The following is a 111,315-nucleotide window of genomic DNA, read 5'->3' on the forward strand; positions in this document are numbered from 1 at the left end:
TATAATATTTACTATTCAGCTATTGAAAGAATACAAAGTAAATTCTTACATTTTTTTAAATTTTAAAATGGGAATTTGTGCAATTTTAACACTATTTTAAATTAAATGAATATGTGTAAATTGTCAGATAGAAGGATTTACACTGAATTATGCATTGGATAGTCCAGAATTTCTTTGATAAGCTTTCGGATTCCACTAAATACTAGAAGTCAGAAATTCTGGGACTAACTACCATTTATATTCCTCACTGCCCAGAATATTTATGGAGGGAAATCACTTAACAAATACAAAAGATATTTGTTACTGAGGCAGTTTAGTTAAGTATAATTTTTACTATTCATGCATAAAAGTCCCTAAAATGGATGTTATAAATAAATCTAAAGCACTCTGTTCCACTGTGCCAAATTAGCCATAATTTTTCCATGTGATTATTTTCCAAAAAAGTATCTGTATAGATAATATCAGTACGAATAATATTACATTTACAAATAATAATAAATATTGTATAAATAAAAATGTATACATGCTGAATAATTTATTATTTAAAATTAATTTTACATTTTATGTTTCTTTATTATGTTTTCTTCTACGAATAATTGATAGAAGTACCTTTCTGCTGAATAAAATATTTAATAAATTCTGTGTTATTGTTTATCAATGAGTTTCCCACCATCAAATGACACTACACCCTTCGATATAAATGCTCTCCACCATTCAACCAATAGAACCAAGCGGATTCCACATCGCTTACTGACAAATGTCGCCTGGGAACATCAATTATCTAAACGCGCAGAGCATGTATGTTGACTATTGTATTGAAAATTCTCCGAAACATGAGTGGCGCTCGTCAATGCCTCATATTATTTGTCACGCCGAGATGGCACCACTCTAGTTCACAGTTCTCACAGAATAATTCCAGCAGGTCAGTATAAGCTTCAAAATTGTTAGTATTCTTTACCTGGCGTGGGATAGACTGACAATATTTTTAGCGCACCCATGGATATCCAAATTAACACATTTCTCGTGGGTATTTTTTGTGCTGGCGCTACGCTTGCTCCGGGCTAAAATAAAGGTCTTGCACACAGACATATGAATATTAATAGACGAGAAGATAATGGCGAGGGGTAAAATCAACTGTTGAAGAACGAAGGGGGTAAAGCTGACTGTGATTCATCAATAAATCAATCTGACAGTAAATAGGCATCTCGCATTATGATATCACCATTTAGTTCTTAAAAGTAAAATCTGCTTTTGAATGAATAGACATTTTTACATGGGAGCGCAAATTACTCGCCACGTTATGAACAAATTTGCTAAGTCCAAATTCGGCAAAAAAAAATTCTTCTATTTTCAGAGTCGAATATTTTGTTTCCTTATTGACTCAAGACACTTTTACGAATGTTCATAATTTACTTACCCGAGTAAACAGCACATCCCTGATTCTTGTGCACGCGGCTTTGTGTGTCGCGTCCATCGCGTGATAGTATATGTTTCTAAAACTGATCAATATTATACGATGTGAATCAGCTTACAACAAATTAAAATAATGCTTACCTATGGAATGTAATACGACAATTGGGTTTATTCTCTTTTTCACTTCTATTTTTACCAGTTTTCATAGCGCTAGCCATCATTTTGAGGTGTTATTTCGTAAAATGAACCGATGATGCCTCGACCATAGTTCGCACAAGAATGATGACGTCACGTTTTCTAAATTCATGGGAGGCCATACGCGAGCCCAGCCGGCTCCAATGGAACCGGTATAGGGAGTGGGGAATAATACGCTTTTAATCACTTAGGGCAGGTCTACTAATATTCATATGTCTATGGTCTTGCACGAATTTCTTTAAATTGTTTTAAATCGCTTTATCTTTGAAAATAATTAAAATATTTTAATAAAAATTTCTACATGGTAACTCAGCATACCCAAGTTATAAAAGTACTAAACGAAAATCGAATATTATTTGAAATGCAACACAATTAATCTTGTAATATGTTTATTTCGGTCCGCCCATCGGTATTTGCCCATATCTGCTTTCTTAGGCTAGCATTACACTTGTAAGTTTTTTCGTAAATTTACGACTTCTAGCCAATGGGCATCTTGCATTTTGAAAATCCAATGCGCCCATTGGCTAGAAGTCGTAAATTTACGAAAAAACTTACAAGTGTAATGCTAGCCTTACAATACGCCCGACATCTCTCGCTTGCTTGCACATAGGAGTTGAGTGGAGCGGAACAGAGATAAATTTGAATCGGGTTTCACTGTCATAAAAACCCTCATTCCAGGAATTGAATTATTACAATAACAAATAATATACTATCCTTTTGTTGAAATACCGATGTAAACGAAAGGCACGAAGATAAATGTAAAAATAAGACTTGCATTACGATTCCATAATTATGTCCATATAGTTGTGACCTTTACAAAGAGATTGGTATATAATATTCATATAAAAAACATTGAATAATTCCTACTTTTCTGCCATTGAAGTGAGGCTGTCGCAAAAGGTAGAACTACCCTTACCGGCATTAAGCATCAATCGACCGAACAGGTAGAACTACCTTTCCCGGCCGAAGTGTGTTAATAGACTTGCCCTAACATGAAATCTGGGTATCATTTCGTCGAGCTGGAGGCAAACCGCAAAACCATAGGATTTATTCATTTTCATACATCTAAATAAAGATTCAAACATAAAACAATTCAAATAAAAATTATATGAAAGCTTACTCAAATGACAAATAATACAAAAAAGTAAGAGACACAAATAGAGACGCAAGTAATACACAAGCAACATAATATTTTTTATCAATAGCAGAACATTTTTTTCTGAATCTGTATAAATCAGAGGTTCCCAAAGTGGTCAATATGGACCCCCAGGGGTCGACATCGGCATGCTGGGGGTCTATGTCAGCGAGAAAAAAATTTGGGGGTACATACGAGCGGACCCCCATTTAGGAGTTCCGTAAATGACACAATAGACCTAACACAAATATAATAGACTGAGAAATTACTTAATTTATATTTTTATGTTTCGTAAAGTTGTTAATTGAGGTATATAAATAGTCTACGTTTCTTTTCACGTCAGAATTAATATATTCAAGAAAAACATTGCACATTGGAAGCCGCGAATTTTCCTAGTTCCCCAACTTGTTTTTTGAAAAACGTTCAACATTTAAATGCACTTCACACAGACTTCAAAACTAAGCTTGAGGACATTTTGACTATGGAAATGCAACGTTGAAGAATTGGATATTTTGTGACAAGAAGAACTGACAGGAATAAGCACTGACAAAGAACTTAAGGGGCAGTTCTGTAGGGCTAGCTACAGAAAGAAATTCCCGTTGCTTATACTGCTTCATTTTCATTTGGTGTAATACCTCACAAGGGTGCCCCTGTCTGCACAATGTAAAGACAGAGCAACTATACCGCCACGCGGTTGTTGGACAGGCAAGGGAAGATAATATTTTTACTAAAAAAATAATGATTATCACATGGGACGTTAATAGTTTTAGGAAAATTCAATATTCGGCAGGCAGGGGTCTACGGAAAAAAAAAATTTGGCAAGTGGTCCACAGGGAAAAAAAGTTTGGGAACCTCTAGTATAAATTATCGACTACAATGTTTACTTTAGCACACTTACAAGTAGTAATGCAAAGAATGTAGCTCAAATGCCAATTTGATAATTTTAATAAACACTGAAATATCCACCCTCTCATTAGTTCCTCATATTATGCACGGTGTCCGGAAAATCGTAATACAAGTGGGAAAACCTGGTGAGTTGATTTTTTTGTAGAATATTATTTTACGTGATGTAAGTTCACCAGTTTCCCGCTTTACTACGAGATTCTGGACACCGTGTTTATTATACATACACGTAACCTGCGCCGAAAACGCGCGAATCTCAAATAGCAACTAATAAATTTCGCAAGATATCACATCCCAGCATTTGATTGCATGCCGCATTTTTCTTATTTGCATGGATTTTATGGGCATGCCCATTAGCGTATTTTTTATCTATCAAAAAATAGTTTGCCTAATGTGCGGCTTTACGACGAAAGATTGCGATGGCCATGATAAAAGTATGTTGACTCGTGTATACAAAAGTGTAGTACCTATTATGTTTGTGTATAAACTGTGACCAGTCGCGCGGTACGTTCATTAGCATGCTTGTTTCTTTATCACGATGTGTTGCCTAAAAACGCCAGAAAATGGACAGAATTCTGAGAGGAATCATAAGATATCGCTATCTGGACAGGGACGTGATGGTCAAACAGTTTCAGAAAGTTAAGGACAACCCGCAGGTGAGTTCAATCCGTAACATTTCCATTTGACATTTCGCTCAATGACGTTTATTTTTTCGAAATGCACGCGGCAATTGATGGATGCTAAAATTTATATACTATATAAAAAAATCTATTCATTTGTAAGACTAACTTCAGATTTGGTAAAATTTCTTCATACAAATGGTCGGTTTCTTTTTCTAAAGTGTTTTAAAATTATTTTTATGATGTAAACATTTGTACGGTTTCCTCAGGGTCGTTTTGTAATGAATATTTTCGTGTTTTTCTGACACGATGGATGAAATTAATTTAGGAATCGTTTTCTAATCGATATATTTAATTTGTTTTCCAGCCCAAAGCAGTATTCTTCACATGTATGGACAGTCGAATGATTCCGACTCGTTTTACGGAAACTTGTGTCGGAGACATGTTTGTGGGTGAGTACTTTTGATAACTTTTTAAATCTGAGCCCGCTTTTGTTTTCAAATAAAAGTTTTGCATAACCGTTACGATGACTAATTAAAATGCAATCGGCATAATATATTAATTATAACAAACTCTGATTTTACAACGAACATCGGTAGTTCGGCCGCCGGTCATTGTTTTTTTGACCTCAGCGCTCAGCGCTTGACTTTGATATTGTGATAAAACAAACAGTTTCAGGTCAAACTGACCTTTCTCTCTTTAATACGATGAGACACGATTTAGATAGCGACTTGGATAGAGCTTTATTTTTATGCATTATTACCTATTTTATTCAGTACCTAATTGATTATTTTGAATAAAGCCATTATTCCTGCATGTATCTAAATGTAAAAAAAGTAATAGCCTAGGGTCCTAATACAACAAATCCTACGTCATCGGGTAAACAGATAAAACTACTTTGTAGTGAGAATAGACATTTAGTAAGCCTTAAAAAAGTTGGTCTGCCGCGGCCGGTGCCTCTTGAAGAGTTTTTATAAAGAATAGTGCCAATTTGATTTTTATACAAACAACCTATAAAGTTTTTTCCGGGTTTGATGAAATTTTCACACTTGACCTTCAAAACAAGGGTAAGGTCACTGACTACGTATGATTTTGATAAACTCATTGTAAAGCCCGGGTAACACCGGGTCCTTCAGCTAGCAGAAGAATATTTATTGTAATTTACTTGACTTCGAACTGAAGGATAGTACCTACATCCTCATGGGGGTGGCAGGGGGTGGCAGGGGAGGCAGGGAGGAAGCTGCCCCTTAGACAAATTGAAGATGGTCTCGGTCATGGACGGACTAGGGTGAACCCGGCCAGGGTCCGATTTTTACTTTATTTTAACATTAACACACAGGAGGCCTCCATAAGAATAGACCACAAAATAACACTAACAGACCAGTTAGACAAGCGTACACAGAAAACATTAAAACTCCGACAGTAAATTCAAGCTTTGGACAAAGACACTACCAATACCATGCTATAAAAGCATTCAACAGTGTAAAACTTGAAATTAAAATTGAGGAAAATAAATATAAATTCACACACAAAATTACAAAATAGATTAAAGAACAAAAAAGACAATATTACCAAAATTTCATAGCATAAAATAAAAATAAAACCTACACGTAACACACAAAACCAATATAAACACACATCACTCACAAACACACAAGATTATATTTTAAATGTATTATTGTAGATTATGTGTATTATATGTATTATGTAGATTATATTTTGATATTATAAAATGAAGGCCTCAGCACGGGCAAGCCACCCAGTGAGGCCAACATTACTGGAAAACTTTGAAATATAAAAACTATTGTACCAAATAAAAAAATAAATAAAAAAAGTTCTTAGGTAAAATTCATTTATGGCGATGAAAATGGTTCACATTGAGAACATAGGACTTGGAAAAATAAAAATGCCAACATTATAATATTATTTTTGAAATGGGACATAGAAAATAAAATTAATTCAATCAGAACCATTTACAAGAAGGATTTATGATTAGTATTAGTATTTCCTGAGTGGAAGATTCTCTCAGTATCACCCTGCTGTAAGACCACCAGTCAGAATTGAAACGTTTGGCCGTGTTTGGTGACCATATCAACAACAACAGCTAGGTACTTCCCCATCTCCCCACTGCCTTTAGCCTCACAACATAACCTCAGTTAGGGATGCCATAGTCTCACTGGCTCCAGACGGTTGGGAGCAGTTGGTGCTCTTGTGTGGTTTCACAAAATAAAAAGCATAAAAAGAGTGGAGACATGAAAATGAAACTCCAATTGTCATATATCTCAATGTTATTTCTAATTTGGTTTTTTTAATAAAGTTTTTGTAAAGTTTTTGTATGTGGGTAAAGTAATCGAAATCCGCTACACGCCCAATATGCAAAATTAAAAAAAAACTATTTATTTCGGGGGAGATGGTAAAGATTAATTAAAGTTCCATTTTTTCTCAATCGCGTTCAGAGTTAATTCTTTAAATAACTCAAATAAATTAACTAATAACCTATTCTTTGCATTGTATTTCCATCTCCCGCTAATTAAATTGTTGTTTCCAGTAGTAATTAAGTTGAAATCAAATCATGTTCGAAATTTGAATTCGACAACTTTAACGAATTGTTTATCCGAATTTCGTAAATGATTTCGCTTCCCTTCACTATATTCTAATATTACAATATCTCTCTCAAAATAGTATTAGATGCGCCTCATTCGATTCTTCTTAGAATCCATTTTCTAACCAAAATATGACGTTTTTATGCTTTTGCAATGACATGTTCTCAAGTTCGTTCCGCAAAATGTAAGAAATTATAGAGACGCACGCACGAATAATTTCAGTTCGACGCCATCTTGATTATCAATATTGATCAATAATATTGATTCAATATCGGTTCTTGTACTGACATGTCTGAACGAAATCTTGTTCAATAAAAGTCGTTCTATAAAAGTCGTTCAACTAAAATCGCACCATCCGATTGCGGCATATGCTCAGTTCAGACAGCGATTTTAATTGAACGACAAAAATTGAACAAGATTTAGTTCAGACGTTTCAGTTTAACTCGAACCGATATTGTTAATCATTATTGTTAAGTATTGATGGCGTCAAGTGAACTTATCGCTGCGTGCGTCCCTATAATTTCGGACCTTTTACGGATCGAACATGAGAATATGAAAAAGCGCAAAAAACGTCGTATGTGGGTAAGAAAATGGATTATAAGGAGAAACGAATTGACCGAATTATAGAATAATAATAGGACTGAACGCAGTTGGAGGTAACAAAACTTGTTCAAAGAAGTGAAGCTAGCTGTCTACAATGAATGCAGGTCTACCTGATGTATTACACTATTACAGTGAGACATGGAACCGGCAGAATGAGGAAAAGTAGACTGAATGCCGTACAAATAAAATCCTTGAGGCGTATGTGTGCTAAAACCACGTATGATGTGTGAGAAATGTGTACATTCGCAAAGAATGCACGGCTGATGTAAGCGTAATGAGTACAATTTTAAGAAGGGGACGCTTAGATGGCATGTAGAGTGAATGAACGAAGACAGTAGCGCAAGAATAAAATATAATCCGAAAGTGAATTGCATAAGTCGGGGACGCTCAAGGAAGACATGGCATGACCAAGTGAACCAGATACTTTAGTATGGCCATTGCAACAGTCAGAATAACAGAACATTTTTTATGAGACAATGTATGAATGTGAATGAGACAAGGAGTGTGGTCCAATACCGAGTCGTTTGGCCGTTATCTTCTATGTCTAGTCCTGCGGAGAAACGGCATGATGGTTAATTAGTTATTTGATGGATAATAATGCAGTAGTAGTTACCAAATTGGATGTGCTATTCCACTCAAACGATACCGTTTGTAGGAATGTGTCGGCCCTTCTACACCACAAAAGCCTGGGTTTATAAATGTCAACACTTCCGGCTCCACTCTTTTTTTTATTTCATTACTAACCCTAATTCCTTCTTCTACATTGTTATAATACTTTTTTATTTTATTTTTGTTGTCTGTCGGAGTCAATTCCACAATACCCATTTTAAAATAATATTATTAATTACAGTGTCACGGCCATTACTACGTTTGTAAACTTCTTGCTTCTGATCCTAAAGACAGGTATGGCTTTGTTTTAGATCCATAAATCTAAACATCATATCATCCGACCACTTAATACATTTTTTCATTGAAGTAGATTTATTTATTTATTTATTTTTTAAGACATACACAGTACAATAAGATACAGTTAGATAAATTTAGTTATTACATAGTTGTAGTACCTATTACGTATGTCCATAAAATATCATTACGTAATTTCGCCTGAGATTGTTATAAAAGGAAGGAAGTGTGTGGATAATAATAAAAATGATAAATAATAATAGTAATAAATGAATTGAAAACAAGAATTATAATAAGCTCACGAATTGTAATTGACTGTTAATATGTACATAGGAGTTTTGAAAAATGATGTGAAAATATTTTTGAAATATGTCATGCCAAGAAATTTAATAATTATAATAAGCTCACGAATTGTAATTGACTGTTAATATGTACATAGGAGTTTTGAAAAATGATGTGAAAATATTTTTGAAATATGTCATGCTAAGAAATTTAATAAGTTAGTTTTGTATGTTAGAAAGGAATCATGAAAGATGTCTAAATGTAGTAATTTTTCGTAATGGGTGTATGTTGTGATTGCGCGAGTAATTACTGAGTTGTTTGCTGCATTGGTATTGTTGGCTTCAATATGAAAAAGTGTAGTGTGCCTGGTACGCCTTGTTGGAACATTTAAACCAATGACGGATAGCAATTCGGGACTATCTATTTTATTATTTAGCAGATTATGTAGAAACAACAGGTCTGACAATGTGCGTCTTTTTTGTAAAGTTAACATATTATTTGTAGTTTTGTTGTATTTCTTGAGCAAATGTTTCGAAAATTTATTCTGTATACTTTCTACTAAATCTATGTATACCTTATATTGAGGATTCCATATTGTGGAAGCATACTCCAGTGGACTTCTGACCAATGAACAAAACAAAATTTTCAGAGTCTTAGCACTTTTGAAAACTTTGCATATTCGTAATAAGAAACCTAGCATTCTGTAGGATTTTGAAATAATGTGTTCAATGTGCTTGTCAAAAATTAATTTGCTATCTAAGTAAACACCTAGATCTTTACACGTAGACATAGGTTGTAAAGGTTTGTTATTCAAGTTGTATGGATATATGATTTTGTTTTTATTTCTAGTAAATGTAATCGAGTGACACTTAGATATGTTTAAGGACAATAAATTTGATTCACAATATACGCACAAATTATCAAGATCGCTTTGCAATTCCATACAATCGGGTAAACTCTGTATAGCTTTATAAATTTTCATGTCATCCGCGTATAAAACAAAGTAACTATTTTTAAAGCATACGTAAATGTCATTTATATAAATATTAAATAAGAGTGGTCCAAGATGCGATCCCTGGGGCACACCTGAGACGATTTCCGTTAAGCAAGATGCAAAACCATTGACAACCGTGATTTGATGCCGATTATTGACGTATGATGCGATCCATCTATAGAGGTCACCGTGAATTCCTAGACCTAATAACTTTTGTAAAAGAATATAATGATTAACGCGGTCAAATGCTTTAGAATAATCCGTATAAATGGCATCTACCTGGCATCGCATATCCATTTGAGCATGAAGAAAATTTGTAAAAAATGCAAGATTTGAAGTTGTGGAGCGATTTTTCATAAAGCCGTGTTGATTATTTAAGAGTGAGGGTGAGATAGTAGAATATAATTGATCGTAAACAATTTTTTCCAATACTTTACTTAGTATCGGTAATTTGGATATAGGTCGATAGTTCGAGACATCATTTTTACTGCCATTTTTATATATTGGGGTAATCAAGGCTGTTTTCCACTTGTCGGGAAATGTTCCTTCAGATAGCGATAGTTTGAAAATAACAGAAATGGGGGGTGTCAATTGTTTACTACAATAATTTATGAAGATCCCTGGAAGTTGATCATCCCCTGGCCCCTTTTTGATATCAATGGACTTAAGGTATTTGAATGTGATGTCTTCATTGATCTCGATTGAGTTGATTATGCTATTTGAATTAGAGCAAAGGCTGGCATTGCTTGTATGTGCAGGTTGAGCATTCGAAAATACAGATCCAAAATACTCAGAAAATAAGTTGGCTACTCCTCTACTGTCATTAGCAGTTTTTTCACCGTAAATCATATGATCAGGGATGGCAGGAGATTTTCTTTGAGAATTGACGTAGGACCATATTTTTTTAACATTATGCTGTATACCGGATTCTATTGTAGAAATGTAGGTTTTGTAAGCTGCTGAAGCGACTGTTTTTTGCCTTTTGCGAAGCAATGAAAATGAGAGATAATCAAGGGGGTTCCGATAACGCTTCCATTTTCTAAAGAATTTTAATTTTTCGTTTGTTATTTTTATTAAGGCTGCCGTGTACCATAGTGGGTATTTTCCAGATTTCACAACTTTCTTAGGAATAAACGCTTCGATAATCTGTTCAATTATAACATAAAACGAATTTAACGCTGTATTTACATCCGGTGCATTTATAACGGTTGACCAGTCGGTTTCTTTCAGTCTCTCATTGATCTCTGCATAATCTGCTTTATGGAATAATTTTATTGTTCGAGGAATTGAGAGGGTTGCAATAGTGGATGGAAATTCTAGTTCTACAATCAATGATTTATGATGAGCATCTTCTTTAACTAATGGGTGGTCGGCAAGCGACACATTAACTGAAGTGTTACAAAAGACGAGGTCCAAAATTCGACCGTATTTGTTAGGTAAATGGTTAAATTGGGTTAAATTTGCAAAAGATAAGCAGTTAAGTAACGCGAGTGCGCATTGATCTCTATTACTTGGCATTTGTTGATTATTCCATTCGATATTGGGCATGTTATAGTCGCCAATGATTAAAAACTTGTCATTGGGAAAACGGATTGTTAAGTCAGAAATAGTATTGGTATGACTGGTAAATAATGCTAATCTTTCTGATGATGTTAATTTTGGACCGACGCTAGGTAAATACACGCAGCACATATGAATATTATAACAATGACGATTCGATTTTGATGTATTGACAGTTATCCAGATATCCTCAGCGTCTGATTTCCAAGAGCGAGGGGTAACAAAAAATTCTTTTTTAATTCCTATGAGTACGCCTCCGCCAGTTGATTTACTAGTTCGGTGTATATCCCTATCATTTCTGTAAACAGAATAGCGATTATCAAATAATTCCTCATCTCGGATACTATCAATTAACCAACTTTCGGTAATGAAGATCAAATCATAATTATTGAGCAGTATATTTTGATGAAATTCCTGTGTTTTCGAGCGCAAACCTCTTGAATTTTGATAAAAAATTATTAATGAATCATACATTGAGAATTTTCGGTAATTACATTATTATGTTCGGTTTCTGTAGAATATATTTGAAGAATATTATATTCTAGAGTTATGTTATTAGTCATGAGTCCACTGGGCTTAGCAAAGCACAACATACTATTAATATCAATTAAAGTGAGTGAGTATATTATAGAATGTAGTAGTGAGCAGTTAGTGTAATTATTAGCATGTGGGGTTAATGTAAAAAGGGTGAAATTGAAAAAATTATGAAAAAAAATACGAAAATAATAGTAGTTACGAGAGGATGGGTGGTTTAACATTGCAGTGGTAGTTAGGTAAGGTTTTTTAGCTGTAATTCGCATGAGACGTGTATGGGTGGTGATGTTTCGTTTTTCCGTAGGTAGATTTTTGCACTTCTTATCCATAAAAACTGATAGTTGTTTTCGTTTTTGAAGGCTTTAGCGCACCTCAATATTGATTTATTCTTCCGCGTGAGATGGTCGTTGACGAAGATCCTCTGGTCAGCTCCAACCATCCCGATGGCCTTGGTAGTGATTCCTTTTCTTTTTTTGATGGCTGCGACAAATTCGTCCTTCTTCTTGCGGGAGGTGAATTTGGCGATTATGTTACCCGGACGTCCATCTGTCGTGGCTTGTGTACGATGGCGCTTACTGATTCTGCTAACGTATTCAATGTCACTTTGATGGAGAGGGCATCCAATAACTGTTGCGATATTCGACATCATGGTAGGTAGATTCTCGTTGGTGGTCTCAGGCATTCCATGTATTTCTATATTGTTGGATAGTAGTTCCTGGTCCCTTTCGTTGTTTCCCCTCTCTAACATGTAAACTGTTTGTTTTAATTCTGAGACCTCCATTTCTAGCTTATCAACTTTAGCTAATTTTTCGTTTATTGATTTCATATTACTTGAAAAATCTTCCATGACATTATTATTATAAATGATGACTTTTTCGAATTCCGCCATTTTACTGCTCATTTTTTCTATTTGTAGCGCCATTTTTCTAATCTCAACAGTTAGGAGTACGTTGCTTTGATCTGAGGAGCAGGATTGTGTATCTAAATTGTCCAGGGTTTGGATACAATTATTGCACTCCCACGCATCCTTTTTACCTTGCGACATACGTTTAAAAACACTTGCCGGAATATCAGCGCATTCGAAATGGATGGTGCATTTGCAAGTTGAACACTTTATACACTCAGCCACTTTCAGCTGCTTAACGCAATATTTGCAGGTTGTATCCATCTTATGTTTGGCTTGTGGCTGCAATATGTTACAATACTGTGGGTAGCTTGAAGATTTTTGAAGAATAACTAAAACTCTAGATTTAGCACTTTTTACACTCCAGACAAGCACTCACTTTCGTATTTTAATGCACTTCTACGAATATTATCAGCTGGTATAAAAATTGTAGGATAAGGGTCGATGTTTTTAGAAGAAAATATAAGATTATTAGGGAGCGAAATGACAAACGTCAGACTTGTGATAATTGTTGTTGTTGATGCCATGATGGTAAGTTTATGCGTGATCTAATGCATAAATAAACCACTAACGTCTACTTTCGACCGCAGGGAACTAAAAATCGCAAGCGACTTGAAACAAATGTTCACACGTTTCGATTCGGCGGGAAAATCGAAGATGACTCATACTTGAACACCAAAGTAGACTGGCTTTCAACATTTATGCTTTCAACTTTTCGTCGCTCAACTAGAAACTCCTGTTGAAAGGGTGTTCAAACTTGTGAATTAGCTTTCAAGTGTCATTCAACACAGAGTTGATTAACTAAAATCGCCCTGTATGAACTGAGTAATTTGGATTTATTTTTATTGTATATCTGTCGACATATCGCGATATCTATGGGCACAGTTTTTTTGAAGTGAAACTTCTTTAGGCGCGTAATGAATTTTCTGGGACGGAGTAAAACCGAGTCAGGATCGACACGAAAATGCGGGTACCCCCACCACCGCTCACCGTTCACTGTCCCTCTCTCACCATATGCGCTTGTTGAGGTGGGGGAGCCGCTCACGAACGTTCTCTCCCGACACGGGACAACAATCGATGCAGTTTTTGCACGATTCATTAAGGATTTAAGTGCTCATGTATATATCTCGCACTTTAGTTACCATAACCCAATTATCACGACATTAGGAAATGATATTCATGAAATTGACAATGAAAATGGCACATGATTGGTAAATTGTCATTGTAATTTCTTTGTAATTTTTAATTGTAATATTGTTATTTATGTAATATTGTATACTTGTGAATAAATTGAAAATTTTTGGAACTATACATTAATCGAACGTCATTCATCTATAAGAAAATATTAGAAAAAGCAAATCCATGCTTCGTCGTTGAATTATTTAACCTCTAATTTTCAAACTAACCTAAGAGAGAAAATAGAGATGATGAAATGAAAATAGAGAGAGAGGAATACTAGAAGTTTCACTTCTGTCTTGCGTAGGCTTGACACACCCACTTTTTTTTTTTTTGATTTACATTTTTACTATTTATGATTTTTACATTTTTACCGCCATTTCGGTAGTCGCAAAGCAAACAAGGTGAAAGTGTTATTCAATCCAACCTATTAGATAGTTGATTTATGATTCAATCCAGTAATATTATTCAAAACAGTGCTGTTAGAAATAAGGAAATTTGCAGATGGGAGTGAGACTTATAGTCCCACTGTTCGGAAAGAAACCTTGCAGAAAGAATTAGTATATGATCCAGTATCTTCACTGCTCGCCTTAACAAGACACGAGAAATGTCACCGCCAAATCTTAGCGCGCTTCACGCCTCAAGCTCATCAGAGTCATCGCAGTCTTCTCGGCCCGCCGTCGAGCTCACGGCAGACCTACCCCATGTGCCTACCCCAGCCGGCCCAGTTCCGGGCCCATCTGGTGACCCGCCCCGAGCTGCCTGCCCCCCGGCCTGGAAACCGTCCACTATCGGAAGACGGTCCAAGTCTACTGCAGATACCATCAAATTACTGCGACGGGAAATGCGTGTTCAACAGAAGCTGCACGCCAAGCAGATCGCGAATTTGCTTGACTTCTTGACGAAGACGTTGCCTACTTCAAAAGCAGCGTGCGCACGACCTACTGTCGAGGATGAGATCCTCCCCGAGATGCAGCTAGTTAAAGCTCCTGGAAAACCAGCAGCGGTCCCGGTCTCTCAGCAGCAGTCCTCGTCCAGCCAGGAGTTCTCACCCGTTTTACCGCCATCGCCTAATTCCGATAAAACCGCCTCACACGCAAGAGAGCAAGTAGTGGTGCAGATAGCTTCTAATATTGTGGAGGTTTTACGCACCATACGCACCCAGGACTGCCCTCAACCGTCAGTCGAGGACAAGAATAAGAAAAACGCGCAGGCGGCCATCTGCGCCAGGAAATACAACATAAAGTTTTTTTTTCAGAATCTCTTTTCGTTAGGCGCACTCGAGAACCCTGCTTGGATGGCCCAGTATACCCAATCGACACCCGCCTGCACACAGAGCCCGGAGATCCTCACCGCCCTCGGCGCCGAAATGATAGTCGCCATAATGCTGGAGAAGGTGAATAACCTGCCGAATGTGAAGACTGATGCTTCCTTAAATGAGTTGTCCAACTTCGCTAGGGTCGTGAACAATTTTGTAGGCTCGCTCCGCTTTCTGAATCATGAGGCTGACGTTTTTCTCACTAACCGAGCCCTGCTGTCTGACCTGACAGGCAAGTTGCCGAGCCCGCTGCGGCTTGCTTGGTTGATGGAGGTGCGCGGACAATCGACGCCAGCCACCATGACGGAGTTTGCAGATTTCTTAAAAGGCGTTGTGCGCGCGATTCCTTTGTGCGGTATGGCAGATTCCGTGGTACAAGTGAAATAAACACAAAACATTCCCACTCCTACAGAAGCACTCCGGTACTCACACTCTTACGGTTATTGAATAAGAGTGAATTTTTGGTTTATTTAAAATAATGATTTATTCTCTTGCTGTTAACTACTGTTGATATCGGTTGTGGTTAAAAATATTGATTTTATAATTTATATTATTCTTCATTTTTACGCATTATATATTTTTTATTTGACCTTTGTTTTACTCTTTTTTATGAATATGTATGTTTAACCCTATAAGCCGAATCTATTTTATAGGTACATAAAACCTTAACATACGTCTCATAGGCATACTCATGTAAAAGACAGCCAGTAGGCCAAAATATACCTACTTGTGCCCTATTTTTCGATGAAAAGTTAAGGTTGGTATATAAACTAATAATAAAACACAGTTTTATCAATGAAAACTACAATCACAGGTATTTATTACAACAAAACAAAACACTATGCTTATATTCAAACAAAAAAAAACCAACTTAAACATATGTTTTTTTTTAAATAATCTAATATTAATTACTTATTCTTAGGGCAAACGTTAAAAGTAATCATGTTTTTGAGTAGCTATAATTTTAGAGCAATCTACACAGACATCAACTTTGTGCTCAGAACAAACTGACTTACAGCACACTAATCTTTTTTTTAGCAGCAAAAAGCGCAGAATTTACATTTTTTGGGCTCTGGTTCTCCTGCCTGAAGTTTATTACCTGAATCAGTAAGTTTTGCGAGAATTTGGCTTATATTTTTAAGTCGGAGCTTCAAGTCTCATCTCCATCCAAGGCTTGACCAAATCTGTGCAGAATTGCTTAGTGAATTCTCTTTTGTTTGCGGGTTTATTTGATCATGTTGTGGCCATAAATTACAACAAAATTGACAATAGCCATGTTCGAGATGCCATAGAATACAGCCATTGACCATCTATTAGTTTTGCGGCTGCACCACATCGAGGAGCACATTTGATCAAATGAATCTACTCCTCCTTCGATTTTTGTTCGGGTTAAATCTTCCCCATAGGAAAAACTAAACCCTTCCACACACTTTTCCACAAATGATCATCTAGTCAATCAACATTATGCAAGTGCATTATATAACCAAAATAAATACAAAACAATACAAGAACAACACGTCAACTAACCAGAGATCAAATGGGAAAATAATTCACCGACTCCAGATATTTTCATATCAGAGGGTTCGGCTCGGTAGAACTTCTAACAGGGCCTATAAATCCTACTGATCCCTCAACATAAATATTTAAAAAATCTTTCGTTATCCTACATGTATTCAAAATGACCGACTTTTGCATCTTTATATATAAATTTTTTGATAGATCTAATACGCCTAAATTTTGAATGATAGAGCTAGGTATAATGCCAGTAGCCGAAATAACGAATGGTAATATTTTTACAGTCTGAGAATGCCAAATTCTTTTTATTTCATTTCCTAAATCTGTGTATTTTCTTATTTTTTCACTAACAGATTTTTGAATATTACAGGAATTTGGAATAGCGACATCAATGATATAAGTTATTTTTTTAAATTTTGTCATGTAAAACTATATCGGGTCTATTATGACTAATCGTTCGGTCTGTTAGTATAGTTTTATCATAATATATTTTATAAAATTCGTTTTCTAAAAATGAAGTTGGTTCGTATTCATAATATGGTATTATATTACGGCAGTCAATCAAGTTATGCTTACTTACCAAATTTTGGTGAATTATTTTTAAAACTTGATTGTGCCTAAATGTATACTCGGACGGTGCTAATATAGAACATCCCGATATAATATGTTCTATAGTTTCCGGAAAAGCCAAACATTTTCTACATAAATCATCAATTTGATTTGTATCTTTGATTATATTGTTTGGTTGTTATTTGTTGTTGTTATAATTATTAATTATTGCATTTTCATCACAAGAAGATAAAAGGTAAACCATCTTTGCAGGTTTTGCCTTGTACGATAGAAGTATCAGAGGGCCGTCAAAACAAAACGTAGAACTGCCAACATGTCGAGATCTCGAGTTCTTCAATTATTCGTGAATTTCCCGCTTATTTGATCGAGTAGTGCCCACTAGATTTAATTTGTAATATGAGCTGGTCCTCGAGAGTTGCGGACTATATTCGTAGCTGAAGTTCTGTAAGATGATTGACCCTTATTAGTTGACCAAACATCCCGCGTTCATTCTTACCGCGAAGAGTATTTCCAGGAACACAATGAATTTGCCCTGAGTTGGCAGATTGCGAAACATGAGCGGAATCAGATGCTAGGACAGCTTTTGCAATTTTGAGTCGGCTTCATCAGTGGGAGCAGATTCTTATAAAGGGAAAGCCTCTGCAGTTACATAGTTATTCCCATCTTCGCTTTGAATGTCGTCCACAAACTGGCTGTCCTCGTCTTCAAAAGCTGATTCTCCCAGATAAAGACTATTTTCTTGGTCTACGATTTTCAAAATATCGTCACTGTTTAATATATTAGACCACGACGCATTGGTATCTGAAATAATGCCAAAATAAACATAAAATGTATGAAAAATTAACGAAAGTAAAAACACATACTCTTAGTTAAAAGTTACACGAAGCCTAAACACACGTCTCGCAGGCGCCTTAAAAACTCATAAATGGCTGGACTTACCTTAGTGATAAGATACCATCGGCAAGCTCCCGTCTAGCTGAATTCCTCAGCATCGCCGAAATCAGACACCCACACCGGAACACTCTTCTTAACTAAATAACCATCTCCCCGTTTTCCTGCAGGGGTGGGCAGAGAGGACGGTCTGCCAAACAACCCGGTCTCGCCAGACACGCCTTGCTTCATTCACATTCATGCATACTCTTGTATTATTCTGACTCTTGACATGGCCCGACTTATGTATCTGATTCACTTGGTCGTGCCATGTCTTCCTCGGGTGTCCCGACTTCTACCATTCACATTTGCGTTATATATTCTCCTTACACACCTTTCTTCTAAGCATCCCTTTATTTATTTATTAATTAATTAATGGACTTACGTCCAATATATTACAAAGAGACACGAGATTTGGGACAGTGTACAATGCAAGAGTAAAGGATGGTATATAAAAGCAGAGACAAACAAGGAAAACATAAGAAAATAGAAGTGTCAAGTCAAGACCTTGCTAAAACTAAAGTGATACAAAATATCCTCAATTGCATAGTGAGCGACAAAAAACATTCTGACTTATACCAAAAAATCAAGGTCTAGAGGTGAGTTGACCACTCTACATATTCAGGACAATGGACAATAAGCATAATTAGTCGAGTGTTAATTGAGGAAGAGCAGTTCTTTACTTCTGAGTCTACGAGAATGTGTATTGAATGAGATGAGTTCTAGTAATGTAGGTGAGTCAATAAAATTGTTGATAATTTTAAAGAAACAAATGAGATCAGATTTTTTCCGACGGTCTTCTAAAGGAGAAAGGTTTAGAATTTGTTCAATTTCATAATACGAGTAATTGCCTCTTTCTAATCCTAGCCTCCTAGCAATCCCTTTTAGGAACCGATGTTGAACGGACTCAATATGACGAATATGGATAGCATAAAAAGGAGACCATATAACACAAGCATATTCAAGATGGGGGCGAACCAAGGAGCAGTAAAGAGTTCTAAGGGTTTTTATATTTATGAAGTGATTCTAGTGATGAAGCCACGTATCATCCCTTTCTTAATCTTAATCTAATACTCACTACGTTTACATTCTTTTCGGATCTCCACATTTCTCACACGATCATGCATGGTTTTACCACACATATGCCTCAGTGATCTCTTCTCTTTATTCTCTATATTATAATAGCTGAATTCCCCGGCATTGCCTGAGCTTTAAGCAGTAATTTTCCTCATTTTGAAAGTCAAGTGTACAAAATTTCATCACAAAATATCAAAATTCTGCTTTAATGGAAAATGAGATGGGGTTTTTTTTCGATATCTCATGTAGACAGTGACCAGGTATGCTGAATTCCCGATGACGGGAAGGTTGATTGGTTTGATAAAAAAATTATAAATTCATTCCATGAATATGTTTCCTACCTACTTCAAACGAAAGTGAAATCTGGTTTCCGGTTGTATATGACCTGGTGTAAGAGCAGGTTTTTGCGACCCGCTCACGATTCAAGTGGGTTGTGAGTTGTGAGCGACCCGGCTCGTGTAAAACGATCGATTGACCCAGCTCTAATAAACACACTTTTTTTTTGTTAAATATCAATAACTTTAATCAAAATGTAACTTATTTGTATACTTTTTATTTTATTTAATTAACACCTCCCTAATTGAGAATAACTCGTGCTTAGGGAGGGAGTGTCGTTTTAAGTTTTAACATTAATTCATTGTTGGAATACTACCATACATATAAACTTTGAAATTATCATAGACATATGAATATTAGTAGACCTGCCCTAAGTGATTAAAAGCGTATTATCCCCACTCCCCATACCGGTTCCATTGGAGCCGGCTGGGCTCGCGTATGGCCTCAAGTGAAATTTGAAAACGTGACGTCATCATTCTTGTGCGAACTATGGTCGAGGCATCATCGGTTCATTTTACGAAATAACACGGCAAAATGTTGACTTGTGATATGAAAACTTGTAAAAATAGATGTGAAAAAGAGAATAAACCCAATTGTCGTATTACATTCCATAAGTAAGCATTATTTTACTTTATTTTAAGCTTATTCACACCGTATTATATGGATCAGTTTTAGAAACATATACTATCACATCACAATGTAGCGATTCTCAAGTGTGCTCATCGTTGTTTACTGGGGTAAGTAAATTATGAAACATTTGTAAAAGTGTCTTAACTAAATACTCTGAAACTAACTACAACTCTGCAAACAGAAGAAATTTACTTTGCCGAATTTGGACTTCGCAAATTAGTTCATAACGTGGCGAGTAATTTGCGCTCCCATGTAAAAATGTCTATTCATTCAAAAGCAGATTTTACTTTTAAGAACTAAATGGTGATATTATAATGCGAGATGCCTATTTACTGTCAGATTGATTTATTGACGAATCACAGTCAGCTTAACCCCCTTCGTTCTTCAACAGTTGATTTTACCCCTCGCCATTATCTTCTCGTCTATTAATTCCTATGTCTGTGGAAATTATGAACACATGTGTAGATAATAACAGGTATTGCAAAAATAAATAAAATATTTTACAGTTTTTTTTTTTAAATTCCCGTCTTCATGCATACAAATATTTTTAACACTGATTTTTTTTTCAATAATAAACCAAACAACCAAATAAGTCTGAGGTAAAGTGTATTTTAAGTTTATTCTTAAAATTTTCATAATTTTTTTCTACTTCTATTTCTTTAGGAAGTTTGTTGTTTGGCCAAAAAAAAAATTTTTTTAACATAAATTCTATTGACAAAAAGGTCACTGCTCAGCTATGCATTCCGGATCTCTCAACAAATAAAAACAACTGTCAATTAAGTCTGAACTGGGAAATGGTCTATTATAGAAGAGACACCGCTACATGCAGGGGGGTATAACTCCGATTGAAAATTGGAACTGAAATATTGTGACGTCATAATAAACTTTCAGAGTTTTTCATTGGTGTATTACATAATAAGTAGGCTCCGAATGAGAATTTTTCTGTCTATATATTGGCATATCTGTGGTTTTTTAGAACCAATTTGTTTCATATAATAAACCCGAAGTTATCGATCTAGTGAGTGGTTTATTTATGGCTACATGGCACTACAACTTTAAAAGGTTCAACAATAAAAGATTGTTATTTCACTCTCTACTGCTAAAGAGGTGACTTTCTAACCTCACTTTTTTTTTTTAACCTTTATATTTTACTGTTATTCTTTTGTTGCAGTCCGTAATGCTGGGAATCTGATACCCCATTCCCAGCACTTTGCTGACGAGCACACGAGCTGCGAACCCGCAGCCCTCGAGCTGGGCTGCATCATTAATGATATCCGCCATGTCATCGTCTGCGGCCACACCGACTGCAAGGCCATGAACTTATTATACACGCTTAGGGATAAGAATGAATCCTCTCAGGTAATTCAGATAATTAAATGTGCATTCTAATGTACCTACTAACAGATTTATTCACTTATCAATGCAAATGGCCAAAAGAGATTGAAAATAATTAATTTACAGTTTTTTTGCATTTCTAGCTTCAATATTACCAAAATAGCCCAGTCAATGAAGGTTTTGTGTCGGAACTAATTCCCCGGAAGCTGAATTTTTCACAGATGTTAGAAGACCTTTAGACATGTATTTTTACAAAAGTCCACGACTTTCCCCCTTGTGCTTCCTTCCCCACCCCCCCTTGAATATATTTTTCAAAGCCTTTCAAAATACGCTAATATCTCCTTAATGGTTTTATAAAATCAGATTATTTTTTTTTTTTTTAGTTTCTTATTAGTTACTCTAAAAAATTGTATTCTTTCATTTTTGCAAAAAAAGCTATACAATCTCTACAATTTATTAGTAAAGGAAAAATATCAGTTTTTAAAATAGTATTTCAGAATATATTTGCACATAACTTTTTTCTGAGCCTGTTAACGAGAAAAAATAAATCAACAAAACTTGTAGACAATATTTCTAGCTATAAAATAATGTATATAATGATGGGTTTTAATTTATAATAAGGCACGTAGGCTGTTAATAAGGAGCACGGCGCGCGGCGGCTCGAACGCGCAGCGGTTCGCGGCGCAGAGAGAAATTACAAAAACCTTAGGAAAGTAATGATTAATTCATGTGTTTGCTTTTTTTATAAAAAAATCATCTAACGTTGAAGAGTTTTATTGTTATTTACCAGTTTTAGTTCGGAGGGGAGGGGGGGAATATAAATATTTTCCCCTGCCCAATGAAGCGCTTTCATTATCAGCCAACCGCCGTGCCCCGGTCTGGCTAAACATATTATGTTGTATGATTGTTTGTAACTTATTATTTAAATAAGCCAAAAATACCTACAACAGCGTAGGACTACCCTTTCACAACATTAAAATATTGCAGACCTTATGTTATGGCGAAGTTCTGAAAAATCTTCTGTGGAGATTCTCACTTGTTTTATTATGTGCACCTATCAACAATAAAATACCGAAACAACAAATCACTTAAAATAGTGCATAGATCTAAAATGGTTTACTTTCAAACAAGCTTCTTAAAATATACCTCAAAAAATATTATAATGAAAAAACGGCTTGTAAATTATATTATATACTTATCAATATTATCTATGACAAAATTAGGCAAATATTTTAATAATTTTCTAGTCAAGAGAGTCTTCCATTTATTCGTCATACTGGGGTGTGTTCAGACATGATAATCCGTTACGGTTGTAGCACGTGGCAGAGCAGGTAAATCCAGATTTTCTGCAGCCACAGTAATTTCCACATCCAGACTTGCAGGAACAGTACACCATAGAAAGAAGGTCATCAGGAGAAAATTATTTCAAAAATTTCTTCTTTTCACCATTTTCATTTACATTTTCATACCTCCATCCCCAGTTTATAGGGTTTAGTTTGTTTCCTAACCAAAACTGTACTTGCAAATAAACTCTCAACAAATGTTGATGACACGATTCTGAAGTCGGTGGTAGTTTTGCCAAGTCAAATTTAGATTTAAAAGCTGATTTTGTCGTTAGTCTGGTACACTTATAGTATCGAGCTTCGTTTCAATTAGAGTAGCTACCAAGACCATACATGGCAAGAGCGAATTTTTCTCCATTTTGCAACAAGTTCTCTTCAGTTGCATCTTTTTCCAGAAATGCCTCAGCTGCGTGTTTTGCTTCGGGATTGTTTTTCATCATGTCAACAACTTTTATCTTTCCTAACCCATATAAAGATAGGGTCGTATCACAGCCCGTAATGGCATGGGTAAATAGCATGTGTTTTCGAATATCTTTATGTCATATTATAGGTTTCTCTATGATGTAGAAAGTTCTTGAAGGGGGCTTTCCACCAACATCTTTACAAAAAAAAAAAGATTTTCCTTCAGGAGCAAGACTTACAAGTAATACCAAAAGATCACTATCCGTGCCAACAACAATCACTTTTGAAAAGATGTTGAGTTGTTCGATGCCGGTTAGTACAATGTCAATATCGGCATCACCTGCCGCCGTGACTGTTTACAAACCAGATTCACTAAATTCATGACACAGTGCTTCAATCATTATTTTTGTTGTTTTTCTTATTAGGTAAGAAAGCTTCCTTCTTGGTCAAACAACGTGTAGTGCAGTTTAATTCAATATCGCACGATGAGTTGCTAGCTGACCTTCGTCTTTGCTCTTCATATTTTACAGTTGGTTCTTCAGGGTATCCATCGAAAACGACAATAGAATGTTTGCCAAATTTAGTATGGACGAAACGTGAGTATGATTTAATGATGTCTCCGTAAGTAGTTTAAGTTTGCCAAACAACAGAGTGTAGGAGGTATCCCCCATCGATGACTATTGCAGCATTTTCCAAATCAACTTCGTCATGAATACTTTCGATAAATACTTTCGCCATACATGATTTTGTTCCTTTACGAAGGGAGACTTCATCAAAAATAGAAGGGGTCTTGAAGCCAATTCATATCCTTAGTAGGTCTAAAGCTTGCTAGGACTATCACTAATGCACAGTATTCTGTTAAATAGCTGCTGGGGGTTTACTGCAACTTGTCTCGTCCTAACAGTTGCGGATTTGAATCTTGCTGGGTAGTCACCATGTCTTTCCTTTTCAGTCGTATATCTCCAAAATTACATCCTTTCATTTTTTGCATAGCTGCCAGGCCCACCTCATAAGCGTTATCACAATTGACACTATTATCCGAAATAAACCCTGAAGATAAAGACACCAGCTCCCCCAAGAGCTTGGTGAACGGTCTGTGCTGTCTTAGCCATAATATATATTTTCCTATATCTAGCTAATCCCTTTTCTTCCGCGATTCGCGCAGCTCAACATGCTGTTCAGTAAAATGAAATTCTATACCGATGAATTCTTCAATGCTCTGTTGCACTTTCACGCAGTAAGTGGTTCCAAGTTTCCACTTTGACAAAGCGCTGTCAGTGATTCCGCGCCCAAGTGTCAAACCTCCTACTGACTTCATTGGTCGCATGAGACACTGCTAGATGATCATGTCCGTCCACGTACTGGACCAATATCTGTCGCTTCTTCTTAATGTAAAGTACCCATTTTCAGTGAATAGTTTATATTCTTCTTTAGTTATTCTTGATTCGAGTTGCAACATACTTTGAACGTACATATGTGCTGATTTGCGTATGGTAAATGTCCTGCCGGGTGGAAAAATGGAAGCATATCAACAATAGTATTTAGGTGCATTTTCCGATTCTCGGACTTCTCTGCAAATATAAATCTAAGCATGAGGTCGATACAATGTAGAAGGTAAAGCCACAACTTGGCAGTCCTACTCCATGATTCCTTTATCCTGTCTTCACTTGCTTCAGTATATGAAATCTTCTCTTTTAGATTGTCATCATTATGAACCTCCTCAATATCTTTTTTCCACGTAACACGTAAAATCTTGATACATATTTTCTATTTGTCTTAATTTCCCATCAATATCTCGGTATTCTTCTCTGATTACGTGGAAAAGAGACGCTGCTGTTAAAGTGTAGGCTCTGTTTGCCCGAAAATATTCATGTCCCTGGAGCATCTGGGTTACTGTTGAGGACGCGTAAACTGATTCCCATAATTTCCCACATACCGTTATTTAAATAATAAGTTACAAACAATCATACAACATAATATGACTGTTTAACCAGACCGGGGCACGGCGGTTGGTGGATAATGAAAGCGCTTCATTGGGTAGGGGAAAATATTTATATTCCCCCCCTCCCCTCCGAACTAAAACTGGTAAATAACAATAAAACTCTTCAACGTTAGATGAATTTGTTATAAAAAAAGCAAACACATGAATTAATCATTACTTTCCTAAGGTTTTTGTAATTTCTCGCTGCGCCGCGAACCGCTGCGCTTTCGAGCCGCCGCGCGCCGTGCTCGTTATTAACAGCCTACGTGCCTTATTATAAATTAAAACCCATCATTATAATATAATGATGGGTTTTAATATTATACATTATTTAATATTGTATATTATACATTATTTTATAGCTAGAAATATTGTCTACAAGTTTTGTTGATTTATTTTTTCTCGTTAACAGGCTCAGAAAAAAGTTATGTGCAAATATATTCTGAAATACTATTTTAAAAACTGATATTTTTCCTTTACTAATAAATTGTAGAGATTGTGTAGCTTTTCTTGCAAAAATGAAAGAATACAATTTTTTAGAGTAACTAATAAGAAACTAAACAAAAAATAAATAATCTGATTTTATAAAACCATTAAGGAGATATTCGCGTATTCCGAAAGGCTTTGAAAAATATATTCAAGGGGGGGTGGGGAAGGAAGCACAAGGGGGAAAGTCGGGGACTTTTGTAAAAATACATGTCTAAAAGTCTTCTAACATCTGTGAAAAATTCAGCTTCCGGGGAATTAGTTCCGACATTGGCTCTTTTTTTCCCTTCATTGACTAGGCTAAAAGCAAAGCCCACTATTAGTGGCCAAAAGAGGAACTGACAAGTGAAAAAATCTTTTAGTTTGCGCAGTCAGCGCTGATATCACACTCCTGACTGCGCAAATAAATTTATGAATCTGCACATCTGTTTAGTGGTAACCGGACAGCTCAACACGATGACAATTCAACACACCTTTAAAAAGTGATGAACAAAACTAGGTTAAATAAGTTAGTTTTTCAATCACTTTAAAGGTGTTTTAAGTTATCATGGAATCGTGTTTAGTTCGTTAATTACAACTTTTACCCCGTATACATTTGTAAATTAATTACAAAACTATCTCGTTAACCATCACGCCGTTTCCAAACAATTATCATTTGGTTCACATTCATTCATTCACATCCATATTGTCTCATACACATATGTTACTTACGTAATATATTGAAGTGAATAACATATAGATTTGTGTAGGTATTCGGGAACAGATTCATATCTCTATATAACATCTGCAAGACTTCTCTCTCGATTGCACTTATTCTGACTCTTGAAATGGCCCGACTCATGTATTTAGTTCAGTCGATTGTTCCATGTAAAGCGATTCAAAATCAGGTAGGTGGATAACAGTTTCAAACCCAAAGTGGTAAGATTGAAAAATACAAGAGAGTAAACTTTACAATTGAATCACCGATACTATATTCTATTTGTACGCCTTTCTAGAAATAATTAAGTTTTTATGCAGACAAAACTATTTTTTCATATTCATATTGCGTATGTACGGGGGCAAACAAATAATTTGTCTTAATACTTTAAAGCATAACTTGCAAAAAGTTTATTTTCATAAAATAATTGAATTAACGCCATCTACAAATGCGTAGATTATAACGTATATTACGTTTACCCTTAGTGATGTTGTTGTAGCTGAATATAATTTCGATTTTGAAGGTGCACTTCCGCAAACTAAAAAAATCCTAAAAATGTTCATAGGAAAAAATATATATATTTCATCTACAACAACATCATTAATTGTGTATTTAATTATTAATATATTTTTCAATCTTACCACTTAACTCCTTTCGACATAAAATAACCCATATATTAAACCTTGAAATACTTTTCTTCTGCAGGTATGATTAAATAAAATTATGTCCGATTTTTTAAATATTTTTTTGTGTTTATAGGAAAACAGAAGGCTCTCTCCTTTGAAATCATGGCTGTGTACCCACGCGCACTCCAGTCTGGATAAGTTTATTGCGATGAAGGGAGATTTCAAACAGCCAATGGTGTTCACGGCGGAAACAGAACTGATGAAGTTTGTTGCGTATATCGATCCGGAAGATAAATTCGCCATTGAAGATAAACTTTCACAGGTTAGTTATGAACCATATTATATTTTGCCCACATACATTAAAATAATATTAGAACAATACTAAAAACCAATGAGTTTGACAATTAAGGGGGTATTTCACTATCTCTGATTATGTTCTGACTAAGCACTAATCCGCGGATTAGTCATTTTTTCGTTTTCACTATATCTGAATAACGCTAACGCTCGGGTTAAAGTTCGATTTGACTAATCAGTGCTCGAACCTCACGTTAGGCGCTATTCCTCGAATCAAAGATGGCGTCAAAACATTCCGAGTTTGACAGCGGAGAAGTGAGACGAATTTTGTTGCGAATTATTATGGATACCGAGGTTTTTGATTTACAGCAGCAGGTGAAAGGGCGGCGATGCGAAGGCCGCGAGTTTTAAGAGCTCGAATGAATTTGAATGCTTGTATGATCCATCCTGAATTATTTGATTGTGTTCAAAATAAGAAACAATTTTTTTTTTTTTTTTTTTTACTTTATGTATTTTCATTTCTTTACACATATTATACATATTAATAGATAGTATAAAATAACATAATATATAATACCAAATAGTTTACAAAAGAAATGAAAACCCACTAAGGCACTGACTGCCTGAGTGTGGGTAATATAAAACGATTACTATATTTCAAGTACTTAAAGTATAATATACATTAGTAGAAAAAGTTTTTTTTTTGTTTATAGTTATTAAAAAAAGTAAAGAGAAAACATTATGTACAATAGTTTATAAAGTTTTAGCAAGTGAGTTGTAGAAAGGATAAATAAATTTATAGTAAAAGCGTTTCAATATCTGCGTCAATCAGCCATAGTTTTACCTCTTTAATATATTCTATCTTTTTATTTATCATTTGAGTTTGTAGTGGTAGAAGGTTAAATGTACGAGGACCAATGAAACTGCTATGCGTCTGCATTAATTTAGTATTGGTTTGGGGGGTGTAAAATATATTATTTGTTCTTTTGCTCATTCTGTTTTCATTTATTTTGAAATTGTTTTTGTTTTTAAATAGATATTTCATAGTTTGTAATATAAATAATTTACGAATGTTAAATAATTTAGATTCCTTGTATAATAGGTCGTCGAAAATGTTTTATTTTTGTTATATATGACTTTAATTATGTGCTTTTGAATTATTTGTAGAGGCTTAATAAATGTATCAGGTGCACCACCCCATCCTATTATGCCATAAGTGATTGCAGATTGCACCAGGGAGAAGTAGATCATTTTCAATTTTTCAGCGTTTAAAATTTCCTTGAGTCTATAAAATATGTAGGTTAGATATCTTAGTTTAGAAGTGGTTTGATTAATATGAGATTTCCAATTAAGATTAATATGCTTGTATGATCCATCCTGAATTATTTGATTGTGTTCAAAATAAGAAACAATGTATTAATTCGACACGAATCTATCTAAAATGACCTGATAATCAACATAACATAACCAAAAATATGCACACTTTGCGGTGTGGCGGGAAACTTGTCAATTGGCGTTGACGTTAGCATTCCATAGACATTGCGGCAAAACATGACAGCCGTTGTAGTAGATTGGGTAACTGCAAACATTTTGCAATGTTGCCAGACTATTTCGAGTGTTATCTATCCGGAAGCTCGGCAACAATGGTGAAACGGTCGCCGTTGAATAACGAAGTTATTCTGATCTTTAAAGCCAGCCAACGGCTAGCTAGTCAGATATTTAGCCCGACATAGTGAAATACCCCCTAAGTCAATTTTTTGTATGAAAGTATTTTTTTTATCTTTAAACTTTTAATTTTTAACATTTCAAAGTTTGTTCTTATTAGTGCCAGGAGTGTTTAGAGAGTGGTTGTAATGGTAGAAGTAGTCGGGGACACCTGAGGAACACTTAAAGCAATATCTCTCCACCGGAATATGATAAGGAGTTGAATTAATGTTGATGTAACATAGTTTTATTTATTTATTTATTACACGCCCTAGTGGGCTTTTCTTTTAAAAAAATACAAGCATTTTGTATCAGAGTAAACACTTAAAAATTAATACAACAAAGAAGAATGTAAACATAATGGCAAAAATGAATCCTCACGCATATAATTGAATTTAAAAGATTCAACAAAACAAAATAGTAGAAGCGGAGAAGTAATATGGGTACATAGGTCTATTTGTATCTAGAAGAAGAAAAGTGATAGAATATACAACATTTATACTGATTAGTTTTCAAATGAAATATATCACCCAGATCAGAATATTTGTTTCCGAGATTGTGAAGTCTCGGTAAGAAATGTAACATTGTGATATACAGTAGTGAATGGTGAAAGAAGTCGGAGACACCCGAGCTAGAACAAAATAAGGTACTAAGTCAGCGGTCACAGTGGGTTTATTTCAAAACAACATGAAACGCGCTTCTAGATTATATTCTGTATTCAGTGGGTCGCTGGTTCAAAACCCGATATAACCCACAAATAAATTTCATTTTATTTTTATGTGTTATTTCAGATATACATAATTAATATAAAATAATACATGTATCAATTCTAGGGTGGTTGATACTCTCATTATCACCCTATTGAAAGACCAATTCAAAATCAAAACGTTGCTTAAATTGGCTTTATTGGTTTAAGATGCCTTAGACATATTACACTATATTATGCGCTCATAAATTGGACGTGTCATGTACGTATTATATGTTGGGCTGACACACTACACTATAATCTTCCTCAGGAGAGGGGGTCAGATCAGTTGGGGGACTGCTGCGGAATATCATTTCTATGTATGGGATCTGTCACTTTGACAGATGACAGCCGCGTAATTACGGCGATCCGTAAATTGTTCTGACCCCTTCTCCTGTAGGTAGGAGAGGGGGTTCCATAATTTTCATATATAGCCTGACCAGCAAATCACAGCGAATATCGTCACCACACTCACACTTATAACACATCATCTTTTAAGGCGTGACAGGTCTGCATGGGATTGTATGGCGAGCAATATGGAGTTATATAAAACACTTTGAGTTTGTAGCGTAATCTGTCACCCCCTTAATCGTGTTTTGTGACCAGACTCAATGGCCAGGTGTTCCTCTGCTCTCCCATTTTCGATTGCCTCACAACATAAAGCTATTGGGGTTGGCCATAGTCCTAATTGTTCTGAGCAAATCACAAGCATCATGTCTATAATATTGACTGTTCAATACACACACACTTATACACTTCACTCGGTAATTACTCAATATACATAACACGTAAATAAGACATTACAAGGAAACATATCATAGGTACCCACTCTGATATAAAACATTACAAGGAAACATATCATAGGTACCCACTATGAAATAAGACATTATAAGGAAACATATCATAGGTACCCACTATGAAATAAGACATTATAAGGAAACATATCATAGGTACCCACTATGAAATAAGACATTAGAAGGAAACATACCATAGGTACCCACAATGAAATATTAAATATCTGTCAATTATTTCATCACTGTAACCAATATACATACTGTTTTTTTCTATGATATAAAACAAACAGAATATAATAAAATCACGGAAAATAAAATAATTGTTAGTCCTATTTGGGTGGGGGAGCAATCGCCTCGAGGTGGTATCTCCATACGCCCCTGTCCAGCTAGCGCTTAGCGACCTCTGTCCATTGCAAACCCAGCATCTGGATTCGCTTCTCCCTAATCTACTTCTTAATTCTTCCAGGTGAACACACTGCAGCAACTCTCAAACATTGCATCCTATGGATTCCTAAAGAAAAAGTTACAATCACACAAGCTGCACATCCACGCCCTGTGGTTTGATATCTACACGGGGGACATCTACTACTTCAGCAGAAGAGCTAAGAAATTCGTCATCATCGATGAGAACACGTTCGATATCCTTCTAGCAGAAATCAGGAGATATTATTCTTAACTGTTTGGCAAATGAGCAACTTTTTACCTAAAATTCTTTCCGGCGAGGTTTTGTTTTGTCAGTCGTAAGATTGTCATGTATTGCCTATTCTTGTCAACGTATTGCCCTCTCTTGCCGATGAGTTCACTCAACTACCAATATTACCGGAACAAATCTATTTCCTTATCCGCTCTGTTACATATGTCTCTGTCCGCCACTTACCCGCTACCAAAACTGCCATAATATCTAATGCGATGAATATTAATTGTGTTGTTAATTTGTCTTATATATTACGGCAATCTTGATGGTACGTGACAATATTGATAGCGAACTCCTTACCTTGCAAGATTATTGATGGGAAAATGAACTCATATTTCACCTGTTATTTAGAGTTCACAGTACAGAAAGGAGACCTCTTAACTACATTGACATACAGGGTTTTCCAATAAGAGGTGTTATTTTGATATTCAATCGTAATAGATCAATAGTGTCGTTGCTTGTGTGGCACGTAGCGCCGTCTTTTTTTAAAGTAAACGTTGTCCAGATCAATACCATCCAATTCCGGCCATAAAAAATCATTAATCATCTCTCGATAGCGCAATCCATTCACCGTAACTGTTGCTCCAGCCTCATTTTCGAAAAAGTAAGGTCCAATGACTCCGCCGGACCATAAACCGCACCAAACAGTCACACGTTGAGGATAAAGAGGCTTTTCAACAATAACTCTTGGGTTTTCCGAGCCCAGATGCAAAAATTTTGCTTGTTGACAAAGCCACCGAGGTGGAAATGGGCCTCATCACTCAAGATGATTTGCATTTGATTCACTCAAGTGAATTTTAATAATTTCAATGCATTGTTGAAGCGTGTATCGTTCCATTTTTATTAATGGCGTAGTTTCTACTTGTCAAATGTCAAAAAATGACAGCTTCAAAAGTAACATTTACCGAAATAGCGGGCTATTCAAAATAACAACTCTTATTGGAAAACCCTGTATAAAAAAATGAATTAGCGACATTCAAATCTAGTTATGATAATTACTATGACCACATTGAATATTGCATCAGCGTACAAACACAATATGTCGTGTATTCATCAATAGAATCTAATTTGAAATGCTCACTAAAGTGGACCCCGGCAGAGAGCTGTCGTGAGTCATCGATAAAGAATGTTTATCTCGCTGAATTCTTACATAATTATCCTCCATTTCATACGTCTTGCATGAAAACGAAAGAAACAGAAAATATCAGAATGTCGAATTTTTCCAACCCAATAAATAAAAACCATAGAAATTGAAGAATTATACTTTAGAAAGAAGACTTTATTGTGATAGATAACAATGAGCCCCGATGGCTTCTTTAGCAGGCGGTACGAACTATTCTGGGCCTCCATATTGTTTGTTATGGACTTTAACACCCCAATGGTAAATGTAATTTAAGTTAATGTCCATTTTTCAACAATTTCTTTAAGAAATTGTTCACAAATTTGACACTGATTTCAGCTTGACTATTACTATTTGGTTTTTTGACTGCACAAGTCAATTTTTTTATTTCATATTCCGAACCAAAGTTTCCAAATGACCTCAATCTGGAAGTGGGTCAATTTTCTGAAACCAGAACCTCACCTTATCTGAAATGTGGAAATTTTTTTTTTTGATTCACATAGACAGGTTGTTTCATTGAATTTGAACAATTCATCAAACTTTAAAGTTAATATTCAAGTCCCGTGAAACTCCTATTCAAATTCTGTAACCATACAAGTACTATGAAACAAATAATTACCGAACTTGAATAGAACTTTCACAGTACTTGAATTTTAACTTTGAAATTTGATGAATCGTTCAAATTCTGTAAACAACCTGTCCTAATAGTTTGTTTTTAATCCTGGGTGTTGCTGCATTATGCATATATAAATAGGGACATTTTATGTTTTTTCGAGACAGAGGGCTCGTCCCTGTATATCGGGATGGATGGCAACCCTAATTATGAGGAAAGTGTGTTTGCCCGCAGTAAATTAATTTTATCTTACTTTGGGTGAAAATATTGACTATTATCTGGGTTGTTTAATGTGAAAGCTGAAATCAAATTATACATCAGTATAATTATCACTGGTTGTTACTTATACTGTGCAAAACACACAAAATGTATTGTTGCATTGGTCAGTTAATGTTTATGTTTTGTAATGTGATATTTTTATAATGAAAATATACAATCTCTGCCTTGCAATCTTGCCTTTATGGAATGCGTTATGGAATTTTATTTCTCTAGTACGCATATCAGAATTTTTCTTAGTGAAAAAGATAAGTCAAATTAGTGCTCAAAACTTTATATTTTTGTATTTAGTGAATCATAATATTATTATGTATTAGATGTAAGAAGAATTATTGTTTATTTATGTATTGTTGTGATTTATGTACTTTTTAAAATCTTTATTTAGTTTTATATGGATAATTCCCTACTCAGAATCATCATTTTCATATAAGTTTTTAGATTCTCACGGCCAAAAGCATTTTTGTTGTTTTTTTTTGGGGTGTTATGCCGTGTTGCTGATGATGGACACTGCAACGCTGTCCGAAACGTCGGCTAAAGAAGGAGTTAGCGCAACACGGCATAACACCCCAAAAACAAACAACAAAAATCATTTTCATATCTTTACATTGTCCTGTCCCCTAGCACATGTTAAAAAGTTTTATCGATAATACCAGTAAATTGTCATTGTTTCTGAGCACGACTGCAGATCAACTACATATGTTTAATTTGACCTGCATCATGGTCACCCCAAGTGGTTATTTACATTTGGTGACTAAGCAAGGATGCCCGGTTTTAAGAGGTGAGGATTGTCCAGGTCTTGCCGGTGGATGTATCTGCCAACCATATTCATACGTTTGTCACTCCTGGCAAAACTGACCCCCAGAATCCTACACACATCAACTTTTCCTTCCACAATGTCCTCTCCTTCCTTTCATTAAAAATACCCTCCACACAACGTCCTCAAAGATGACATTGGTGGACCTAACTAACTAACTAACCATCACGCCGTTTTTTCCGCAGGGGTAGGCAGAGAGAACGGACCGCCAAACAACTCGGTCTTGGCACACACTCCTTGCCTCATTCACATTCATACATCGTCTCATACATACTCTTCTATTGTTCTGACTCTTGACATGGCCCGACTCAAGTATCTGATTCACTTGATCGTGCCATGTCTTCCTCGGGCGTCCCCGACTTCTGCTACCATTCGCATTTGCATCATATATCCTCCTTACACTTCTATCTTCGCTCATTCGCTCTACATGACCAAATCATCTAAGCGTCCCTTTCTTAATCTTACTCATTACACTTACATCAGCCTTGCACTCTTTGCGGATCTCCATATTCCTCACACTATCTCATTTTAACAGCATTTAATCTACTTTCATCCTTTCTTTGCCAGTTCCATGCCTCGCTGCCATACATCAAGGTAGGTACCAGCACTCCATTGTGGACTGCTAACTTCGCTTCTTTGGACAATTTTTTGTTAGCGCCAACTGTGTTCAGTCCTCCATTAACGGAGTTGCATTTACCCTTCTTTCAATACCTGTGTGAATATAATGTTAAAAATAACACAAACAAACAACCAAACAGCTTACATCAACTATAATGCATGGTGTATTATTATGTAATAGATTATATTCCATTTTAGAAGACATTAAAACAGATTTTTTTCAAAAATTTCAACTTCAGACTCGATTTACTCGAAAACAAAAATTCAAATCAAAAAAATTTTTACCACAAATCAACTCCATTTCTGATATAGATTCTCCAGTTCCCCGCTTGAACTACAAGTTTCCGGACACTGTGTATATTATGATTAATTTAGTCAAGGTTTACTATTCTATGTTGGCAATCTGCAGTCGTACTCGGGAATGATGACAAGTTACCGACATTATTGATAAAACCTTTATTGATGTGCTTGTGCTGTGTGCTAACTTGTTTTTCATGTGCCGTGAGTCATCTATTGTATTTACCTGCTGCTCTCTATCATGTTACAACTTATGTCTTTAGTAAACAACTGAGGGCGTGCTGTCGAAACCATCTTTCAAATTAATACTACATAAACGGCGGTAATCAGACTATTAACGAGACATCTATTAACTGAAATTGCACGGTAACGATTCTCAGCATATTTATCTGTTACATTGGACGTGCGAGTGGTCATTCTGTTTGTATTTAAATAATATTATTATAAAAGATTTAGACCAAGAATGATAGTGAATAGTTCTGTATAGAAAAATAAGTATACATATGTATTAATATTCCCTACCTTTTAACCTGAAAACTACCCACATTCCTATTCGCTTTAAATTTGTCCAAATTATGCCAACATTAAATTTTTAAAAAAAGAGGGAAATTAAAATAATTCAATTTTGGAACATCGTGAAATATTTATAATACAATAGCTGAAGTTGCGGCGTTGTCTGAACTTTATGCAGAGTTTTTAGAAATTATATATAGACAGTAATTTTCCTCTTTTTTTGAATGTCAAATGTGCAAAATTTAATCAAAAAGTATCAAATTTTCTTTACATATTGATAGATTTATGTAATTCAAAATTATGGTACATATTTCAATGTAATCATTCCATTGTATAAATTTAATAATTTATGGCCATTTTACTTTACTCCAAAGCTTACATATTCATTTCCTAAGGTGTATGCACCTACTTTTAAAAAAAAAATTTTTTTGTTCATATACCACCCTTGTACTTATATAAATAATGGATATTAATATACCCTTTGTAATATATCTTGACAACTCCGGACAGTGACAAATGAACACACTTTTGAAAAGTGATATAAAGTCAACCTTTGAAATGCCGAGCTCTCGCTACCTGTCCAAATCTCACATACAGAAAGTATTGATTCAGAATACCAATTGGATACACCGGTCCCTCAATCGATGCAAATTGAAGATAAAAGTGATGAAAATAACTGAGCCTAATACTACCTTGTAAACCTAACCTAATAAACTTTTCAAAAGTGAGTGTGTTGATTTGTCACTGTCCCAAGTTGTCCGATTACCTTTTGTAACATAATATTATTATGTATTAAATTACTATAGATCACATTTTAAATGTATGTATTTCGCTTTTCTGTTATACTGTTGTTATTTCTAAATTAAAACTATTTAATATATATCTATATACATAAAAGGTTTTTTGATTCTTACCCATCCCATCCAAGGGGGAACAATTTATCTCTCCTGGTGCGAATACAAATTCAAACATTCATTTGTGTGCACCATTATTATAAGATATAATATTACCTAACTGATAATCTCGGAGAGATATCGAGCTGTCTGAAAAATTAACCTATTTTATTTTAATATACTAGCTGAAGTCCCCGGCGTTGCTCGAGCTTTATACAAAGTTTTTCAATGCACTAGCTGAAGTCCCCGGCGCTACTCGAGCTTTACGCAGAGTTTATCAATAAACTACCTGAAGTCCCCGGCGTTACTCGAGCTTTACGCAGAGTTTTTCAATACACTAGATGAAGTCCCCGGCGCTACTCGAGCTTTATGCAGAGTTTATCAATAAACTACCTGAAGTCCCCGGCGTTGCTCGAGCTTTACGCAGAGTTTTTCAATACACTAGATGAAGTCCCCGGCGCTACTCGAGCTTTATGCAGAGTTTATCAATAAACTACCTGAAGTCCCCGGCGTTGCTCGAGCTTTACGCAGAGTTTTTCAATACACTAGATGAAGTCCCCGGCGCTACTCGAGCTTTATGCAGAGTTTATCAATAAACTACCTGAAGTCCCCGGCGTTGCTCGAGCTTTACGCAGAGTTTTTCAATACACTAGATGAAGTCCCCGGCGCTACTCGAGCTTTATGCAGAGTTTATCAATAAACTACCTGAAGTCCCCGGCGTTGCTCGAGCTTTACGCAGAGTTTTTCAATACACTAGATGAAGTCCCCGGCGCTACTCGAGCTTTATGCAGAGTTTATCAATAAACTACCTGAAGTCCCCGGCGTTGCTCGAGCTTTACGCAGAGTTTTTCAATAAACTAGCTGAAGTCCCCGGCGTTGCTCGAGCTTTATTATATCTATTTTTTCTAGAATTTTTCGGAATCAGATATAGACAGTAATTTTCCTCTTATTTTGACCATCAAATGTAAAATTTCATTAAAAAATATCAAAATATCTGCTTTAAGGATTGGATGGTTTTATGAAAGCTTAAATTATATGGACAGTAACCGTACTTTTGTTTTAAAGGTCAAGTGTAAAAAATGTTATCAATCTCGGAATAAAACTGTAGACTTGTCTCCCGCCTTCCCGTCACAAATACTCTTATTTATGTAAATTGATGAAGATGAAGAAGATGTATAAATTAATTCCACACAGGAGGCCCTGGGTGATGGGGGAAATCACTTCCCTTCGGAACCATGTTATCTTTGGGGAAACTGTTGAGAGGTTTTTTGAGCAAATAAATATAATTCAGTGAATCTGAAAACCAAAGAGTTATTGTTGAAAAGCCTCTCTATCCTCAAAGTGTGACTGTTTGGTGCGGTTTATGGTCCGGCGGAGTCATTGGACCTTACTTTTTCGAAAATGAGGCTGGAGCAACAGTTACGGTGAATGGATTGCACTATCGAGAGATGATTAATGATTTTTTATGGCCGGAATTGGATGGTATTGATCTGGACAACGTTTACTTTCAACAAGACGGCGCTACGTGCCACACAAGCAACGAAACCATTGATTTTTTACGATTGAATATCAAAATAACACCTCTTATTGGAAAACCTGTACTATTTAGGTACCTACTTGGAAAAAAACCTGGTTGGTTGGATAATTATGGTTAACCCATCACTAAAAAAAAATTGAAACCCTTGGTAATGCCATGCGAAATGTGTAAGTTTTCCTCAATGAATTTTCCTCTTTGTAAATTTTCCTCATAGGGAGAAATTTTATTTTTTGGTAAATATTTATTCAGCCATGGCAGCCCATGCAACGTTTTTCTCTATGGTGCTCTTGTAATGTCAAATTTAACGTCAAACTTGCTGGACGGAAATTTACAAGTCGTTCAAAACGTGGAGAATAGTGAAAATTGACTGAATTAATTCTTACGAACGAGTACGTGATCAATTTGGGAAACGAAATATACATTACTGGTGAGATTGGTTTCATTTTGCTATTGCATCACATTCCTGTTTATGTCATCCTCTTCCCCCTGGTTTTTTCCAAGAATTTGAATTACGTGCAGATTTGAATATTTTTTGACATGGCATTGAAGTTATTTCCATTCAACTTTATTTGATGCCTCACTTAGTGATCGAAAGTGTAAATATTGGTTTACGATTCACCACTAATCACCTTTTAACGACTTGATATCGTTTAAATGCAAAAGTACAGCTTTATTTTCACCATTACCTTTCGAAAACTTCTAACGTTCGGTGAGAATAAAACTATTCAATTTCTTTATATTATTGCAAAGCAATTAATTTAACAGTTCTTATACATACAGACATTTAGTTAATCTCTACTAAACTCTAATTATATCTTACCTTCGGTCCTCATTTGGTTGTAAGAAAGTTTCGTCATATTTTTCAACTAAAATTTAATTTTTTTAAATTATAATTTCAATAGAATACACAATATATCTTAATTTTATAAAAAGTATTAAACTTTTTACATGTTTTTAAATGTATTTAATTATTTTAAAGCATTTTTAACTTCAAGGTCAGACACTTATGTAACTTAAAAGATTGAAAAAATATTTGTAAGATATTTTAAACAATATCTCTTATCTTGATTTTGTGAATTTTTATAATGATAATTTAAATACGATTTAAAAGTTAATAATTATTTGATTTTTAAAATGATTTACTCTTGGTTGGTATTTCAGCGAGATGTATTTTTTAGTAACTTCATGAATATCATTGTACTCCTAGCAATTATGTTAAATTTAGGATATGGCTTATCACTGCATTTTTAATAGGCACAGAATATGGAAATTACCATTCATTTTAACTTATTTACTACAAGAAATAACTATTTACTATGCATTATTATTCAATGTTAAAAATTTACCTTGGTAAATATTTTGGATCGCTGGCCACGCTCAATAAAATTATTGTAAATGGTCGTCATCCCATAAAACGAAAGCAAATTTTCATTTTACGTAATTGCAAATTAGAATGTTAAAATTAAAATTTCCCTAATGCATGTAGTTGCCTTTTATAGTAATGAAGGTGAATCAAGTTTTTATTTATTAAAAAATCTTATCAAGCCTGGCCAGCGATCCCGAATAATTACCATTATCTTATGAAACAATCCCTTTGCTGCCATTTTAACTTTTTTTTTGTATGGAGTGACACTTTGAAATGTTTCGTTTCAATCTAAATAGACATAAACTACCTAATTAACTCAAACTGAGAACCTAATAACCTATTTTGTGCATATAAATAATAGTTTCTTGTAGTAATTGCTGAAACAAAGTGTAATTTCCATAATCTGTGCTTCGGTTAGGGAAATAATTATAGTTTTTATTTGTGACTTAATAAATACAATGTTCACTGTTTTATTTATTGTCAGTGCAGCTGTAGGTGAGTACCTCGTTGTACATTTATTTAACTTCAGTGCAGCTGTAGGTGAGTACCTCGTGGTACATTTATTTAACTTCAGTGCAGCTGTAGGTGAGTACCTCGTGGTACATTTATTTAACTTAGGCAAAGTTGATGGCTAAACTAATAAAAACACCTTGAGTTCTGTATTATTCTGTATACATATTATGAAGAAATCAGTTTTGATTTAGATTCCTAAATGTTGTAAACAATTGGCTCTAGAGCATTCTGAAGAATATTGTTTATCTAGTCTGTAAATATTTAGACAGCATTTAAATGTTTAAAGATATTTCTCAACAGCAATTGGGATATTGTAAATTTTGATTAATATGTATCAAAAGCGATTTATAAATTGTAGATAGATTAAGTCCTAAACTGCCATATTAAGATAATTGAGGTTACAGTTGGAATGATCATGAAATAACTTACATTTACAAACTTTTGGATTCAGTCAGGGGTGTCCCAACCCATGTTGTGATGCTGAAGGTAGTACGGAGGGGAAGGAGATGGGGAAGAGTAAGGTGGGGGAGTACCGGGCTATTCAGATCTGGTCACCAAACATGGCTAAAGCCATTTCAAGCAACGTTTCAATTCTGAATAGTGGTCTTATTACACCAGGGCGATACTGAGAATATCTTTCACTCGGAACATGCCGCAACTATACTATGTATTATTTTCAATGAATAAATAGTAAATAACACAATTCAATCAAATAACATTTACTTGCGCGCGATTTGAATGCGAGACCTTCGTTAGTCGATAGCCTCACCCCTCGACCATGGAGGCCGACAAATATTGTGGTTATCTGAGAAAATAAGTACTAATCAATTAAACCCATTAATTTTTAGTCCACGATATCTACAGTAGTGACGCCCCCAACTTTAGTTAGTATAGTGCTGTTTCACTCTTTCCAACTTATATCTTTTTTCAAAATTATGTTTTTGCAAGATTTTCAAAGTCATTATAAAGAGCACACATTTGAATGTATTCTTGCACTAATTTGGAAGACCTACCCCCAGCCCCCTCTTACCCCGCAGCAGTCCTATGGTACAGAACACCACTACACAATCAAGAATCTTTTACCATATAAGGATGGCCTAGTGTGAGTGATGTGAATTATACCATGTGTAATTGTTACTCACACTATGCAATTGGCTTCATCCCTAATCCCTGCCTGTTACCTGCAAACACTTCTATCATTCGATTATAGGAGACCCACTGAGCCACAGAATGAATGCACTAAATTCATTTTTATTAATTTCTGTTTTAGTTAAATAATGGACGGAGAACCAATTTTCAAGTACGATGGAGAGACCAAGGCTGAGAAGCTGGCCAGGAAGACAAAGGACGCACCTTTCATGGTCATTGGTGAGTTTTTGATTTATTTTGTTTAACGGTACACACTCTTAGTATCGCCATCAAGTTTAAAGATCTTGAACAAACGCTGACAGGCTAAAAATCGACTGTTAACGGGGACTATTATTTGAAGTGATAAAAATTAAAAAAAAACTAAATGGCCGATTTCATGACAGTAATTTTGAATGTGACTATGATTTTAGCAACTGTGTTTAATATAATTATTTTATGGCAGTTATTGTTAGCAATAAGGACTCTATAATGATAATATGAATGGCTCTTCACTTGGAAATGTACTCAGGATATGTACTTCATCCATAAGCAAGCACTCCTTTTAATAATGATGATAAGTGCCTGATAACAATATGATCAAACACTATTAAATTTCAATTCCCCTTTCATTACACATTATTGTGAAAATTGATATGAGGATCTTTAAAAATTAATTCCATTCATATAACTTACAGTAAAACGCTCTTATAAAATTTTCAATATGGGGGAAAATAAATTCTTTAGTGAGAAAACCTTTTATTTGTGTTTCATAGTAAATATTCAACTATTTGCTTTTTGTTTTGTTTTCTATAGTTTATATGCTTTTAACCTTTTAGTATAGACGGTACAAAATATAATAATTCGGTAGAGTATTTAGTTTAAACTTTTGGTAATTTGTTTCATAATTTAATTTCAACATTAATGTAGTTAACGTCAAAATTATATTTGGGATTCATCACAATGGAAATGAGCTGAAATTTTTGATTTTATTATCTATCTATTCTTTAATCTGTAGTTAGGTGGAGCTGAAATTTTTGATTTTATTATCTATCTATTCTTTAATCTGTAGTTAGGTGGAGGAGTTTTTTTTATTTATCAGAAAAGCCACTCGATGACTTGAACAAACTGAAATTGCAATTTAACTTGCACTCTCTATACTTGTTTTATGAACCATTATTTTTATCTGTCAGAGAAAGCTTTTATCTTTATTGATATTTCCGATAATAAGAGCAGTTATTAGAATTCGGGAATGTCTCTGTCAATGTTTGAGTGCTTTCATAACATTCAGTGAGGTAGGCAAAGGATACAAAATGTATTGGATTACTTTTATGCAAATACAATGTTTAATTAAAGTCTATGAAATAAATAGTAATAAAAGTGGTATTATTTTTAATGTTTATCGCTTTAGATAAGTTAACAGTCAATGTAAAAGAATAACTTAGTTACTTGCACAAAAGGAATTAAATACTTTCATTTCGCCCTTGAGGTGATTGAATCACTTCTTCTTCTTCTTTCGTATGGTGGGGGGGTCAGAGGGGGACATCTAGGTCTGCGAGCCAGTCTAGGGCCTCAGGCGTCGCCATGTGGACCTCATCAATCCCACCGGGGAATGAATGTAGCGGGCATTCGTTGACCACATGTTCGGTGGTCTGCACCGCACCACATTCACACATCGCTGACTCTTTAAGGCCCCATCTGTCCATCATGTGGGCGCAGCGGCTATGGGAGCACCTTAACCTATTGATGGCAGTCCAGGTTTTGCGAGGCAACGAGACCCAGGCTGTCTCTCGGTGGGTTCCTGTATGAGATGGGCATTTCCCATGTTGGCCGTTTGCCACTCAGTTTCCACCTATCTTCTGGGGTGAAAGGTAATCGGGGGAGCCTCTCTCCTTGCGCCCAGAAGGGCTATTATAAAGTTGACCATTTATATTTAAAGTATGTAGTAGTCCAAGAAGTGTGATGGGATAGGTTGCTTTACCAAAAGACTGATGCCTTTATCGTGATTGAATTTTGGGGTGTTACACCGTGTTGCACTCCTCCTATATTTTGGACAGCCGTATAGAGACTCACGCCTTGTTGTGTGTTGTAGGTATCCTTGGCTGCTTGGGTGCCGTGGGCATCGGGGCCTACAAGTTCAAGACCAAAGGCAAGATGAGCACCTCCATCTACCTGATGCAGCTCCGAGTCATCGCACAGGGCACCGTGGTCAGCTCTCTCATGGTGGGCATTGCCTATCAGATGTACAAGGACTACTACTTGAAGCCCAAATCCGACTTGACCTCAGACACCAAATAAATTCACACAATGCGTAGGGAACTGGTCATAATCATAACTGGCTTACCCATTATTTATAACACGTACTTAGACAAATTGTCACTTCACCTTACTTAATTGACCCCCAGACTGCAATCAATCTACTTGGTATGGGTTGTAAAATCTGTCTTCGACACTATTTTATTTTGCAGGAGAGCCAAAACGGTTTTGCAACTGATTTTGTGACTATATTTTTTATGTACGCACTTTAATCTGCCGCTTTTACTAATTGGACACTTCCGCAATTTTTAGGGAGACTGGCAGATCGTGAGAGAGTAATATAGAAGTAATGTTGTAGACAGTCAACCCATATTATAGTGGTGGTAATATTCTTCCTGCAAAACACCAATATAATATTGTTAGTCATTGTACATTTTAAATTTGTTATTTTAACCATTTTCTACCGGTTTAATAATTATTGTTGTTGACATGCAGTCTAACTTTCAATCTTCCCTACAAAAGCATTGCGCCCGGGGCTAGGGTTCGATAAGGATTGTTGATTATTGGAGATTCAGTATCATACATTGAATGTATTAATTTTTGAATTAACATATTTTTCATATATTCTACATTTGGTGCATCTGATTGTATATGTTTAAGTACAAATAATTGAGTAAGTCTGCATTATTTCCAATTTCAAATACTAGATGAAAATTTTTAGATTTATAAAAAATTGGATATTAATTTATGTAATAATAATATTTATGTGTAGTATGTAGCGATAGCGATATTTAGTACATAATTTATTTGTTAGCTGTCCATGTGATACCAATCACTTCTAAAACAAATTAATGTTAAGTTTGTTTAATATATTTTTGTATGATTTACATAGAGAAGACACGAAAGAGTAAAATAAGTCAGAAATTATATTGGTATTATACTCTTTCATTCTTGACGAAATTTATTATTAATTTAACTTCTTTCAAAATATGTTCCTTTCTGCTTGAAGAGTCTTGAAATATAACAATGTTTTCTTTTACAATTGTGTCAATTTCAATTAACCTAAACTAATTGTTACACATAATGCAAATAGTTGTATATTTTTTTATATAATTTATGCATATTTATTACTTCCAATTATTTATATCTATGGCAATTTGGCGGGATATAAATAATTATAATTTTTATCTGTCTCGTTAAGAAGGTATTACTAATTACTTTGTTTCGCGCCGGTCGTGATCATATTAACGTGTCAACCACAATAATATTGTATAATTAATGTCTGACTCTTTTATGTTAAAATTATTTTTTTATAAATTCCATGAAATATGTCAAATACGACATTATTTTTCAAAAAAAAAATATTGGTGAATAAATGGATAACCAAATGTATTTTTAATGTTGTTTTTCTTTTATATATATCTTCTACGTTTACATACGCGAGCCTAACTGCTGAACTGAACCTCAACTTATGGAAAAGGAATGAAGCAACCGCAAATGGTGCGAAACGCTGTTTGCAATTGCCTCGTTCTTTTCCTGTAATTCGTGGCTTGGTTTGCAAATGTATTACATACCATAATATGTTAACACAATACACACTCCTACAAAACAATAATAATTTCAAAGCACCTATTATTAAGTAAAATTGCTCCAAAAGAACTACAAGATACAATCATCATTTGATTAACCTGTAGAAACATTATTTATTTATTTCAGTTTGTGCATAAGTATTATATAGCCAAAATAAAACCAATTATGGATTTCCTCCTTGTGACTTTACCTCTACTGAGACAGCATAATAAGGAATAAGTAAATTAAATTTGTAAGGAAGGAATATGAATTCAAAAAAATTATACAAAACAAAAGATTATATAAAATGAAAAATTACAAAACAATACATTTATAGCCATGGAGAGAGGTTGTAGATATAAATCAAATCATAATATAAACAATACAAACATTATATATTAACTGAACATATATCTATACAAACCAAACTAAAGCCACCGCGTCAAAAGAATCGGTCATCCTACTGTCTTTTCAAGTCAAGCTGATTTCTTAAAAACTACTGGATAAACCAGTCGTCTGCAGATAAATTGCAATAACTAATTCATCAATCAACATAAATTAATAAATGTCATGTAGTTGATTCATAATTAGTGAATTGCAAGCAACATGACACATTGCTATCTTACTTAATATACAAATTTATAATCTATATACTAACAATCTAGCAGATCATTTTAAATAAGATATTGATCATTTTAATTATCATATTGAGATAAATAAATACTGTCAATAGAAGAAGATAATGTCTTTAATAAGATTACGATCAATTGCATAATATAATAAGATTGTAATACAGCCTGTAATAATGTCTTCTTGTGTCAAGAATTGACTCATACATGCATTAAGCTTTATGTTCACAAGTTCAATTCTTGTTACAGCCCAAGAGAATATTTTAATGTAATTTATGCCAGTCTAGTTGTTATGTTGTATTATCGAACGAAAATAGTTTCATAGTTGTAGCAAAGAAAGTTGATATACACCCTAAAACTCTCTTATCTTTCATGTAATGTGAAAAAATCTTATTATTTTGCTGTATTCTAAATTATTGCTAAATATTTTTTATGAACTAGAATTTCGCCAAGATGGAGGTGTTAATTGCATGACACGCATTGACCTATGAATTGTTAGTACATTTGAAGATTGTATACAGTAGCAACTGATGCAATGATGCATTGCAACATGTTGGCAATTGATTTCAAGTATTTGCAAGGACGGGTAACCTTGTCCTTGCAATATATATTCTTGCATTTAGAATGCGTCCCACTCATGTTCGAAATAGATTAGAAAGAAAGATTCACACAGGGTTACACAGATTCACAAGTGGGCGTGCAACAGACTTCTCAAGCCACCCCCCACCCAGGATGTGAAAATATTCTGGGGAATCTTTCACGCGGGCGTTCAGGTGGCTAGCTGCGGGCCTAACACAGCGCCCTTGAAGTTTTTACCAGCGCCAGGCGCCGTTTGGCTCAGGATTGGCCAGCCCTGTAATTACCTAATATTTACAAAGAAACAGCACAAAATGCCGCTTGCAGTTGCTTCGTTCCATTTCCATAGTTCGGGGATCGGCTCGCGCTTTGGTTCGTAGTATACGCAACATCCTTTGCTAAAATAATAAATTAAACATGCAATACACAAAACAAAGCAAAAATCCCTTTGTGATTGAAAAAATTACTGTAATTAAATTTTTTGTGTGAATTTCAGAGATGTGCAAAATGGGTACCCAAACCATTTGAAATGCAAAATGGAAATGGATCAAAACTTTTCCATTTGAAAATGCAAAATGCAAAATGGTTTTTAGAAAAGCATTTCAAATGCAAAATGCAAAATACCTATTTTCAAAATGCATTGAAAATGCAAAATGGTTTCTCAGGTCAAACAATTAAAATAATTATAGAATTTTTAAACAATTTTGTCATTTAATAATGGACATCAATGTAAAACAAACATATTACATGATGGTAAATCCAAAAACACCACGACTACAGATTATGAAACAACAAAAAATTTGCGCGGGACTAATGTTGCCAACGTAAAAACATAGAAACTGCTATCTAACATTTAATATTACAGCGTCATGGCCCCATGTTCAGTATTTGAATCAGTATTTTTTGTAATGTTATCACTCAATTGCCAGGGCTCCTACCAGGGAGCAACTTGACAAATGTAAATTATCTCTTATAGCGAGGTTGAGGAACGACTGATATTTGGGGCTTATGAAAAAAAGATGAGTGGAGATAGTAGGAAGAATGTTGCAAAAAAGCATTTAAAATGGAAAATGCATTGAGAAAAGCATTTAAAATGCAAAATGCAAAATGGTTTTTAGAAAAGCATTTAAAATGCAAAATGGAAAATACCCATTTTGCATTTCCATTTGAAATGGATTTATTTGAAATAAAGCACATCTCTGGTGAATTTACATGACTAATATTTTTTGGGGCGAGCTTTGCATTTTCTTTTCTCAATTCTTTTTCAGCTTCGCCACTACTGTTCAGAGTATTGGAGGGGACCCACCCTTTCCCGACGGCTGTGTGAGGAAACTGATTGTTTAACTTCCTTAGCCGCACACGTCAGGACTCTAATTTTTTTGTAAAAAGAAGCTAAATTTATTTTAAAACGATTCTAGACCCTCCAATGTCCCTGCATGCATGATTGTTAGTACGAAATAATGTATGCATACTTACGTTAATAGTAACACAAAATAAAAACACATCTGAAATGTGTTCGCCTGGTGGTTTGTATCTAAAATTAAATAATAAATAAGGAGCACAATATTTATAAGTGGAAGTATGATTGAAGCATAAAAATATACAAGCCGCGTGTCGAGGGCAGTTTACCCCACTATCACGGGGCAGTCCCGGCAAGAATGAGCGTGGCAAGCGGCCTGGCCACAACGATCCCAAGCACCCGCGTCCCTTAGCCAGTTTTCCGAGAGTACCCTCGAAGAAATGTAAATGGGGGGAAGGGGGGGAGATACTCCCAAAGACCCTAGGGAATGAAGTGAGCCTCAGGTCACCGGAGGCAGGACGGAAGGGGACCGGGCTCGCGCAAACATTCCCCAGGCCCGTTCATGATGCCGGGGGAAGCACCCGTGGTTCGTGGGACAGCCGCACCGGATTAATGTCACCTTACTGGATGCAGGAACAGGGTCTATCCGCCCCCATGGTGGGGAAATGAACAACACAGTACGATAGAGTTCAGTTCGACAACCTATTCATAAACCAATTTGTTAGTAACAAATAAAAAGGCAAATAACAAACGTAGAAAATAAGTTGTGATTTGAATTCAAAAGTAAAAGGAAGAATGTGCATAAAAAAAACAGTGTAAAGAACTGGCAAAAACGGTGTAAAAAGCCAATATACACAATAAATGAATAAAAAATAATTAAACAAACAAATAAAATAATAAATGCATTGCGATCATGCCATAAGACAAAGAAAGTAAAACCCATGAGTATACAAAAATAAAGATAAAACACAAAGCAATCGCGCATAAACAATATTAAAGTTGTTATAGAGGAGTAACCGTGGAGTGACAGGAACAATACGCTTGGCACCTGAAACAAAGATGATTTTAATCTAAATCAGCAACTCTAAGCACAGGCCATCTCTCTACCCAGGACTTTACAAACTTTTTGAAGCATTCAAAATTCTCTCTGTTCAACACGAGATCGGCATTCCATGCCGGTCTTGTAATCCCTCTCAAGCCATCCAACATTTCCTCTCGGGCATCCTTCATCAACTCGCAGTGCCACAGAATGTGCTCGGCTGTCTGGTTAGTGTCACCACATGAACAGTTCGGATGAGGAGACAAGGCGAGACTATGTAGCCGCCCCCTGAGCTCCCCATGACCGGACACCAATTGCGTCATATAGTGATCCAGTTTTATGTGCGCCCCTTCCATTCTGCTTTTAACTGAAGGGAAGAAAGAGAAAGTCAATCTACCCTTCGTCGACCTATCCCATCGCTCTTGCCATACACTCAGCGTTCTATCTCGCATGGCTTTCAATAAGCCAGGAAGGGACACCGCTCCACCGGGTGTTAGTTCGACTCCCAGGTGGACAGCGGCCTTACCTCTAATCAATGCCTTTTTTGTCAAAACTTCCCTAATTTCCAAGTCAATCGGCAGTGTACCAGCCAGAACCGGTAATGCATCATTAGCCACAGTCCTATATGCGCAAACACCCCTATATAGGAGCCTTCTCAATTTCAAGAATAGGGCCTGGGCCCTTTCTGCTGTCCCCTGAGACCAAAAGAAACTTATCATCTGCGTAGTCGACCGATATGCATCCTTCCTACTGTTCAGAGTAGTACACTACTGTATTATCTTCTAAAATAACATTTTTTACGTATCAACAAAGCGTGCAGGAGTTTTGAACAAATTCAGAATACCGAGCCTTGGGCCTCGCTCAAAGTAACTTACCGGTGTGTTCTGTTATTACAGAAAGGCCAAATTGTGTATTTTGATAATCCCTTACCTCCCCCACTCACTTCAACCTCGCCACATACCCCAATTGGGGATGCCATAGTCCCACTGCCTCTGAACATCTGGGACTTTTGGAAGTTATTCACATTTAAAAAAAAATAATGCTAATGTTTCTCGAGGCATTTTTCTGCTTGTGCATTTCTCCTTTCGGAGGTTGATGTCATCGGGGTAACCTCGCACCGGAAAACGTATAATAATAATACTTGCATGACTTGTATAGCGCCGTTTTTGTGCAAAAACACCTCAAGGGCGCTGTATTTCATTGTCATTAAGCAAGTTAAGGCGATGCAATACGTAGCAATGCAAAATCATGTGTTTTTGGTTTGAAAATTTGGTCATCTAGAAATGTTTCAGATGCTTTAAATAAATACCGCGAGTATAATACATCTTGGCCTTTGAAATAATCGAGTATTTTTTATAAGCCCAGAAAAAAAAAATTCATAAGGCCTATGAAACTGCTTTAAAGTTCAAAATTTCCTACTTACGAACCCATTTTCGGTTATGGTTTTATTGTATAATGTGGCAAATTAAGTTATTTATAAAATGATATGGCATAAACATTTATGCCTGAACATCCACAAAATAAAATAAAAGGCACTTTTTGGCCATGTTTTTTTCTCGCCTAAATCAAAACAGCTGGATGGTGTTAAGCGGGAATTTAAGCCTTATCGCCATCTACGTAAGCAGTGTTATTGATGGCGGCTCGATTCAAAATATTACACGACGTAGTGCATCGCCTTAAGTGTGTAATAAAAATTCACAGTTATTCAAAAGTTTTTTATTAATAAAATTCATAAGTGGAAACATAATAATCATATCTTACATTTAATTAAGTACACAAGTCGAAATAATGCGGGAATGTCATAAATACACATTATTAAAGCTATAAAAATTGGTCATCCTATTTACACACATTGGATGTAAAAATATAATCAAACCATATACATATTACATAAAAACAAGGGAACTATTTTAATAAATAATAACCAGCCTCGCCCCATAATTTACATAGCGCATAATAATAATAATAACATAAATTAAATTGAATTAGTCTTTCATTGTTTTAATGTGGTATATTTTACCTCTCTGTAAACTGTTATTTGATAGAAATCAAGTCGAAGAATGCATCTACATAATATGTATTCTATTGTAACACCTTGTTTTAAATAGCATTACTCACTAAGGTTACGCACGCGTCAATCGAATTACCATGCATTAACGAAATTAATAACGTCTTGAAAGTGAGGTTAAGTAACATGATGTATAACAATACAGCTTGACATAGGTAAGTTTTTTTTTTTTTTTTTGATGATGGACACTGCAACGCTGTCCGAAACGTCGGCTAAAGAAGGAGTTAGCGCAACACGGCATAACACCCCAAAAACAAACAACAAAAAAACAGCTTGACATACTTCATTTTGCAGATGGCCAGCCAGCGGAGGATTGAATGAACAATTCTTTGCATTCACAAAATCTATGCTAGCGACGGCACCAACTGCTAAATTAACCATGTCACTCTTTACGTTTATATAAACTCTATCAAAAGTCAATATTTTGAGGGTATTATAGGATTTTGAGAAATAATTACTAACTTTTTTCCTTGGATTGAAGTTTTACAATATGACCGTGGAATACGATCTGCCCTGATGATGGACACTGTAACGCTGACGGAAACGCAACACGGCACAATAACCCGAAAATTTATCACAATATTTCTACTTGTGAAAATTTCAAATATTATCTGTGGAAAACGGCAAACAGAAGAAGGCAAATAATTTTGTTCCAGACTTAAAAATAGTTAAAAGCTCGAGGTAGAAATCGTGAATGAGCCGAGACGTAACCGAATACGAACACTGGACGGATAAATAATAATAATACTATTCAGAGTCACTCAGATCAGGTTTATTCAATCCATCTCTATTTATACTCGCAAACATCACTTTTAATTGTAGAGTCAAACAGTTTCCCAAATTTGAGGCTCATGTTGGGAATGCACAGGGTGTCCCTGTCAGCGGCAGAAACATCCACATTAGACATGTTCTTCACAGACGAAAGATCGCTCTCCATGCCAAACAGGCCATTGGATGCTCGGAGCGAACTGCTGGCGGTGCTGGAACTGTGCGACAAAGACTTTACTTGGACGGGAGTAGAAGTGCGATGGTGCGTTTTATCCCTGCTGCCTTGCAAACCACTGAGATTTGCCTCCTCGGAGAATAGATTTACTTTAAAACTTGGGTTACCACCCTTGAGCGACCGCCTACTGCTGTTTTGTTCTAAATCATTTTTTAATTTTCTTCCACTTTGATCAAACTCTCCACTATCCTTCGGCAGTTGAACTGTCTTTTTCTCGCTCGATTTAGCGGTTTTTTGTTTCGGTCTAATCGCAGATCTTACGGCTTCTATTCTGTGGAGGAGAACCTCCAATTCTTTGTTCAGCGATATCCTCGATGCGTTGGCGGAAGAATTTACCTTGTACCCGAAATCGTCGGTAATGTTTAGTTCTTCTAATAAGGTACTCAACCCAACACTTGTCCCGGACATATTGGCTAGTTCCGCTAGCATGTCTTTGCTTTTTTGCAAGCTTTCGCTAGGGGATTTATGGGCTTGTCGTTTTTCTTTAGGCATTGAAGACGAACTCGATGAGAGAGCGTTGGTTTCTTTAGTTTTCTTCAGTGTTGATACTCCCCAACCGATGCCCATACTTCTCAAAGCTTTTTCTAATTCGGATGTTGATCTTTCCGAGATTGAACTGTTAGATGTGTCTGCAAAAGCTTGTATGCCAGAAATGGACTGAAGATTTTTGTTAATTGCCGTTTCAAGCTCTGTTCTGCGCCTTCTCGATTTAGTTGGTGAGATTTTCAAAGGGATGGCAACAGGAGGCGATGAGTTCACAGGTGAACTGCTGGTAGAATTCTCCACACTGCAATTACTAGAACTATTGTCTGGTTTCCGTATTAGATTTCTTTTGATCATCTCTGGGATGATATCGGGCAACGTGTCGTCTGAAGACAGAGAACAGATTTCCACGTTTTCATTTACTTTGAGAGTTGAATCACACAAATTGTCCCCCGCTTCCAAATCAATGACGTCTTCGCTGCTGCGCTTGACGTAATCTTGGAAAGAAAGAAATGGTTTTAATATAACTTCCATTTCCACGCTCGGATTTGTAATTCCGTTTGTAATATTTATTTGCGCATCGCCAGCTTCGTAATTCACTTTAGGGAGAATTTTTAAGTCCTTTCTGATTTTAGAATTCTTAGGTGTTCCTGTGTAATCATAATAAACGCAAGGCAGCTGATTTTTATTTGATTTGACTGAAGTTGGAGACAGTTCAACAAGGCGGGACAGAACGCTGTTATTACGATTGGTGATGGGAGTGTCCACTTCTGCTATAGTAGAGAGTTCGTGCGGGGAGCAAGGGTTGGCATCAATATTACGCATCATTGGGTGTCTCCTGAGGGCGGCGGGAGGCTTGGGTCGCTTCTCCGGCGATTCGCAAGAGTTATCAAAACTCTCCAAGCACAAACAATCGTCAGAGTCGACATTTGTCACCTCTTTGATTCCCAGCGGAGGAACGTTGTATTCCCAAGCGCCAGAAGTTATGATTACACTGTTGATGTCATTGTTTGGTGGCCTTGGAATGCCAGCGAGCAGAGGCACATAACCTATATCATTATTATCACTCAATGTCTCTAAAGGTTGCTTTTTAGACAGATTCAGTTGACCATCATCACTAAATGGACTGCTACTAGAAGATAGTGTAGCTTGTTTATCCTTCCTGATCTGTTCCAGCATCTGAGATAAGTTACTGATTCTCTCCGAGCACTCGGCGCTGAGCTGAATATACTTTTCGTGCTTCTTGTCAATGGAGGGTGGTGATGAAGGTTCACTAACCATTTGCGCAGAACTTTCTGTGGGAGATGTTTTACTTTGCGATCCAGATCTTGGACTGTTTTCATTGACAATATCGACATTGGATTCTGATCCTTTCTCAATTATGTTTCTATCAACGTCTTCTCGATCGCTAGTTTTCAACTTCTTAGACGGCGACATTGGCTTGGGAGACACTTTCATGGACCCGGCATTTTCCTCCCTATTCCTCGGCTCATCACAGAAGCGTTCGTCATCCAAATTTATCTCTAATCTTGGCGAGACTTTTGTGGGAATTTCTTTAAACTTCGGGTCTTCAACTGGTGGAGATTTGGAATGATCTTTCGACTTTCGATTCTTTTCTTGATTTTTTGACAATTGTTTAGGTGGGGCTACATTTTTCTTTGTCTTTTTAGGTGATTTGGCAGCTGTCTCCACTTGTTCACAATACCGTGCAGATTTCTTGTCAAGAGTAGAAGTGATTTTAGCTTTTTTAGGTTTATCGGGGGAGTTATTTACGGCGACGTGTTTGTACCTGTAATTCCGATCGAAATTATTCTCCTTTCCAAACTCCTCGAGCAAGGTGTAATTTTCATCGATAAAAGTTTTTAGCTTTTCTACTTTATCGCAAAGCTTGGGATTAAGTTGTGGTGGAAGATTTGAGCTGACATTGATGACAGAAGTGCTGGGAGTAGAAACATCGCTGACATCCACATTAAGTTTACCAACACCCGCTTTTGACATCTCCAACAACTGTCTGACGTACATCTTGAGTTTAGGGTCGAGTTCTGGGGCTATTTTTCTGTTTGGCTCTTTGAGAATGTGTTGTGACAGAGATTGTGAAGACATCCGAAGGGACGAACTGACTTGGATGCCCTTCTCGGCGGAGCTTTTCCGTGATGCATCATTTTGCGAGAAAGAAGAAACTCTGTTGACGCTGATGGTGCTCTCGGTTTCGTAGAATCTTTCAGATTTCGATGATTCAGAAACGTCTCTTCTTCTTGCTTCAGCGTGCTGTTTGTTGGCATCAGGGTGTACAGCCTCCCAAACATAATCGTCTCTTCCGCCGTTAGACTTTGAAGACTTTTTGCTCTTGGCGTTGTTATTAGTTTGGGTTTCAGAATTTTTACATATAACTGCCGGCCCGAATAATGTTTTTATCGCCTTCGATGTAAGCTTCTCAGGAGGGCTCATGTACGCAGTAGATTCCGACGAGTCGAACCTCAAGACAGAGTTGTTGTTTCCGATGAACGTGGTTTTCTTGGAAACAAATTGCGAAGCTGTTATGGACATTTCCGTTGAAGAGTCTTTGTGTTCTTCCTGGACTTTAACCGATTTGGATTTGCCAGCGTTACTGATCACAGTTTCTTGCTGGGAACCTGTCCTTTTAACCTCAATAAGTATTTGAAGTCCCTGGAAAGAGATGGTGCTGGCCGCACTGGCCATCTGAACCTTCTGCTGAGAATCTGCTGTACATATCTTATCATTATTAGCACCTGCACTCCCCGGGTCTTGAACCTTTTTAGGAGATACACTTTTAACTTTCTTCTTGAGTCTTTTACTTGTAGGCTTCTTGAACTCTTCTGTAGAGCATGAATCATCATCGCTTTCAGATTGTTCCTGGACTTTTCTTTCAACCTTTTTCGGGCTTTGACACCTCTCTGAAACCTTTTTTGGACTTTTCAATCTCTCTGAAATCTTTTTTGGACTTTTCGATCTCTCTGAAACCTTTTTGGGACTTTTCAATCTCTCTGGTATTACAGGACTCTTAGATCTTTCTACAAACTTCTTAGGACTATTGGATCTCGCCGACTTTTCATTCTGGGCTGTCTTCATCCGAACAACTTCTCTGATCAGCTGTTCCTTCTGTTTCTCTACCAGATGGAGGACTCTGTCTATGCTCATGGGTTTGGTGGACCTTTCCTTTTTAGCGCAAGCAATGGACTTGAGTGTCCCGTCACTGTCTCTGGTTGGTATCTCGTCAAGATCGTCAGTCAGTGAACGAACGGAGCCCACGTCCCAGGAGCCAACGTTAACACTGGATATTTTTCTTTCAGGCTCTCTGAAAAAGATAAAAAAGGGGAGAATGAAGAAAATGAGAAATATACAACTTTTATTTAGGAAAGGATTTAAATTTTTATAATGGGACAACATATTGTGAGGCTGAAGGTAGTGAGGAGAGGAAGGAGATGGGGAAGAGGAAGGTGGGGAATACATAGAAACAGACTATTCAGATCTGGTCACCAAAAACGGCTAAAGCCATTTCAAGTAGGTGTTTCAATCCTGAATGGTGGCCATACACCAGGGCGATACTGAGTGTATCTTCCACTCCAATACCTCCAACTAACACTCCAGTAACTTCCTAGCCTCCTAGCGGCCAGCAAGTAAATGATACTGCGGTGTTTTATCAAGGGTATTACACATATTCAAATAACCTCAGCCATGCAAAGTCGTGGCAAGGCCGAGTTTCTTGGTTCAATTCCTAGATGCGACTGAATCTTTTTCTGATTTTTCCGTTTCACATTTTTTGAGTCGTTAATATTGTTTTCAATGATTTTTTTTTGATGACCAATAATCAATAATTTTAGTTCAGTGTTTAGATGAGAAAAAACGTAAAGTGAGCCATCTTTAAAAGTTTTTAATGTTTTCATTAAAAATAAAATTATTTAAAAATTTACATGTTTATTTCTAATAATAAAATTTGAAAGAGTATTTTATCATCTTTCAAAAATAGTTTTTAGTTTTCAGACATATTTAGAAAAATTCCATTTATTTGGATTTAACTGTTGAGTGAAAATACACACAAATTCTGACAGAATATGCTAGAGGCTTGAGGGGTTAAATGTTAATAAAAACATCTTTTTACCTTCCGCCGTGACTTGTTTGCTGCCGAGCATCCGAGGAGCTGACTTCAGACTCACTTCTCTGCCGCTGTGGAGGAAGGCTCCGTCTCTTGCTGGGAGACCTCTCAGGGTGGACTTGGGGGGCTTCCACTGGGTCAGGGTGGCGCAGCACCCTGGTGGGCCGCATGGCCTCCTCGTAGGCCTGCTCCATCCGCTTCTGCCGGAGCCGCTCCTTCTCTTTCAGGCGTTCTTCAAACATGTAGGCCGTTTGCTGGAAGGCATTTAGCCATGAATAGAGTTTAGGATCAAAACCAAAGCAAGATCATTACGATAATAACATCGATGACGAATGATAGAACTCTTGACAGATTGTATGTGGCAGTTTGTTCTTCGTTAGTTCAACAGTAAAGTAATGGTTAACATTGACCAAGTATTCTATTCCTATCTCGAGTTGGCTAATATTTGTTCTCAAAATGGGTTTCTCGGGAAAAGGGAGAGCTGAATTATTATCAAGTCAAAAGTCCCAAACGTACAGAATATACGTATCAGAAAGAAGGTGAGAACAAATACATGTAAAGTGAATTGAATAAAATACAAAGTATCATTAAAGAAGAAGATAATACTGATAAATCTAAACCAAACATGAAATAGAACAAGACACAGAAAAATAAGAGATAACGGTCACAAGTAGGAATCGAACCCAGGATCTCTCGTCTTACCGAGACAGGCGTCTTAAACCACTCGACCATTGGAACCTATTTATTAAACTTCATGTGTTCTTATATTTCAAATTCAGAATTAACAATATCATCTTACAACTAATTCAGAATTAACAATATCATCCTGCAACTAATTCAGAATTAACAATATCATCTTGCAACTAATTCAGAATTAACAATATCATCCTGCAACTAATTCAGAATTAACAATATCATCTTGCAACTAATTCAGAATTAACAATATCATCTTGCAACCAATTCAGAATTAACAATATCATCTTGCAACTAATTATTAAACGTCATGTGTTTTCATTTTTCAAATTCAGAATTAACAATATCATCTTGCAACTAATTTTTCCATATTTTTGGCACCTTTTTTAAATAATTACAAAGTTTCTAATAAAATTGGTTTGTAATAGACTTACAGGCAACTTCCTTCCGTAAAGCCGTTGATCTCTGGTGAGAGCGTCCAACTCCTTTTTCATGTTGATACAGTCCTTGTCCACTAAAACCTTCTCCATAGCTCTCTCCCCGCGAATTCTTCTGGCTTCATCCATAAAATAATCATTCAGCCCCGACGTGGCTCTGTCCGTCTCCAAAATCTCTTCCTTGGCCAACTCAAATGCATCTTTCTTCTCTCTAGGGTGCCTCTCCACAAACTTCTGACTGTCCACCACAAAGTCTTTGGCAAACTTATGATTCTGGTCGTAGCTTTTAACAACATTGGCACGACACTTAGAATCGCCGCAATTCTTTCTGATTGGACTTGTTCTAGATTTTTTAGAAACGCCGCCGGATAACAATGGCTTTCCTTTAGAATTACAACACTTTGAACCGGGGATAAACGGTTTACTCCTGACAGAAGGTTTCCCGGTGACGTATTTAATGTTCCTATTAGTAGAAGAGCATGATTGTTTGCATGCCGATTGTGATAGGATGCCTTTTAAAGGTTTTGATCCTCCAATATGTTTTGTGACTTCTAAGTCACGATCTTTGCGGCAATGCGACGGACATCTGCAACTTATTTGATTATCTGAACACCTGGCAGAATTTGGTATCCAATCGGCAGAAGCAGCCATGAGATCGGAATGGTGTTTTTTTCTGGCGTTATATTCCTTCTCAGAATTGCGTTCATTGAGCCTTCTGTAATTTTCAGGTAGTGTGGGTATTAACGGCTTGCCCGTGGAGAGATGAGCGTGCCTCGCGTACTGTATCAAATCTTTAGCATCCGCAATGTTTAATTCTTTGTGAGAATGGGTAGATGGTCCACGGTTTACGTTGATTTGCCTGTGTTTGATGTGATCAGAAATAGCGTTAAATGGGTTATCGCTGGACATGGCTTGAAGACTTTTAGAGGTTGTCTGTCTGGAAGCTGTTTGCAAGAATGGTTCTTCTGGAATGGCGGAGAGATATGTGTTTTGTGGTCTCTGGAATGGGTCATCTGATGATTTACTCGTCGATTCGGCGGAATGCTTTTCTGTTATTTTCAACTGTCTCAACGTTTCCGCCGGTGTTATTCTCGGAGGAACAATGTTTACATTATTAGATTCAATGTTATCTTCGTAATGATGCGGAATATCATCACTGTCGTTGTCTGGTGATTCCTCAATGTCTTCTTGGGAGATAATTTGTGGTTCGGCGTTAATTTGCAATCTGACTTTATTTGGAGAGCGGGTAGCAGCAGTACTTTTGTTAGTTTCGGTCTCTTCGTAAATAATGTCGAGTTCTCCGTTTTTTTTCTCCTGACTCGTTGGGGAGGATTGAGTCTCGGTATTGATTTCAAAGCGGGTACTTAGGTTGGCGCATTGGTCGTCGGGGTCATCAGTCTCCAAATAGAAATCTTGTAACCCGTCGGAAGTAGCGGTCGGTGATTTCTTTTTTAGATTTGATGGCAGTTTCTGGGTGACATATCTGAAAAGATGAAGATTACAAGTTTGGATTCTGAATGGTAATATCTCACCAGAGCGCTACTGAGAGTATGGACAGGGACATGGTCATTAATAATAATAATAATAATTGGATAATTTCTAGAGCGCCGTTTTTGTGAAAAATCACCTCAAGGGCGCTGTACAGTTTATTTCCTAGGATCTACATTTGTTATTTAGACCAACTGTGCCAGCACGAGGTTCGTCATCCGTTCAGGTATGTGTCTGCCGCCAATATAGCGCTGACATGTGTCTGCTGCCAATAAAGAGCGCCGACACAACATCCTCACATAGACAACAAACCTTGGCAGCACCGCTGTGACGCTCGACAAAGACAGAAGATGGAGACTCTGCTGCAAGAGTCCTAGGTAGCGAAGGAACTGTACCAGCTGCTGCAGGGAGAGAGACTACCCCGTCCACCAACTGTGCCAGCACGAGGCTCGTCATCCGCTCAGGCATGTGTCCGCCGCTAATATAGCGCTGACATGTGTCTGCTGCCAATAAAGAGCGCCGACACAACATCCTCACATAGATAAAAGACCTTGGCAGCACCGCTGTGCAAAATCACCTCATCCTAGTCTACCCTAGTCTCTCCAGTCACCTCCCAGCCTTTCATGCCACCTAGTGCATCCTCTCGACCCTTTCAGACTCCTTCCTGGCTCCAATACCTAAATAAAATCCAGCAAAAAAAATAAAAAAAATAAAATTCTTTCTATTGTCGTGATCCGACGATTTCACACCTCTGTCTCAGACCCTTAGGGCTCGCTTATCGCAGGCTATCATAAACAAAATCTTGAACCAAAGTCAAAGTGAAGTTTATGTGTGTCATCTGTAACAAAATACATAAACAAAAACAGAAAATAAAAACAAAAACTTTAAACAAAATATGGCTTATCTGTCCTCCAAGCAGACATCCTCGGTTGAAAAGGTCCCGTAAATCCCGACACCACTTGACACTTGAGTCAGGTATAAAATCTTCGACTGCACTGAGAATCTTTGTTCTAGGTTCACTTTCAAAATTTAATCGGTTTAAAATGCTATAATAATTGCAAATTCCGGCTAAACGGTAGAAATTACGCGCATTTCGTGAAATAAGAAGGTAAGCACTATATAAAACACGGATGCTGAACATTTTTCAGCGATCTCTTAACAAGGGAAACCTTCTGAAAGGATTAAACAAACTGGAGCGGTTAAAACACGTCCGCTCTAACACAATATTTTGTCACGTATTATTATTACCTGGCTGACTGTTTCCGAGGCAGCACACGTTTAGCGTTCCGTTCTGTTTTTTCCCTTTCCAGGCGGGATGTGGCCTGGGACCCTCTATCTGTGGCCAGTTGACTGTATATTTGTTTTTGGATGTTCCATTCTATAAAAAAAAAATTTGTTTAATGCTTAGAAGTGTCTATGTTGGATTGTGGTAACTTTAAATAGGTTCTACGTTTTTACGTCTAATTAGTCTGATATGGCCTCCAACGCGCTCCCAAAGCTAACGCTGAATGATTGGAAACTAATAAATCCGGTCTACCTGCACCGAATATCGCATTCTAATAGTGGAACATGTTTCAACGCGAAATTAATTACCTCTAATTGTATAGCTCTATGGGTATTTTGAGTTAGAAATCAGTACTCTAAATTGTAAATTCTTTTAAAGTTATAAATGCCTGTGCCGCCAGCCACTCAAGATTAATGAAATTGTGGTCTATCAAACGTAAATGTGAAAAAAATGTTTCAGTATTGCCATCTTCTGAACAATTCACATATTTTTTCAATATAGGCACGACTAATGAGCACTACAGACCATTCAATTTGGTTGAGCGGTTGTAACAATCTTGCGGAGTTGAACGTAAAGTTGAGCCATGGGGAGATGCGTTGTATGCGATAAGGGGGCGTGGCTATCAAGTTGAATGGTTGTAACGCCAGACCAGCCAACCACCCACCAAGTTAGATTATTTGTAGCCTGTTTGAGAAGGTGGACCAATTTTACTCAGTCTTCCTAAAGAGCTGTTGTTGCTAGTTGGTTGTGAGTTGTGAGCATATATTTAACATTTAACAAATATAAATAAATAAAATAACAGGTTGTGAAGTTTTGACAGATTTTTTTACATTTTATGAGGATCCTAGGAAACACTTCCTTGCAAATAGAGTAGTGGATGCATGGAACAAACTTCCAAAACATGTTGTCGATTCTACTAATGTAAACCTATTTAAAGCTCTATTGGATTCTTATTTATAAAGAAGAAAGGATTAACTTATTTCTAATTTATGTTAAACTTATAGTGAAATCAGATATGAACACATCAGCAGAATGCTGCCTGCTCATTAATTAATAATAATAATTAAACTTGCTTGTGGAATACTGCTCTTGTGATCTTTTGGAGCAGTTCAAATATATTGAGAAGAATGCAACGAATGAAAATGTATAAAGCACTTTTAGTAATATCATATGACGTTCCATGCGCCATGTTTGTCTTTTTCTTTTCATGTTAACAGTTAACAATGCTGTATCATAGGTATCCAGACCTCCAGAATATTTCAAGAGAATTCATATTTACACAAAAATCACAAGAACACTCGAACCCCGAAACCGCTTGATACCGTGTCGCCGACACATTTGGAAATCTTTACATCAAAATAACTCAATCAAATGATGAATTATATGTGATTAATGATGATAATTACATAGTAATATAATAGCAGAACCTGAAACACATCTAAAAATAACCATCAACCACCTCACTCGGAGCCGCCAACCTACGAAGTGACCTCCGCCTAGGAAGCAACTCAGTATTTACGTGGACCCCCCTCTCTACCACCCGGAAGAAATTCCATGATGGCCGCCGAACTTTCGACCAATCACAGCACGGCATATCTCTTTAGGATTCTTATCAAACATTGATAACGAAATTCAATGCAACTAATTGTGATAACATCAAGCTCAATTTACAAGAAAATGATGGAAGAATCAACCCCGGAATAAATATCAACACGAAGAAATAATTATATGCCAATATAATGACATAAAAAATCATACCTAAATATGTTTGTTACTCTTTGGGAAATGTTCAAACCAAAGATATTTAACTTCAAACCCAATATGAAAATTTGTATAATTTATTAAACAATAAATAAACAAGACTGGGGGAGATGGTTTTGGTAGACTGAACTGACTTGGTTAAAGGTATCATATTAAAATATAACTTTCCTCTCAACAAGATAATTGCAGAGGAAAAATACCTAACCACTTTACTCCTCACGAAAGAGGATAGAACGCCTCCGAGAGGGTTCGATTTGAAAACGTTCTATAAATAGAGAACCGAATTCCATACAAAGTCAGTTCAACAACTACCTCTGAAAGGGAATCCTCTCTCCTGAAAAACCATCTCCAAGTCTCCAAAGTCTCAAGAATTATTTTCAAGTGTTTTTATTCAGTAGTAAATTCAGTTTTTTGCCAGTAATAAATTCTTTTTGTCAGCTCAGATCTGGAAATAAATTCCTCTCTGATCGTGGCTTTAAACTCCACTACCAGCCTCTACAACATCTACCAAGACTGAAAACGCTGAAAAGTGTACCCAGCTACCTTCGTATCTACAGTTATTGTACGGACGGTATATTGTCTCGTACAAATGCCATTAGAGCGCACGCAAATTTTTGTTTTTTTGATAAAGTAGGAGGCATGCTGCGTGTGTTCCCCAGAGGAGCAAACAACGAAATTGAAACAAACATCACGGCATCTGTACGCAACACTCAACGGATGAACCAACTAAATTGAGTGGTGTATAGGGGGTTAACATTAAACTCCCGTCATTAATTTAGGAAGGTCTTGTGTTAAGTTTTAAAAGGGAATTTAAACAGTTTTAAAAGGAAATCTATTAACAGAATGTTTTGATTGAAAGAATGTAAAAAATTAAACTTGTCAATATAGTACTTTTTTGTTTAATTTTGAGCAATTTCTGCGTGTCATGCTGTGGATTTTCAACTCTAATGGTTCTTACGAAAAAGGCTTCAGAAACGTGGTAAGGTAAAATAATAATAAAATAAAATGATTTCATACCTATTTCAGCCAACTCCTCATCAATAGCCGAAGCATGGCTGCCCCCAATCTCAGATAATCTATTATCAAAATCAGATTTCAGATGGTCAATAGTTTTCTTTCTAAACGTTTCGAATTCTTGCTTCTTTGCCGCCTCAATATTCGTTATTTGTCGATTCTTTTCTTCGTTTACCTTAGACCTGATTTTTTTAGCGATGGTTTTCGACTGTTCGCGAACCTACAGAAAACAAAAATTATAGACGTCAAAACCCTGTGACAATAAAATATATTTCCATTTATTATTTACAAGTGCAGTTTTATCGAGATTAACATGAGTTATTATTATAAATCATATTTATACAAATACCTGCTGTAGTCTGAGAATTCGTCTTCTCACATATTCATTAGCCCTGACTGTTTCGGCATCAGAAATCATGTTATTGGAGATTTACAACTGATAAGCAGTTTTCGAGCAAATACGGAGGCTTTAATTATTATTGGCCCTCGCCCCGCGCTTTAAAGTCGAAACTCACATTATTCCGTGGGTTGAAATTGATTATAACCTGTTCAAAAGTTACGGCTGTCAAAATTTAATAAATCGTTTGAAATTCAAACAAACATTTTATTTTGAAGTTGATGACATTTTTTTCTATGGTGTTATAAAAATTTTAATGTTGCCACCAGGAAATTTGTTTGGTTTCTTGTAGGTGGTTACGAACCGGAGATTTAATGTTATTTTTAGGGTGATGTAGCTTGTCACAGTTAATTTTGCAGTCGGTAGCGTGATTTATGTAGATTTAATACAGTTGTCTCCAACTTTTTTGAATGTCCGAAAAAAAAAATGCCCGAGCGACAGGGTCACTGTTGTTAATTCTTCACCCATTTGCTTTGTAACCTCTTGTGCGCCAGCATATATCACTCAAACTATTTATAGTAATAAGACAGTACAATTTACAAAAACATAATTTTGCAAAAATCGAGGAGTTAAGATCGGGTCATCTTTGGCTGCCTGCGAAGCTATCCGTTTCTAGTTTTGCGCTTCATTCTCCTTGTTGACGTTTTGTTATTTTTATTACCATAAAGGTATAAAAAATGGTTCCGTGATAACTCCTCAAAATGACAATTCACCACACCTTTAAAAGGTGATATAAAGTCATGAAACAAAAACTAGGTAAAATAGTTACATATGTAACCTACTTAACATAGTTTTTGTTTCATCACTTTTTATAGGTGTGTTGAATTGTAATTTTGATGAGTTATTTGGTCACCATAAAAAATACATTCCTTTCTTTGTTTAGTCACTATAAATGCCAAACCATTTAAGCGTCCCTTTCTCAATCTTACTCGTTATACTTACACCAGCCTTGCATTCTTTGTAAATCTCCACATTTTTCAAATGAATACAATGTATGACAGGGATCTCATTTCTACAACATTCAGTCTACTTTCATCTCTCCTCTGCCCGTTCCATGCCTCACTGCCCTACACCAGGGTAGGTTCCAGCACTCCATTGTAGATTACTAGCTTTGCTTCTTTGAACTATTTTTTGTCATTCAGTCCATTATTGGAGTTTCTTGCATTTACCCTTCTTTCAATAACTATCAGCCTTCCCATCTCTCGTAAACATACTTCTCAAATATAAAAACTCAATCAACCTTCTCCAAGTATTCATCATTCACAACTATATTGCACACTGTTTTCTTACTCTCTCTTTCAAACACCATGAATTTAGACTTACTTACATTCATTCATCACACCTACTTCGTTCATCCTAGACACGAGAGACCGTAGATCTTTCGGACTGTTAGAAATCAGCACTGCATCATCAGAATACAACAGGCAACATACTTCAGATTACTCAATTTCGAGTCCAATCCCACATATAATACTCACAACTATATTGCAATTATTTTACAAGCAATAATTATTCGCCTGAAACACTCCACATTGAAAAATCTCCTGATAAAAGATACATGACGCCAACGGGACTCGAACCCGTGTCCCTTCGATTTCCGGTCGACAGCTCTGACCACTGAGCTATGGCGGCTTATCTCTTACCCGCGAAATTATTCAATATATACTAGTGTTTCATTCAACAATTACTGCTTGTTACATTGTTACACCTATATTGCACACTGAATATATCGACGCAACTGTGAATGGCAGAAAAAGTGGATGGTGGGGAATTTTTATATTCTGCGACTAATAAAGTTCATGTTCATAAACTTACAAAATAAAACAGTTTGCATAAAAAGGGTAATTTTATTTATGAATTATTTTACAAGATATTATATACATTTCCTTGAGTAATTTTCAAACTTAAATTAACACTAAAAAATACTATATTTAAAAATAAATGATAAATAGATATTTTGTTACAAAATTTGTATTATTTGTTAAGTTTATAAAAAAATATTTGAACTGTTTTATGGCAAACATGAATGTTCACCCTCAAATAAATATTAATCTTTGTTAATTTTAGTTTAGAATGTTTTTTTTAAATTAAGTTTTCTGAAAAGACTAAAATAGACAAAAATTCACTGAAAATAGACGAAAATCAGCCAAACACCAGATAACAACAAAAAAAACTATATATTTAATGCAAGTTTTAAGAATGTATTTTTATATATGTTTGGTGGTTGATGTTTTATTAACTTCATGTCTACTTGAACATACTGCATACTTGAATGCAGTGTGGAATTTTATAAAAATAAATACAACAAAATCAGAGACCGGCCATTTGAGTGTAGTGATTATGTAGTGAGGTCATAAATAAAGGTATAGGTTCCTATTTTATCTATCTATACGATTTTTTCCAAGCCGTTATAAAATGCATGCAGATGGCCTATTCACTTATGGTGCCAATGTCCCACCTCCGCCATGTAGGGAACAAGGCTCAGCTACCTGGGAAGGCACACTTGAAACCAGTAGACCTTGCCAAACATCCAATGACAACCCTGGTGAACTTTATCAAAGGGACTTGGTTACTGTTAAACAAAATAGGTGAAATGGGAGAAAGCACAACGGGCCCAGGGCGCGAGTGCTCACAGGAACTATAGTAAGCCGTCTCCGTTTTATTGACCTTTCAGGCTAATTTGTTCGCTTTTGAGAACAACTCACTTGGTCTCATAGAAATGGTTGCTCCCTTACTGGCATGGTTAGAAATATGATCTAAACAGTTTTAGAAAGAGAAAGCACAACGCTTTATATTCAAATCGAATTAGAATTTAGCCACAGAAGAATTAAAATTTTAAATCAGGTTAATAATGTTTATAATACATTTGTTCAATAAAATGTGTTTTTTCGCTATCAGTAATTTTAGATGAAAAAACATAAGAAAATCCAAAGCCAAGCACTTTAAATTTTTTTATGTTTGGATTAAAAATTTTTTGAATTTCGAAAATTAAATGACTATTTCAAACAACAAAATTTAAAGGCATATTTTATCACCTTTTAATATCAGTTTTTAGTTTTCGGATACATTCAGAAATATAAAATTATTTGGATTTTATTGCAAAGTATAAATACTCTGACTCTATGACAGAATATGTCAGAGGCCTGAGGAGTTAAAAAAAAAAGATGATGAGGATTGTGTAGTCATTGCTCTCTGCCTTCCCGTGCGGAAACTATAAAAGCTATAATTACTATAAATCTATAATGTTGCTTTATGTACAAAAGGCATACTGCGGTGTTTAATCAGTTATCATAATAACATAAAAATAAAATAACATACACGGGACAAGAAGAATTGCTTTGAAAACAAATTACATGGTTAATTTCTTCTGAAGAAAATATTTATTGCAGCATTAAAAATAAATAATAATTTATAAATAGTCTGAAGAAAGTTTAATGAAAGCGTTAACAGTTTTTGAAGCACATGGTTTGCAGTTTTGTCCTCGTTTGGAAGTCTACTATTATTTTGTCCATCAATCTGAAAAACAAAAAGATTTATTAATGATCAGAATCAAGTGGAATTGCGGAGCCAAATAATTATTAATTATGAAGAAAATTCGACTGCATTGAAAACTGGAGAGTCTTACTTTTTGTCTTCGGCAGTTTTAATATCAGGAATGCAGTCTAATGCTTCATCAAAATAGTTCCTGAAACAAACAAAATAAGCACTTAAAATAATTCTATTGTCTATGATTATACGTATAACCCTGTAACTGACGTTGTTGGACATTTTTCATCTTTTTACAACATTTTATATCTTTTATAAAATGTGCCAACTCCACGCCACTGGACAATTTTAGCCAAAATGGCTGGAAATTCTCGACTCCAAAATAGTTCGATACTGCATCGCTAATGTATTCCGACCGATCGGATCCTTTTGTAACATTATCTATGGAATTCTCTAACATTCCTGTATAAAATAGTTAACAATAATATTCAATGCCCAGAGTTGCTAAACAAGATTCCATTTAATGTACCTGCGCGTTCAACATGCTCTTGTGTCCTGTTCAGGGTTGATCAAAGCAAAACGAACTCTAAGCAGAATTCTTGCCTGAACAGACTATGCAATAATTACAATAGCGTATTATCCAAGGTTGATATTTTCAGTTACAAACCTACCAAATTCAAGAGGTCCATAAAAGAATATTTCTCTGATGGTTTGTGAATAATGTTTATGTCTCTATTGTTTATATCTCTATTATGATTTGATTTATATCTACAAACTCTCTCCATGGCTATAAATGTATTGTTTTGTAAATTTTTCATTTTATATAATCTTTTGTTTTGTATAAATTTTTTAATTCATATTCCTTTCTCACAAATTTAATTTACTTATTCCATATTATGCTGTCTCAGTAGAGGTAAAGTCACAAGGAGGAAATCCATAATTGGTTTTATTTTACTATATAATACTTATGTACAAACTGATTAAATGTAAACTGTCGATTTCCCGAAAATGAATAAATAATTATAACATCAACTAAAAATGTCACTAATTACTTTATATCTTGTACATATCCTCAGCGCTAGTGAAATAAAAATTATTTGGGATATGACTGACTACCACTGGTGAGGTATTAAAAATGCCTTTTTTAAGAAATTTAATTTCACTATTTTTGTTATATATTTTACATATTTGCCTCTACAAAAATCCAGGAACCTCATAGCATAGTGAATCTTACCTCTTTCGGAGAGCTATGCTACGGCGAACCTTAGAAAAATCCTAACTTTATATTATTTAGACTTTTGGTCGCTTGAGGATCAAATTTACACTTTATTTTTACAAACATTTACAGTATCTTGGCAATTTTGGCTTCTGGTGATTACCTCATCAAAACCAGAAGGCCCTGTTACGCGACCGCAAAGCGCCAGAAGTGAGCAGAGAAAAGGCACACCCAGTGCTCACCATTTAATGAACTACAATCATCGTCATCAGCATAATTTACGAACTACTATCATCACTATCAATCGTAAAGGAGCATTCTCGTTGGTTGAAGACACGGTTTGGAACCGGCGCCCTAAATCTACAGTCTTGTGGGGACACACGTCCAGTACAAACCCTATGATTGCCATCTGTCCCGATAATAAATCATTACATGTCATGGAAACTATTTACTATGCTTTTTATTGTATTAATTATTTGTAACCCAATGTTCAAAGAACCAAAGCTAGCAGTTCACAATGGAATGCTGGTACCAAGCCTGATTTATGACAGTGAGGCACAGAACTGGCAGAGGAAGGCTGAAAGAATACTGCAGTAATGAGATCCCTGAGGGGTTACGAAGAAAGGAGAGTATGGAGAATATACGAGGTTAATGTGAGTGGAAAAAGTCCGGGAGACCCGAGGAAGATACGGCACAATCAAGTGAACCTAATACTTAAGTCAAAACTTATCTTGACGGTTGACAGCGAAAATGAGAGCACACACGTCTTCCTCACCAGACATCTACAAAATATCTATGGCCATACCCATTGAGCCCCAATATTTCAACAAAGGGAGGAAACGGAATGTGGACGAAAGAAAAAATGTTTGCGGTAATGTTTGATGTATTATTTGTGGAAACGGTCGCAGGAGATCTTCAGTTACACATTTCGTGTGTGTTTTGCTTGCTCAGAACCTCAACGGTTTTCAATCTTGGAGTACACTGGTTTAATATATTATTATTAGAAAAACAAAAATCTCTTTACTTGATGTTTTTATGAATTTTTTCTTCTATATACATATGTGTGTTAAGTTTTAATTTTTATTTTTATCCCTTTACACACGAGTGTTAGACTCTCGTAAAGGTAAACATGTTTAATTATAATTTGAAATATGTTCTTATTATGTAAATTTAAATAATTATATTGTATTTTATAAAATAAATTAAATATTGGCACGCTTTATTCTGTAAATTTAAGCTTCCCTCAATAATCACCCCCATACACACAAGCCCTGCTTATTTATGGGGGTACATCAAATACATATATTATGTAATTAATAACTGTACTATATTCAATATTGTGTAATGTAAATCATGTTTTTTTTTTTTTACTAATAAAAAAAAAAAAAAAAAATATCTTTAAAGGTACTAAATTTAACAAAAAACAATAATTCTTCTCCAGGAGGTGTGGCCCAGAAACCGGAAGCATGAAAGTGATAAAATCTAAAGATGGAAAAATGTTGACGAATGAGGAAAAAATAAAAGAGAGATGGATGAAGTATTTCGAGGAAGTCTTTGAAAGCGAAGTGAGTGACAGTGATTCTAGCGGCGAATCAGATATGAATGATGATGGACTGAATGTTACCGAAATTAGCATGGATGATATAGAAAGATCAATTAAGTGTATGAAGAATGGTAAGGCTGTCGGTTTTGACAATATTGCTGCTGAATATTTTAGGTAGCTGTATAATTCTCACATGGTTGTGCAATCTTTTTAACCAATGTTTAAAGGAAGGTTACACGCCTTTAGATTGGAGAAGGGCAGTGATCATGCCATTATACAAAGGTAAAGGGTCACGTATGGAATGTGGGAATCATAGGGCTATTAGCCTGCTAAGTTCAGTTGGCAAGCTGTATGGTAGAATTTTGATTGAAAGGGTAAGAAAGGATAAAATATGGGATGTGCAAGGTGCTTTTATGAGTGGAAGGGGGTGCATGGACCAGATCTTCTCATTGCGTATGCTCACCGAGAAGTTTCTGGCAAAAAAACAGAAACTTTTCTGTGCCTTTGTAGATCTACAAAAAGCATACGACCGAGTCGACAGGAAAAAGCTATGGAAGGTATTGTCCAAGTATGGAGTGAATACGAATCTGACTCAGGCAATTGCGTCTCTATATGAGGGAAGCGTTGCATGTGTTAGGGTGAACGGTGGTTTTACGGGGTGGTTTGATATCACAAAAGGTGTTAAACAAGGCTGCGTAAGTCACCGTGGTTATTCAATCTATACATGGATAATTGTATGCAAGAATTGAAAGAGGTGGGATTGGGCGCGAATTTGAGTAATCTGAAAGTATGTTGCCTGTTGTATGCTGATGATGCGGTGCTGATTGATAATAGTATGGATGATCTGCAGTCTCTCGTGTCTAGGATGAACGAAGTATGCGTGAAGAATGAGTTAATGATGAATGTAAGTAAGTCTAAAGTAATGGTCTTTGAAAGAGAGAGTACGAAAACAGTGTGCAATATAGCTGTGAATGAGGAATACTTGGAGCAGGTGGATGAGTTTGTGTATTTGGGAAGTATGTTTACGAGAGATAGGAAGGCTGACAGAGATATTGAAAGAAGAGTAAATGCAGGTAACTCCATTAATGGAGGACTGAACGCAGTTGGCGCTAACAAAAAATGTCCAAAGAAGCGAAGTTAGCAGTCCACAATGGAGTGCTGGTACCTACCCTGATGTATGGAAGTGAGGCATGGAACTGGCAAAGAAAGGATGAAAGTAGATTGAATGCTGTTGAAATGAGATCCCTGAGGCGTATGTGTAGTAAAACCATGTATGATCGTGTGAGGAATGTGGATATCCGCAAAGAGTACAAGGCTGATGTAAGCGTAATGAGTAAGATCAAGAAAGGGACGCTTAGATGGTTTGGGCATGTAGAGCGAATGAGCGAAGAAAGGAGTGTAAGGAGAATATACGATTCAAATGTGAATGGTAGCAGAAGTCGGGGACGCCCGAGGAAGAAATGTCACGACCAAGTGAATCAGATACTTAAGTTGGGCCATGTCAAGAGTCAGAACAATAGAAGAGTATGTATGAGATGATGTATGAATGTGAATGAGGCAAAGAGTGTGTGCCAAGACCGAGTTGTTTGGCGGTCCGTCCTCTCTGCCTAGTGATGGTTAGTTAGTTAGTTAGTTTAGGAGATTCTTTTCTAGGAGAATCTGTCACCTGAGATGTCATACGAAGATGTTACTTCCCTAGTCTAAATAAAAGTATGAAGATATTAAAGCCCTTGCACAATTTTGTAGACCCAAGCAGCACACTATTGGAGATGCATTCCACATTTCTAGATATGTAATACCATTCACCATGTAAATAAAAGACAAAAACGGGACAATTACAGAAATTAGCTCGCTTTTGCGGGTTTTAAGAATGGAGTTAGGTTTGATTGTTTTTTTTTTTAAATAGTAGGATATGGTTGTTGTTTTTTCTACTATCATAGTACTTAAAAATAAATAAAAAATCTATATGTATCCCATTTTTACTTTCAGTAACGATTTCATTATCCTTCTTGCTCTTTTGCAAAATTATTGTTTTGTCTATGAGCCTATTTTTTCCGGGTATCAGCAAAAAATTATGAATATTGCGGGTCGTTTCTTACTTTGTTCGTTGAGTGAGTAGTTTGGAAGTGACGTCCTTTAGCACGGTGATGTCAATTCTGGCCTGCAACGCCCCATATTGCGAGAACGCCTCCCTGCAGCAGGACATCAGCCGAGATATCTCCTCGCCAACGGTTTCTATAATCTGCGATAGAACTGCACGAACTAAACTCGGCGATATGCTGTGCACCTGAAATGAAAATAAAACAACTTATAATATTATGATACTCCCCAAAACTAATTTTAACTAAATATATATGTTTTAACTAATAATAATCTGTCAGAAACATAGTACGAGTATGACACAGATTTTTTTTTCTTCAGGGCTTATGTCATCTTTGGGGATGCCGTGTGGATGGTCTTTTTGAGGAAAGGAAAGAATGAATCTGGGTGTTTAAGAGACCCACGCTGTAGAAGAGAGGAAACGCAGAGGCCAGCAAATTAAAGTTCAATCTTGTGAGTTAAATTAGACTCTTTTCCGATCAATCTGACAGTCAATCAATGATTAGAATGCACAAGATCCCGGATTATTTTTGAAATTTTCATCAGTTCTTGCAGTTGAAGGTCTTCTTCTACGAATTTCATCCGCTATTGAGTCTCCGACTTCTGAGAATTCCTTAACCTCTCAGAAAAAGACTTTTATTTACTTTGTGTTCCTTTGCGAACTGTCAAAACGTGAAAATTTTTGTGTTATTCACGAGTTTTGTTAAAAGCTTCATAACTCACGTTTTGGGAAACGTAGCCTCATTCTAAAAAATGTTTTGGAAAGATTATGAAATTCACTATCGTATTGTTTTGTTATACGTAAATATTTGCGTTTCTAAATATACATTTTCTGAAAACGTCAAAAATATGTAAAAATCGCTGACCATTATTTCAAAGCTGTGAAAAATCTACATTCCATAGATATTCTTGAATACAGACGCGTAGCGTTATTCATTATCGATACTCTGTTTTTTAAATCATGGCAATCCGTATACTAGTGATGGAAATAAATCGATTTTTGTAAAATCTCGCGCGTTTACGTGAAAAGACGTTCTAATGTCTTGACCGCTATTATCATATTTACGTCTTTTGACGTTCTAATGTTCTGAGTGGTTAAACTAATTGAAAACCTGGGTCCTTGATAAAACACTGAAGTTTTTAAAAAGTTTCCGTCACTCTGTGCTTTAGTCTGAATAAAAACTTGATAGCGCACTGACGCTCTTAATGGTTATCACTAATATTCAGAATGCACTAGAAAAATCGATACACGGAAACAATGAATACGCACCAACCGACTGTAAGGCGCTTCAGACTCTAAGGCCTGCCGCCCACCCCCCAAACAGAAATTCACCAGTGTTGCCACATTGAACGCTACGCTACAGGTATTTTGGTGGCAGCGTCCTGTTAATAGTCCTGCTAATATTTTACCAACCTCCGCATGCACAGCTATCAAGTTATTGATGCACTCTTTAGCGTACGGTCTTATATCGGAGGGTTTGTACTTCATGTCCCACTCAAACTTCCCGATGTACATGGACGGTTCGATGGTTCCAACCAACGGGTCGCTCTTTTGCTCCAAGTATGCCTCCATGATGGAACGGTCCAGAGTTCTGAGGGAGGCTTTGGCTGTCTCAGCTGGAATCACCGGTTTCGGGTAGCCATTTCTGTAAGTAAATAAAAATAATAATAATGTACCCAGCGTTCTCGGGCTTTAATCTGCTTTAAGGGATGGCAAAATTGAATGGGGGTGGTTTTTTGAAATCTCTTATAGACAGTCATAACATAACCAAATGAACCGCGCAGAACAATAATGTGTACAAATGTTGTATTATAGAGATACAGTGCGTTTATCTGAAATGACCAGCAAAGTAATTAGATAGAGTCTAGGAAGTCATATTTGCACAGCGCCCTTGAGGAGATTTTTCACAAAAACACTGCTATGCTAATAAATTATCTAATTATTAATATTGTTATTAAACTCGGCAGTGTTCCAATTTGATTATTGTAATTTGACAGTTCAAGGAAGGAAGTTGGGCCGCTGGTGCCAACTCTGGTGGGATAGAAAGGCAGTATCCAACCCTATTGATATAGAGCAAGTTGAACGGTTCTTTCTACGAAAATAGATCATAGAATAGACCAAGTGAGATCCCAGCTTTACAGGAGTGTATGTTTCCTGGAGGTGGCCAAGACTCTCCAAGGGTTGTGGTTGCACTGTTTCCGTTAATTTCTGTTTACTGCAGTGCGATAAAACAATACATAATTATTAATAATGCAGGATAACGAGAGGAAAGGTGGGGAGACCAGACTTACCCTGGTCTATTGGTTGTTTCTCGATTGGTTGTCGCTTTTGGTGTCGCAGCTGGATTCATAGCATCAAAACCAATATTCAACCATCAATATAACCAACAATCATCAAAACCAATTAATTCCTATGTAGGTACCAAGACCAGCATGACCAGGTTGTAAGTTATAGAACCGATGAATGTATGTATGTACACATACTTGTCAAAGAAGGATATGATCCTGGGAAGCACGCATTGCATGGTGTAGTGGCAGTTTGACAGCGTGATGAGCAGGCGGTGCTGCCACAGCGGGGTGCCGCGATTCTCCTGCTCCTCGGAGTTGTCCATGCGGCTGTTGTTAGCCATCAGCTCGGGGGCGCCCAGCACCACCGACAAGGGGGACTGCCCGCTGTCCTGGAACCAGAACCACAAACAAACAATGGTGTAGTTTACAATTTTATAATAATTATCCATCAACTAGCGACTCAACCAATCTCAGAAGTCTGATTTCTTCAAATGTGACTACGATCAGCACATTCTTCACACACCGCAAACCTGCAATAACTTAATTAAATTGCACTAACTAAAATACAGAAGTCACGAGACGTGGCACTCTTTTCTACTGCCACTTTCATTATCATTTGTGTTTGTCACTCGTGTCATTACGTGATCAAACGGCAAATTTGACAAATCGGTCAAATCACTAAAATACCAACCTATGATCCAAAACCATAATGCCGGGATCACACTAGTACAATACGTGAACAGTCTCGGTAGCGCAGGGCAGGATAAAACAGTATTTTACTCTCCTTGCATCACTGCATATATGCAAGGATCACAGCCGTGGACCCACTGTCCTAGTGTGAATAGTAGTTTTAAAGACAGGACAAAAACCAAGACACTGTCCCAGAGATAGACAGGCAAGCTATCTCTGCAGGATAGTGTCTTACCCCCACCACCGAGACTGGCCGCGTTGTCCGCGTGTAAACTCGTTTTGACAAGACAGTAGGACAATACACTACAATACATCTTGGTGTAAAAGACCGATAGAAAGATAATATTTTTCGCAAACGCGCTTGTAACGCACGTCGTCGCGTATCCATTTTGACAACGGAACGCATTTCAACTATGGTAGAATTGTTGTTCGTTCACGCTGTCGCTTATATAGGTGGAAAATAAAACATTCTCGAACATTCCAGTTGCTACAATAACAAATATTAAAAAAATAAAAGAAAATCCAAGAAGCTTGTTTGGCAAAAGCCGAAACTTCTAGAATGACCGGTAAGTTTTTAGATTCTCACGGCCAAAAGCATTTTTGTTGTTTGTTTTTGGGGTGTTATGCCGTGTTGCGCTAACTCCTTCTTTAGCCGACGTTTCGGACAGCGTTGCAGTGTCCATCATCAGGGCAGATCCGGTAGATCCGAAGATGTGTAAATTTTGGTTGTCGAGTTCTAGAATGACGTTCGAATCAAGTAGTGGCGTACCACTATATACTATTCAAATCCGTCAAAACTACAGAAGAACGGCGTAGTTCGAGATCAAAATATCAAACAACCATAAATGTTCCACTCAGCCCGCAGTTTACTTTTAGTTTTTCATTAGTTGATATAGTTAGGAAACAATATGACGTTTCAATATTTTGCTTCCAATTTTCGATTACCCCCCCTGGCATTCATCAAAAACAATTTCAGCCATAGACCAAAATATCTACACTTGAAGAAGGAACAAAATCACTATGGTATACATAATCTCTAAAGTATCCACCTACACAAAATAAGTACTTTAAAGAGAGATATGAAAGAATTACGACTTTGGCTCGTATCTTAAAATATTACCTGGTCATCGTGGCTGAAGGCCAAGGTCTCGAGGCACTTGGTGAAAGCCTGCAGCATGTCCTGAACATGGGAGCTGAGGTGACGACAGGCCGCCGAGATCGGATCCAGCAGGGGCTTCTCGCGAGGACACGTAACAAGGACCGACTCCTTCACAATGTTCATGACGTCGTAGATTGTCTTCTCCAATAAACCGGGCTAAAAATTAAAAATAAAATTATGAAATACGTGTATTAGTTTGAGGTAAATTTTTAAAAACTTTTAGATGGATATTTCAAAGCTCCATAGCTCATTATGCAAACAAAGTTGAGAACTAAAAATAATTGGGTTGAAATTCCAGTCATAAAAGCTGTGCAAATTTCATGACCCCGGAGCTCACCATCAATCATTATTATTTGGATCAATAGTGTGTTTTATGGCATAAATTGTGTTGAAAAGGCCGGCGTTGTAAAGTTTAAGATAAAACCACTGACCAGTTCTGTAATACCGCCGTGTTGTGGATCAAACTCTACTTTCCAAGTCTCCTTCTTATGAAAAGTCTTCACTTTGTCTGTGGCCTGCTTCAGCAAGCCGATCATGCAGTGCAATCGGAGATCAAATATCAGGTTCCCGACAATGTCCAGTGCCTCCGAGGGCAAGTCCATCCTCATGAGGGAGCTGTAGGTCTCCCGCACGTCTCGGAGGCAGTGGGCCATCCAGTTGCAGAGGTTGGGGGCGGGCTGGCTGCCCCACAGCACCTTCTCGGCCAGGGCGGTGCGGTCCAAAGTCTGCGGTAGTAGGGCGGTGCGAAGAGTCCGGCTGAATAGCTCGATGGTTGCCAGTATCATTCGCTGGAATAGAAAAAGGTAAGAATGTTATGTAAATATTATCACACCGGCTTTAATACTCGGCAAGGCCTGTTTCATAGTTGTTTACGGACTACTGCCCCGTTATACACTCGCCCCTGCTTAACTCTTTGCACGCGGCCGTATCAACTGTTGTTACGGCAAAAAGTCTATACTCACACGCGGCTGTATCAACAGTTGATACGGCAACTTTGACGGCCGATATTCTCGCTCTCTTTCGTCATAAATGTATTTCCTTCTCACTTGGACATTTTTTTTTTTTTTTTTTTTTACAGTATTACCGCACAAGAGTCCCAACTGCTCCCGTCTGGAGCCAGTGAGACTATGGCATCCCCAATTGGGGTATGTTGTGAGGCTGAGGGTATTGGGGAGGGGAGGGAGATGAGGAAGAGGAAGGTGGGGAAGTACCTGGCTATTCAGATCTGGTCACCAAACACGGCTAAAGCCATTTCAAGCAACGTTTCAATTCTGAATGGTGGTCTTACACCAGGGCGATACTGAGAGTATCTTCCACTCTGGAACGTGCCGCAAATATACTATATATTATTTTAAATTAATTAATTGTGAAATAACACAAATTAATCAAATAAAATTTATTTGCGCACGCCGGGTTCGAACCCGCGACCTTCGGATCTGTAGTCAAAAGCGTATACCACTAGACCACGCCATGTTCATTTGTAGAACTATCACGATGCTGACATCTACAAGAATTTCTCAAAAATAAAATTGTATTTCATAAAAAAAGATCGATAACCAAGTGCGCCTCTTCGCGCCTTTTAGTCCTTTAGTTTACATTTTTGTCAACGGATGGCGTTAGTACTAGTTTGTCATTCACAACTTTTCATAACTAAGAATGATAAGTGATCATGGTGTCCCACTTGTGTCTATAAACACAGTGGCCTAAGTACACACACACCGAGAGTGGTTTATTTATGACGCCGAGTGAATGGCGGGACCGCATTCAAAAGATACGGTACGTCTTTGTATGAAATTTTATGTTTTTGTTTTTATAAACATCTAAGAGTGTTGACACACGAGGATTTGTTTTCATATTGTGGAGAATAATCTGTTCTGTCTATATAGTCCAATAAATCATGCCAGAATGCTATAATTTGACATTTAATTGCGTGCATAGGTATTTGAAAATATGTACCGCGTACGGGTATAGATAAAACGGAGCAAATTAACGCGTTCAAAAGGTTAAACACAGGTAACTTTTGATCATGGTTATGTTTCCGGTTAAATACATAGAATATTGATGAATTTGTTTTTGTACCATATTCCAACTATTAATGTGATTTTGTTCAAGTTATTGTTTGTTTTCTGCTGAAATTTCATTACTACTCACTAGTGTATAAATACTAGTTCATCATCCACAAACACATGTTGGTAATTTCTGCTGTGCAAGGACACTTGAGAGTCTAGAGTCATTTCACTCCTTTTTGGTTCCCTGAAGGCCCCACGAGGGAAGAGGACTTTGTCTCTCCTCTCCACTTCTCCTTGGTTCCCCGAAGGCCCCGTGGGGGAAGAGTCCACTCCCCGTTGATTCCCTGAAGGCCCAACGACGGAAAAGTCCACTCCCTCTTGGTTCCCTGAAGCCTCACGAGGGAAGAGGACTTTGTCTCTTCTCTCCACTTCTCCTTGGTTCCCCGAAGGCCCCGTGGGGGAAGAGTCCACTCCCCGTTGATTCCCTGAAGGCCCAACCACGGAAAAGTCCACTCCCCCTTGGTTCCCTGAAGCCTCACGAGGGAAGAGGACTTTGTCTCTTCTCTCCACTTCTCCTTGGTTCCCCGAAGGCCCCGTGGGGGAAGAGTCCACTCCCCGTTGATTCCCTGAAGGCCCAACCACGGAAAAGTCCACTCCCCCTTGGTTCCCTGAAGCCTCACGAGGGAAGAGAGCGTCATCTCTCCTCTCCACTTCCCTTTGGTTCCCTGTATCCACTCCTCCTTGTTCCAACTTTCTGGAGCCAGTGGCACTACGGCATCCCCAATGTTGTGATGCTGAAGGTAGTGGGGAAGGGAAGGAGATGAGGAATACGAAGGTGGATAAGTACCTGGTTATTCAGATCTGGTCACCAAAGACTGCTAAAGCTATTTCAAGGAATGTTTCAATTCTGAAGATGTTTTTATACTACACCGATACTGAAAAAATTTTCCACTCTGGAAAGTGCCGCAAATATACCTTATATTATTTTGAACTAGCTGACGTGTACCCGACGTTGCGGAGGGGTTATCTTTAAGAGATAGACATATATCATGGAGGACTTTTCTGTAGGCCTTTTTAAGATACACAATTCCGTAGTACATTATTTTGATGTATCTCATGAGGTTTAGTGTTAGCAATGCAGTGCCAGAAAATATATTTTTACGTCTTGATTATAAAACACTTTTCTCTACTTTCTATAAAAATAATATGCATGTTTCATATAACGCAGGTAACTCCATTAATGGAGGACTGAACGCAGTTGGCGCTAACAAAAAATTGTCCAAAGAAGCAAAGTTAGCAGTCCACAATGGAGTGCTGGTAGCTACCCTGATGTATGGAAGTGAGGCATGGAACTGGCAAAGAAAGGATGAAAGTAGATTGAATGCTGTTGAAATGAGATCCTTGAGGCGTATGTGTGGTAAAACCATGTATGATCGTGTGAGGAATGTGGAGATCCGCAAAGAGTGCAAGGCTGATGTAAGCGTAATGAGTAAGATCAAGAAAGGGACTCTTAGATGGTATGGGCATGTAGAGCGAATGAGTGAAGAAAGGAGTGTAAGGAGAATATACAATGCAAATGTGAATGGTAGCAGAAGTCGTGGACGCCCGAGGAAGACATGGCACGACCAAGTGAATCAGATACTTAAGTCAGGCCATGTCAAGAGTCAGAATAATAGAAGAGTATGTATGAATGTGAATGAGGCAAGGAGTGTGTGCCAAGACCGAGTTGTTTGGCGGTCCATCCTCTCTGCCTACCCCTGCGGAGAAACGGCGTGATGGTTAGTTAGTTAGTTATGTTTCATATATGTAAACCTTCCGGAAGAAATTCTCTAAATGATAGTGAAAACCCTATCAAAATTCGTTGCGTAGTTTAGAAGAACTAAGCGCACAAACAGACAGACGCGGATAGCGACTTTATTTTATACTATTTAGAGATGATTAAATTCTAGAATAAAATAAATTAATCAAATAAAATTTATTTGCGACCGCCGGGATTTGAAGAGCCGTCAAATATATAGACTACAGATATGTACGTGATCCATAATATTTCAATAAAACCCTTACGATATGTCAAATGCCATGTGATGGGAAAGATTGCATTCAATATGCAAGCATTTTAAATGTTAATTGAAATTTTTATCAGTGGTGGTTATCAAACTCAACAGTTGGGCGATTTATAAAGGAAAAGCAGCTGTATAGTAGTATTGTGAGCTTTGTAGAATACGCCCAGCTTCTGAGAGACTGACTTAACTTTGGCTTCGATAGCCCTCTATGCCTCAGCTGGTCACTTAAGGCTACACAAGGTAAGGTTGTCAATGGATGGCTTGTTGATGGAGTCTAGATTATCATTTCAATACCTTTGTAACGTTAAAAAATTATGCAAATTTAAATTGCCAAAGTACTGCCCGATTATTGTTTTGTTGAAAGTTTTTCGGGTGGCTGCCCTGCGATCGGTTGTACGGAGCGGGCGAGATAGGGCCCTGTGACAATACGGGGAAAAAACGAAGGAAGACGCGGTTTTTTTGGAGGACGATTCCGCGGCTCTGAGATTGGCTTGACTATTTTATTAATTAAAACGTAGACTAGTTGAGACGAGTTCCAAACGCGCCATTGGGGCGATTAAATGTGTACGTTGCGTTTTGCCAGACAAATTTATACCAAAAAATGAAAAAGAGCACGCGGATACCATCAACCGATCCTTCGGAGAATGAAATGACTTTCCGTGTAAACTAACCAAACATAAAACAAACGTATTGACTCCTCCGCGAGATCAGCCTATTCTTTGTTCGTGTTGTTGTTCGGTGAGATTAAAATATACAATCAGTTATTTGGATAATAAAATAGTTTTATTTGTGAGTGTTTTTGATGTATAATTCCTTGGAGACTACACTGGATTACCAAGCATGCTGTTGGGGTGACACAAAGATTAATCATCATTGTCCCCGCGTAGCCTGCCAAACGTTCAATGGATGCTGGTTAATTGAGGATGGCCTCGCGCACTCCTTCCCACGAATCTCTACCTGGAGCTAACTCATTCGGATTGTCCTGCTCACCGCTGGCGGACTCTCCAGACACCCTCAGACAGGACAACATGATCAAGGTTCTTCAATGCTTTCACACATTCTGTCTCCTTGCCTTAGCCCCATCATAGCCCTGGTGATTGACAAGGGTCCATGCTCATCAGACATACCTTTTCGAAGATTTTCTGCTTTATAGTTAGTTATTATTATTATTTAATGTGCAGGAAGCATTCTGATGAGGCGCTCATAACAGTAATTAAATTTGTTTTAATTTAAAGTAAACAAACTGTTGTATCTCCGGGTTTCCTAACAAACTATTTCATTAAATAAAACTTAGCCTTCAACAAAACACTTGGAAGTCACAGGAGCACCCTCAGGGGCCAGTCCTCTGTAGCGCTCCCCTGGAGGTGAACTCTTACACTAATATCAAGGATATTACACAAACTAACCTTGAACTTCTCGTGTTTATCAGGTTGTCTATCGCCCCTCAGTTCCCCGCAGAAGTAGCTCTGACCCAATCTCCACAGGTCCGGCATGTCCTCGGACAGCAAGGGGCACAGGGCCCCGCACAGGAGAACCCTCGGGGGCCACGCCTCTGTAGCGCTCCCCTTTGATGATTTCTGGGACTTGCCTGAAAGGAAAATATATTTTAATTTTTTGATCGTTGATTTGATTGTCATTAAATGGAGGACTTAAAGTCAAACGTTATCTACAAAAAATAAACAAATAATAATTCTAGGGCTTAAAGTCAAACGGCACAATCTACAAAAAACATACTAATAATTCGAAGGCTTAAATTCGAACAATGTTATCTGGTATGTTTTTAAAAAACAAAAATTATTGCTTTGCCTTTTTGTAGATAATGTTGTTTGACTTTAAGCCCTCGAAATTTGACAACCTAAGGATAGAGTGTTTCACAAAAATTCAAATGAAACATTGATTTTTTAAAATTTATGTTACACCTCACAAGAGCGCCCCTGTCTACACAGTGTAAAGACAGGGGTACTATAACGCCACCTAGTTGGTTACGGTGGGGGCTGTAGGAAAGAATCTATTACTGCAGGTCTTGAAGGGACCCGGATAATATGAAGATAAACAGATGCCGGCAGCTCGCTCCATTGAAATACCTGTGGAACAGACTCAGCACGCTTACATCGCGTCTGTGCATTAGAGATGGCAATCAGTCTGTTGACAACGGATTGTCAATCCGACGGACCGCCCTCCCTTGCACAGAATCAAGTAGGTTCATCAGGTTTTTTGAGGCTCCGGTCCAGAGGTCACAGCTTACAGCCTACCTTGTTCATCTTCGGAAGCCTCCAATTGGATATGGTGGTCCCGGGTTCTTGTGATTTCTCGGGATATAAAATCACAGCGGCTGGTGATTCCGTTCCAGGCCGCGTCTCCGCCCCACTCCAAGTTCATGAGCGAACGAATCAGATACTTTTGTTCGTCCACGGAAATGGGCATTTTCTGTACCCTCATGTGGAGCAATATGCGGAGGTTTTCAATTCTGTTTTCCACTTCCGCTAAGACTCTTTTGAATATCTAGAAGAGCAAATTCCAAAAACATTATACAATAAAAAGATGCTCGTTTATTGCAGCCTTTAGAAATACGGTCTTTACTGTTACTTGTGGCGTGTTCCGTATCGACATGCTCACATTTAAACCCAACAAAAAGAGCAGCATGTTAAATGTTGTATATATTGAAAAAACACGATATTCTAAATCATTTTAAATACTCACTGGGACTTCAGTTTTTCCAAATAGATTCTTAGCTCTTGCATAGTCATTAATAACCAGATCGTAATCCTCTTTCCCTATGTTCTTGTCAATGTTGCCAGGTAATTGAAAGAGGAATTTGTGTCTTGTTAAAATGGTCAGAGTTGCCCTCGTGGTGTCTGCATTGTCTTTGCGGGCAAGTACCTCATCAAAAAGTTTATTAGCTTCAACCATTGATTCTGAGAACATAACAGAACAAAATTGTGTTGCAATTTAATACATTTGCATATTACGCAAAAAATTCATCTTGATTTTCTGACAATTGAACGTCTCTGTCAATTAAAGTGCCGTTTGAAACACCCAAATCTAAGATTGTTTGACTCTCACAAAGAATATCAAAAGATAATACACAAATAGAGGAAATGTCAATACCTTCGATGGCAATTTCTAGTTTTTTCAGTGGTTCATTCCCGCCTTCCCTAGCGTCTATTTCAAAACGATCTTTCAGCAATATTAAGGCATCCAATTGGTCCATAACACTTCCAGTATTCGCCTTCAAGAAACTCAACTGTCCCTCTTTTTGTACATCAACCTGAGAAAGATAATAATGTTTTAAAAACATCAATTTATAGGTTTCCGGGTGAAGATTTTAGCGATGAAAAACAGAGGAAAGCATAATCATACCTTCCGCTTGAGAAACAGAGTTCCCGCCTTCAAGTCCTCAAACGTTGTGGCGTGATGATGTTCTAACAGGAACCAGCCAGGATGGAAGTTTTCAGCAGAGAGGTCGCCAGAACTAAAAGGGAAAAGTTCATCTTTTATTTTTATTTATTTATTTATTTATTTAACGCCCAGAGGGCTTTTACATGGTTGGTAGTATAATTTTAATTTGACAGATACTTTGAAACATAAAAAATAAGAATAAAATTACATTTGATAAAAGCTATGCAACAAGTCATACGAACACAAGAAACAAAAACAGAAAATTACAGCTATTTGTAGGTTTACATGATGTGTTTAGGAGTATTGTTGAAATAAATGTTTTAAATGATCCACAAAACTTGTCAAGTTGGTATTGAATATGTCAACATCACCCAAGTAATGATTTCCCATGGTGTGAAGTCGTTGTATCGGAGAGTGGGCAATGTAGTTACGCTTATGTGTGCTGCTGTAGAATATTGTATTTTGTCGTGTTGTTACTGTGGGTGTATGTATGTTTATAAGTTGCAGGAGTTCACAACAGTCGAATTTAGAGTTAAGTATTTTGAATAAGAACGTTAAATCGTTTATTTTACGTCTGTATTTTTAGAGTATTTAATAAGAAATTATATTTTAATTCTTCGACAGGGATATTTGATTTAAAATTTATAAAACGTAGAAATTTTTTTTCTATTCGCTCAATATTGTTAATGTGAATTTTGTAAGATGGAGAGCAAACTACTGAGTTATATTACTTAATATCTTGTAGAAATTTTTCATAATAGAATAGAGAGAAAAGCATAGAATAAAGAGGAAAACTAGAAGTCCCTTCCATACAAATTTGAATGGAAATATACTCGTATGTTCCATTTAGCCCAATAGCCCACTTCACTTACACTCCCCTGACATTGTAGATTTCAATCCCATTTGAATTCTGTAAACATAGTTTTGTATTGGAAATTTAAGCCCCAATTAGGTAAATATTGAATCTTAAAACATGCCCAGGAGGCCTTCTTGTACTATTCTTTATTCTATGGAGAAAAGCATTGCATTTAACTTTGCATTGACCATTGCTAATGCCTGTCGGAAAAAATGTAAAAGCCCAGCTGCGCGTAAATCCTTATAAAAAAGGATCATACTCTTAAATCGAGAAAAATAATTACCTTAATAATAAAATTGGTTCCATGATAACTCATCAAAATAACAATTTAACCCACCTTTAAAAAATGATATAAAGTCGTTAAAAGCATTAAAACCATACATACGTAACCTAGTTTTATGTATTCAATACTTTTCATGTATTTTTAACAAGTGTTGAATTGTCATTTTGATGAGTTATTCGGTCACCCTTGTATGGTATTCACAATAAAAAAATAAACAAAGGTACAAGAAACAAAAAGCAATATGAGATGAATTTTTTACTATCCAAATAAACCCATTTGTGTGATATTATCTTGAACATTAACTGAAAAATGGCTGAAGTCAAAATGATTAAATACGAATAATCACCAGTCTGGAAACAGCTCCTGCAGGTCCTCCGGGAACTTGTTCTCATCTCCCTCCGTGGACAGGCCGAGGGGGTCAGGGGGCGCGTAGGAGGCGGGGGACAGGGGGCGCCGGCCCCACGACAGGGCCACTCCCCCCTCCTCCACCCACACAGCGCTCTCCTTCATGGGGCCGTAAGATTCGTGGTAGGCTACAGTTACATACAACACAAACATTGATCAATGTGTTATTGGATATTGCTGATGCTTAGGTTTTTAGGTTAGGTTAGTTGTTTTGCAGAAATTCACTTGTAACAAAGTCATCAAATGTCCATTCAACATCTTTTGCTATTTTTAAAGGTCTCCGTTAACCGCCGATTCTAGGTGTGTTTCAGCATTCCACCAAATTGTAATAAGCTGACAAGCTCAACAACATGATAGTTTTTCTCTTCTGCTGATAACATTTTTTATTTAAATTTTTTTTTTTAGTGTATTTAGGAAAAAATTTTGCATTTAAGATGTTGAGTATAAAATAAATTCCATTTAAAATCTTTTTCATAGTTACAGGTTAGCAAGAAAGTAGATATTTAAAGTTATAAGTTATTAACGGTCTTAAAATCAGCATTTAACGGGAACCTTTCAACTGTCAAAAAAACAAAATGGCGCTGAATGGCCATTTAATAACAATTTTTTCATTTGAATTTCTATGAAACAAGCTGTCCTTAATGTCAACTTGACTTACAGCCACTTCAGAAGACAGAAGACACAATAGAATAAATATAGGAAATGTGATTGAAAAGAGGATTGAATAAACATTCATTCATCTGTCTGTTGTGCCAATTCAAATGTTTGCCTTCAAAAGAAAAATACTCAGATACCTGGGGGGAGATTCCGGTTCTAATTAAGAATAAGGAATTGCCCTAAAATTATAAATGCCTTTTAAGTTACTGCGATTCCAATTCTCAAAGGATGACAGCAGAATTGTTCTTAAACTTAAAATTAACAACTTTTTTAAGAAGTGCGATTCCAGATCTCCCGGATGACTGATAATTCCTTACCCTTAAGTAGAACCAGAAACGGCCCTCCGGGGACTTACGGAGGTGTATTGTGGAACAAACTTATATAAATTCAAAGGAATAAGGTGAAATACGGGAGAAAGCATAATGGTTGGAGCACTTAACCTTTCCCTTACTGTGCTAAAAAAATACACGCGTTACGGTGCTGTGTAGTCAATACACATCTCAAAATAAGCGATTTAATTTCGGAAAAATATGAATATTCATAGCTAATCGATTATGTTTATTATATTTTATATCAAAAGTGATAATAATTGTAATTTAATTGCTGAAAACATGAAAAAACCATCGGCTGATGCTAAAAAAACGTGCGAGAGGTCCACATCTAACGACGGTTTGCGGCCAACTGGCTAACTCAAACACAGCTGTGCGGTCGTAGGTATCGATGGACTAAATGAAAAGACAAACGCAGACGTGTGGATGTCTCATGTTCCTGCATAACGAATTAATGCGGGACATCAATAGCGTGTCATTTCCTCGCACACTCTTCGCGTATTTAGTATCACACGGTTGATTGTATTGGTGTATTTGTTCCCGATTTTTAACAAAAAACTCTGATTTTTAATTGAATTTGAAAACTATATAATATATTATTTTTTAATTCAGTGCATAAATGTATAACGGAGGAATACCGTAAATCTAAACCAAGAATTTATTATATTTATAGAGTTATTAAAGTTATTAGAAGCAATGTGTAGTAAATACACACCACAGATGAGGAAAGGTTAAGGTGGCTTTATAAAATGCAATAAATAATAATTTGGTAAGTTTTTAAATTTTCACGGCCAAAAGCATTTTTGTTGTTTGTTTTTGGGGTGTTATGCCGTGTTGCGCTAACTCCTTCTTTAGCCGACGTTTCGGACATCGTTGCAGTGTCCATCATCAGGGCAGATCCGGTTCATCTTCGGATCTACCGGATCTGCCCTGATGATGGACACTGCAACGATGTCCGAAACGTCGGCTAAAGAAGGAGTTAGCGCAACACGGCATAACACCCCAAAAACAAACAACAAAAATAATAATTTATTTAGTAACACGTCTAAAAAGGCTTTTACATAAAAGTGATGAAATCATAAGTATATAACCCAACACAGGGGGCCCTGAGGGAAATTGTTTGGTATGCTGTGTTGAGGATCTTTTTTAAAGAAAGGAAGGAGATGAAGTTCTGGAAAAGTAAAGAGCATGAGGGTTGGGTAGGAATCTAGGGATCAGTGTATCCAGGAGTGACGGATATGATGGGTCAAGAAACCAGTTGGAGAGGTCAAAGGATTTCCCTAAACCAGCCTCTCCCGATCTGGCACGTCACTCAGCTGGTTGACAGGTGCATTCTGAACACACCTCACCCTATAAACCCGGGCACCCCTACTAAATTGCCTAACGCAGCGAACCACTTGGGGTAACAAACCCGCCTCCCAAATTGTACTTAGGCAAATATCTGTATTATCTAGGAAATAGATGTAATTTATTTTGAAGTAGGAACAAAGCAGGTATATAAATACACACCATGCAAATGTAGCTGAAGTGACACTGGAATTACAAGTACAATGAGAATACAATGAAAAATAAGAATACTCATATAATAGTAAAATAATAGACTAGGATTATAGTAAGAGCTCATTAATTTCAACTTTGTATTTCAGTAATCCTGATTTTAAAATATCCACTTAACAATATTTATTACCTTGGCTACAAAGTCTTTGTATAGACGAGTTGGAGGCAAAGAGGCAAAATTAAAGAAATGAAGATCAGACCAAAAGACTCTTACCTACAAATTAAAGAAACCTTACCATTTTCCATGACTCAAACATTAAAATATTTACAAAACTCGACCAGGCCTAATACCGTATCAGTAATAACTGACGCCCCCTTTTTGAAAGATCCATTAGATATAATGATATTAGGTTTCATAACTCAATCAAATGCATAGAATTGTGTTTTACAGCAGCTTGTCCAGTGAAAACACAATACATTTAAACAGTTGGGTAAATGCATGATAATAATTAATACTAATACTAGTAACGGTGGCTTAGAACGAGTTGTTACGGAGAATTTGAACAATTCTTCAAAATTTATATTCAAGTTCTGTGAAAGATGTTTTTAAGTTCTCCAATTATTTCAGTTCTGTCAAACAACTAGCCTATAATGATATAGTAACAGAACTTTGACAGGACTCTCACAGAACCCGAAAATGAAAGTTGAAATTTGATGAATTGTTCAAATTCTCCTAAACAACCTGTCCTTACTAAATGGACAAGACGTTTTCATATAATTAGTTTTGGTTTCCTCTAAAGAAAGGCAACAGGTTTCGCATAGTTTTTGCAAAAGTGAACGTTTTATGGATTGTATTAACAATATTGAAGGATTGTGAATTAGTACTGTTTCGGTGAAATAATTTTTTTTAAATAAAATTTGTCCAATTCAGTTGTCAGTGTTGCAAATTACTGATAACCAATAATTATTATAGCGTCAAAAACAGAAATGGTGATATTTTGGAACTTTTTTGCTATCCGGAGATATTTTTGCTATTCTGTCATCTCGCAAATTACACAAACAAAATATCCTTTATTACTATGAGAAATAACTTTATTTAACCAAAATAGGTAAGGTTATATATTGGCTTATAAAAAAAGTGACAAATAACACAAAAGTACCTTATTTTAGTATAATATTATCACATACATTATGTACTCCACTTAATTCTAAATATGCCCAAATTATTATACTCCACTTACTTAAAAATATGCCCAAATTATTGTACTCCACTTACTGCTAAATATGCTCAAATTATTTTACTCCACTTACTTCTAAATATGCCCAAATTATTTGCACTCCAATTACTTCTAAATATGCCCAAATTATTGTACTCCACTTACTTCTAAATATGCCCAAATTATTGTACTCCAATTACTTCTAAATATGCCCTGATTATTGTACTCCAATTACTTCTAAATATGCCCGGCCAAATTATTGAAACAACACTATGTTTCAATTTAATTAGTATGATAAACAACTATTTATGCTGGGGGAAATGGAAAAAAATGCACAAAATAGATCATTAGATTCTTAGTTTGGGTTATTTAAATAATTTTTCGTACTTAGATAGAAGCGGAACCTTTCGGAAAACGTCATTGGTCCATCGTACTAACAAGATTCCAACATGGCATCAAAACAATTTGAGCTTTGATATCCCCTGACATAATAGTTGTTCCTTGCAGTAATTAAATTGAAAAGAAGTGTTATTTAAATGATTTGTGCAAATGAAGAAGTAAGCGGTCTAGTTGTTCTAATAATGTAGCTAATATCTCACCTCTGAATTGCACAGTACATGTTCCTTCTCCGCCGGACTTGGTGGTGACTATGATATCGCCTCTGGTCTTGCCGGGGCCAGAGCGGGCCACTATTTTGTTTTTGCTCTTCCATTCTGCCGACAGAAAACAGTCACACCCACATATCCGAAGACCTACAAGAAATTGTCAATTAAAAACCTACTTGATAAACACAGGGTGTCTTACAAATTAAGTGGAACTTGTTCAAATTCAGCGTGGTTCATGTTTGAATTTGTTTGATTGTTATTGATGAAATCAATTGATAGTAAAATCTCACCGATTAGATCATTCGCTTTTAGGCCGAGAAACTCCCCACGTATGGTCACTCTGGTGCCCGGCGGACCTTCCTTCGGGGATAAGCCGGTCACAACGGGTGGCGGACCCATTCTTACGATTCAAAATTAACCTTACTTTTAATTAACATTAATTAATTAACATAATAATATTATTTCATTGTCAAATGTGTGGTTACACCTTCTGACATTTGTTGTTTGACAGTTGACATGACAGCTAAATCATAAACAAAACTGGCATAAACTATTAACGGCGAGGGGTAAGAACCCCAAACGAATTTTATTTTCAAATGGCTTATTTTTACTTTCAAACAATAAATTAGTTAATAAAATGGTTAATCTTAATAAATGGCATTTCATTTTTAATTATGGAAGCATCAATTTGACTTTTAGATATTTAAAGAAAAATAGATATAGCTGTCAATTAAAGTTACGAAGAACAGCCATAAACGTATTTGAAAACATGTAGTGTAAATACTTTTATCGAAATTCGAAATATTGAAGGGTCGAAAAATATTAATTAAATTATTAAACGGAAGGGCGTAACGCCTTCAATTAATTGGTATGGCCACTAGTAGTTACAGGTAAGAATAATTTATCTACTTTATCTCACCGTCCTGTCATTTTGCATTGTTTACAGTTTTTAGGTTATTTTCATAGGGCAGGGGTTAATCTGACATTTGATCGTCAAATTAATTAAAATGGCATGGAAATGTAGTTTTGAGACAGCTTTCACTAATTTTATGACTCACCGCTCAGTAGATACATAAATAACTTGGTGTTGCAAAATGTCACGGTCTGTTAAATCCTCGTATTATTACTTAATATTGTATCCTATCATTTTCAAAAATTATATTATAAAATGTAAACTTATATTTGATTATTTTAATAATATTTCAGTAAAGTGGACGAATATGGATTTGAGAGACCCGAAGACTTTGATTATGCATCATATGAACGGTTCATGTCCGTATACTTGAAGGTGTTGGCTCGTCGATCCAAAAAATGGTCAGAAATGTTAGGGGATGGGAAATCGCTAAAAAGATCGTTAACCATAAAGAGATATGTCAGAAAGGGAATACCAAGTAAGTGTATAATTATATTAACCCACCTTGGAAATGATTACTGGTCTATAGGCTATTCTTAATGCACAAGCAGTTGTAAATAACGATCGTCCAGTTTATTATTATTATTATAGAGCGGAGACGGTTTATATATAGTTACCGTGAGCACTTGGGCCATAGGCCCATTGTGCTATCCCCTATTTTACCTCATTCCTTTGACAGTAACCCAGTCACTTTTATAAAGTTCACCAGATTTGTCAATGGATATGAGGCTACGTCTTCTGTTTCCACAATATGTCTTCTCAGGCTTCATCTCTCCTCTCCACTTCTCCTTGGTTCCCTATCGTCCAGTTTAAAATATCTATCTAATATTCAGGGTTTTGTATATTTCACTCCCTGTTATGTCAATGGAACTTGGGTCCACTTGTTTGATTGCTCTTATCGAAATCAGCTTTCACCGTGTTACCATCATTAAATTAAATCATTTGCACTCATGTTAGTGCTAGTCCTGGGTCGATCGTGAACTACCCGATAATTGTAATCCAATCACGAAACCAATGATCGATTGAGTTACTTTTTCAAAAAAGATTCAATCGTTAGCTTCCATATCCCGTGATGGGTGCCGGTGTGGTGAGCGACCATAGATGTATGAATTTTGTAGACCGAAACACACGACAAGAATCTCGTTTTCGCAACAGACAAATAGAGATGGTAAATCTAAAATAGACTATCATTCCCCTACTACCTACCTACCCGAAACGAAAGTAGCCAATCAAAGATGGGGCGATGGGTACTGGGGCTCAGGTACATTATGTACTTTTGTCTTACAACAGTCGGCGGCGAGGCTGGCGGGCGGAATGAGCATCATTCTCTCTTTACTCTATGGCATTTTTTTCGAATGTAAAAATACCCGATCAAAGAGTGGGTACTCTCGACCCAATCACTTTCTCCTTTCGGTGAGCGACCCAAGTCGTGTAAAATGATCGATAGATCCAGTCTAGTTTGTACCCCACATTTTTTTCTGGTTGGCCCTTCAATCACTAAATATTATAAAATAAAGTCGCTATCCGCGTCTGTCTGTTTGTGCGCTTAGTTCTACGCAACCGATATTGATAGGATTTTCACTATCGTTTAGAGAATTTCTTCCGGAAGGTCTACATATATAATACATGCATATTGTATTTATAGAAAGTAGTGAAAAGTCGATGTTTTATAATCAAGTGGTAGAAATATTTTTTCGAGCACTACGTTGCTAACACTGGCTAAACCTTATAAAATATATCAAAATAATGTTCTACGGAATTGTATATCTTAAAAAGGCCTACAGAAAAGTCCGAGAAGGTATATGTCTATCTTCTAAGGATAACTCCCAGCAACGCCGCGTACACTCCACTCGTAATCTTATAAGAGAGTTTCACTTTGGCAATTAAAACCATAATTTAATCTGAAAAGAAGTTATAGCCGGGCGTCGTGGGTTCAATTCTCTGCTAGCTTAGTCTTCCCTCATTGAAATAGCAGGAATTTCATCTTTTTATGATGATGGTAGAGAGATTTAAAATATTGGTAGGTTAGCTAGCTATATAATATAAAGGAATCTTTCCTTTTTTTCTCTATCTAACTTGAAGGTGGACACCGAAGTACAGTTTGGATGCTCGTGTCCGGGGCCAGTTTGATACGGGAGCAGTCCCCCGACCTGTACGAGAGGCTGCTGGACGCCCCGTTCGAAAAGGAGCTGGTGGACATAGTCAAGACCGACCTCCCGAGGACCTTCCCCGATAATATCTACTTCAACAAGACGGCCAACCACCAGGCGCACCTGTTCAACGTGCTAGTCGCGTATGCACATAACAATAAAGATGTTGGATACTGCCAAGGCCTAAATTATATAGCAGGTATGTTTTTATTTAATTACACTACTCTTTCGGTAATCAGTCACTAAATTATTCAACAACTACTATAATACGCCGTTATTTTTGTAGTTGTTTTAGGACATTTTCCGTGTGTATTCTAGCAACTGTCGCATGTATTTCTATTTGTTTCCTTCTGCCACATTTTTTTGTTTGAATAAGTTTATAAAATGCAGTCTTCTCGCAAGTGTAAACATGAAACTTTAACTTTAAACCAAAAAATGTAAATTTAATAAAAATTCGATAGCGGTGTTTGTTTTTACAAAATACCTGTTTGAATTTTTAGCTTATGTTGTATGTATGCACCATAATCTGCCGCTTTCACTAATTGAACACTTGCCCAGTTTTTAGGGTGGCATATTAGTGAGAGAGTCATGTTTACATACTATGAACGAACTCGAAAATCTAGAAAATAGAGCATGAGAGTATTGTAAGATTCTGTAGGTCTTAAAGACTGCGATGGGCTGGAAATGTTGAAAGATTGCCAGATGATAGGACACCAGAAATTATGACTGAAGCGACCCAGAAGCAGACCATGGAAGAGGTGGATATTATTGAGAAGTCCAAAATCGAAGGATGTAGGGCAATGTATTGAAAAGAAACAGAGTAAGTACGCATCAGGCTATCGACAACCTCCTATATATTCGTGATGCGAGGGGGCCTGACGAGACAGCCGATAGTGATGCTAAAAAGATTGAAGGACCATAATTCTTGTTCAATGTTCGACAGAAATTTACGATTTGACATAGCATCTTGGTGGTAAATCTATGGCATCTTGTGTCGAGCGTGTTGACGCAATGACGAGCATAGTTGCAAGTCAAAATCTTTGATTGAGCTAAACAGTCGAGTATGAATATACGTGTGTACATAGCCTAAAATTTAACTTATATATTGTCTCAATTCAGTTGATTCTTGTTAGCATGTTGATGCAAATCGTTTGTGAGAATTCGCTGTTAGGTATTCCTCGGAATGTCCAATTGTCCTAGACTATCAGAGAAATTTTGGGTGTGTTAATTTCATTGAGAGACCGGATACAATGTAGATGTATTTGATTACTGATTATAATCATGTCTGTTTCCTCGAATTTGTTGTTAATTACACTTCAAACTGTTGACTCAATTAGTGCATTATATCAACCAATTTCAAGTACCACTGCTGGATAACTTTCTCCATAATTTGTGTAATAAATTAATAATATGCTTTTCTTCGTGCAGCTACTAATTACAATAAAGTCAGATGGCAGGTGCGAAATTTTGTGCCGTAAACCAAACTGAAAGACAATATCGTAGAATTTTAATTCACCGCTATTTTTGTGACAGGCTTTATATATTTTATTTTATTATTCTTCATAACATTTATAGTTAAAATGGTTGGTGGTTTTTTTGACTCTCTTTGGATCACCTTATTAAAGGTTGCTTATATTTCACATTGAGTCAAACGGTTTGCACTTAGGGACTTAGTGTCTCATCGGCAATCTTCCTAACATGACTTCCATTCATTGTATTGGTTATTGTCACAATACATAATACTTGATCTAATGGTAGGAACATGAAATTGAATGAACATTAATATATCAGGACTATCCAACTGATAATTTACAATTTTATATAAAAATATAAGATCAAAAATCTTTCTACTGTCACTTGTTATTATTTAAATAATGTTTAGGACACTTTCCCCTAGCGACCCGAGTGTAATGTGTTGTGTGTTATTATGTGTACTTGTCTGTGACCAGGATCGGCCACATCTGTAACTGTTTATTGGTTGCAGGATTACTTTTACTAGTCACAAATAACGAGGAGACGACCTTCTGGCTGCTGAAGGTGCTGGTGGAGGTAATCCTGCCCGACTACTACACCAGGACTATGGACGGGCTCATCACGGACATCGAAGTTCTCTCCGAGTTAATTAAGATCAAAGTCCCCGATGTTCATCAGCATGTTATTAATTTAGGTAAATTAATTTAATTTTAACACACAAACCAGTCTTACTTTAAGGACGTGTTTGTAGAGAATTTGAACAATTCTTCAACTTTAAAAGTTAATTTTCAAGTTCTGTGAAAGTTCTGTTATTATTTCAGTTCTGTCAAGTAACTGGCCTTTAATGATAGAAAATGAACCTTGAAGTTTGATGAATTGTTCAAATTCTACGAAACAACCCATCCTTAATTTTCGATATTTGAACGGACCCTGTTAAATAATGATTCTCAGCCAGTTTCAGCAGTTAATCAAACAGTTATCAACTGTCAAGCCTAACGGTCACACTGTTATGCTTGGCAGCTGATCATATATCACACAAGAATCCTAACTGCCAGAAACCAGACATATTTTAAATTTTCCGCTTTTGAATGGTCCCTATTAAACAACGATTCGCTGCTCATTTCAGCTTTTAATCAAATGGTGATCAACTGTCAAGCCCAACGGTCACACAAAATCTACAACAGACGGAGGAGAACCATTTGAGCGTCCTAAATTCAAAATGTCACAATTGTCAAGTAGATGGTGAGCGTTTGAAATACCCCCATCATTCCGAAATCATTCAGAATCGAAACGTTTTGACTTTGATCATTGCAGATATCTGTATAATTCTCACTACCACTTCAAAATTAATAATTTTTTTAAGGCAACGTGGATACAATGACTCCTCGAAAATAAGTGTCAAATAGTTGGTTTAAGTTTTATTGAAACATTTTGTCAGTAGAATTGAGCTGTTTTTTTATTTGTAGATATTTTGAGACGGAGAGTAATGTAAATACATATGTAATTTTTATAAATTCCTCAACGAGTATAATATTTTTGTGTCGTTTGTTTGTACAGTATATCAGTGTCTACCGAATTTTCCGAAATGTTGCTTTTGATCACCTGGTTTTTTGTTGTTTTTTTGACTCCAAACATATATTATATAATTTTTTGTAAATATTTTTCGATAGTTTAAACACGTGCAGGAGCGGTCCTATCCTGGCACAATTGGAACAGTCCACTTCGGGTGCCGACTTGCCAAAGAGCCAAAGCGCTGATAATACCTAAAACCTATACAGCGCCCTTGAGGTTTTCACTAGTGCCAGGTGCCGTTTGGCTCAGGGCCGGCCCTGAATATGTGCAATAACTGTAACATTAAATTTTCTGACAATTCTTTAAATAGTATAAAATAAAATCGCTATCCTTGTCTGTTTGTTTGTGCGCTTAGTTCCTCTAAACTACACAACGGATTTTGATAGGGTTTTCACTATCATTTAGAGAACTTCTTCCGGAAGGTTTGTATATATAACATATGCATATTACATTTATAGAAAGTAGAGAAAAGTCGATGTTTTGTAATCAAGTCGTAAATTTTTTTTTTCAGGCGCTTACATTGCTAACGCTGGTTAAACCTTATGAGAAACATCAAAATAAAGTAGTACGGAATTGTATATCTTAAAAAGGCCTACAGAAAAGTCCGTAATGGTATATGTCTATCTCCTAAGGAAAACCCCCATCAATGCTGGGTACAAGTCAGCTAGTGTTTTTATAAAAAGTTATTTAGTTTAAAGTTGAAAATTGATCAAAGTCACCTTATTTTACAGTGTGTGGACTTCCACCAAGTATTAACAGGAAGATATAGACATGTTTATTGACCGCATCTGAAAGGACTTGTACTTCCCAGCTTTATTCTACCTTATCTCCTTTCCCTCCCACTCCATCTGCCCCACAACTAGTCCCCACTAGAACCTGAACTAGTCCCTCTGGTTTTCTTTGCTGCGACTGTGATATTTGATTATTTCATATTTATTATTTACCAATCCACTTTAATTAAACCTAATCAACAAGTCTGATGGATGATTTTTTTATCACAAGATTAATTATATTATTTGCCTGTCTATTTAAGCATATAATGTTTATCTCTGTATCCCAATAGATAAAAATATATACCACATACAGTAAAATCTTGATGATCGTTCCTCGAATAATCGTTTTCCCGAGTGTGTCGTTTATTTCTTCCAGTCCCGAATTAATTAAAACTCGCAAAAATAGATGGCATTGATCGTTCCTATATGCATCGTTTTACCGCTTAAATCGCTTAATCGTTTAAAGCACGCAGTTTTTGTACTATTTTACTCGATCGATTGCTGCCGGTGGCCGCTTCTGACATTAGTTGTCGTTAGACATTCAAACGCAGCGGTGCACGCCTCCGGTTATATTTTTACTTTCTAGTTTTTGAGCACTTTAACCAAAAATTAAGTGTACGTTGAAAAAAATGCGTCAACACTTTCATTGATGTAAATATGTATATTTTTGAACAGTATAAAACTTTTAAGTATGAATGAACAGCTTGATTCATACTTAATGAAGCTGTTCGATAGCCCTTGGAAACAGCTTCATTCAAACTTAATGAAGCTGTTTGATAGCCCTTGGAAACAGCTTCATTCATACTTAAAGAAGCTGTTCGATAGCCCTTGGAAACAGCTTCATTCAAACTTAATGAAGCTCTTTGATAGCCCTTGGAAACAGCTTCATTCATACTTAAAGAAGCTGTTCGATAGCCCTTGGGAACAGCTTAATTCATACTTAATGAAGCTGCTTGATAGCGTTTGGAAACAGCTTCATTCATACTTAACCTGTTAACTGGGGAGTTCAGTTTTGAATTACGCAGCATATAACGGGCGCGAACTCCTTCACTAGGACGTATCAATACGTCACGCCCGGTGGACGTAATTTCATATTTTTATTTTTTTTTATTTCGGCATTAAAAAAAGTGAAAACATCGAATTAAAAAAATAGAATATTTTCAAACAATTATAAAGATTACAAAAAATATAAAAAAGGTTATAATTACAGAACAATAAATAAAAGCACACAGATAAAAGAGAAACATTGAATTTAAAAAATTAAAATATTTAAAAATTAAAAACTCAATTTCCGTGTGATATGCTCGGAAATATACGTCCCGCTCGTTCCAGGGTGCAACATATATTTCAAGGACGTATTCATATGTCCTACCCGTACCCGATACTGTTTACGTTTGACGTATTTATACGTCCCGCCCGGTTAACAGGTTAATGAAGGTGTTCTATAGCTCTTGGAAACAGCTTCATTAATACTTAATGAAGCTGTTTCCAAGGGCCGCAAGTTATGTTTTCGATGATGAAATTAAGGAAAGATATGAAGAAGGAACGGAAAATGGTACAGCAGTAAGGAAGCCACCCGAATATCAAATAGGTCTAACTCTATGATGGTTATCCTCCTTGTTCCTTCGTGAATACTAAAAAACTCCATGTAGAACTGCTTCTCTTTTGTGGCTTTGAATGTGTCACTTGTAATTGGTTGAACGGTAGAAAAGGTACTGCTCGGCATTCTTTCTTCTCCTGGTGACCAGGACCGGCCATACGTGGGCGCAATTGGAGCAGTCTGCTCCGGGCGCCGAATTGCCTACCGCTGATAATACCTCACCTAACACATCGCCCTTAAGATTATTTTTCATAAAAACGGCTCTACACGAAAACACAAATCATACAAATACTATTGATAACAGTGATCTCCTACCTGGGTGTCTACTGGTTTTGGCTAGGGGCTTACTTGCGCCAGGCGCCGTTTGGCCCAGGGCCGGCCCTTCTGGTGACAAAGGTTCGGACAGGTCCCGGGGGCATAAGCATTCGTACTAATAATAATCATCTATGCCTATTCTAACCAAACAGAAGCTTTTTTTTATATATTTTCTCGCAACCTTTCTTTGTATTCCCACATACAAAGTTTAAAAGGACCCTTCAAAACCGATAGATAGATGGTGGTTTCACTGTATTATGTTATTTTCGCAGAGGGCAAACAATTTGTGGATTGACATCATACATATAATATTGGTTTTACACAACAGTTTATTAATATTATAATGATTTATTTTTGGGGTATTGGGGTATGCCGTGTTGTGCTACATCCCTCTTTAAACAACGTTTCAGACAGCATTACAGTATCCATCATCAGGGCAGATGTGATGGACGCTGTAATGCTGTCCGAAACGATGGCTAAAGAAGGAGGTAACTCAACACGTCAAAATACCCCAAAAATAAATCATTACAATACTTTTGGCTGCGAAAATCTCAATTTTTACCAATTTATTAATAGTTTACATGCTGACCGGTTTCGCTTTGACTCCAACTTCATCGAGACTTTGATTAGCGAAAAAGTTTTAAAGGCCATAAATTTAAAACATACTTTTTTAACCTTTTGTTTATTTTTTAGTTACAGATAGGGTGATGATAATATATGTGCATTTTTGTCTATGACTTGAGACTGCTCTCTGCTGGGATTCACCATAGACTATTTTTAGAATTAAAAGACTTCTTGATTATCCACTATTTATTACAGTAACCGGATAAAACAGAACAATGTACAATAATGAGACCATGGGTTCTATATAATTTTCCTAATTTTTCTTTTGATTACTGTTCCACTGAATTATTATGGATATGTTTGTAAAAGCCCATATGGGCGTATAATATATATATTAATAAATATAGACCGGTCGGTGGCCGAGTTGACATCGCGTTTGGGTCCCACCCAGGCGTAGTGTGTTCAATTTCTTGGCTGGCTAAGTCCTCCATCACAACACAAGCAACATTTTCAGCTTACTGTGGTGGTAGTAGGAGATTTTCAAATATTGTCAGGTTATTCGTAACCTGGGAATGTTTAACTTTCTTTTTAAAAAAAAAAAAAATATATATAATAGGTTGTTTTGTTTAGGTTATTACCGCCTCACTAGACAATGTATTCAAATGAAAAGTCAATAAACATCCGGATTACTAGCAATGAAATTGTAATAGTTTAGGTTACGTATAATAATAATAATAATAAGATGCAAAAGTCGGTCATTTTGAATACATGTGGGATAACAAAAGATTTTTTAAATATTTATGTTGAGGGATCAGTAGGATTTATAGGCCCTGTTAGAAGTTCTACCGAGCCGAACCCTCTGATATGAAAATATCTGGAGTCGGTGAATTATTTTCCCATTTGATCTCTGGTGAGTTGACATGTTGTTCTTGTATTGTTTTGTATTTATTTTGCTTATATAATGCACTTACATAATGTTGATTGACTAGATGATCATTTGTGGAAAAGTGAGTGGAAGGGTTAAGTTTTTCCTTTGGGGAAGATTTAACCCGGACAACTAAATCGGAAGTTAAAAAAAAAAATAATAATAATAATAATAATTGGATAATTTGTAGAGCGCCGTTTTTGTGAAAAATCACCTCAAGGGCGCTATGGCGTATGTCATGAAACCATTTATTACAACCGTAACAACCGCCATTCCAGGTCTGCCGTGGGCAGTGATAAGTACGAAGTGGTTTGTGTGCCTGTTTGCCGAGGTCCTGCCCACGGAGACGGTGCTGAGGATATGGGACTGCCTGTTCTACGAGGGCTCCAAGATCATTTTCCGAGTCTGCATCACGCTCATCAAGCAGAACCGGACACGGATAATGCAGTGTGACGAATTCTCCACGTTGGCCGACTGCTTTAAGGAGATTGTGAAGAACGCTTTCGCGTCCAATTGCCACGAATTCATGCAGGTAAATTGTTTGTTTCTACATGTATGAAATATTGGAACCTTGTTAATGATAATCAAATTGTATGAAAAGGATAACAAATTATTATAAGCATTAATTACTCCCCTGAAATATCCATACAAATTGAAACTATCTCCCGAGTAAAGATTCCGTCAGGTGCTCTTGACCATTACATCGGTTTATTAGTAATTGCAGTAATTGTCGATTGAAGTACTTGTACATATTGAATTATTTGGCGGGTTGGGAATAAGCCGAAGTAGCATTGTGTTCCAGAGCACCTGACCGGACATCAGAAGGTGCGGGTTCAATTCCCGTCGGCGGCATTTATTTTTACTCGGGAGATATTTTCAATTTGTATTGATATTTCAGGCGAGTAATTAATGCTTATAATAATTTGTTATCCTTTGTTTTATGCATAAAAACCTTGTCTAATAAACATTAGTTTATCATTTAAAACAATAATCTATGAAAAGGATATAGTTATGACCGGGACTTGATTTTCGTTTTATATGAATACCGCACAAGAGTCTGCTAAAGCGTGTGAAACTATGGCATTCCCAATTGTGGTATGTTCTGAGGCTGGAGGTAGTAGAGAAGAGAGGAGAAGGGGCCGAGGAAAGTGAGGAAGTACCTGGCTATTCAGATCTGGTCCCAGACATTGCAAAAGCCATTTTAAGCAACATTTTAATTCTGAATGGTGATCTTATACCAGGGTGATACTGAGAGTATCTTCCGCTCTGGAACGTATCTCAAATCTACTATATATCATTTTAAATCAATAAATTGTGAAATACCACATTGAATTAATGAAAAGTGGTGTATTACAAAGTGTGTTTTTTCATAAGAACAATATTTGTTATATAATAGCCCTGATGAAGCTTGAGATAAGCGATACCTGGTTGGCTGACATTTATTAATTCAATTAAAAAGTGGTGTATTGCAAAATGTTCTTTTTCATTTAATATACAGGGTGTATCAGCACGTACCCGACAAACTTTAACCAGCCATTCCTTAGCACATTTGGAGTAAAAAATGTTATAAGCACTTTGCTGTCCGGTAACATTTATTTTTAATAAAAAATTTAGTATTCATATTTTCACCACATGTCACCAATGTTTTATCCTTTGTCAAAGTTTGAAAACCCGTCTGGCAATATTTTGTTCGAGTTTCGTTGAATAATGGACGTACGTACCTACGTTGGCGCGATTTTACAATCACAACCAAATGGCACGGCACCATTCGTCTCATTTTTAACTATTATTATTTAGTGTGTACGAAAGAGCTAGGACACTTTTTGACACACTTGCTAATAACAGCTGTTGAACACGAAGAACAATTCAAATGACAGTGACGGAGTGTGGATTTTTTTATTTATTTTTTGTTTTTGATGGAAAAAAAATGTTACCGGACAGCAAAGCGCCCATAACATTTTTTACTCCAAATGTGCTGAGGAATAGCTGGTTAAAGTTTGTCGGGTACTTGCCGATACACCCTGTATAATGTCACACCCCAAAGTATCTGCTTCCTTCTAAAAAAATAATAATAAAATTTACTTATACCCCTCGAAATTCGAACCCGCAACCTCCGAATTGCTAGTCGGAAGCCTTACCCCTAGACCTCGAAGGCCGTCAACAGGATATCAGGATCTTCCGCTGTCTAACGCGCTATCTATCAGCGCTCTAACCAACTGAGATATTCAATCAACCTTTGATTATTATTGATATGTATCATTTTTATCTATCTACCAATATGTAGTTACTACCCGAATTTCAAATAACAATTTGATTATTTTCTTGTTTTCTTCATTCAGAATGAAAACTAACATGTTTACATTTAATAACAAGATGACTGGATTCCAACGTCTGTGCTTCTATTGACTGTCATCAATTATTCGGCATGAAATAATATTTAACCACTTGAATCAACAATAGATCAATGTGTTTACGAGAGACTATTAACTAAACAATGTTATTTCCTTGTGCGTGTACACCAGGGTGACATGCTAACAAAATTATCAAATTATAAACATTTTTTACCACATTGTCTTATAGGGAAGACAATGTGCAACATTGCCATAGGGCAACACTGAAGATGTACATATTTAATCTCAATGATATTACAAACATAGACACATATCAGTCTCACAAAATGCGGCAAGTAACAAATACACTTATGTTTGCAGTAAATTCTTAAATTGACCGGGCAGCGTTTACATACTTAAAATCTGCCTGCAATACCACATTCTCCATCACGGGTGTGATTGAGGTGACAATACTCTTTACTCGCTAACGCTAATACGAAATACTTTGTGAGACGACTTACTGCCAGTAGGTTGTTCTTCTTACACTTATGTGTTATTACGTTCGCAATCTTATTTTGTTTTAATGGCGCCTAAAATTTTTTTTTTATTAAAAGTATACAATACAGAATATAGTATATTATATAAAGCATTGTACTCCCAGGAGTTAATAAACTCATTGCGGGAAATCTTCAGGAAACAATTGAAATAATTGTATTTTAGTGTATATACAAATGTAATGTAATGGAAACACTTTCTCATCACACACAAAGGGGCATTTTTTCATTTATTTATGCAATTTGGTTAGAGATACCAGATGACCTCACGCGACGCATGACAGTTTTGTACTAAATCGTAGGGACGGCAATTACCGCATCTTTTTCGTGCCACGAGATCTTTAGAACGTGTCTTATTGTTTAATTTTCTCTATTTATTTCCACACATCTCGCATAAATGACAATGACTTTTTTATTTATTTCAGAGTATATTTAAAGTGCCGGGCTCCCTCTCCAACTCAACCATAATAAAGCTCCGAGAGACCCTCGCTCGCCAGAGGATGGAGCGAGGAACTGACAGATAATAAGCTGCAGAAGCTCTGCCACGACACCACATCTCCAGCGCTCCCATCACACCCTCAAACCAATCATAATACATTTAATAATAATATAGACAATTATTCATCTTGTTCTTCTTGCCTCTCACAATGTGTACAAGTACATACTCAATATGGCACCATAGTTCAAAACATAGTGTTTAAATGTTATAGACATCAGGGAGTTTTTATGGCTGCCATTTTTTCCATAAAAGCCATCAGCACGTCATCTCAAAGATGAAACACGAAAGAGGAAATTATTTTCCTCATAAAAAAAAAATTACCACTGAATTTAGAAAATTGCAAACAATATTTATTTAGTGCATCTCGATTCCTGCTTGTTAAGCGGGCATGCACGGTTACGTGGCTTTAGGTTTGTTCACTACGAGCTGCCATACATATCAACACATAGCGGGCCACGCGCACGGTTCGTGGGTATGTGACGTCAGAGGCACACGCGTGGGTTGCAACTGATTCGCCGGACGAGTGAAGCTTGCGGGGCCACGGCTGCCACGATTCTCCGCACGCTCACTGCTCCTGCCTTTCCCACTCTTAAAAACGGGCGAAAGCGCTTGGAGGAGTTACGTGTGTTTGCTTTTTTAGCATCCTTAAAATGAAAATATCTGTGGCCGGCTTTACTGGTGGTTATAGATATTTTACAAAGGAGGACAGTGCTATATGGGTATATACGCATGTATGTCTTTCTTTTTTTTCTTTAGTGAGGCTTAACGAGACATAGCTATATAATTCGTATAGCGCTACCTCTATCCTCCTACGCCGAATGCAACCTTCCTTAACACCTGTTCGGTGTTGCCATCCAAAAGGATTCAAATGTAAAAAATACGGGTTAAATGTCGCTAAATATAATAGATATAGACTGGTCGGTGGCTGAGTTGACATCGCTTTTGAGTCCCGCCCAGGCGTAGTGTGTTCAATTCCTCGGCTGGCTAAGTCCTCCATCACAACACAAACAACATTTTCGCTTACTGTGGTGATATTCGTAACAGGGAAATGTTTGTCTTTCTTTAAAAAAAAAATAATAATAAATCACATACTGTTGGTGTTGTTTTGATATACCAGTTCTCAGATCATAGACGTCGTGTGAGAATGCTGTGTTTGTTCTACCAGAATTTCAATGAAGCTATGAATAAAGAGGAACACAAGAAATGCGATGTTTCGTGATTCAAAAGTCTGACCATTCTTTGCTTAAATTTCAAATACAGAACTGTGTTTCATCATCATCATGAAATTTTCATTTCGTTCAAATGGAATGGCGATATACAATGTCAGGCAGTGTAAGAGAGACAGAATGAACTACAACCAAAAGCTATCATGGCTACATTGGATTTCTTTCCAAACGACATGGAAGACACAATTAAGCAGTCTTTATAAATTGATCTAACACTGAAATTGGCCGCGAATCGATGGTTTAAATTTCAAACAACCCAACCTAAAAATGCAATTTATTGATGAATCCGGTGGTAATTTTTTTCGTTGTTTAATATTTTTTCAATCCAAAATGGCGGCCGAATTAGCTTCCAAATTCGAAAAGTCTGAGAGAAGAGAGAAGAATAATAAATAGTTTAAAGTGTCGGGTAAAGCCAATGAACAAAGTCACCATGACAAAAAGTATTTAAGGTTATACACACCTGCAATCTGTAACAGATTACTGAAACAAGCATGTTTGTAAAACGTATTGATGATTAGTATATTATTGTATTAGTAAGTTTTTGAATGATGTTTTTGAATTTACAAAATATTTTAAAATATAGGTTATAAAATTATATTTTTTAAAACAGGGTTAAAACACCAAAAATTCGTTTACGTTACCTACCTGAATAAATCCAAAATTTTATTTAATTTTTTTTGCTGCCAACAGTTCCAAACATTAATTCCACTGACTTGAATTTCCAAACAGTGCAAAAGTTTATCAGTCTGTTTTTTTTTTTTTCATTTTTGGTTGTTGGACAATAATTAACATTCAGTGCCATTTTGATTTTTTAAATTTTGAAACATCCTTATTAAACGCTGTTTTTTAGAAGAGCACTACAATACAACCGGTATGCTTAACGGCTGATCATAATTTGATCAAAAGCTGAAATGGGCCGAGAAATCAATGTTTAACCAAAATCTCCTAGATCGCAAGGCCGCGAAGATTGTTTCAATTTATTAAAACATTTTTAAAGGTTTAATGGGGACCGTTCAAATGTCAAAACATCAAAATGGCGCCGATCATCGGTTGATGGTCATCAAATGTGATGAAATTTAAAAGACATTAATGTTGAACATATTATTTATTGTTTATTCACATTGTATCATTGTTTACATTTGAATTTTTAACCCCACTAGGACTGTGTTGAGTTTAATAATTACATATACACGGTGTCCGGAAACTCGTAGTACAAGGGGGAAACTGGAGAATCTACACCACATGGGGAACCCAAATAAACATAAAGTTTTTTGATTTGAGCATTTTCACAAAAAAAAAAAAAAACACCAAAAAAAAATATTTTTCTGCTATTTTAGGGTTAAAGTTTTTTCTGGTGTTTAGGGTTGAACAACAGATGTTTTAACCCTGCAGAGCAGAAATATTTTATGATTACACCGGATTAAATGAAGGGTGATTTCAAAATAATGCTTCAAATCCGAGTTTCTTCATTTGTTTTACTTTCAAATAGTTTTAATTAGTTGGGTACTTTGATCTTCAGTAATAATTTAAAAGAATTTGATTAAATTAAAAAAAAAAAAAAAAAAAAATCAACTTCTAACTCGATTTACTCGATAACGAAAGCTCAAATCAAAAAAATATATACTACAAAATCGACTCCAAATGTGATGTAGATTCACCAGTTTCCCGCTTGTACTACGAGTTTCCGGACACCCTGTATAAAATTACCAAATTATGAAAATTAAAAAAAAATTATAGATACTTTTGGCAGCAAAGATTTTGTAATGTTTTTCCTAATTTTTAAGGCTTGTATGCACTCGGGCAAATGTTGACTTTTAATTTTTTTTAAATAATTCTAAAGCACGACAGAAAACCATTGTTCTAGATGTACTTTTCATGTGTGTATTGCTAAGTGACCAACCGTTATTTTCGTACATATCGCATAGGAAGCACTCACATTATAATGAAATCTATCAATGTTCAATGCATTGATACACCGCCTTCTTTATTAGTACAGGCCGTGCTGTAGAAAATGCACCGACAGTTAAAGATACTTGTTTTCGTACTTCTGCCACTGGGTTTATTAGGTTAATTCTCTTTAACAGTCAGTGCAAACCCTTTTAACCATAAGTAAACCACTCACTAGATCGATATCTTCAGGCTTTTTGTATGAAACAAATTGGTCCTCTATTTAACCATAGATATGCCAATATATAGACAGTACAATTCTCATTCGGAGCCTACTTATTAGCCTAAAATATTTTAAAAATAAAAATGTTTGAAATTTCAAAATATTACCTCACGACAGGAAAATGAAAAACTCACATGTTAAGCATTTTTATTTCAGTAAGACAATAAATTATAGATACTGGTTAAATCATTGATGAATAAGGTAGAACGGTGGAATTCTATCTTGCATGATATAATCACAATCTAGTACGGCCTCGCAATACGCAAATTTTTGGCAGGAACACGGATACTGTCTGAAAAAGAAAATAGATTCATTTCTGCGGTGAAGTTAAATTAAGGCTTTTACAAATTAGCAAAATATAACACGTATTCTATTTTGTGTTCGAGATGTCAAGATAAAGCGTTGGCAATGCGTAATTTCATAACGAACCACCCGGCCTTTTGCTTTCAATTAAGATATATTCAAATCTGTCAAAGCTACATGACAACGGTGTAGTTCGAGAACAAAAAATTATAAATGTTCCACACAGCGAACACTCGCCTTTCAACAGTTAATTCTCTAGACTTTCAGAGTTTTTCATTGGTGGATATAGTTAGGCAACAATATTCACAGTACCAATTTTTGATCAGAGTTATACCCCCCTGGTACGGCCTGTACTAATAAAGATGGCAGTGATTGATAATATGCCATTAGTAAAAAACTGACCTGTAATGACCATAAACAAATAATTGGCCCGTAATGACAGTATACCAGATTTGTTGCTGGACACAATACCTCTTTAGGGCACATCAACTTTGTTCCCATTTATATTGCGTGCCCTAGTGCATACAAGCTTTTATATCTTGTAACTGTTATAAAATTTAAACAATGTACAATGTCACTAAATTTATTGTCCATGGGTGCGTTGTAATCAAAGATATTAGAAGAACGAGATGTGCTATGAGCAGTTCATACTGTGTGGAATTGTGTTGCCCAGTGTCGCCGGTTTTGTTCACCAATACTACTGCACACCTTCGCTTACACTAAGGTATCCGCACTAATACATAGAACAGATTTCTGTGCGTACACGTCCCGATAGTATTCAAAGTACCCTAGTTAGGTAGTACTCCGCCTACGGTCCGGCGGCCAACATAGCATATCTCGTTGTTCTAATATCTTTGGTTGTAATTGAATGATGCGTATGTATAAAGTGTGCTGTTTTCTAAAAATTCAAGTGGATGAATTATTGTTGTGTTAGAATGTATTTATAATTTATTAATAACTCAAAATTATAATAATTAAATCTATTAGGTATTGTTTTGACAAGAAAGCCAATAATATGTATTAAACTTTTAATGGTGGAGAAAAAGACGGGTTTTGGATTGAATAATTAACAAGAGAAATGAAAATTAACCAAAAAGTTCAAAATTATTAAGCAATACATACAACATTATGCATTGCTTTTCTTTTTTTCAAAGATGTTTTAAAAGTATAATATTTGACATTTCTGATCTAAAATTAAATTTTATTCTCTTCGGTTCACTACAGTTTGACATGCTTAACTTTGTAGTTGGTGGTGTCGCTAATTTGGATTTTGTGAATGCAAAAAAATTATGATTTAAAAAAATATATATTGTGTTTTTTTGATAATCCAGGATCCTACGATCTATTTTATAGAATCTATGAGAATAAGCTTTTCTATGGAATAAAAACCTAAAATTGAATGGACTCCAACTTTCGTTCTATAAATTGACCATAGATTCTTACAGAATAGATCAGGGTTGAATGCAGCATTAGTTCCTTCTTTTGCCACCTACAAATTTAACTGTGTCAAGCTTTACTTCAGTGTAATTTTTACTGGCTATAAAATAGAATAAGATGTAAAGATTTATTCTAGAAAATTCTCTTTCCGTACATTCAAATAATAAAGTATTTAAATTGGTAATGTGGAATTAAGTACCTACTGTTCTTTTTTTAAGATTATAAAAGGACTCCACCTATCTTCATTGTAAATTATCTTGACAATTTTTTATTTTAGCAAAGCCGTTTATTTGGTTGATTTTGATGCGTTACATGAACTGACAGACTAACTAACATTTGAAATAATTTTTTGATTGAATTCATTATGCCCGCCGCCCTGGCTTTTTAATAAATTGGCATTCAGAATACCGGACCAATTGTTGAAACCTTTTTACCTATTGCAGCTTAAAATGTTTTTTATTGACATTAGTTTAAAATCTTTTAAACATTTAGCTTGCCTTATTAATTATGTGCAAACACCAAATATGTAATTAAAGTACGGCGTAATTTTCTAGGGAGAATTTAATAATATTATTAAATATGTAAAATTAGTCTTAATTTTAAGGAAATACATAAAATAATTATTGAATGAATGGGATAATGTAATGTTTTATAATTGAAATTACAAATTTATGAAAATCTTTAACTACAGGTCAGTTTTTGTCACGTCACTGTATACTGTACAGTCGCAGGCGAAACTTTTGCTAATTAAAAAAAATCTAAAGCGTGACAGAAAACAACTGCGCTCAGTGTACTATTCAAACGTTGTCATTGACAACAAACTTGAATTTCTTTCACGCATTCAATAACATGTATTGGTACACAATATATTGATAATATGCCAATACTAAAAAATTGACCTGAAATTAATTTCTTTTGGTTGTTGTAAGTTTTGGATTATATTTATTTGAGCTTGAAATTGATTAAATTTAATCTAGAATTATTATTATTTAATATTTTAAGTATCGCTAGAGGCTGTATCCCACTTAAACGCGAATACCTCCAAACTTTCACAAAAATAAATTTTGTAATATGTATGCTTAGTTTTTTAAGATTGTTAAAATGAAATTATTTTAAATAATTATTCTTCTTGCATGCTTCAAACTTGTAGTTTTTTAAAAAGTTTTTTTTATGAATTTTGTATGATAGATCTAAGTTATTTAATATTTCCTTAATAGGTAGAAAAATCTTAAACTAAATACATACAATGTGACCTATGAGAAGTACTCTTGAAACTTTTTGTCATAAATTATTGTGAAATTTCAGTAATAAAAACCATTGTTGCTAGGATACTCCAGTGGGGTGAAAAGTCATTAAAAATTAAAAATTTAGCAAATTTCTAAATAATTTATGGCAAAAAAAATCATAAGTAGATACTAAATGCAGGACACTTTAAAATAATAGATTTTCACATTTACATTTTGAAATTGCGTGGCTTTTGCCAGTTTGTAATACTTTTACATGCTTACTTTTTTAGCATTCTCTATTTCCTCCTTTATAGAGGATATAATGCTATTTTTATCTCTTGGCGATTTACTCATGGTCAATGTCGCCTGTTCATTTATAATAATTACATAATGTTGCCAAGTATTTAAGTGAAAATGAGTTTCATATTGTCCTTATCTCTCTGGAAAACTTCCTCAATTCTGCAAATGAAAAAGGAATGCTTAAAATCCACTTTATTTATATAATTCACAGACCAAAGAAAAGATAGACCTGCCCATAAGGGCCAGGGGAACAAACCAACTGCGCGGAGTCGCGTGTCCCATTCAGTGATTTGTCAATAAATTAATCTGAAAGTCTACAGGCAACTTGCATTGTAAAACAACCATTTAGTCGTCTATTTAAATCTGCTTGCGAATATCTAGACCTTTTCATAATGACGTGTGAATTGCTCGCGTAATTGAGAATCCCAAATCGTGTAAAAAGTTGGGCATGTTTCCAAAATTGAATATTTTGTTAAGGTATTTAGAAATGTTTACTCACTGCAGTAACGAACACGTGAAAGATGAGTGCGCAGAAAAGTCCCACAACGGGTTGCGCTGCAAACCGTTGCGTTACTATAGCGTACTTTACTTTTTGCGCAGGGTCTTGTTACATTAATGCATTTGCCGGATGCCAGTGTACGAATGATTAAGACTGGTCGACCCCTCCTGGCGCCAAAAAGATTGTCACGTGGTTTACCTCGAGCTTGTTTAAATTATATTCAAATTTTGCATTAGGGCATGTCTATGTCTTCTGATGTCGGTGATACAAATAGTATTAAGCTGTTGCACATTCCACCCTTTTAACATTAAATATGTATTTTAATTTCTTTGTTAGCTAGTTAAAAATCGCTGTATATTCATTTTTGGGCGTTAAAATAAAATTATGAATGTCAATCTTGAACAAGAAGGTTCTTATCTGAAACAGCAATGTCATGCAATATTGGGCTCTAGAAAATACTACTTTAGAGTTCAACAACCTTGTTCCAATGGCACGCTATGTTAAAAGTCGAAGTAAAAATGATGTTGTTAAAAATAACTTATTAGTTATCGATTTTAATCAATTACCAACCCTTGGAAATACCCACCAGAATTTTAAATTTATATTCCTAATTATTGTTGTATTAAGTTCCTTCTCTTTTTGCTCTATTTTTTGTGTCCAAGTTCTAAAGAATAATGCTTGAAGTGTGATTTTTGTGATATGTTAACTAATGCACGATTGATGGGTTTTTACAAAGCTCAATTTTTTGTTGTTGTCTCTTATTTTAAAGCAAATATGTTTTATTTGTTTTGCTTAATGTTGATAAATGTAAGGCTTTTTATCTAAGTCTCTATGCATTACTAAGAAATATTCTTTTAGTTAACCCCAAGGGACTGACAAGAAATTCAATGATAAAAATATATTTTTGTTAAAGCCAACGATTAGACAATACCATACTTGATAAAGTGTCATTTTTATTTTTGTCCTGAATTAACCCAGTAGAGGTTTTAAATTTTACACAACTGATAAACAACATTTGACGGTCTCTTTGGTCGTGGGGTAAAGCTCTTAACTAGCAAGCTAGAGGTTGCGGGTTCAAATCCCGGTGTGCGCAAGTAATTTTTATTTGATTAAGTCGCATTATTTCTCAAGTTACTCATTTATATATATTTACGGAACGTTCCAGAGTGGAAGATACTCTCAGTATCGCCTTGGTGTAAAACCACCATTCAGAATTGAAATGTTGCTTATAATGGCTTTGGCCATGTTTGGTGACCAGATTTGACTAGCCAGGTACTTCCCCACCATGCTCTTCCTCATATCCTTCCCCTCCCCACTACCTTCAGCCTCACAACTGCAGACAATTGGGACTCTTGTGCGGTTTCACCTAAATCATATCTTTAAGAACCAGTAATGCAGAATAAATGATTGTTTATCAGTTGTGTAAAATTTAAAACAAGTTTATTACTAAGGGTGTCTTTTACTGAATGCATTATTTTCTATCTTGTTAGAACCCATCACTTTTTTTAATGAGTCATATTTGGTAACTGAATAATGTGAATGTGTTTTGTCTATGGAATATTTCCAAATTTTTATTTTTGTCCT

General features: G+C 36.2%; 5 protein-coding genes across 6 annotated transcripts; 3 read left to right on the forward strand and 2 right to left on the reverse strand.

Moving 5' to 3' along the window:
* The first annotated feature begins 4,136 nt into the window (after nucleotides 1-4,136).
* Nucleotides 4,137-34,293, forward strand: CAHbeta (carbonic anhydrase beta). Its single transcript, XM_089647159.1, has 5 exons — nucleotides 4,137-4,302; nucleotides 4,634-4,718; nucleotides 21,373-21,560; nucleotides 27,205-27,393; nucleotides 31,075-34,293. Exons 1-5 carry the CDS (start codon nucleotides 4,210-4,212, stop codon nucleotides 31,282-31,284), a joined length of 765 nt encoding a protein of 254 aa, XP_089503285.1. The 5' UTR covers nucleotides 4,137-4,209; the 3' UTR covers nucleotides 31,285-34,293.
* A 3,964-nt stretch (nucleotides 34,294-38,257) lies between these two features.
* Nucleotides 38,258-44,626, forward strand: LOC149410929 (HIG1 domain family member 1A, mitochondrial-like). Of its 2 annotated transcripts, none has more exons than XM_089647698.1 (3): nucleotides 38,258-38,410; nucleotides 41,133-41,230; nucleotides 43,080-44,626. In XM_089647698.1, the coding sequence occupies exons 2-3, from the start codon at nucleotides 41,140-41,142 to the stop codon at nucleotides 43,283-43,285; spliced, it is 297 nt and encodes a 98-aa protein (XP_089503824.1). In that variant the 5' UTR covers nucleotides 38,258-38,410; nucleotides 41,133-41,139; the 3' UTR covers nucleotides 43,286-44,626. The 2 variants fall into 2 exon arrangements, with proteins under 2 accessions (XP_089503824.1, XP_089503825.1); XM_089647699.1 differs by lacking the exon at nucleotides 38,258-38,410 and adding an exon at nucleotides 38,483-38,692.
* Nucleotides 44,627-50,572: 5,946 nt separating this feature from the next.
* Nucleotides 50,573-63,297, reverse strand: ana1 (anastral spindle 1). The gene is made up of 6 exons (XM_089647214.1): nucleotides 63,052-63,297; nucleotides 62,706-62,922; nucleotides 59,891-60,020; nucleotides 57,152-58,637; nucleotides 56,031-56,278; nucleotides 50,573-55,226 (listed from the first exon to the last, which is right to left on the reverse strand). The coding sequence occupies exons 1-6, from the start codon at nucleotides 63,118-63,120 to the stop codon at nucleotides 51,212-51,214; spliced, it is 6,165 nt and encodes a 2,054-aa protein (XP_089503340.1). The 5' UTR covers nucleotides 63,121-63,297; the 3' UTR covers nucleotides 50,573-51,211.
* Nucleotides 63,298-66,322: 3,025 nt separating this feature from the next.
* Nucleotides 66,323-89,402, reverse strand: Sec5 (exocyst complex component secretory 5). The gene is made up of 15 exons (XM_089647581.1): nucleotides 89,193-89,402; nucleotides 88,897-89,049; nucleotides 84,539-84,725; nucleotides 83,015-83,126; nucleotides 82,763-82,922; nucleotides 82,355-82,569; nucleotides 81,907-82,156; nucleotides 81,061-81,242; nucleotides 76,014-76,370; nucleotides 75,544-75,738; nucleotides 73,929-74,122; nucleotides 72,859-73,090; nucleotides 71,444-71,631; nucleotides 66,725-66,784; nucleotides 66,323-66,615 (listed from the first exon to the last, which is right to left on the reverse strand). The coding sequence occupies exons 1-15, from the start codon at nucleotides 89,299-89,301 to the stop codon at nucleotides 66,543-66,545; spliced, it is 2,667 nt and encodes an 888-aa protein (XP_089503707.1). The 5' UTR covers nucleotides 89,302-89,402; the 3' UTR covers nucleotides 66,323-66,542.
* Nucleotides 89,403-89,661: 259 nt separating this feature from the next.
* Nucleotides 89,662-109,719, forward strand: LOC149410932 (growth hormone-regulated TBC protein 1). The gene is made up of 6 exons (XM_089647102.1): nucleotides 89,662-89,792; nucleotides 90,109-90,293; nucleotides 91,898-92,164; nucleotides 93,950-94,132; nucleotides 99,466-99,719; nucleotides 102,497-109,719. The coding sequence occupies exons 1-6, from the start codon at nucleotides 89,773-89,775 to the stop codon at nucleotides 102,593-102,595; spliced, it is 1,008 nt and encodes a 335-aa protein (XP_089503228.1). The 5' UTR covers nucleotides 89,662-89,772; the 3' UTR covers nucleotides 102,596-109,719.
* Nucleotides 109,720-111,315: the final 1,596 nt, after the last annotated feature.

The sequence above is a fragment of the Hesperophylax consimilis genome, chromosome 26 (genome assembly GCF_061612785.1).
Source record: "Hesperophylax consimilis isolate HC1 chromosome 26, BYU_Hcon_1.0, whole genome shotgun sequence".
In the NCBI taxonomy this organism is placed as follows: domain Eukaryota; kingdom Metazoa; phylum Arthropoda; class Insecta; order Trichoptera; family Limnephilidae; genus Hesperophylax; species Hesperophylax consimilis.

What these genes read in the sequence shown, in the direction of transcription:
- CAHbeta (XM_089647159.1), top strand. Translation starts at nt 4,210, where the DNA reads ATGGACAGAATTCTGAGAGGAATCATAAGATATCGCTATCTGGACAGG. An exon ending in ATAAGAATGAATCCTCTCAG is followed by an intron (nt 21,561 to 27,204) that starts GTAATTCAGATA and finishes TTGTGTTTATAG; the next exon opens with GAAAACAGAAGGCTCTCTCC. An exon ending in TTGAAGATAAACTTTCACAG is followed by an intron (nt 27,394 to 31,074) that starts GTTAGTTATGAA and finishes TAATTCTTCCAG; the next exon opens with GTGAACACACTGCAGCAACT.
- Sec5 (XM_089647581.1), bottom strand. Translation starts at nt 89,301, where the DNA reads ATGGGTCCGCCACCCGTTGTGACCGGCTTATCCCCGAAGGAAGGTCCG. An exon ending in CCTTCAGCCACGATGACCAG is followed by an intron (nt 74,123 to 75,543) that starts GTAATATTTTAA and finishes TTCTGGTTCCAG; the next exon opens with GACAGCGGGCAGTCCCCCTT. An exon ending in CTACTCACTCAACGAACAAA is followed by an intron (nt 66,785 to 71,443) that starts GTAAGAAACGAC and finishes TGTTTGTTTCAG; the next exon opens with GAACTATTTTGATGAAGCAT.
- LOC149410929 (XM_089647698.1), top strand. Translation starts at nt 41,140, where the DNA reads ATGGACGGAGAACCAATTTTCAAGTACGATGGAGAGACCAAGGCTGAG. An exon ending in CGCACCTTTCATGGTCATTG is followed by an intron (nt 41,231 to 43,079) that starts GTGAGTTTTTGA and finishes TGTGTGTTGTAG; the next exon opens with GTATCCTTGGCTGCTTGGGT.
- ana1 (XM_089647214.1), bottom strand. Translation starts at nt 63,120, where the DNA reads ATGATTTCTGATGCCGAAACAGTCAGGGCTAATGAATATGTGAGAAGA. An exon ending in TGAGGAGTTGGCTGAAATAG is followed by an intron (nt 60,021 to 62,705) that starts GTATGAAATCAT and finishes TTTTTTTTATAG; the next exon opens with AATGGAACATCCAAAAACAA. An exon ending in TTTACGGAAGGAAGTTGCCT is followed by an intron (nt 56,279 to 57,151) that starts GTAAGTCTATTA and finishes AATGCCTTCCAG; the next exon opens with CAAACGGCCTACATGTTTGA.
- LOC149410932 (XM_089647102.1), top strand. Translation starts at nt 89,773, where the DNA reads ATGGCCACTAGTAGTTACAG. An exon ending in AGGCCTAAATTATATAGCAG is followed by an intron (nt 92,165 to 93,949) that starts GTATGTTTTTAT and finishes TATTGGTTGCAG; the next exon opens with GATTACTTTTACTAGTCACA. An exon ending in TCAGCATGTTATTAATTTAG is followed by an intron (nt 94,133 to 99,465) that starts GTAAATTAATTT and finishes CCGCCATTCCAG; the next exon opens with GTCTGCCGTGGGCAGTGATA.